Source organism: Melanaphis sacchari, unplaced genomic scaffold (genome assembly GCF_002803265.2).
Source record: "Melanaphis sacchari strain LSU unplaced genomic scaffold, SCAv2.0 Contig20_pilon_pilon, whole genome shotgun sequence".
Lineage (NCBI taxonomy): Eukaryota > Metazoa > Arthropoda > Insecta > Hemiptera > Aphididae > Melanaphis > Melanaphis sacchari.
The window spans coordinates 1,158,276-1,302,454 of record NW_020271042.1 but is presented as its reverse complement, the minus strand read 5'-3'; the positions used below and the strand labels follow the sequence as shown (position 1 = coordinate 1,302,454).

Genomic DNA, 144,179 nt, shown 5'->3' with positions numbered 1-144,179 from the left:
CAGTAAAATAAAATATACGGAATGATACTGTACGCTCATGCGCAAAAATCAACGATCCGGGTCGCTTCTAAACGTATATCGTATATGGTTTTTATATGTTTATATAAACTAAGTATAGGTATATTTAAATTAAAATTTTATGTTTAATCTTTATTTATTCACAAAAATTTTCGAAAAATTGATGCTAAAACGTCTTCCACCAATCAAAGAAAAAAAATTTCCGAATACGCCATTCGGATTTAGACATAAACATAACCATTCCACAGTACATCAGATCCACCGTATTATAGATAAGATCTCTTTTTCTATTAAAGAAAATATGATATGCACAGGAGTATTCCTGGACTATGAACCGTTTGTGGCACCAAGGGCTTTCCCACAAAATCAAAGCAATTTTTCTTTACTTATACTTATTAATTAAATCATATCTTAATGACCATCTCTTTTCTGTTCGTTCAAGAATCACTTTATCAAATATTTCTAAAATAGAAGCCAGTATCCCACAAGGTGCAGTTATTGCGCCACTCCTTCTTAAAATTTACACCGCAGACCAGCCCCCTACTCAAAATACAATAGTAGCCGATTTTGCGGACGACAAAGCACAATTTGCATACACTCTGACCCAAACATAGCCTCCTAAATTATTCAAACCCTTCTTAACCTACTAGTCTCTATATGGTACATAAAATCGGGTCTGAAATTAAACCTATCTATCTTCACACTACGTCCCAGATACTGTCCACAATTATATCTCAATAATCAACCTCTTCCTTATACCCTACTCTCAAAATACCTGCAAATATCTTGAACTAACCCTAGATCACCGGCTCACATGGGCTCTTTTATACGCTCTAAATGTCTAACCCTCAACGATCGTAGCCGTCATCTACGACACCTATACTGACCTCTAAACATATCCATCTAAATAATAAGCTCCTTGTATAAAATGCTACTTAAACCAATAAAGGTCTAATATGGTATATAGCTATGTGGGTCAGCAAAACCTACTAACATCAATAGAATACAAACCTTTCAATCCAAAACTTTATGACAAATCACTAAAGCACCAAATAATATATTATATGTTTCTAAACACACACTCCATCACGACCTATCCATACCCTTTGTTGCAAATGTGGCTAAAACGCACTACAAAAAATTTCATAATTGCAGTTTTTTAAACCACAGAAACCCACTATGTCTATGCACGATATTTCTTCCATGGCTATCCCAGGGAATCTTCACAAACGGTCAAGCATAATGTAGAAACCTACTGATAAACTAACAAATAATTTATGACCTCCTTCCAAACCAATAACGTATTTTAAACATTATTACAGATTGTATATTTTTTATAAACGATATAAAAAAAAAATAAAAATAAATATTTAATCCTACATTTATAATCTATAAGCTATGATTAATCCAAATAATATTGTACAGTTGTGCTATAATATTTTTTTCCAAAAATACAAAGGCTCGATTAATTTTATAAACAATTAAAATAAAAATGTTGAAAAAATTCGTTGAAAATTCTAACTTAGATATTTAAACAAAGAATAACGATTTTGATTATTTTGTTGTAGGTAATTCAAAATGAAGGGACTAATGGAATTTGTACGTAAATTAATAAAATATTTAGATTCATTTTAAGCTAATCTATTTGAACTGTATAGGCCTATCGCTGAACAGTAAAATTGATGATTATAATAGCTATATTTATATATTATAACTACAGTTATATAATATTATAGACTGACAAAAATTTCAGAAAACCTCAGAATAGTTCTTCATACCCAGCGATTTTTCATTGAGTTACAATTAAAAAAAAAAAACATTACATTAACTTACCTAATGATGACGAGACACAATCAACAGCTACTTACTCTATAGCAGCACGTTATCTACTGAACATTTTTTTTCTGTTGGTGAAAAAAAATAAATAACCCATAAGGGAGATTTGACACCCCCTCTCAGTAAATTATATTAATTATAAACGCAAACGATATACCTTCAAATAAAAAAAAAAAAAACAAAACACTTAAGAACTGTTATAAATATCATCATTTTTAAGTCATTAAAATTAAGTAATATTTAAAAACCAAAAATATGAATAAAATATGCATTACAATCAGAATAAAAGTTACGAATTTATATACTTACCGTCATTAAAATTTCTGTACAAACACTGCTCAAAATTGTAATCCTTGTTCTTAGTCCTATCGCAGAGAGTAATTAATAAAAATATATGTACTTACTAAACACTTTTGTCGTAAAAATATTGCTCTCTTGTACAAATTCTGACATTTTTTATTAAAATAAATGATCACTTACATTACTACCTTAGCACACTATTTAAATCTCGAACAATATATTCAAGACTAATCACAATTATTGGTTACCGCCATATTTACTTTTCCATGAGATATACATAAATGGAAAAAATATCTTTTACAACAGCACAAGTAAAAAGGAGGGAATTTATGTTTTATTTAATATAAAAATAAATATTACGATATAGAATATTATAATATATTATTAAATTATTTTTCATTATGATATTCCTGAACCAATGAAAAATATGATAAGGTATTGTCAAATGTAGTCAAATGTATTATCATTTAAAAATCATAAAGATTATTTTAAGTCAATTATAAAGTGTATAAATAAATAAATAAAAACAATAATAATTAATCATAAATATTATATTTAAGTTAATTATTAAACTAAAATAATAAAAAACCAAGCATTTAATTTATGATGTTTGCTATCATAATATAAATTATTCTTACATAAATTGAAATTATTGATAACACTTTAAAATTTAAATCAATATTATATTGCTGAAATTAATTAAAATTTTTATCCTCAAGTACAATTTGGTAGTTTTTACACAGATTAACAAAATGTAAGTTTCAATAGCTTTATAAAAAAAAAAAAATTAAACTGATAAAAAAATAGTTTATATTTGCATAGTTTTAATGAAAAAATTATGGTTTCCTACATTTTACTGCATTAGCATTGAATTAATTTTTGATTTTTATAAATTACAATAAATTTGTTAAAAAAAAATAAATTTAACATACTTACCTAAAAAGTAACAATGCTTGTTATGTATGTTACAAAAAACAGAGATAAATTATAATATAATCAATCTTAATACTATTATAGTTAAAAAATGACGAATATTGAAAATAACAAGAACATTTTAAATAATCACAATAGAGCACGCATTTTGTTGTAAGGCTTCTATAAAACATGAGATCTTGCAAAAACAAGTTCAATAGAATATTAAAATATTTTTTTTTATTTCAATTAGGTGTATTGTTTTGTTTGAATTTATTTACTACATATATGATTGAACATTTTATTTTCCAATGCTAATATTATTGAATTTTACATTTTTGGAAGTATTTGTATAGTTTTAATGCTTAATATTAATAAATTATTTCTAGTATATTAAAGTTAATTCTAATATTTTATGAATGGTTATCAGTAATCACTAATCAACTATAATTTCAAGGTTAAAATAGTATATTTGTAAAGTTAATTCATTAATCAAAAAACAAAATTACCAACTTTTTAACTAGCAATTGAAAGTTTTAAGTTTGCAGCTGTTATAAATACATTATGATGTATACATATGAATTATTAGGAAACTATAGGTTTATTAATCCAATGGCAATAAAAATACATTAAATTAATAAAATAATATTTTAAATGTTTATTGTTACTTAATTTTTACAATATCTTGGATTTTATGGTATATTTCTAAACTTATAATGTCATTAGAAGATATATTATTAACATATAACTAACCTGTTTAAAGTAATAAAATTACTGTGAAAAATTAAAATATTTTATAGATTACTTATGTATGTATATATAATAGTATATGATTTTAATACCATGAAATAACATAAAGATATCAAAACCTACATAATATAAATGCAATCTAAAACAGATTTTGAAAAAAAAAAAGATAATCAATATAAGTACAGATAGATGTTTACAAAACAAAGAAATAAATATATTTAAACATGATATCAATTGAAAAAATATTCTTTACACAACAACTAACGTTAAGGAAATTATTGCTATAATTTATTAATCAAGCGCACATAAAAATAAATAAACATTATATACTTTAACAAGTTTTTTAAGAAACTGTTCTTTCCATTAATATAGTGCAGTATAAAAATGCAAATTTACTTTTTTATTTCAATAGATGCAATAATTTTTAAACATTGCATTTTATATTTTTTTTTTTGACAAATATAACTTTTTTTTAATATTATTAATGTGAGTACTAATTTAAATACAGAATTTATATTTCATAAATCACAAAATTATATACATATGTCTACCATACATAAACATTATATAAAGTATATATTATTTAAATTCAGTCGCCGTTATGTATTAAAAGAAAACAATGTTTTCTATTGGTTGTCTTATCAACTTCTATAATTAATTTTAATTTCGTAACTTATCCATTCATACTAAACTATATTAGTTCTACAGTTATATTGTAAAATAATAGTTTTCAAAACCATATAGTTAAGACAAATATTTTTAAGCATTTACAAATTTCAAGTGGACAACAATTTGATGCTATTTTAAATTAAAGCTATATATTTTCTATAACCAACATTAAATTCTATGTATAGAAAAAAAGTATGTAATTAAATGCTTATCAAATAACTCATTGATAGAAAATTAAGCTCAAAAACCTAAATACTTTCAACTAAATTTAAATCAAAAAATATTTCTATTACTGTTACACGAGATTACCCTTTGAATAATATAAATGGCCTAATTATTTTTATTTACAATGTTAATACCAGTTTTTATACATGAAAAGTTAATAAAAAAAAAATCTGTAAAAATATTAATAATATATAATATATAAAATATACAATATACTTATAATATATTATATATATAAAATATACAATATACTTATAATATATTATATATAAAATATACAATATACATATATTTTGTAAGATTAATGTTCAATTTGTATACATAAATATTGAAGTATATACAGTTCAAGTTAGATTTAGGTTCAAAAAATAAGTAGGGAGGTTAAAGTGCATCATTATAGAGGTAGACATTTTATGTAGGCTTAATAAAGAAACCACTAATATAAGAATTTATGATTACAGAGCTACTACTATAATTTTGTTGGTGTAACAGATACATACATTAACATACAAAAAAGTATTTATAAGAGTATATTGTCGTTGAAAGAAATATTATCATGACAAATAAATAAAAAATAGTCAACTGAACAGATCATCATAATGTTGATTACATATCATGTTAATGTTTGTTGATTTTTTGCTCCATAAATAAAATGGAATGGAAAAAAATGAATACTAATAAAAATTGTAAATCATGGTTTGGTTTGGATTGAAAAATAAAATTATATCAAAACTCAATTTGATTTAGCACAATATTAAAATCTATTGATATAATGCGTGCAAGACAAGAATACAGATTCGATACTTAATTCAAATTTACTCTTAAGCTATAATATCTCACGTACACACATAAGGACAAAAAAAAAAAAAAATTAAAATGAGGAATTTGACGAACCTTGCGTACTACGCATGATCGTTATTTGTTGACAAGATTTAGAGGTGTTTCATCTTGAACGGGTTCTTCAATTATAGTTTGTACAGCTGCTGAATTTGGCGATGGTGGTTGCTCTACTTCATAGCTTTCTTCTAATTTAGTGTCTTCTGTTTTTTTAATTTTGATTTTTTTCTTATTCATGCTTATGTCCATACCTACACAATAATAAACTGTTAAGTATTTTTAACCGTTCTGATTCATTATCGGACGGCTCCACAGTAAGCTGTAAGTGGGCATGTGACATTCACAAACAATATATCTTCGGCTTATATTATTTAATAGTAAAATAAATATTTATTATAATAATAATAATGGAATTTTTCACATAGAACAATAAAAGATAGTAAACAATTTTGAACCCATTTCCATAAAGCATTACAAATAAGATTAAACAGAATTAAAGATACTACATTCTTAACAGGTTCATTAATCATTATTACTTAGCTAAGCAGCAGATAATAACAACCACCACCCACTAGCTAATATTAAAATTAAAAAAGCACATAGTAACTATCCACCATGAAAATGTTTATAATTGGAATAACATTTAAATTATCAACACAATAATTAAAAAGTATCAATAAGGCCCAATTCAATATAATCATGAAAAATAGGATTTTTTAAATATACATTAAATATTCTTATCGCATATAAAATTTTACTAGTTACAAAAAAAATGTAGAATAAGTCAATTTTTATAATGAAAAATTTGATTATAATCCTGTATCAATTAATTATTTAAATTATTATTATGTACTATAAATAATGAATAAACAATATAATAGGTGTAAGCATATAAAACATTTACTTTTTATACTATTTTTCTAGAGTATGAATAAAAGATTATTTTTTTTAATGAACTAAATCTCACTTAAAAACCCCAATATATCTAATTGTTGACAGCTAATTTATTTATAAATACTTAATATTATAAAAATTATAAATACTTAATATTTTCAAATATATTTAATTTTTACACAATTAATTATAACATGTTATTATTAATTACAAAAGTATTATGTTCATGCTAACAAAAATAATGCATTTATTATGAAACTTTTTGTGATAAGTTAGTAATTATGGTGAGTTTTTTAACATAAACAATAAACTAATTTGAAAAAATAAAATTAAACTAAGCATATTACAAGCTGTTTTAAATATAATAAAATAATAATAATAATAATAATAAACAAGAAGTTTGACTTTATATATTATCAACTTTTACCGCATTGGCATTCTTACCTGAAGCAAGCGTAAAATCTTGTATAATTGTCCTGACCACCGCTTAATTTTAGTTTTTAATGTGCTGCGGTTGCATAAATATATTAGTGTACCAAAAAAAAAAAAAAAAAAAAAATACAATTATTTGGCACTTAGCTAGAGTATTACTACACAACGTGAATAATAAAAGTAACTAGAAGGGTGTTAGTTCAAGACAGAAAGGAGACGTCCGAAATATTTTTAAAAAACAGAAATATATTAGGTTTTTAAATAAAGAAGGAAATATATTTGATTTTTTTCTAGTATAATAATATATAGACGAGAATGCTAACCGTTGTCTGATCGTTTTCTACGTTGTCTAGTATGAATAGTATCACGTCTCATGGTGGGTGGTCTAATTTTTCCATGTAATTTGTAGTATAATCCACAAGCATTACACACTGGGTCTTCATTTAGTCGTCGCCATATTGTTGAACATGTAGTTCCACAATTGCTACACATTCTTTGAACCGACGATTCCCTTGCCTAAATAAAACCATTATTTACAATAAGTAAATTATGAATAACTATATTACTCATTATTACACTTACAGTACGTTTCCTCGGTATGTTGGGCGAAGCATTTATATCCTTAACTTGCTGTTGTACTTGATGACCATCTGAATACCGCCTAATTGTAGCTTGTGTCTGATATATCTTGCGCTTTTGGTCTGATGATACTAATTTACCACGCACCACAGTAGCGCCCTTGGGTGTGCCAGGAGACTGACCATCATCACTTTCAGTGGATAATTCTTGAATATGAGTAGCAGCAAATAACAGCATACCCATACGGTCCGATGGATCTGTAGGTGCATTTGATTGACCTTGATTGTTGGCCCATTCACCAACTTGCATAACTTGTGGACGTAATTCAGATGTTGTACCATCAGGATTCTATAAAAATGAAATAATTTTATAATAATACTGAAACAACTATTACAAATTAGAATACTGACTTTTGTTTGAAATATTAAAGTTTGACCACTGCCTTGTAAATTAGGCCATGCATAAGCAGGCTTTACTATAACAGCAGGGGAATTAGAACGGATTTTTTTAGTTGTCCAATTTGTAACATTTCCTTCGTCTGATGAATTAGTATCATCACCAGCAACTTGTGTACGAAAACCACTTAATTCCAATGCCCGGGTTGGACAACTTTGTTTACGACGGTCTTTACTCGAACTAGAAGCCTAATAAAAACACAATAAAATACAGTCAAAGATATTAGATTTTTATGAAATTCAATGAAACTTACCCAGGAAGTTGGAATGCAATTAACTAAAGAAAATTGCTTTTGGCCAATTTTATGAGTACCATTAACAATTGTACCATTTACCATTGGGAATTGAACACTAGCAATGACTTTTGGTCCTTCCTGTTGTTCATAATTTTCACTTCCATCATCATTTTTAGTACTATACAAACCATTGAAACTATTAATATAATATAATTAGTTTGGTTGTGAATAATAACAAATAATTATAAATTTTTATTGAAATTAAAATAAATTGTACTTACTATTCTTCATCATAATCATCATCAGGTTCAGTTTTAACTACGATAATATTTTCATCGTCATTATATGTTCCATACTCAGCATTATTATCAGTACAAATAGTGTCATCTCCTGAAACAGTTTCTTCTGAATCGTGAGCTATTGTCACCTCTGCTGCCATTTCATCACACCCTTGAATAACTTCAACTATATATGAATAAATGTAAAATAAACTTACATACCTAAGTATATTTAAATATACACTATATTACAAGTGTATATTTTAAAACTTACCATGAGAAGCTAGAGATGCATTTGTTTCATAAGGTGGAGAAGTAGAACTATTATTCATGTTATTAGCTGAACTATTGGCTTTAACATAACGAGGGTCAGATGATACACCCGATGATGACGAGTGATTTGAATCTGCAGGACTGTACACATATTCAGAATTTGGTGAATTCTTTGCTTCCTCCTATTTTAATTTAGAATATTAATTTTAATTCTATCCATACATTTTTAAATATTCTTACGATTGTTGGCTTTTTAATCATATCATACAAAACACGTTCTTGACGTTTATATGTTTCTCTATGGCTGTAACATTGTTCAGTATTTTGCACACATTTTGAGCAGAGTTTATTTGGCATATCTTTAGCATCGGTAATTTGTACCTAAAACACATTTTTATAATAAATAATATATAACGTGGATTAATGTAATTTTTTTTTGTAAAATTATGTAATAGTTATAATCTACAATTCTATGAAAATACACATAACAAGTCGTAAAAGCACCAACTTCAGATTTTTAAACATAAAATTACTTTATATATTATTGGTTAGGTGTAATGAAAAATAATTTGTTAATTAAAATACATATTTTTAAGTGAAATGTTAAGTTCGATTATTTGGACATACTATTAAAATTTAACCATAAAAATAGTTAAAACAATTGATCCATAAAATCAATAAACAACAGATAAACAAGTATTCAAATAATATAATCATATTAAATATTTTATATAATTATAAAATTAAAATCATTTAACTTGGAAAAGTAAAAATAACATTTAATTAACCATCTTGTTTATATAATTTTAATAGTATTCTATATTAAATTAATATAGAATAATCACATTACATAAAATAAATATACATGAATAAGTTTTCTAATATATACCTAGTATCATTCTATGAATACTGCGTGTATTATATTATATGGCAATTTTTAAATTAACTGTTGGTGAAAATAGGTTATTATTCATTCAGTAGTTATTATTATTATTATTATTAACGCGATGTGTTATATCTCAGATATATGTCGTTGGACATTACTTGAAAAATAAGGGCCGACCGAAATAGAAGAATATCGTTTGCCTATACTGATTAATGTAATAAATATTATACATAATAATATATTACTGGAAACGTTAACACCGGAAAAAAAAACAACCACCGATTACCGCGTGCTTTCGCCAGATGTGCGACGCATTTCCGTTTTTGGACCACGGCGGTGACGATGTATAGTACGGATTAAGATCTAAATGCCATTTAGACGTGTAGAAACTAAATATATTATCTTAGTCCGAGACGTGCAAGAGTGGACAGGTATTATAACGTCATCATTCTCAGGTGAAATCTTAATTTTTTGAAAATCGGACCCAAAACTTGGTGTGCCACAAGAACGGTGAACAATAACATCAAGTACAAAAAAGACGCAGAACTGTAAAAGTGAAAAAAACCGACCAAAAGGAATGAAACGCGGGCAGCGTGATAAAAAAAACCAGGGGCATAGCCGCCACAGAGCACGGGAGTTACCGGGGCGGCTATAAATAAAACCTGTTTGTGCCGAATCTTTGGTGGAGGGGAGGAAGTAATGTACGGACACGCAATGAGGGAAGGACGAAAATAAAAATAAATTATATCAAATAAAAATAACTTGCACGCACGCGCGTACGTATAACTAAAACATGTGTGTGTTAATGATAAAAACGACGCGGAGAGCCAAAATGTCAATATACATATCATTATAATATTACCATACAAGTATATAACATTAACCGATAAAAACGATTGTTCAATTACAGAGTAATATAATATTACGTTACGAACGAATTTCAACCATATCATTAATATTAATATTTTCTGGTTTCCGGTGAAAATGGTTTTTATCATCGCCGTGTTATTGTTACTACACACAATTGTTGACATTATAATACGCATAATAATAATAATAATAATGATAATAATTATATATATATATATTATAATAAAAACAAAAATCAACGGCGATGATAATTATCGTATGTGTGTGTGTGTGGTGACAACGCAATCAGACGCACGCGCGAGAACGCGAGGCGCGTGATTACGCGCTGCCAAACAATGGCCTATCATAAAGCGGTCGCCATTATCAATAACGTTGGCGGGCCGCGGGCTGCGGCGGCGGCGAGGGCGATGAGAAGAGCGCGCGCGCGCACGCCCGTTATGAAACGAACGGCCGACAGAGATACGGCGGACGGGTTTGGCGCGGTGGCCGATTATTATCGTCCGATCGGACGTAAGCCGTGTTCTACGAGTGGCCGTACACCGCACGCACGATATGCGGTTAACGGCGACAGACACACCGCGAAGAGTACGGACGGACGAATAGATAAATAAATAATATGGATAGATAAAGAATGAGCTTGATAAAGGGGAAAGAAATAATAATAACAATAAGTGGCGGCGGCGGCGATGATAAAGCCGCGCAACGCCATTATCGGCAGCCGCCGAACGCATTATCACGTTTTCGTGTTTTCCCGTATTATCTCGGCCTGTTAACAATATTTCCCGTTCTGTTAACAAGACGACCGCCCGCCATAAACAAATAATATTAAATACGATTATGATTTACGCTCGGCACTGTCCGCTTACCCCGAATACACGGTAGATTTTCTCCGGCAGCGAGGGCACCTGGTTGTTGAACACCGATTCGCCTTCGTCCGCCTTCAGCGTGTTTAGGCACAAACGGCACATCTGATAGAGATCTGTCGGGCTCGTCGTGGTCATCGTCGTCGTGATCGTCGTCGTTTGGCTCGTGATGGACATCGTCGTCGTCATTGTCGTTGTCGTCAACGCCGTTGTCAGCGTCGCCTGTGGTGGCGGCGGCGGTGGAGGCGGAGGCGAAGACGGCGGCTCTTTCGTCTCGCCGTTGGTGCTGCTGTCCATTGTGCGTCTATATCGTCGTATAGCGTGCGGATGCAAAACTTACTGAATAAATCGTTCTCAGCCCAAAAACGGGCGATTACACTTCTTTGTCGTCGGTTCTAACTGCGTTGGCTGCTCGCACGCGTATTTAACCCGGTCGATCGCGTTACTACATAATAAAAACTAATTTTCCCGGATAGAGTATACTTTTGTTTTGAAAAAAGTTCCTTCGAAAACGATTCGGAACGCTGAGAGTCGATAGTTGGCGGGTGGCCGATGGGCAATACGTACGATAAACCGTGTACACACGAAATGACGCTATCACACACGGACGATTATTAATCTCGGTAAACGCAAATGGCGGTCCTGCACTGACTGCGGTGGCGGCGGGGCTGGGGGGGGGCTTGGCTATCATCGTCGGTCGGGCCCGACCGCCATAGTCCCATCACCCCCGCTCCATCGGACGGCCAGACACCGCGACCCCCGACACCGTTGCGACGACGCGCGAACCGTTCCATGTTGGCGGCACTGCGGACCGCGTTATCCCAAAACGACGTCGACGAAAGCCCCCTTCACCCCTCACCTACTTATGGAGCGCGAACGCCACCGCTGACAACAAAGAACCGCGCGCGCGACTGATGCAAGGACGATGTAATCGGCGTAAACGTATTATCGCCGCCAAAGAGGTTCCGACTTCGGAGAGCTGCCGTTTCGGCTCTTAACAACCACGATATATTATAATATTGTATAATAATATGATATCTTGCAATAATATCTTTTTTTATTATAATTTTCACTGCTTGCCTGTTATAGTTAATGGTATCATTTTTAATTTTTATCATTACACAATTGATTCTAATTGATAGTCGTCACAAAACACGAAGCGACCGTCCGTTGATACTTGTAAACACGTACTAATTATAGGACACTGCAATGCAATACTGCATAACAATTTAATATCTTTTCGTGGGATACGAAACGTACTATATGGACAGTACTACAACAACTGCATATATAGTATATAGTGTAAGTGTGTAACAGTGTGACACTACTATAGTACTATGTAGTATATCTATATAGTGTCTGCAGTCTGCACTATGCTGTTGTTGCCCAGCTGCAGCAATGCTGTGGACAAGTGTCAAACTTATACATACGTCACGCAGTCTAGCGGCATCACACAATATTCTTAGTTGTGATTAACCACAAAATATGTGTGCTCTAAAAATATTGTTTATTGTACATTTTACCTATGTAATTAAGGATTTATTTTAGATGATACTATTTAAGTTTAAAATAAAATTAAAAATGTCAGAAACGATTATTATTATTTCTTTTTCATTGCTTCAGTAGCCAACAGGCATTTAATAATACTTTGGTTACTAACTTCCTTAGAAAAAAATATTTTTGAGAGCCAAATTTATTTAGTTCTATTTAACAAAGTCGCTATGCTATAATATTAATTTTTTTGTTGTCCATAATACTTCATAATAATATGAAACTTTCATCGTATAATTTATACACAAATATAAATAATAATATAGGCAATGAATAAAAATGATAAATGATTAATATCGAATAAATTATGTATACTAATCTATTTGAATAATAACAAAAATTACTTAAATAGTTATTTTTTTGTTGAAATACCTAATTTTGTCGAAATTTAAAGTTGAAATGACAAAAAAATTGTGGTTATGTATTATTAATTCTTTTTGGTACGTTCATGGAAAAACATGAAAAATCGTTAATTACATTTTTTTCAAGTTGCTGCAATTTAAATTGGACATCTTATAAATTTACAACTATAAAATAATTTGCAAATTTTGTAAAAACTTGAACTTTTTTAAAAGCTTATAAATAACGAGTTCGGTTTTATGTATTTTTGTTTTTTTTTTTAATTATAGGTATTACTTATAATTATAGAGAATCTTGCTCTACATATTGTAACTTTCTGACTTAGGATATATTTTTTTATCAACATTTATGAAAAAATAAGTTTTAAACATCGATTGCTGTGAATTAAAAAAAGTTTAAATATTTTGAAAATTTCATTGTGTGAAAACGATAATTTTTTAAGTTATTATTATGGAATATTTCAATTTTCAACGGTTTATATAGATATGTATTTATAATAACAAAATATTTAAGGATTATTTCTTATAACTTATAATACATTTTAATTTCCTATCGCATAAAAACTTGAATTTGAACGCTCCTAAAAACTTTAAATAAAATCATTATTTCACAGTTATGATATCTAGCTATAAGCTATATCTATACTTATTAGCTACCTATAAAATATTCTACAAAAATATAGTATTTTAATACTTTATAAACATTGAAAGTGACTTACAGATTTTTGGATGCAAATTGTTATTTATTTCTTTTATGCTTATTGATAGAATAGTCATCTATACAAATATACAATCGTTATTTTAGTGTACACAATATAAGCATTAAACACTAACATCCAACACTGAAACACAGTAATTATTTATTCTGATTTATAAGAATACCTAATATTTAATAAGTTAAAATATAAATTAATCGGATTAGAGAGTAAACTATGAGTATAATAAAATGAGTAATCTATGCTAACATAGGTACCTACTGTCATCGTCTATCTTATTTTTACTTAAGAAAATATGAACTTAAACAATTTTTTCGGTTACATTCTCTTCACTGAATATAATATTTCGTATATAATAAGTTAATATTAGTATCTACTTAATAAAAAAATCTAAAAATGTAACATGGACCATGATTAATACATATTATATTAACTACTACGATAAATCCATTACTACTGATCTCTCTCTCTCTCTCTCTCTGACATGTTGGTTATAGTTCACCTTCATACCTATAGACAATGAACTATCATAAGAAATCAAATTTATGACAAAAATAATCACTAAATTTGAAATCTGTATCTGAATACTCATGAAAGTAAATTATAAAAGTGTCGAAAAATGTCGACATTCTAAAATGTCAACAATTATAGAACAACGATTACAATATTATTAACATTATTGCGGTGGTAAAAATATGTACTTATTTGGACACTAATTTACCTCTATCACGGCGGCACATACAGGACAATAACATTTTTACTACCATCATTGTACCTTTTTCATTACTTTATTATCTATACTATAATGTATACAACTATCAGGTAGGTAGATATTATTAACTGTGGCAACCATGCATAAAGCATAATATTATGATCATAGACCTTAAACTCACAGACCGGCCCTGCCTGTTTGTTTTAATAATATACACATCATGAGCCAAGATTGAGGACACTGATAAGTGATCGAGTATATGAATTTTGAGTGACTAATAGACCATGCACTCACGCAATTATAAGAAATTGGAATATCTTTTATAAAAATATAAAAGTTATATTATTTAATATTTATTTATAATTAAATTATCGCGTATCCGATTCGAATTCACAGGACTGGCGCAATATGACTATATGAGTATAAATTATATTTGTATTAAATAATAATAATGTTTATTGTTGCTGACTGTTGTTATGAAGCATTTACAGTTTAATTATATTATTTATCTAAACATTAATAAAAATTAGATATAAACATAACATCTCAAAACCCAATGGCTGTGTTCGAGGAAATAATCTAAGGTTTATGATTGTAATAAATATGTATATATATTACCTATATACTTTTCTGATCACTTATAAATACAAAATTTTACATGGTTATGTAGTCTTCCAGGCCCCGTTGATCCCTGTTAATACATCGCTATTCTAGACTCGATGTTCTGATATAGCTACAGTGTTTTAAGTACCTGTATAGTTATGTGAGTTATTTGTTTATAAAAAAAATGCATTTAAAGTAGTCCTGAAAAAAATAACGATTTGTATTATATGATAGGTATATTAAATTTATCAGGTAACCCTATATTATAAGTTGTAAATTATAATTTATTACTAATAAGTAGTAAGTACACTTTTAATTGATTACTAGTATATTATAATTTTATTACATAATTCATAAGATTTGATTATCAATTAAAGGTATTTATATTAATGATAAAAATAATTAAGTCACCGAAATTTCAGATACTTGTTAACATTCAAACAATAATGTATAATATATCTAAATTAATAAATATATAAATAGAAAATTAATACTTGACACTTAACAAAAAGATACTTAAAAATGTTAAAACTTACATAATGTTCAATTATCCAATTACCTAGATACCTAATAAATAATAATAAAATGTTAATAATACTGAAAAAAACTTTTCTTAACATTCTGAATTAAAAATAAAAGATAAGTTCTGCGAATATTCAACTCAGGTAATTGCGAGATCGTTAAAAATAAGATCCAAGGAGGCATTTAAAAACACATTTTTGTACTATGAATCACTATCTAGAAAATGAATATTATTCCAAAGACACAATAAATTTATATTATACATTTTCTTTTTTGATTTTGAACAAGTATTTTTTATTTTATGTACTAACTACCAATTAAAAGTATTATACATAGATACCTATTAGATAATAAAAAATAATGATACACTATTAATTTATTTTCTATGTTATAGAACAAATATTTTATGTTAGATCATATTATATATAATGAAAAATATTAATCTATCTGATATTTCTATGACTTAAATGAATAGTTACATTAAATTTTCATTGAATATATAGTAATATCATAAAACCAATGAAAAATAATACTTATCTAGTTAACTATTATTTAAAGATTGTAAATATGTAACGATAATTGACTGCCAGACTGCATATCGTTATTCTATTCATTTTTATACAGCTAGGTGTAGGAAGGTACAGTGACACTGAACCTGTGTATCAATTTATCAAGCGGGACAACCGTCCACCTTGTTTGAATGGTTGGTTGGGTGAGTGTTAAGTACATTTTGAGTATTATGATTTGAAAATAATATTGTTCATCAGTATTTTAGATATTCTTATTTAATGAAATTTACTGTGTATACTGTATACATATTATTCTACGTAGTACTTTTCAGGCAGTCTTTTTTAACTCCTACTAACTATTAATTGTAGCCAATATATTTATGTTGTAGTTTTTATATAAATAAAATCGTTATTATACGACGTAGCAGGGGCGGCATTAGGTTTGGTGAGGCTCTGGGCAATACATTCCGCAAGTCGCGAGTCCCTAAATTCATGACAACTTTAAGTTTTTAAAACCACCACTCACTACCAAATGAAGAAATGCAATAAACTAAAATACCTACATATTATATTTTTATAAATTATTCACTTGAGTATACATATATGTTTATATGTTAACTTATACTCAAACGTAATTTTATCTAATTATATTGGTTACTTATTAGTATATCATCTTTAATATATTGCAATTTGCAACCCATCTACAAAGTCAACACTGTAATTTTTTATTTGAGTTATAAATAATGACTAAATGCATTGTTGCTTTAAGCTGATATTTCATGATTTTTAATTATAAATTCAAATGATAATTGGGCTCGCCTATAATAGTCGCATTGCTTCGTACAATATTAATTTTTAGTTATAAAATATTTATAAATAAATATTCATATTTGTATCCAACTATTCCATAATAGTTAAAGGTGATGGAATCAACTATCATATTCTTATATAGTAGTGAATATCTGTGTATTATAAAATTAATGACGCAACACAAAATACAAATATCCAAACATTTTTATTTACATACACATGTAATGTATGAGGACCGTTCGACTGCGGGGCCCTGGGCGTAGCCCTATTGTCCAGCCCTAAATTCGGTCTTGCGACGTAGTTTTTCAATTCATCGAGATCGGCGTCCGTCTATGAGCATAATTTCACAACTTATTTTTTATAATTATTACTGATAATTAGTTGAGTAGGTACTTATCATATCTTACTCGGAGTTATTTTTGTATATTTAATTGACATTTTTCTATATCTATGATTTAAAGATCGATTTATGAGTTAACAACATATCATTGATAATTATTACTACGAGATGGTGAGAAATCTGATAGACAAAAGTCTTAGCTTAGGTAACTCATGAATTGCGATTAGTCTTTAGCATTACCCGTGCAGTATAGTTAATAGTACAACGTCGTATGTGATAATAATTTTACGATAAAAAAAGATACTATATTGAGACACACCAGAATAAATAATTAACTAATAAACGTACATTTTAACATTGGTTTTATTTTCGTCTTTTTGAAAAACACGGTACACGATAATTGTGTGTGGAGTTCTATGTAATATCTCCGAAACCGATGATGTACGGAACGAATGCACCGCAATCGTCGTTATAGAAAAAGTCAATTATATGATTTATAAAACTTAATTCGTATAAGAAAGTAAATTTATAAATGAAAACTTTATTGTTATTTTTTTAAGATTTTTTGGATGATCAAAACATAATGACATTATTAAAGTCACGGCTCGCTTGGCTAAAAATATTATGCGTTCATGGTTTACCTCAATAATAAATCAATCGAAGTGAAATTTGATTTTATAAATATTAATAAGTAATTCAAAGTATAATTTAACCTTAAGAAGTAATTATAACCAATCGTAACGATGCATGCAGTAAACTGAGTTTATTATAAAAGTATACAACATTAGGACATCGATTGTGGATATAAATAATTCACATACAGTCATGATGTATGATTTATTTTTTATTATTATTTTCAATTCAGTTGCTGAAGCCATTAGTTTGAACATATTTTTATAAAACTTACATTCAATTTTATTTTGTCGTTGTAATATCATTAAATTCGTTTATTCAGTCCGGTATCTTCGAAGAAAGAAATGAGTTCGTTTAAGATATCTAGGCAAGAGTAGGCAGGATGTTTTCATAGAAGATACATGTACCCTATTAAGTTTCATCATTAAGTTTTGTAGAACACCTATTGACTATATTGCTATAATACATTCATAATATAATATTATAAGTTATAATAATCCTATAACTTATCATCCCTAATTATAACATTTAGCTCAGGTATTAAATTATACTATTGATAAGTAATAAATTAGTAAATCTAATCTGTGGTTGTACAATGTACTGACATATTATAATAAAGTTACCCCTTCCCATAAATATTCCTTAAGTTACACTTATATTTCTTCATATAGTAGGTGGTTTGCAAAGATGTGAAATGAAAGTGTTAAGTAATCAAAGTATAATATAATTTAATTAAAATGAGATCTTATTTCAAATAATATATGAATATGATATTGATAGGTATGTAAAATAGTATAGCATATGTCAAGACTCAGGGGTCACCAATTAATATTTTTGAAGGGTCTCAATAGGAATCTGAAAATTGTTCGCGGACCATCAAAATTTTATATAAATATTTTTAACATATAATAGGTACTATTTTAAAATTGGATGTAATGAGAAGAATATTTTTTTATAAATATGTTATTTATTTTTGTCTGCGGGATGGACAAAATTTGTTTGCGGGTTGCCATTTGATGACCCCTGGTATATGTTATACCTATATCATAATATAGTATATGACATATGGCTATATATATGTAGGTATAATAAACATTATCGAATATCAATTTTACATGTAACAATAAATCGTTTTATCGGTATGTGATTATGTGTTACAATGGTACATAGCGATATCATCAAAATCTATTTTTAATTATATTGAAAATTTCATTGAAGAATGTTGATATACAAGGGAATCTAGTACCCATATACTATTAGGCATTAGACTGGGTCGAAAAAAAATGGTTAGGTCTAGGGGAAAAATTCTGCCCCTATTTGTCCTCCTTAGCAACGGCCCTATATTTAACTCTTTATATTTAGTGTGTAAAATTTATTATATAATTACCTATATTTAGGATCGTTACAAATACGCGTGTCGAATCAAGTATAGTTTAGTTCCACAGGTACATGCTATAACATTTCATCAGTAAAATAAAATAAATCATAATATTTAGATTGTATTTTAATATATATTCGATATAACTGAGTGTCATTCCTAATTAACATCAACATCGTTTCACCGTTTAGTTAATATCTGTCATTGACACATCGTTTTGGCGTTTTATTTTTAACAATAATATTTATGTTGAATTAGGATTATATATCGGCTTCAGGAAATTTTCTTAATTGCCCCAATTATCTAGTTATTACTAAATATCACACAAAATATAGGTCCTAAATTATATCGCCCGGGTGGCGACTTCCATTAAGTGGCCACTTGATCCATATAATATAATCTGTATATATAAAATAACTTGTCCTGGGTGATTCATTATCGCCTAGCTGGAATCGCTGAAGCTACATGTTTGACATTTGGTTAGTAGTTTTGTTTTATGATGTAGAGGCCTACTAAGAGAGGATTTTTAAGAGAGAATTCTTAAGAAAGAAAAATTCATTCTCTAAGGAGTTAAAAAGTATTGAAGTGGGTAAACACGGAAAAGGAAAAGGTTATTTCCTGGTTTGATTTTTTTTTTTTTGAAACTTTTACCATAATGTTAATGGATAATTAATACCTAAATAGCCAACACTTTTTTTTTTTTAATTAGATAAATAGTGAATTAGAAATTCACATGGTTTTTTTAATAAAAAATTTGCAATTATATAATCAAACAAAAAAATAAAGAATATTTTATTACTATGAAATATTAATCATACTTTTATAGTTCAAAATGCAATCAATGTCCATGATTAATATTCTTTGGTTTGATTGTTAATCGTTATTAGTTAAAATATATTTTCAATTACTTATTGTTAAATTACATCGGCCAATTTGTATAGAGACGTATAGTACGAATTGATAAATTATTTTATAAATGTTTATTTATTGGAATTTTAAAACTTTAAACTAGAGATATAATCATTAATTCTGTTCGTCAAGTTTTTTGCTAAATATGACCGACAACTGAATACCGTCAAATCGGTATAGAAGTCATTAATTACAAAGACTGTTATAATCATGATCACAAAATATAAATTATTATATTGTGTCTATCCTCTTAATCCTATATGTATAATAATTGTATAAACTATAATAAAAATAAAAATGTAGAAAATATAAATTTACGAATCATTGCCCGGGCGTATAACTTAATTCATATGATATTCAATTAACCACTACGCGTTAGGATGATATTGGCAGCGCTATCTACCACCGGGTATTTGAACTTTTCATCGTGTAGCCGAATAACGGCTGTGTGCCTTTTTTGCATCTAAGCGGCGCTGTCGTATACGATTTTTTAAATCATATCATTTCAAGCTACACTTAAAATTCGGTATCTTTTTTCTTCACAAAATAATGTGATAATTTCACATTAAACCACCGTTACTCTAGTTTTTCCACAAGACAGATCGGTAGCTTATTTAGTTGTGATGTCGTAAGCGATCTACCTACATATTGTAATTCCGATATCAATAAACATAATATCATGCAATTATGTATATTGTATATATTAAATGTAATTGTAAATTTTATAATGATCCAATCAATACAATACGACAAATTTAATTAGTTATTTGAGATAACTATGGGGATATAATGATTTAGATATATAGCGAGACAAAAAGCGTCCCGTTCGTAGTTTGTTGGGACAAGAAGACGTGATGCTCAAAACCGGGAGGTATGGTCGCCCTAGAAAAATCGGATATACGACGGATAGGTTTAAGTGTTCGGCGCATTTTTGATTTTTTTTTTTTTTGTGTTATTTACATGTTATTCAAATAATGTTAAGCTTAAAAGGTATTCGTTGGTGAAACTGTGCAAAGACGAATACCAAGGAAAATTGTCAAAATAATATATGATTTATACCTGTAATATTGTGTCTATAATATTATATGCATTTAATAATTTTACTATTCACCTATTTTTCGTAATATATTAAGTACCTTGAAATGGGTCTAAATTTCGTTTTACCACTTTCCAAGAAAATTAGAATATGAATATTCCATTTTTGGTCATAGATTCAAAGAAGTCAACAATATTAAAGATTTCGGGGTGATCTTTTAACTAACCTTGATGTTTTCATCTCATGTAGAACAAGCCTGTTCTAAGCCTTACAAAATCTAGGTTTTTAATTAGAAATACAAAAGAGTTCAAGGATAAAATTTGTCTGAATATTATTATACGTCTTACCTACTTGTCAGGCCACTTCTTGAATACTCGTACTAATCAATAATATGGAATCTATGGCAAATAGCTTTAAATAAATCACTCGAGTGTGTTCAGAGAAGATTTTTATATATTATATATATTGGGTATTACAGACGACAGCATGCTACTGATGACCTTTTTCCTTTCTTGTTTACATTATTAAGAATAATTCAAGAAAGTCTAAAAATGTAGACTAATGTTTGGATATTAGAAGCCGACGTAATGACATATTATACTTTGTGTCAAAACTTTTAAACAGAACTATATCATGTCTTGAGCTTCTGAAACTAGTATATGTCCCTCAATACATTTCTCGTTCCTACAAAAAAATCACAAAACATTGAACGGATATAATACACAATGAATCGTATTGTGTGTGAATTTAATAATTTAATTAATATCGAAATATTCAATAAAAATAAGTATGGAATTCTCATAGTGAATCTATATTATGATTACTCAATATTTCACTATATTATGCGTAATTTATCATGTAATTTTTAATTATTTCTGCTATAAATGTTAAGTACCTACTTACTTAAGTAAATTAATGTATGTAGTTATTTTTATTTTTACAACACATAATGTATTATTTTTGTTATATTTCTTAAATTGTGCGTGATCCTAAACAGGCATTTAAATAAATAAATAGTGCACACAGTATACTATATATTTTATTAAGCAACTACCCTCCACCATTCTTGGCAGTTGTATTCGCCTTTGGTTTAGTGTTAATTGGTAATGGTTGGATAATATACCTGTGGCGTATAACGAATACGGTTTAAGTGTATTTAGGTAAAATTGTATTGTAGTTAAAGTGTGTTTAGGTTGAATCGTATTTCGGTTTGATGGAAATTAAACTTTGGTGTACTTCGCTCGCGGGCAAATTGGGCCTAGTTGAATATGACGTATTCAAGTAATAAAAGTGAAAAGAAAATTTCTATGAGAGCTTTTTGCCTTTGGAATTTGTTTGTTCATGTAAGTTTATTTTCAGTACATAAATATTTTTGTACAGTAATACAGTTTATTAAGCTATCTAAAATAAGCTTTTAATACGACATTTATTTCTTTTCGTTTCGATGTTGGTAGTTTTATCATTTGTGTATACGTAAGGTAATTTTTCTATAATATTTCGAAGTAGTGATTCTTTATGTCACATAATATGTGCATACTAAAATAATAATAGAATACCACCATACGAAGTTTTAGGGATGCAGTTTTAGCTACAACACTATCGAAGTTCAACATTACCGGTATAATTCATAATATTGTCATGTGCTTAAACCCCCTTATAGCATTTACTCCCTATGGGGCGGCCTATGATTATTTCTGATCCATAAGTTAGGTTAAAGAAACAACGAAACTCCTCTTATACTCGTATATCTATATATACAATAGAGGTATTATTATTATACATTTGATAGACGATAGACGAATAAACTGTATATGGGCGCTCTCATTTTTTAAAAAAAAACCTAAAACAATGAATAATAAATAAGAAGACAATATAATTGATGCATCCACGCTATTTTAATAACAGCAGTTTAATCATGGTGAATAGTTGGTTTATAATGTAATAATATTTATTGAAAATATTTAACATAAAATAATCGGAATAGAGCGCTAATTGGTAAATTATATAAATACTTAGATTACGCACACATTATATTATATTCTTAATTTCATTAAGGTACATATTACATTTATTTTTATTTTTAACACTATATTATGATATCTTAATGAAGATATGTATTATAAAATTGATGTATACAAATCTAAGTATATAGATTATAACTACAGATATGAGGTACTTAAATTATAATTTAGTATAATATAATTATTATATAGTAATTTCTAATTATTTAACAATATTGGTAAGTATACAAATGTATGTTTAACGAAAAAGTTAGAGATTTGTTTAAAAAAATTTAAATCAGATCGTAGAAAAGATATATGCAAGAGTAAGTTATGTATATAGTTATAGAAGTTTTTTTCAGTTGTATATTTTACTTAGAACTTTTTCATCTGAATGAAAATTTTAATTATTCAAGTATACATTTTTAATTACGAATAACACTAATAAGGTTGTCTACATTTAAATAATTTATAAGTAATACAAATAAAATAAACTACTTATGTATAATATCATAATAATGGTATACATAGTGCATAATTAAAAAAAAAAAATCGTATGTTTATTTATAAATAAAAAATAATAATTATATTGTAAAATACATAGATAATACTTACTAATAAACGATAAAAAACACATTTATTAGTTTAAACTTTAAAATATTTAAATAATTCATAATAAATACTCATTGTAATAGCCAGATATTATCTTTTGTATGAAAACTTACATATGTAAAAATAAAAATATATATACATACATTTGGGTCATAAAATACGGCCAGTAACACTTATAGTCATAATAGGTATTTATATTATAGCTTTTTGTATTTTAATAATGTGGTCTGTTGACGTGGTTGAGATAAGTTATTGCATTGTAACGGGGCAGAAAGACCAAGTCGCTCTAGATAAAATACATACTATAATAATACATATGTATGGCACCTATAATACAACTATTGAATATTTGATTGAAAAAGCTATACAATTCAGGAAAATCTTGGAGCTAAATATCACATGGATGTACCTTAAGTTAAAGTAAAAATAATCATTTAACGGGATAATCATTAGAACAGGTTTTTAAGCTAAGAAGAAGAATAAAACAGAAAATATTCCACGAAACAGAATAATAAAAAAAATTGCTAATAGTAATTATTCCGAAGAATGATTACTGCACGTTAAGGGCATGGCCGATCGCGCACCTTAAACAACTTCTTCAACCGCGTCGTTCGCTATAGAAAGTGGTGGATGAAAGTTTGGAAAACCAATCAGCAACTGACTGTGCGTAACGGATGCAAAATCGGCCGCTGTTCGGTTATGATCTTAACGTGTGGTGAATTTAATGCTTTATGCATCTCCTTATATTGAGTTTATACCTAGCATATATTTTTTTTTAGTTTCAATACAATATGTCATTATGATATAGACATAGACTACGAAACATAATTAGAATTACGCATTATATACAGATCTTAAATGATTATTATCACAAAATGTCTAACGAGTATTTAATATTATCTTTGAACCGTATTATACCACGATATCCTAAGCGAATTGGTCTTTCTATCACACTCTGTATATTAAAAATTAAAATAGTATATTTTTATTGATTTAAAATTGCCATTATTATTTTTATGGATGTAAAAAAAAACCCCGTAAAAATATAATGCCGTTAACTACATCGTTTTTACAAAATTGTGAATTCTGCAAAATGAAGAGTACGGCGCAGGAGATCATTATTTCCGATATTCAGTTTGAAATCTACCTATTACGCGATATACCATCTACTATAATAGGGAATAATAGTGCGTATATATGGTATTATATGTTTAACATACTACTACAATATTGCTGTATATTTTTTTTGAACAAAAATAGCGGGACGTCGACAACCACTACAGGCAGTCATTGTGCAGGAATTTTCAAATAAAAATGGACAAATTACTGTACCTAATGGCTAATGTATTCTTTCTGTTATTCAGTAATATGAAAAACGATACCACGAATTTTGAAGGCGGACATAGTACCCAGACGAGGCTATTTTCATGCTCAAATGGTCACTGCTCGTATTTTTATTTATTGCGAATTTCTTACTTATTAATTTGTAATTTAAAAAAAATCAATTATTCACTGTTCAAAATTAAATACTAATTTAAAAAAATTATGTTAATTGTAAATGTATGTGTAAACTCAAATCGAGAGTTACAAAACGAAAAAACATAACTATTTAAGTAATAGTAAGGGCATCTGGGCATATAATTATTATTACTACGGACATTTTTAGCGGACATTACAATGATAGTAATATTATTATAGCTGTTTTTGTAAAACAATTCGCATATTAATCGTAAAAGACGCATCATTTAATAAACATAAAATTTTCCTCTCTCTAGCTCTTTTGTTTATTTCCATCAAACCACGTTGACGGCAAACATGTCCATATTGAAATTACCGTTGTTCTGATCGCCATTATTGTTGCCATAGAATTCCGGTTCGGAAGTGTCCTCATCGCTCAACGAATTCAACGTAATACAGTCCTTTGGGCTGCATGTGATCTGCGAGTTTTGGCCGCATTGGCATTCCAAACAGGATCCCGTGTCTCTTGGTAAAACACTACCGGGCTTATATCTAACGCCTGCGTTTGAAACAAATTTGAAATTAATAACAACAGCTAATAAATTATTATTTGATCAGAACAGATTAATATGATTTCGCGGTAAATTGCTGCGGCGTACCCATAACTAGGCAAAACGGTTCGGCGTCTTCATGCGGTGTCACGGTGGTTGTCTGCAAAACGTCCGAGGGGCTTGAGTGTGGTACAAAGTTTGTTGATTTCGAACTCGCATCGGTTTCGAAGGTAGTCGAAATTACTGAAAAATAGTAAATTTCCTGACACGGTCGTAAAAACGTTGTTCAGCTTAAAACGAGGCATACACAAATCTACAGACATTTCTTGCGTAAGTATAATATCAAACGTCAACCATCTTTGGTAACTCTTACAATGTTTCTGATAAAGTTAGAAGAAATAAAGAGCAGCATTATTATTAAAGATGTGATGCGTATGCGTATATTATTCTGTTTAAATGATTAATGGCTTCTAAATAGTTCGATATTGTGATTACTAGACATGGATAATGTCGAATAATATACTGTAAGTAGGAATAACCTACTTGATGCTTTATTTGCATAAATAATGATTGTATAAAAGATTAGTAACTTCAATAACTTAACTTTAATAATTATTTTGAATAGAGCGTAATAGGTTGAAAAATGTATTTAATCAAATTGAAGAAGCGGGATGAGCATTTTTTTTCTTTCGATAACCAAATGTGGTTGATTCTAATTTTATTGTTGACCTTTATAAAATTAAATTTTTAATTCTAAATAAAGTACAATTTATAAATGCATGTTAATTACTAAAAAATATATTTATAACGCAATTGTTAAGGCACTCCAAGAATGGTAATATTACAATGAAAATTATCGGTACCTAATATTCATAATGTATGTGTTTTTAAATCAAAAATTTCTAAACTATATAGTATCAGTTATGTTATGAATATGAAACGAGGAAAGAAAAGGATTCATTATTTGAAATAAAATTTTTATAAATATAAATATCATGTCTTTCACTGCATTCTCCAGTTATTGGTAAAAATACTTAACGTATAATACTATAGTCGGGTATAGATATTGTTGGGGTTCGAGAATGTTCGCGGGTTATCTTTGACTGGGAAAAAACCATATTATAGTGTTATCTGTGCTCTCGAACGTTTTCGAACTCTATAAGACTAATAAGTAGCTGTTGACCGCGACATTAATAGCGTAGTAATACAGAGTGGGACATTAGATATGTATCGGTATTGAAGAGCTATAGAATAAAGAATATTGAACTTACAGAAATAAGATGTATATTTTTCGATTCAGTAGTGTATCTAGTTTTTTATATTAAGTTATAAAGATTACATTTCTAATTTCAATTACGAAACTGTGATAAATGTTTGCAGAGTGCCTAGTTTCTTTGAGGCATGATGTGGAGTGGCCTGCGAGCTCACCAGATTTGAGTATTTGTAGTTTTTTCTCTGGGGATACCTAAAGGATAAAGTGTTTAAACATTGTTCTTACACTCTAGAATAATTTAAAGAGAAAATCAGCGAGAAGTTACGGTTATACCCATCCGAATGTGCCGACAAGCGATTGAAAACTATACCGGAAGCCTACAGAGGGCATCCTTGTTGATGGCCGCCATATTAGAGATGTAATCATAAAAATTTAACGTAAAAAAACTAGATACACTACTGAACCGCAAAACATAAATTTTATTTTTGTAAGCTTAATAGTTTTTATTTTATAGCCTTTCAAAACCGATACATATCTTATGCCTCACTCTGTAGTAGTGAGACGTCTGCTGTAAGTGCGGTACGTTAACTTATTTGTTTTATTTGCATTGTTATTGTGTTAATATATCTTATACAATAAATACGATTGTCGTTCAGATTTTTTTCTTTCTAAAACCAAAATTATATCTAATTAACAGTCGGTATAAATACGTTTGCAGAAAGTACGGCGTATATCATTATTATTATTATGTGTTCCATGCCCAACAATATTATGTAATACGTCAAACTGTATATTATTTACCCCTTCAGCTACGGATCTCGGTGAGCCATAGTTGCATGTCCGTGCATTATTTACCTACTAAAAAGCAATAGAGAACTGCTATACAAAAGATTTAAATCCCTTTAATATACGCACACAGTTATGACTATCACCACTACATTATTTACATATACAATAATGACAGTGGATTTTTTTTTTAATGTTATTTTCCATTTTCCCCGTACACTGGGCTTTTGTTCTGTCTGATTATTTATTGTCTTTAGGTTAGTGTTTTACCGTGCACATATATACATATACTCCTAGATGTATAGAATTGTTTTAACTCGTAAATATTGTAAATGTCAAGCTGTTATATTTATATACTTTTAGTGTACATACAAAAGCTTTGGTAAAAACATTAAAAAAAAGGATGGACAGGACACGGATGTGGAGACTGCCGCTTTGCTCACCACCGTGTACTTAATCCGTGCACATATGCTGTAGTATTGTATAATATTTATACACATATTATAAATTTGAAAGCAATAATAAATCACTGCGCATTACGAAAACAATTTCGCGTTGAGCTCGATTTACCACGTATAGTAGATAATATATACCTATAGTGTTAATAGTGTTTGTAAAAAGGGATTACTTACTTGTAAAGATTTTTTAAATGTATTAAATTAATAGTTATAAGTTACAACTAATGAGTAATTTTCTTAAGTTCTGGGACAACTGAAAAAATATTTTCAAAAGAAAAGTGTAAAGTATGCGGAGGAAAAATGTAATTGGCATAGAAAAAAATTTACATAGTAGGTGTTTAAAGAAAATGACAAATTTCAAATTATGATATTTGAATATCTCAACAAATCTGCATTATAATATACTTATAATATGATGGTTAAGTACGAATTTAATAATGAGAATGTCAAAAAACGAAGAATAAACAAAAGCTACAGTTATTATTTTTCAGATCTATTGAATCTATTGAATTGTACACTCGAGCCTTTAAAGATAAACGATAAATAGGTATAAATTTTAGTATCAAACAATGCATTTGTAAATTGTTTGGTTTTTTTTCAAATTGAAAACAGACATAATAAATTAATATAGCTGTTTTACGTGTAGGTATGAATGTAAATTATATATATATATATTCATTTAGAACACCCACGCATTGAAATGTCTTTCTAATGTTATATATTACTGTTTGTCGTGAACGTAGATTGCGGTTCGTTGTCGATATCTTCAACCATTGTGTCTGCAGAAGTTGTGTCGTCGCATTGCCAATAGCAAAATATTTGGCCATCGATGCAAATGCACGCTTTACAGTGGTCGGTAAATAGTATCTGTTAAACGTAAACACAATCATTGTTATATAAAATGTATATTATACTTATACATTTATTTATGTACAATTTTTTTATTAAATAAGGTAATGTAAAAAAAAAATTAAATTAAAAATAACTGGCTATTTAAGATGATATATTGTGACTAAATGCTAGTATATAATAAGAGTACCTAAAGATTTTATTTTAAAAATTTATTAGGGGATTTAAACTTTTTTTGCAATCAGAATGTGAACAATTTTTATCGAAGTATTTCGATATCTAAAAATCGAAATTTGGATGAGTAGTTTTAGAGTTTAGACTTATAACTTATAAGTATTAAAGTTTAGATACTGGAGTGTAGCAGTGCGAAGATACCCAGAAAATGTTAATCTACTACTCCATTCACCTAAACTTTAAATATTTATAACTCATAGATTACTCGTTTGTATTTCGATTTTTATGTATCAAAGTAGGTATTCCAAAAAAATACTGAATTTAAAAAAATTAAATTAATAATGTATGTTTTCATTTAAAAAACTTAAACATTTTAACGAAAAAAATTAAAAAAAAATAATTTCAAAAGCGTTAATATATTTTGAAATTATGAGCATTATTTGATAAAAGAATCACTCTGTATGCTGAATGCTGAATGCTGAATTCATTTTTGCCTTTGCACATAATATTACATTCATATTTACGTTCGTACGTAATTTAATTATTTAATATTAATATAATGTTAAGTACTTTGTGTAAATATAATAGTCTGATAGCAGCAGTCCAAGCCCTTTGATTACTCGAATTTCTGTTTGGATAGAGGGGCGAGGGCAAACAATTTACCACGCATGTATAATAATTTTTTAGACGATCAATAAATAGTAAAGCTAAAGATGACGGGAGCCGCATATAGCCTGCAGTCATTGTGATTTTGTAATAGTTTGATGCTTTAATTTTGCATGTATAATTAGTGGAATACATTAAGATGAGGTATGATGTATGGGAATCACGAAGAGAAAATTTAAAATTGATTAGGTAAAGAATATAATACATGGGTTGTAACTTGTAGGAAATCAAATTTACCTAATACCGGTATTTAATCAATTTATAAATTGGTAATTTGCAGAATGCCTGCGGTCGTTCAAAGGTGTAGCTTCGATTTTGTTGGTAATGGCCAACAGTATTATAGTTTAGTTTTAGTGCCTGGTGTGTCTATAAAACAAACATGATAATATACCTATATTTTATTATAGGGGTTGATGAAGGAACGATAAGGTTCTTAGAGCCGTAAGAAGGTTAGGAAATTTAAGTCGCTTCAAAAAAAATATTTTTCAATATTGGTACTTAAAACTCACCCAAAATGATTAGAAAATTAAAAGTATACGCTTATTTGGTAATATTAAATCGATTGAAAAACATCGAAAAACCATCATAATGTCATACATTATATACCTAGTATTTATTTTTTTCATAAAACATTATTCGTTTAGTATTCAACATTGATATATGATATTATGGGCATAGGTTTTATGTAGTATATTTATGTATCGCTATATAATACATTATAATATTATATACTTTATATGCATAAGCTAACAACGCATGATGTTTTATGTATAAAATCCATCTATACATACGCATAAAGGTATGCAAAAAGCGGCTATATCATTAATTGCGCAAAGGTATAAACTGCGGCAGGTGTGTATGAAATGAATAGTATAAGTATAATAATATATTATACAGTTCAGTTAAATTATTATTTAAGTTTGTACGCACATTGGATCAGAAATAATATACATTTTACGTTTTTTTTGCTAACGGCCGTTTACCATCACAGTTATACTTATAATTAATTTATGGCTGTAAAAAAATGTTAAAATCGCACACTGTACCTTTTGACTGTGATTATAAAGAACTCCTGAAACTTTACACTGTCTTGTCCCTAGTGGGTTGGAGAATACGGCGTCGTTTAAGTTTCGGATGTTGTAAGGAGCTGAAAAACAGTTAATATTAAATTAATTAGAACCAGTAGGTAAATACTAAATAACAATAAATAAAGTAACAATATTTCTATGACAAATAATTAAAATATTTATCCGTAATGCACTGAGAACATTACTATAAGTGCTAGATTAATGACGAAAATAATTCAGAGGGACAAAGGTTGACTGTTATACCGCCAAACCCCATAAGACGACGGTCATTATTATTAGATGTCGCCGTCTATTATTGCGTATACGCAGCGTAAGCAAAACCACTCTCGATGTATTTTGTGTTCAAAAATTCTGTATACAATTTAAGCTAAACTTGAATAATCATTATTATATTAATTTTGTTTTGTATTCACATACGATTATTTTATACAAAATTTCCACGTAAGGCATTTATATATTTTAAAATAGGTATCGTACAATTGTTGAAAAGTCAGACTTAAACAATCGAAATAATAATATCTATAGATACTCAGGAAAAAATAAAAAATATTTTCCAGAAATAAATTATACTCAAATTACATGTGTCTTTTTGGTATTTTTTTATAATGAGTGTAATATTTAATAACTATTTTCAATTAGTTACGAATCATTACCAACCAAATAATTTAATTATTTAATAACATGTTATGTGAATATTGTTGGGGTGGAAAACAATTATGTATAAATGATTAAAATGTACTTGACATACACCTAACTATGTCAAAGTTGAATGTTGAGATATGGTGGTTCTGTACTTTCCAAGAAGTCGGTAATGGTTGGTAAACTTTTGAAGGTATTTGTAATTTAAATACTGTAAAGTTAAACACTTAAAAACTTGTGTGATGTATGTATAGTAATAATTACTAGAACACTATAGAAAAAATTCAAATATTTGTCATTTAAGTAATTGTTTTGTTTTCTTTGATGATAGATATTGTAGCAGTGTTATGATATAAATTACATGTCGTATATTATTATTACAAATTCGAAAGCTATATGATATTGTAATAAAATATATTATTGCTTTAGAAATCTAAAATTGTTGAACATCAAAAAATTTTCTGTATATATAGCTGATACAAGACTGTTTTTAGAATTCAAAAAGTGTTAATAGAAAAAATATCATTGTAATAATTACTAGCTAGGAATTAAAAAAATTTGAACATGCCTTTGATACTTGACTTATTTCCTTTGAAGAGTTAAAAAAAAAAAAATGTTAGAAAAACGATTAGAATAAAGTTTTAAATTTTTAGAAAAATAGTAATTTTTTATGTCGTGAACTCCAGAACATTAAAATGTTCGTATTAAAATCAAATAAAAGAAAATTTATTTATGAAATAACACGGGGATTTAAAACAAAAATGATTAAAAACATTGAGTTATTGAATGAATATATTTTTTAACTTCAAAGCTTCTGTGATAAGTTATCGTATTATTATTCTTAGTAAAGTTTAGCTTAATTTGAAATGGTTAAGATTTAAAAAAAAGTGTACCTACAGAAATAGTTTTAAATCCATAGATAATTAAGATGAACGAAAAATCAAATTTTTTGACAAGTGTACAAATTTACAATATAAATTACATTGTTGATTTGTTGTAAATGAATGTGTCTGAATGAAATTTAATAAAAAGTTTTAAAAAAACTAACAAAATTAAAAATAAATCAAGAATATCATAATTAAATTTAATCATAAATTATTGTTTTATAAAATTATGTTTTTTATGTCTATGATTTATCATATATTGTCAATCAAAATATTCTTAAATAAAATTTAAAATTTTCATGGAAAATATAAATCAAGTATGTAACTTTTAAGTCAAACATGTTTTTATTTTGTCTGTTTAGAGTTTATGTTATACAAATTTAAGGTATACATTATGTATTCTTTAAAATTTCTTCTTAGCAAGTTGTTATATCATAATAGCTTTTGATTTTTTTAGATCTAGAATGGAAAGTAGATTTTATTGACAGTATAATTATATTTATTTTTATGTTTGTCATTATGTTTTAGAGCAGACTATACGGTTTAATCTTTTTTTAAAGGGTTGTTTCTTATAGAAAGTTTGATGCAGTTAGTACTTTGAGTTGATAGAAAACCAGTAAAATTTTTGCACTTATCTGAATAAGTAAGAAAAATTAATAAAAAAGAGTGAGTAAATGGGAATATTTACTCAATAATAGTTTTTGATAAAATTAATATTATTATTTTGTTGTAATTGAGGGGCCTCAATGCAAAACGAACTATTTCCATTTTTAAGAAAATTGAGTTATATATTGATTCTTATGGTAAATTGTATGAGGATTCGATTGGTCACATAATTATAACCCAAAACGGCCTTTTTCCTTAAGAAAACGATGAAGGAAAAACAGCGTTTTCTGCAAAACGTTCCTTTTCCATGTTATTCAATAATGCAAAACAATCTTTTTCCATTTTTCTTCAAAACATACCTTTTCCAATGTTAGAAGTATTTTAACATAGATATTCACTGCAAAATGGTCTATTTCCTTCATTATTTGTCAAAATGGTCTATTTCCATAATGAAACAAAACGCTCTTTTTCCTATGCATTCGTATTGAGTCAAGAAACAATTTTTTCCAAAACGGTCTTTTAATTTTTAATTACACTTTTGAGAAAATTAATTTTAATTATTTGCATCCTATTTAATTGCTAATAATCATAATATATGCCACTCGTAAAATTTAAATTCTACAGAATTTTAATTTTCATAAAATGTGCTAATCTCGTTGCTAACTTCAGTACAATGTGAGATATGTTAACATTTCCCTCCAAAATTGCATTGCTGATTAGAAATTTATTTGTCTTTAAAAGACGTCTTAGGACTTAGACAGTTAGACTTAGACTCTTAGACGTTCTTAAGAATTTAAGACGTCTTTTAATTTGTTAATGTTAGTTAGTAACTGTCACACAATGCATAGATCACGCATAAATAAAATGCTTGAAGCAGCGACAACAGTAAGTAAACAAAATTATATTTATTTTATTTATAATGTAAGTTATTTATTAAGTAAGTATTCCTACTTCTAAAAACGTATGATTTTCTTAATACTATTTAATCTATTATTATTTTAGGCATTTGAACCTAAACGTTTGACATATAGTAATGTAACAAATATAAGTGCTATTGAAAATAATGATTATCTGCAGGTAATTTAATATTGTTCATATATTATATAATAGAGTATTATATGATATGATTCATATAATTGTTGTAATGTGTTATTGATATTATATAAAATTAGGAAAAAGTACAAACTTGGTTTAATAATAATCCTACAATCAATGAAACTAATAATAATTATTGTTTTACTGTGGACAATACATTGGCATGTTTTTCTTACATTCAAGGCAAAAAAACTGTTGGTATTTCTCAGACATACGAAGGAAAACCAGTAAGAGTTCCTGTACTAAAAAAAAATGGAAATTTGGAAAATATAGGATTAGTTGAAAAACTACCAAAAACTAGTCATGTAAAACCACAGAAAAAGGATGATGTAATAAGACTGTTAAAGTATTTCAATATACCACCCGATGCTAAAGATTTTTATAATGATATTTTAAACGATGAAGTCACTGTTGAAGTCACAGCTGATGAAGATTGTCAAGAATACGAAGAAGATACACTTTAATAAATTATTATGTTTAATTAACTCATTTCTAATCTATAATTTTATTATTTTATTTGATACACAAAAATCTTACTACATAAAATGTACTGTTATACTGCCTGTTATAGGTATATTTTGTATGTTATAATGTTATATTTTATTACTATAAGTTTTATTATGTTTGGTTTGATATTTTACCAAGGTAGGTAAATCAATTATTATAAAATAACTCATTTCTAGTCTCTAATAATTATTTTATTTGATACTCAAAAATTTTACTAAAATGTATTGTTACACTACTTATTATATAATTTTTGGTTGGTATGATATGTTATTTATTATTATAATTATTATTATGTTTGATATTTTACCAAGGTAGGTAAATAAATAAATGAAGTTTAAATCTATAGCATTATAAATTATTACTAATCCTTTAATAATATTTACCATTTTATTCTTTATTTCCAATTTTTTTTTTTACAAAATGTACATTTTCCATAAATAGTACGTTTTGATAAAAAATCTTCATCTTTTTTCCAAACCGTACTTTTTCCAAATATTGTACAAACCGTACTTATTCCGGAAAAGGTCCGTTTTGTAGAAAACAATTTTTTAAATCTTAAGAAAAAAGCAATAAATAATGTAATTAGAAAAGAATAAATTTATAAACAATTGAAGAAGATTTTTTAGAATTTTTTAATATCCTTGAATGTTTTTTACGCCAATTCAAAATACCCTAAACAGAAAACCTGCAATACTGAAAAATTAGAAAAATGGAAAAAGTCCGTTTTGCATTGAGGCCCCTCAATTTAGAAAGGAATAAAAGACCATTTATCATTAAAGTACTATAATTATTATATAACTAATAATGACACATAATAGTTCAATAAATTTGTTAATCTAAATGACTTACTAATTACAAATTGCATATAGGTAATGAAATACATTGCAGTGAGAAATAATGATGTTTTGGGTCTTACAAATATTTAGGGGTGTACGAGTATTCCCTTCTTATTTAGATCTACTGCTGATCGGTATCATTCACAAGTGTTAAAATATTATTCTACAAAGTTCTCGTCGCGTGAGTGATGTGTGGAATTTATAGTATATTCTATCTACGTTAGATATACCATTTTTTTTTCAATTTTTTATGCATATAACTTGTATTTTTCTGTTTCTTTTCTTTTTTTATACCATGATGAATAATAATTAATTATTTTATCTGTCCATAATTTTATTATTGCCATGTTAATTTGTTAATTGAGGTACAAGTCAATAAAATATACAAACGTTACATAGGAGGTAACAGTTATGCAAATTGCCGTGACTCACAAATTCATTTAGTGGTGGTTACAAAAAATGTTGTTAACTATAGTCACTGTATTTCTATTGTATAAAACATTAAATAGGTTTATTTAATAATAGGATTAGTAAAAGTAAAAAGCATCTGAAATTTTGAACATCATTTAAAAAGAACAATATACTATGCTATCAGAAATATCAGATTATCGATTAGACTACCACGAGAGAGTGAAAAACGGCAGATCTCATTTCTCGAGTTAATTTCAAGTTAAATGCAATTCATTTTATGTATATATATAATATATATGTCGACCGGTCTGACTTATTCTATTCGAAGCAACGCATTCGCATTTATCAAGCTGACCGTTAGAGTACCTGATTTTTAATATAAAAAGGGGTAATTGTTTTAATGCCAAAACTTATTACTTTGATCAATATCCATGTTTTAATTAAAATATACGTGATAATAAATTATTATATTGTATTTATAAATAACAAAAACTAAAAAGTATGATTGTAATCACATTATTTTCCTAAGGTGTTATATTTTGGATATCTTTCCTTTATTTAGTATTTATAAAACCACAAAACTATATTTTTGATTTTGTTAGTATGTTAAAGAATCTTGATATTCAAATTTTCATAAATTATACTAATAATAATAAATATAAAATGTAAATAAAAATAAATTATTAATATTCACAAGTTTATTTTGCTTTATAATGTCAGATGTGGGTTGAAGATGGTCTTTAAAAATTAACATTTAAAATAAATTTAAAATTCAATGATAAAAATTAGATTCTTTTTTAATAAATGTAGTATTGTAGTGTATGAGTAAACTTACTCTAAGTTTTGTAGCTATGTAAAAAAAATAAAAAAAAAAAAATAATTGGTTGCAATGAATGTTGACTGTCGAGTTGTTGACATCTGTTAACATGAAAAGATCATCTTGTATACAATTGATATTAATCAATAACCATGGACCGGTCAAGAATTTAAATAGGTACTTTACAACACATACCACTTTACTTTTGCATGTTTAGCTGCTACTCAATCTATATACTTATAATACCTTTACTGTTTTTTATTATTTTCCATGCATCAGTTGATGAACATATTGTTGAAATATTTCATGTTATTTATAATAGTCGTAATTAAATATATAAATAAGTAATCTTCATTATTCTTACTACTTTATACCATGTAATATATCATTTTCATTTGACCGGGCTTTGTCGAAAATGTGATTCAACGAGAGAAGATGTCGGCGATATAAAGTCGAAATTTGGTGGTAATTTTAATTAACTTTTTTCTCTCAAGACGAAAACTGTCTAAAAGGAAATCGACTTCTAGGAAAAAAGAATATCCATACAAAGGGGTGAATAATAAAATCTAATATACTGTGTAGGTTTTCACTCAGTTCAGTTCAGTTAAGGATAAACACACATAGGCGATAAACACGAAGCTTTTAACTTACATTGTAGTGTATACTTATGATAATATTTATGCACCTCAATGCGTGGTTCGTCGACGGTAATAGATTTTTGTCCGTTCCTTGTTTTAATGTTTCCATAGCGATATATTATTTTAAACGCTGTTGAAGAGCGAAGAAAGCCAACGTTAATATTGTAATAATAATATATACAAGTGAGACAAGCAAAAGATAAACAGAAGTTGCATATCTTGTCCATTAATAAACAGGAGATTAAAATGTTATACATATAAATTATTAATTGCCCTTAGTGCACTGTTGGACATCATCATTCATTTCAAAAAGAAAATTTTTTATTCATATACACTACCCTACAAAACTTTTTACCACCTATATATATATATTATAAGTAATATTATACAAGACATAATGTTGTAACGCGTTAAGTCATTAAACTTTTAAGAACCTGATCAAATAGTATTTTGGATATAATTTTTTTTTTATTACGTCCGGTCAAAATATTATAGATTACTCAAGAGTTTAATGTTATCTATTGTATAATTCATAGTTAATGCTTAAATTGCTTTAATAAAAGCCTTAAATGTTAGTACACGCTCAGTGTTTGCGTCAAAATTGATTAATAAATCTTCAGCTGGCGTTTTCTTTTACTTCAAGAGATTATGGTGGGTTTACACCATATACCGGAGTAAGAAATACAAAATATATATCAGTATTTTTTTTTTTTTTTTTGACGTAGATCGATTACTATAAAAATAATATTATTATTTCTAGTTAAAGCAGATTAGACATCAGACGAATATAATAGACATTTCGTTTTGATACTTATTTTTTTCCTGTATCAAAATTTGAAATTACATCATAAATACTATATAAAAATACTTTACACTTTTAATAAAGTCACAAATAATAAATCATTCATCATATATTATATACTGTAAAATTATTATATGCAAGAGAACTTCTGGAATATATTATTATTAAATATATAAATATAAAACCGAAGGTACCGCGATTATAATATTCACATATTATTATAATTTATTAATGATTCTATCAAAATTTTTTCGATAAATTATTTTAATGACGAATATTGGTAAATTACTAGTCATATTAATAATGGTGTTGTGGTGATCAGGTTGGATAGACAGTTTTGGTATATACCGACATCTCAATATTTACATTCATCAAATATTATTCAAACCGTATACCAACTAGTTTCATAAACGTTAATTATTAACTTTGATATATTATGTATATGTGATGAAAATCAATTAAAAGGACCTTTACGATTTCAAAGTTATATAATTAATAATTAAATCCTAAAAACTTTAAGTGTTATACCTATAAAATCTACGTAGATTTAGCGATATATGATACGAAAAATGTGTATTAAATGTACAGTATAAATATTTAATATGTTTATGTACTTCTATACAAACGTTAATATTTTTATGTTCGATAACGTTACACATAGGGATTGGATGATACTAGCATTGATACTCGATATCGGTGGTATCGGTTTTATCAGTTAAGTTAGATTTTTTTGATTAAGGATCGAAACAGAACAAGTCTACCAGTATACAACAATATCACAAAATAATCATAAATTCATAACGGATATCGGTTTGCGGGATCAGTTTTATTGAAATAGCTGTTCATGGTCTTCGCCAAAAATTGAAAAATGTTGTTTTTAAATATATTGGTGAATGTTGGGGTATTGGTAAAAAGTAGCATTGGTTCATTCCTAGTTATATTATGTGTACAACATTTGTGCAGCGAAACAAGAGGATAAAAACTATAAAATGCGTATACTAGACACTTAAATAATTTATTATATATACTCACTAGTGTAGCCGTGTAGGTATATTAATAAAATATATTACCTAAATTATTAGACGCATGTACGTTACTAATAGTAACTTACTATAAACGTGAGTGGCAATGGTAATTTTTTTCATTGGAATATCTTATAGGTACAAAACGGCCGTAAATAAACTATATTTTATATTAATATGATTTAGGTACTCCGAATGGACAAACCAATGGATATTTTCGGATTTAGTTATAGTGCTGCAGCACTTGTAGTGTTAAATATTTTATAATGATTACATCACCCGCCGAGAGATTTTTGTTTTAGGAGTTACGACTCAACCCCCGGTGAGCAATATATTATTGTAAATTTCAAGCGTGTATCAAAAAAAAAAAAAAAGGTTATGGTAAATATTTTTAGAAAAAAAATGAATGATAAAGCTATTTTTGTTGTAGATCAGGTTAAGCCAAAAGCTTAAGCATTATGTGTTAATGTTAACCCTTTATTTTGTAGAATTCAATTATATTCTACTGATATAAATATACTGAGTGGACGTTGGTTTACCATGCATAATACATATTTATGTTCCCCAAGCACACCATTTTCTTCTTTAATAGTGCAGTTATTCAAAATCTGATTTTTATAATTTTTAAATATACTTAAAGACCCTATTTTAAAATTTTTGATAATTTTTTATTCTATTTAAGAGATATTTGTTGTGAAGATACAAACTTCTGTTTTTCAATGAAAAACCTTTTTCTGACTGTAAATTATTTATTTATTTTTTTATTTTAAATAAATATGTATTTACAATTTGTAATATAATAAAACAATAAGTAAATTTGATAATTTTTTTTCACAATGTTTGGAGGCTTGAGTGAAGGAGGCATCCATTGACTAATGTCAAAAGTGAATTATTTAGTGGACAATTTTTCTAAGACTTTTGACGTATTAAAATTAAAATTCGAATAAGTAATTAACTTTGCGTATTAAGGTCCATGATATTTTTAGTAATTTATATTAATCTACAAACGTTTAAAATTTATTCAAATATAATTAATAAATAATAATAGGTACTCGTATATCCAACATTACAACTATTTCATGTTTTTATAAAATCATTTTTAAAAGCTATTAATCTTAGTAAGTATAAACACTTAAATAACTGAGAAATTATTTGTTTGAATTTTGAATTAAGTAGATCAACATTTTCAAAATAGGTCTTTAATTATATTCAAATGTTCTAAAAATCAAAATGTAAATAAAACATTTTGAGTGAGCATGTTTATTGAACCATTCTCTATGTTATATTAAAAATAATAATAATATATGTATACAGTAATAAAATATGTTTGGCTTAGTCGAAAAAATTTATATTGATTTATTTCCTACCTATTGTTTCTACTACACATTATAAATCTATATAAAAGTTAGATCAACCCTATATAATTTGTTATTGGTCGAAGTATAATAGTACAAATAGAAGTTATTTTCCTAAAACTGAATCTAGTATTAAAAGTTTGAAACATTTCACTATAATGTTAGGTATTTTTCAAAAATTTTTTTTTACGGATAGGTGATATTAATGGCATATTTACATATTAAAGTACTATTATACTTAAGTATAAAGGTTAATAATTACACAATATTATTGAAATAATGTAGTTTTGCATTTATGTATGATATTTTATCATTTAAAAAATGTTGTATGTTTTTTGACAGTAAAAAAAATTGTAAATACTTTTACGGCATTATAATTTACAGAAAACAATTACTAGTAACAAATGTATGTAAAAATAAAATTTATTTTAAGATAAAAACAAAAACAAATTTTATCAAAATATTTCACAAAAATGCTCATATTTTTATTTTTCATGAAAATTTTAAACACTAACATCACCTGCATTTTTTTAAAAATCGTTAAAATATCAATTTTTATTTATTTTTCTTAAAATATTTCCTTTGATCGAAAACCAATTTGTCGTTGCTAATAATATTGGTGGCCAAGTTATAAAAACAAATATACGTTGTTTGGCTTAAGCAGTTCTCGATGAATCTTTATATACCACCTCATAAACTCATATAATGATTGATTGAAAACAAAAAATAAAAAAAAAGTTTTGTAATTTGTATAAATGAAAAACAAAACTTTTTGTTCTGATTTGGAATTATACTACCTATATTAACTTTTATAATACAAAATGGAGGCCATTAATGTTTTCTAATAAGATATAGACAAACTAAAATACGGTAGCCCATCTTGTATATAATGTAGCTCATGATCGAAGTTTAAAATCATAAGCATAAAATTATAATGCAATGTATAAGATAACTATGCACAAATATTCACAAAAATATTTCGTAACTGAAATAATAACACTGAGAATCAGTAATATATTAGGCAACAATCGAAAGAGAACGTGTATACACCTTCAGTATTTTTGTTCATCAAATGAAATTCAACTATTGATTTTTAATAAATAGCGATATTATAGTTTCTTACTATTTGTTTTGTTGTAGAAGACAGAACAATTATTACGCTTGTATAATTTACTTATTTCTTGTGAAATAATAATCATGGTGCAATAAAGGAGTTATGCGGCGAAATTATATGAGAAAAATCTGAATTATTATTACCCCACTAATATAAAACAAGAACAATGCTTGAGGTTTCCATAAATTTAAATAACAAAAAAAGGGCGGTGAGTCGTTTTGGTTCAGTTTTTATTGTGAAATAAATGATGTTGGCAATGTTGGCATGATTATGATAATTTTTTTGTTTTCAATGCGAGTATGTATAAGAATAGGTGAATACTTATACATCAGTTTTTCTTAAAGTTGAACATATTAAAATATTATAGCAAAGATAAATCAAAAAAATAAAATAAATATTAATATCATAAAAATAGGAAAAAATAAGTAGAGGTAATTGTTTCAGCTTGAAACACCTTTTTTAGATGGATGCATACAAAAATTATACGAGTATGTTTATAATGTTTATCGTAGCATTTATTATAATTTGTGTTCACTTATACTAATAAAATTCTTTTATAAATCACTTTCCAAATTATGGGTACTTAATTCGATAATAATTATATGATATTGTTGTTATCAATATCATATCGATGGCAACCAAAACAAATCTCACCACAACATATTATTATAGTCGAGGCGTGTAGGGATTATCAATTACTGCATATTCACACACTAACAAATTAAAGCAATTGGAAATAATTTTTTGATTATTCAAAACACTATACATATAGGAGTCAGTTATTATTGTTTAAACTTTTTCTCTATTCCGCTAAAAGTACATTTGAAATAACGTAGTTCAAAGAAATAACTTAATATAAACTTTGGTTTTGTTTTGTTTTTCATTATTATTTATTAAAATTCATTTACGTTTAGGTACACTCATTTCTTGGGATTATTAAATAAATGAAAATATTTTTGTTTTAATTTAAATATATTTAAAAACAAAAACTTGATTTTAAATCGCAATGTACATTATTTATTATTTATATTTTAGTAGTTTAGATGAAATTTGTATACTTTCCGAGTATTATAAACTGCTGTTGAAGTATTATAGTAAAATATACTTTTTGAACCATAAATGTTATGCGATGCTGAACGAGTATTTTTATTTGCAATACTTATTTTATATAAAACTTGAATATTACTTATAGTTTTTCATGTTTTAGTAAATGCGTTTCAGCTTAATGAATTATTCTTTTTTTAAAGAAAAGTATTATTTAAAAAAATATTATTTGTTAATCAAAATCTTCTAAATATTTATTTAATGGTACTTTATAATAATTGAAAATACTTTATAACTTTCAGAATATATGTATTTACCTTTGTTGAGTTTAAACTTATTATATTAAAATAGTTTTTATTACCTTGTATTATTTTTAAGATAAAATATGTATTAAAAATAACGATTCTTTAAATATTTTTGTTCAGGCTCTCTTCTTAGTAACTTTAAAAATAAAATTTTAATTCCACTGATCCAGAAATATTCAACTCTTAATAAATATGACGAATTGCATCAATAAAATAATGTCACATTGAATGATCTCTTCAGCAAATTAAAAATGTAGTATTTGTATAAATACGTTTGTGTATTGCTCTTACGCATACGTATAGTTAAGTAGAGTATATATGTCACAGGTTGTTTGAGAATTCAGCCTACCTGAATGGTACCCTATTTAATTTTTTTCAAAGAACTGATTAAATTAGGCTTATTATAAATGATATAAAAGGTAGTTATGTTTTTTTGAAAATTTGAATATTATAAATTAATTATAATATATTAATATATAAATGTTTAATTGATAAAAAGTACCTAAAACAGGCAACTATAATAATAACATATTTACATCAGTATATTATTTTAATATATTTAATAATTTAATTATTTTAATTATTTGAACATTATATTGTAGATACAAATTATAGATGTCTATTTTATGCCTAATGCATAAAATTTTTTAATTTTTTGTTTGGTAAAAAAAGTTTGAAAATGTATTACAAGTTTGCTAATTAAGTAATTCTACTTATATTGAAATATTTCATTAAAAAATATACAATATTTATAGTTACGATACTATTTTGTAAGCGTTTTTAGTTAGAATTTTGACAAAATTCGTAAAAAACTTGAAAATTTACAAATTATTTTTTTTTTTATGGTTTTGTTTATTTGTTGTAAGTTAAAAACAATTAACCGTAGGCACTTCGAAATTTTCTTAGTATTTTCTACTATATAATTTTTTAATGCATTAATATTTTTTGAATTATTTATAGACACTTGTTATTTTAAATTTTTTTAGATTACTTTAATAGCAATATTAATAAATATATTATGAAATATACTTAGTGATGTAGACTGGTCTGTCTTCAGAATAGTTATTTGAATACATTGATTTATTATAGAATTCAAAATTAACACATCCATTATAGTAATCCAATCGACACCTATTACACAACAGAGTGGTACTCATTTGATCTACTTTATTTTATTAATATAAAAAAATGTATATGAACAAACCATCCTAGCAGTAATAGTCATTATATAGTAGGTAAATACAATAAAAACATAAAAAGGACTAATTTCTATCATCAATAATCAATAAGCTTGTGCCTGAATGGTGTCAGTATTTAGTAATGATGTACCTATACAAAAAGTATTCTGGTGGTCTACTAATTAGATTTTTGGATGATTATATTGTTTATGTCGGTACTAGTGATTCTCAAGCGATTGGAACGATGATTTCGTGAATAGAATGGAAATATTAAAAAAGTATAATAGAATGGTTTAAAATTATTAAAGTATTTTTTCTGTATTAAAATAAAATGCGCGAATGTTCCACTTTTACTTAAGTACACTTTATATAAATCTATTATTATGTGAGTGTGTGTTGTAATGTTTATTGTTTATCATTCGACTTCATGGATAAACATCATACTTAGTATTTTTTAAAATATACTTCTTCTTTAAAACTGACATTTCATTTAAAATGCAAAAATGAATTTAAATGATATTGTTATTAGGTTAGGTTATCTATTAGATTTAGTTAACAGTTACATATAAGTTAATTTTAATGAGAATATTTTAGGAAATACATTTCTTGAAAAATGTTAACCAATGTTACTATAATATAATCATGATACTTATAATAAATTATGTTGAGTATTGTTTTTGGCTATAAAAATAATATTTCGAAAGAATTTGTTTTTTAATAATAAATATTTAAACATTTGGGACTGTTAAAAAAAAATGTTTATTATTGCTTTTTCTCGTTTGTGATTACTTTGGGTACCTAGTGAAAGGTCACGGAAATGTGATTTATTCTTACAAGGTTCTTTTGTGTTAAAAGTACTTGACTTTGGTATACTCGAAAGGTCTAGAAACAAAAAAAAAAAAAATCGCCAAAATGAATAAGACGCATTTTCCAGTACTGTGCACATTGATAAGGTTATACTACATGTTTTTGGACCCATGATCATCCGTCACATTTGACTCGTTCAACCGTAATATATTTGATAGTGTTAACGCTAACAGTTCTAGCCAAGTCAGTTGGAAAATGCAATTTGCCAAAAACAGAGTCCTCCAGGCCATCCAATCTTCAATAAATTCTTTTCCATCTAGTCAATCATTGATGCCATTTTCAGTTGATTTGTGTGGGTGTGCAAATCAAAATTTTATACATATATAACATATTTATGTATATATGCATATATGCAATATGCATAAAAAATAAATCAATAGCAACCAATAGTATTTTGATTGTGAACGTAAACATTTATGTTCAAATTCTCAGAAAATTAAAAAAAAAATTTTCTTGTGTGTTACTTATTTTTTTTTTTTAATAACCAATCATGTATACGCTTAATGTATAATTAAGTACCTAAGTACAATGTGGGAATAATAACTAATGATTAGATCAGCAGTAATTTTATTTAAATGATCCAAACGATTGATGCTAAAAACGTTTTTAATATAACCCATGACTACGAAATTATAATTTTTCTTAATACACACTCTACACTATAAAACATTTACACTAAAAATGTTTATACTTACACTATTATAATTATCAAAATCCATTCTTTTCAAATCTTTTTCCTAATTTTCTTCTTAATAACTGTAGTCCAACATTTAATTGGTTACGCGATCTCTTGAAAAATTAAATTAAGACATAAGACTGTCTAAAAGTAATACCGCTACTCACAAATGATTGCTCATTAAATGAGAGTTATACATGAATAATATTACCTAAATCGGTGTCATAATAATAATTAATAAAACACTTTACTTTATTTATTTCGATTTTCAAGAACGTACATTTGCTATTTTAGTTAAATGTATTTATGTATAACGAAAGTGCGGAAATGAAGTAAACATATTCTTGTTTCCGTTTTTTTTTTTTTTTTGTAGCAGCAGTAGTCTTATTTCCTCGTCAATTTCATCTTATCTGCGATTTCTATTGTTGAAATAATATACGCTGTCTTCCTGATTTTTTTTTGCACATTTAGGAATTTGGAGTATAGATCTCTTTTTTACACATCAGCTTCAGAATATATTATACAATTTCTCCATGCATTAAACATGAATTTCCCCTATAAATGTTTACATTGGTCGTGCTTTAGTCAGTAACGGTAACACGTCGCAGTGCACGAAGAAACAAGTAAAGGCATCCGTCTTCGTTTATAGATCTAACGTGACACAAATTGGCTCGTTTGTCAATACATTGTACTAAATATTGAGCATAAATGATTTATTTTTCATTTGTAATGATTGGTGAAAAAAATGATGATTCTTGAAAAAAAAGATTTTAGTAGTTATACGAATCAAAATATTGAAAAAAAGTTTAGTAGAGTATTTTATTTCTTTTTATTCTATGTAATTATATATTAATGGATTCTACAGTGTATTGGCGAAATATAAATTGATTAAGTTTATAAAAATATCTAAAAACATTTACATATTCTAAATAGATAAAACCAAAAATTCACTTATCTACTATATAAATATATAATAGAATAATATAACATAAGATTAACTTATGAACAATTTTTCAACATATTTTTAAGTTTGAGATAAAAATTGAAAATTAGATGAATTTTAACGCAAAAATAATTTGAAAATTTTAGTGATTTTATTAAAAATTGAACTTTGAATATTTACAGAACAAGTTCTGACTATGTATTTTCATTATTCTTGATTACTAAAACTACATTTTAAGCGTTTTGTAATAAATTACAGTTTTTAATATTTTAAATTTTTTAACAATTTTTTTTACAGATACAAAAGTTGATAGCTAACATAAAAAAAGATGATGTAAAATTATCGCTCTGCTCAGAATTTAAAGTTGCAAAGGTGGAATACTTGACTGATAATAATTCAGTGAAACTATATCGAGAAAAAGTTAAGATTCGTAGGCAGTTATTAAAAGAAAATACAGTCTAATAATAATAACATTGAGTAAGTACTTATAAAAAGTCTATTAAAAAGTATGATATAAATTTTCATTCCTAAAATTTGAATTATAATCCTGATAATGTTTTAATAATTAGATTCCAAGACAACGGTTAGAAATTTGTAAGATAGGCAGTAAGCATTTATAAATGCAGTTATTAAGATTTTAATTTAAAGACACAACAAAAGGGAACATAATGTAAATTATTTTATACATTTTTAAACAACATTTTTGAATGGTTTTTTAAAAAAAACATTAATTTACCAAATCAAACAAATTTTAAATTTTTTGATACTATTTTAAAAACAATACAATTAACCTGGATATATTAGATTTGTTTATGAGTAAATAGTGTAGTTATATAATGGCAACTTCTGTCAAAGAAGTTATATTAATTAAACCATTATTATTTTTTTTAATTACCACAAATAATAACCCATAGCCTAAAATATGTGTAAAATATATTTTTATTTAAATTTTGTTCATTAAGTTAGTTTTTTCCAAAGTTTTTGTCTTTGTTGTACAATATATAGAATATTTATATACTCAAACTGCTTATGTTAACATGATTAGAGAATTTTAGACATATCAATAAATTATTTTTCAATTAATTTTTCTGTTATCTGAAATAGAAAAATAATGTTATGCTATTATTTATTATTTTATTAGAGAGTTGAAGAATACATTTTTGGTTTATCGAAATTCAAATAAATAAAATTATTTGAGATTCTTAAAAAAAAAGATAGCTTATTTAAGTAGATAAATAGATAATTAAATAGTCAAATTATTAGATTTTATTAAATATTAAAATACTATTGTATATATACATTTTAAAGTTTAGATAAGATATTATGTGGTATAAATACATATAAATACATAATATACCTATAATATTTTAATCAGGTGAATTTCAATGAGGATACACAATATAATACATGTCATCTGTACACAAAAATAAAAATGAATGTATTTCTTTTAAAGTATGTCTAATTTTTTATTTTTATAATAACATTATTAACCACACCTATTGGTCCTAGTTCTAAAAATTGTATTTTGTTTATTACGCATAAATTGATAAATTAATAAAATTTGACTATTTTAATATCTCTTGAATATGAAACAATAAAATACAAATTAAATTAGTACAAAATTAATTGTTCCTACAGGCTGTAATATACAGTCTAGAATGCGAAACAACTGATTTATTGTTTAACATTTTAATCAAATCGTATTTATGATTCTTAATCGACGTATATTTGATTTATTATTTATAAATTTATACCAATCTGGTTTTATTAAATTCAATAACACTAAATTTCGTTCACTATACTTGATTGTACCATTTGTACTAATGATATTATTTTATTTGTTTCAGTGTCATATATTTAATATTTATGTATACATTAGTACACAATAACTGATTAAAAATAGTTAAAAAAGAAAAAGAAAAGTTAGATACAAATTATAGATAAATATATAGATTACATAGATAAATCATAAACGACACTATTATATCATAATTTCATTAATTTTGTTATAATAGAATAATTATTGGTTTTGAATCGAATTAATGAAAGGAGAATTTATTATTAAAAAAATATTTACGAAAGTTGTACTCGCTGTAAATGTATCTTAAAAGTATTCACTAGTTCTACAATAGAACAAATTACCATAAAAATATGTTGCCATGGAAATTTCTTTTATGATTGATTGTTAAGTAATATACATAATTACATAAAAAATTTAATCATTAAGAACACATGACAAATGGTGTTCCAACGAATTCAAGCATAAAAAAATGAACCACGGTCCCGTTTTATTGCTGGACGATAAAATAAGAAATGAATCCTTAAGTTTTTGAATAAAACACTATGGGATAGTAATAGTATTTTAATATTTTATATATGTTTTGTGTTTTAAAATTGTGAGCGCATTTATAACTTTATAAAAGTTAATAGGAGTGTGTGAGTATTGACCAAATACATTTTTTATATGTTTAGTTGATAAATTTTATTTTTTTATAATTTTCCAAGATTCATTTAAAAATTATTAAAATATTTATAATCAAAATCATATATATATATATATGAGCTTTATAAAATAAGTATTATGCAGCGAGTCAAATACCAAAATATTAATATTTAATATATATATAAACTATCTAAAAACTAGAATTTTCTTTAAAATATTTCAAATGAATACAATCTAAGTCACATAAATATTATTTAACATTAATAATTATATTATTTTTGTGACGTATAATATTATATTAATTTAAAGTATTGTAAAGAAAAGTTTAATTTTCAAGAAAATTGTAATAATTTGTAGGTTAATTTAGAGCTCTACTCAGAAAAGTTTTTGATTACTATGTAATACAGCTATCATATTTCAGTTTAAAAAACAATATTCGATAACAATTAGTACCAAAAAAACACGTTTATCCGATAATAAATTTCTGGTTTTATAGATTTTGAGGGAAGCGATGAATGAATAAGTTTTACAATTACGTTGTATGGGTACCTATATTTTTTTAAAGGTTATATATTTATTTCAAGATTACATTTTGACAAAATTGAATATAACTTTTAAACAAAAAATAATGATTTTTGTTATGAATTCGTTATTTAAAGAATTTTATTTGTAAAGAGGTTTAAGATTATTCTCAATTGTTTTAGTTATTATTTGCAATACACAATGAAATTTTAAAAATTTCTATAGATATTTATAACACGATTCTATTTAAACTGTTATTTCATACATCGACATTTATATTTTTAAGTTATAAATCAATAGTATTTATAAGAACTAATATTGTATGAATTAATATAATACACGAGTATGTGATTTTTTTTGAAAAAATTAGTTTTACCCACAGTTTTACTAATAGAAAAATAAATTTCTAATTGTATTATAAATATTGTATAATCATATATCCGTACATATATATATATAATGTGTTTGCCTAGAATTGTTTGGATACAACGATTTATCATTGAATTACAATTTAACACAAACATTACGATAACAAACTCAATACTACACTCAGAACCTACTATACAGCAGAGTTACTTTCTTATCATTTTTTAAAACTATAATTTACTAAATACCTACTTTAAGTACATAAAAATGTTTGAAAGAAGGTTAACGCTGTAAAGGTACGTTTTTGATTATGACAAACTAAGATAGTGCGTCAAATATATTTGGGTTATAAAAATGACTTTTTGAAACTAGCTTTCCTAATTGTTAAATGTGCCCTAAGAGAGATATAGAGAATGAGAAAGAAAGTATATAAACAATAAAAAGTAAATGCTAACTGTTTTTTACCCATATCACTGATATTATCTACGCAGTTCGATGTAGTTTGTGGTTCGTAAAATAGGTAGGTATATATAGATATTTCGTCTATGGTGTTTGGTATATTAGACCTTAGGGATTCAAGATGATAGACAAAAATAGCGTAGGTAGACTGATAGTGTAAAAATGTATCTGGTATAAGATTCTATACCAGAGACAACAAAAAATAAAATAAGTGCATTGTGTAATGTTTTACTCACGTAATTGATTTTTTCCTTTAAATATACATAAACATAATATATATAATATATTCATCAAGCGGATGAATATTATGCATAAGTCGTGCATATATGATATACATTAAATAAAATTGTAATTATTTTGTTGTTTCTTAATTCAGTTTTTTCAAAGTATAGTTAATTTATTATAATATATTTATCAAATATATTACGTATGAAATAATTATACTATGTATCTTCGCAAATGACAAAACAGCTGTTGATAGTTTTTCCAATAATTATATTATACATTTTTTTCTCCCTAATTTGAGTTGTTTAAGACTTGAATTGTTTTTGTTGATACTTATTACAAGTGGTTAATAAGAGTGATCATGTAATTTATTTGTATATTCATTACTATATGTATCACGATACGCCTTTTTCAAGAGGAGACATGAGTGGACTAGGTCAGTGATTTTGAACCTGGGGATTGCAAATACATAAAACATTTGGTAAGTATATTGTGTAATTATCAAAAGAAAAGAGTCCTAAATAATCTTGATGACATTGGGGAACATAGACTCAAGAGGCTGAAGAATCGCCGGATTAGACTGTAATAGTATGACATGTGTCAACACATTTTTTTTTTTATTTTTTATTGAAAGAAAACCCTTGGAAGCATTGGTCATTGGGTGTATTGTGTACAAGAGTTATACATAAGCTTACATTTAGAATTTTCGACTTTACATTTTATAAACAGTATTTTTGTATTTTGGTTTGACATTTGGAGGCAACGATGAATTTAATGATGTTGGCGAATGATTGAGGATTATTGTGTAATATTTCAGCTATTGATTGAGGGAGATTGAAGATTTTTCGGGTGTTAAGATATATTGATATATTTAGCATTCTGAGAGTATGTTTTTGATGGTGACTTGAACTTCGCAGACTGATAATAATGGAGAATCTTCCTTCGCCATTAAGTAACTGTGGGAAATTATAATGTGTATTGAACTTTTTGTTTGAAATCGAATGAATTATTTATGATTATGAATATAATATGGAATGATTTCAATATTAAATAACACATTTCTTTTGCATTGTTCCATATTGTGATCATCTGCTTAACCACTGCAGCAACTTGGCCCAATTGAGACACGAGTAAATTAAAAATTAATTGAGATTTCTTAATGTTTACATTTGTTCAAGATACTAATTATAAATATTATATTGTATACTTAGTGCTTTAGTTTACAAGTTATATATAAATTAAAAACTACAAAATACAATATTTTTTAAGTTGAAATGTAAACCGTTTGATAAAAATGAAGTGTTTATACCTACAAGCTATATTTAATGAAAAATTGATCAATATAATATCTGTAAAAAAAAAAATAACTAAGATAAAATTTCATTTAGTTATTTAATACTGTAAAAATTCATTTTAATAGTAACATAATTTTTGTTTACTACTTACCATGGAAATTAATAATTATTTTAATTAATTTAGCCATATTGTGGTACATATTATTATGCTATTGATTATAATAGTTTGTAAATATTGAGAAATGTACACTATTAATAATAATATTATGTTGTTAATTTAATTTTTTAAACTGTATTTAAGAAAAGCAACTATCAAGTAATATTTTACACATAAAATCGTCAAGTGTTACATTTTTTGTTTCAGCTTATGTACAAATTTAATTTCTCAGTAAAATTTTGAATATCAGATTTTATCGAACAGAAAATACTGCTACTCTTTTACTTTGGTTTTAAGGATAATAATAACACATAAGTCCCGTTTAATAACAACCGATGTTTTAATATATATCATATGGTATTAGATAGACAAGGGACTTAAATGGATTTTGAATTTAATTGAAAAGAAAGTCCAAACGCCGGATGTTCTTATTTCAATGAAAAATTACTTTTTGCGTAATCCCTTCCCATCAATTTATACTTAAGCACCTGGGACCTGGCAAAATAAACTAAATTGCTTTTAACAATAATACACTTCGGTCATGTTAATTGCTTTGAAGCTAAAATAGTTAAATTACAACAACATTATACTCGTATTATTATATACATGTATAAAATATGCCGTTAAAGTACGGAAACACAGATTTTTAAACCTGAGTATTTTGAACACTATTAAGAGGTAAGTTTTACGATCCCCATATACTTAATAGATGTCAACGTATGTAAAATATATATGCATAATAAATAATTATATTTTATAATTGAAAATTCTTTGAAAATTCAAAAGTACTCATTAAAAAAAAAACTTTCTTGAAAACTATGACAATACTTATACTAGCTACCGATGAAAAGTTTTTCAGTATAAAAATCAATATGTTCGCATTTTTCATTAAAGTTCATTTCATTTTTCAGATACCCAACAATGACAGGGTTTCAGAAAATAACAACGTCGAAGCCTAGAAAGTGATAAGTTATAAAGTATATAATTTGAATAATCCACCTGAACAATAATATCATATTACATCTATCTTGATTTAATTAAAAAACAGTGTATGTATATATTATTTTATTGTAATATATAAATGCATGAGAGTACTTCAGAAGACGAACCGAGTGATTCACAGAGAAGATAAGTCTCGCGTCTTAACATCTAAAATGCTCATGTTATTTTTTAAATATGTAATCAAATTTCACTTAACTAATGGTAGAAAAAAACATTTTTCGTTAGTTTTTCATTTTTAAATCTGTTTAAACGTTTGTTCAAATATTTTTTTTAACTTGAATCACTGAGTTTCTTCAATGAGTATTCAAAACTAGTATTTTTTTTTTATTATTGAATAGTATAATACACAATATAATAATGACAACTGATGTAGTTAATTTTTCTTTTGGATTCGTATTTTTATTATTTATACGTATATATAATGAATAGATGGGTCGTGCAGAGTATATTATTGATTCTTTTTAAATAGCCGAGAGAATCTATAATATTGTATCATCACACCTTAAGGAAAAATCTAATTTTATACTAGAATTAAAAATTTTGCTTAAAGTTTGGATGAGTGGATTTCTGTACTACGAATTAGGAATTGATCTTACTGGTCATCACTTCTATTATTTTGTATAAATTCAAAATATCAATACAACACAAAAAAAAAAAAAAAAAACATGAGAGAAATAATCTGTTCTACGGAAATATATTTATATACATTATAACTGTGTAATACGGACCTTGAATAAAATGGAAAGCTATCCAATACGACATTTTTCTATGGTCCCGACATGTTCCTATAATTTTATGTAGACATTAAAACTTGATAAAACGGAACTTTCCTAACAAGAAAACGGAAAAATTTTGTTGGTCCAATATAAGTAAAAACCTTGCATAAGCCAGAAATATGACACGCGTCAAGTTACGTTGATATGAATATGTAGGTATATCGTTAAATGATAACTAAAATAAAACTGCACTTCATATATTAGTTAGGTAATTTGTATTTTTTGGTTATCATATCTGCGATACAAATTTATCCCGTATGTATAATTTATAGCTGTGAAAAAGTTATGCATCAACAGTCTATCACTGAATAGTTTGCTTGTACATACAAAGTGACGTTCATTCAATTACATATAATATTGGAAAAATAGCAACACAGTGATAAAACAAAAACTATACATGATTTTTTGAAAAGATAAATTTTTAAATTTATTTCCAAACCTTCATACTTATTATGTAATATGTATAAATTATTAATAGCTTTGTAATAAAAAAAGTCTATAATTATTAATCTAAAATAAGTTATATAAAGTAACATAATAAATAAAGTTTATAATTAGTCTCCAACTCAAAAAATTTAAATTCTAAATGTTGTAAACTAATTTTATAATGTGAAAAACTGGTACGAATTTATAATTCGGAATTTTTTTGTTTTATTTAATAAAGCGGAAAACTGCTTAAAGCGGAAGTTTTGGTTAATCCCATGCTATTCCACATTAGACAATTTTCACTGTATGTGTTGGGGTTTTCGCAAGGACTAGAACCTTGATGATTTTTACGGTTCCGGTTCTGGCGTGGTTCTTAGAAAAACTAAAATTTCGGTTTCGGTTTCGTTATGGTTTAAAAAAAAAACTATATTCCTTTTTGGTTTAAAAATTTAGGTTTCGGTTCTTTTCGGTTCTTTAAAAATGAAAATTATGTTTTTTGTTTAGGTTTTATACTTAGAAAAATATGAGTTCATTTCTATTCTTTAAAAAATATTAGTATTGAAAATACTAATGTTATTAATCTTTGTAATAATGATAGTATATATACGTAGGTATTTGTTTAGTTCATAATTCTTATTATTTATTAATGAAAAATAAAAATAAAAATAATAGAATTATTATAAAACTGAAATTAATCATAATTCATAAGAAACCTTTACAAAGAAGTATCGGCTCCGGTAAAGTTTCGGTTTAAAAAAAAAAAATAAGGGTTCCGGTGAGGTTTCGGTTCCAATACCGGTTCTTTTCAGTACGGTTCCAGTCCCTGGCTTGTCGTCTAATCGCACATCGTGTTATGTTTTCTATGCTAACTACTGAGTATATTGGATATAATTGGTTTTTAACTCAAATAATTATTCGGTATACGGATAAGATAGTCACATGATGTTCATAGGTAAGTATTAGTGTAATAATAACGTCGTCGCAAAACCGTTGCCAGTTCAATAATAATTATACATTAGAGGTAACTTACTTTGCGGGAGACCCTTTGTTACGCAGACCTTGTGTAATGATAATAATAATAATAATAATAATTACTATTATCCAGCCAACTGCTTCATAATACGTCAGTCTTGACAAAATAATCATATATATATATATTATATATTATACAGAGTAATTCACCTTATTTTAGTTAAATAATTTATTTATTCAAATTCTGATCTTTGAAATTTTTAAATACACCTAAAGAACATATTTTTAAATTCTTGAGATTTTTTATTTGACTTAAGATGTGTACTGTGGCAAACTTTCGCTTTTCAAACGATACCTCAATAACTGTTTAGTGGATAATTTTCTAAAAAAAATGCAGTATGTACTTAATTTAAAGTTCAAACGAGTAGTTTTTCAGTTAATAAAATATTTATAATACATAATATATGATAATAGTCTAAAGCATAAATAAATAAGTAATACAGGACTTAGTATTTATTATGCACAAACCATATTTTTTAAAATAATAAATATTTTTAAATTACTAATTAAAGTCCCCATATTTTCAAAATCTTTTATCACGGACTGATTATTAGTACACAAAGTTAAACAATTCGAAACTATACATTCAAATTTTTATTTTGATATGTCAAAAATTAAAAAAAAGAGAGAGGGTTATCATTTGAAAAGCATAAGTTCCTATCTCCACGGGATACTTGTTAAGTAGTACAATAATTTCAAAAATTTTAAAATATAGTTTAAAAGTAGGTACATATAAAAATTCCAAAAATCGAATTTTAAATAACTGCATTATTGAAGAAAAAAGGAGTTAAACATGCTTGAATCACTCTGTACAGTTGAATACTCGTACCTTGGGACTCAATCTTATGTTGTTTATTTTGGTAGCTGCACTTACACCCTTCAACCACTCCCTATATTCACATAAATGTGTTTATATACATTGTAGATTATTAGTGTATAAAATGTATTTTCTCTCTCTCTCTCTCTCTCACACACACACACACACACACACACATACACATTGACAAGTAAGCAGTTTACGATATATTTAATTTCCGAATTATTAGCGTCGTAGTGAAATTTAAGATATTTCGTAATACGTCTAAATATACGACATACGTATATTAATGATATACAAACGCATTTATTTAGTGTCACAACAACATTTTCTTTGCCCTGCAGGCTTGATTAAATTTAATAACAACTTTTAGAGGTGTAATTTTTTTAATTATATACACAACTATATACATGCATTTAGATTGTTTTAGCTTTGTTTTGTTTTTTTGCAATTTGCAATTTACTACCGACTGTCAGTTGTGACGTTATAAATAAATTGTTACGACGTTGTGTGCTGTACAATAAAGAGTCTATATAAAGTCCTAGACTTGGCATAATAATTTAAGTGTTGTATAAATTTACACGAAATATACAGTAGGCTGTGATTTATCCTGAAACTATTCTTTGGAATTTCGATTTAGATATATCAACATTTAAAAAAAGAATCATTAAACTTCTAAACAATTTACTGTAAGAAAGTTTGATTCTCGTTTGGGAAAAACAACTTTGTTCCACCACAGATCACTCTTTAAATGGTATAGAAATTGAATGTCTGATTGTACAATCTCAAAAATTCAATGAATCAATAGTGTTCTAATATTTGACCCTATAAATGATTTAGTGACCCTAAATTTTAGTGAATGATATAAGTTGCAATATTTTTCTCAAGCAATTTGGAGTGAGTATTTGAAAAATTGGTTTTCAAGTAAAAACTATTGTACTTTAAAATTCTATAAATCGGAATTATTTGAATAAAGGAAGTATAAAGTTATGCTTGGCGAATCACGTTTTATAATATTTGTAACGCATATAATGTTATAATATTGAATGGCTTATATACATATTTACATTAAGTACTGATTTCGATATTAAATTAGAAGATACTTGATATTCTCCAGTATACGGAGTATAACAAAGTATAATTTATTATATTACAATATGTATGTTTTTTTTTTTTTTTAATGGAAATTATCTTTCTGTGCAACCAACCATGTGTTATGAAACACTGTTGTAATAATAATTGTAAAAAACAAAATTCTCATTTATATGGTATATTAAAACGACAGGTGATAGTAACTTAACGATTTTAAATGTATTAAAAAAATATATATAATGATACGGTGGAAAATGGCTAACGAAAGGAATGCACGTACGATAGTCTATCTTTAACGTTGCACTACTGTAATTTTACGATTGGAATGCATAAAACAAATTGAATTTCGTATCACCTTGTAACATATGATGAATAATTCCAACAGTCGACACGATCGAATCCGGGACACAGACATAACTAGTCACGCATCGCACAAATGTATTTCAATATTTAATAGTTTATACATCAGCAGTACAGAGAATATTATTATTTAATATACAATACGAATATATATGTGGCCAATTGCCAATAGAGATCATCGATCAATGTGTTTGTTGCGTTTAAGTCCAGAAAAATACTTATGAAGGCGATTAATTCTTCGCTTACTGTGGATTGGTATATACCAACTTAAATTTTATCCACGGAACATTAGATGATCGTATCTTGTAATGTTATGTCGTTAAGCAACCGTAAATATTTCAGACTGCAAAAATTTAAATATAAAATCATCTCATTTGAAGAAAAATAAAATTGAAAACATCTACGTATAATCGCTCCTTTTACGTGAATACTTTTCTTGATACTATTTATGTCTCAATCAAATATAAAATAAAATGCTCGAAAACTCTATAGAGTTATAAAGTTTATTAGTTAATTGTATATACCATTATTAAGTACATTGACTTATATCTTAAAATATATTTTATTTTTAGTAATTTTTTTTTTTAACAATAAATCATCAATTTGTAAGTTATAAAGTAACCAAAAATAATCAGTTATTATTTTAATCTACACTTTCAGAGTTCTGGGTTTACGATTAAGTAAAATTTTCTTTCAGGTTCAAAAATAAAACGATTAATTATTGTGCTTTTTTATTTTTATTATCTTATAAGTTTTTATAAATCAATATATAAATGTTATCCATTTTTTTTTTTTTACAAAACTACAAGACTATTGCCACTGCTTTTTTTTTTTTTTGAGCAAATATTCATTTAGTATGCCAAGTTTTTCTTTTTGTTGTTATTTTTTGGTTCATTACAATCTTTTTGATATGGGTATAACGGCAAAAAGGTAAGTTCTCGTAATTAAACTAAAATAACGGAAATATATATTATATATATTGTGTAAAACGGGAAGTTGTATTGGATTATCCTGGTTGCGTGACGTATCATATATTAAAAAAATAAAAAGGATCACTTCGAATAAAGTATGAGCTCGTTATGATCACGATAAAACACACTGTGGAAAAAAAAACACGGACAGTATAAAATCACCATAAATAATCACTCGAAGTCAAATTTTTACTGTTTACACATTTAAACTATTAAATTATTATTATTGTTGAAAATACGAAATATAAGACATGTAGAGTGAAAGGAAAATAAAATATAACTTTATAAACTCTATAATTTATAATTTATATTATACTATACGTATGCACCTGCCACTAATTTTTTTTTATACATTTTAATTTTACACTTTACCGATTTCTTATTTGGTGTTTCATTCATATTACATAATGCATGATAACAGTTAAGTCTAATATAAATTATATCTGTGGTGTCTGTTTTTCTTTTTCTTTCCTACCCTTTTCACCAATTGTTTATAATGACAAAATTATACAAAATGTCACATTTATAAAACGTGGACATTTTTCTTGTTATGTTGAGATGATTTTACAGAAAATATAAATGTACGATAATAATAACTGTGCTGATATTGTGCATAAATTTAGGTAACAAAGTTTGATACGTATTTTAGTCATACTGTTGCGTAAAATGAATAACATTGATTTGTGACTAATTAAAAAACGAATGATAAACACATATCATTCTGCATATATTTATATAAATAAAATAATCAAAACAACTTTAGATGTGCTTTGTTAATTATGTTACATATTATACTATATTAACTACCATCGATGAAAATAAATCTCATATATTTGATTATTTTTATTAGATAATAATACTTATTGTACTATATCACAAAACTTTTATGTAAATAGACTCTCTATTTACTAATTAATAGTTTTATAAAATAACCTAACCTGACTATACGTCTAAATACATTGTATGAAAATGTTGAAATAGTATATTTATTTTTATTTTTAAAATAACCTAAATTTCTAATAAAAATTTAATCGATCAAAAATTAATGCAGAAGAAGATCATATTTTTTTTAGATTCTAAGCGGAGCGATTAATACGTTAATTTTATCACGTGTTTTTATTTTTTATTTTGATGAGTACACAAAACGTTGTCAATAATATGTTTTGATTTTTGATAATGGGGATAGTTTTCGATATAAAATTGGTTCTAGTTTGTACTTTCAAGAGATAAAATTTAAAAATTCTTAGCATTTATTTTTATAATCGGGGAAAAAAAACAAAAAATTTAAAAAAAGTGTGAATTTTCACACAAGTCAAATTTTTTGATGAAATCGATTTTGTTTTGTTTGATGTGACTTAAAAACAAATATTTGTAGTACTCAACGTTTTCACCAAATGTTTATATTATTGTTTTTATTTATGATAAAATTATCAAAATATTCTACCAAATGTTTATATTATTATCATTTTCTTTAAATAATCAAGTTTTTAATTTTTATTTACACTTTTTGAGTTATCTGTAGGCAGGTAAAAATTTAAATTTTTGCTATTTATTTTTCATTTATTTCGTTGAAATCGTAAACAATTTCAAACTATTTTGTATTTAAAAACCCATAAAAACTTTTCTTTTTGTTACTAAGTTTTGAAAATAGTAAGCGAAATTCTTTATAAGTATAATTCACACTGAAACCACTAAATCTAAAAAATGTACCAAGATAATTATTTTTATAGACATTTTAAGTTTCAATTTGGAAAAAAATTACTTATTTAAACGATAAAATAAATAACAATATGTTAATTTTATTATTTTGTTATATTTTAAAAATTTTATTTTTGGGAAATTAAACTTTTGTATATTTTATATTGCTATGGATCCTACTAGAAGTAATAACATTTTTAATTTATTTTAAAATATTTTTTATCTATAAACACCTACTATAAATCTATTTTTACTATTTTACGGTATTTACATAAAGAAAAGTTAATAAAGTCAATATAATATAGTATAAGTTTATATTATTATAATAATTAAATAATAATGATAATAATATAATAAATGCATTATTTTCGGAAAAAAAATTATATTAACCTATTATAATACTAAAGTAAAATTAATTACTTTAATAGTCATACAAAAAAAAAACATATCACTTGCTGATATAGGCTGATAGACTGTTTCTGCTCAGAATCATTTTTCGTATTCAATGATATACAATTGAATTCAAATTAAATACACCTATAATAGTAATTCACTTGACAAAGTGGTACTCACTTACTTATCTACCTTTTTTAATCTAAAATTACCAACCGCAAATTAATTATACAATATTATGTGTTGGGGCGTGAACATATACTTATATACTGTATAGAGACAACAAATGAAAATGTATTCTAAAATGTATGAGTTGGAACCTTTTGAGAATAATCATGTTGTCATTAGACTCTCATTTATCAAGAATATTATTTTTCTTTCCTATCAAAAATTTGGAATACAAAAATAAAACTATAACACTATATGTAATAATAACGACGTTTGTAATATGCAATAAATTCAGTCTGAACATCAGTAGAATATTAATTAATATATTTTTTTTTATAGACCATGAATATGTAACTACTGCAAATGAAGTTTGTGTATAGATTACAGAATTAGTACGATAATTATTCTTTTTTTTATAATTTCGCCAAAAACGACAAGTGAGTAGTAACTAGTGAAGTATTTATCCATTCGAGTCTCGAGATAGTGGTTAGATGTATTCTTGTTGTCTATAATATAATTTGTTGATAGTATAAAATAGGGGTGGTGATCCATTTTTGGGTCAAGTCCCAAATTTTTCCAATCAAGGTTTTGAAAATTTTTCATGTGCCTTTAGGAAATTAGATTTTTTAAGGATAAAAATAAAGTTACAGATTTATTAATTTTTTTTTATTAAGTTGGTACACATTCTTTTGTAATTTTATAAGTTATGTTTTATTAAATATTGAAAAAATAAATATTTAACATTAGAGTCGTAAATAATAAATAGTACATAATAAATCTATTGATAATATAGTAATATAATATATTTTACATAGGAATATTATAATTTGTTTTTTTGAATTTTTTATAACCAACATTTTATAAATAGCATACGTTTTTATAATTTTAATTTTTTGCGTGCTATTGAAATTTGATCAATGTGCCACCTCTGGCACGCGTGCCGTAGGTCCGCTACCCCTGGTATAAAATATTGTATTTAATAAGAACGTGACAAAGTTTGTTACTATAAATTTATCATAGTAGGTAACTAATTAAGGTACTTATTAAAACCTCTCCGACGAAAACTTTTGATTTTGATGATTTTCTTTATGAAATCTATGAAAGTTTAATTTTGTTTATAGTTGCTGTAGTGTCGATCTTTGTTAATTTAACTTGTATTTTGATAACATTGATAACAATTTAACATTGACACTGGTTAAAGTATATACTAAACAGTAAATAGTTTTTCTATTAACTTAAATAATTTTTAGATTAACGTATCGTTGACAATGTTAAACAAACAGTAAAACATTTGTGCTACGGATACTTTGAAAAACCAAAAGACAATAATTTTGAACATTATTTTATGATTGTGTTATTATAGAACAAACTTTGGATTCAATGGTTTTTTAATTTTTCAATCAATTTTAAATTATTTATCGACTTGTGTACACAATTCTCAGTGAAATAGGACAATGTATTTTAGAAAAGTGTACAATTTTCGTGTTTGTTCTGAAATAAAACAAAGGAAAAGGAAAATAATATTTAATCATACAGTAATCTCGGAAATATTTTGATAAAGCACTGTATGAACATAAAACGATTTTATTTCTTTTGAAATTTCGTTTTTATTTGTAGTAATACAACTGCAAAGTATTAAACGGGCATGGTTTTATACTGTGTGACAAGTGAACACGAGACAGATACGGTGGTAGTGCTATTTTAATGGCCGTTACAATAAATTGGCAGGATACCAAAGAAGAAAACAGTTAAACTATCCCTTTATGATGTTATATACAACATTTTCTATAATACTAAAAACTTATTGTTATCTAATCTTACGTCTCATATATAAGTAGTATAGGTATTCATATACAATAAACTTTTCTGGTACTGTATATAGGGATTTTTATTGATATTGTATTGAAAATTGATTTATATTTGATAATATTTAATAACTTATAGAAAAAAAAAATATAGCAAATTATTCTAGTGTACTTGTATTCGTTTCTAATTAATTTGGCCTTGTAGTACTAACTGTGCTATCGATCAATGGTAATCTCGTAATTTCATAAAATAATTTATATGTTATTCCTTAATAGTGAAATTGTCCAATACATAAAATGGGCAATTTTTTACTCAGTTCATGCAATGAATAGACTGTCTATGTGGTCATCTTATGAACGGATCATATTTTTATTTTGTTTTGTACAATTTGTAAACTGACTATGTATATACATTTTAATTAAACAGTTCCTCAGAGTTCTAATTACAAAAGTTTTATTTTTACTGGTACTCGTTATTAGTTCAATAATATTTGGAGGATCTTTCCAATAACGATCAAATTTTAGCACAATCACATTTACATTGAAATTGTTAAAAGTTTGTTATTTGTATATGTAATCGTTTATGCCGCTCCCATTTATTGTCCGATATTATTTTTCTGATTTGTATTGTTGAATGTTCGTTGGATTGTTCTTCTTTTTATTTTTTTTTTATTTGTTTCATTACCGGTTTGTATAAGATTTATGCTACCTTTAGTATTCTTATTATTATTGTCTAAATTACCATCATTCAACATTATATATATGTATAAAATTGAAATACAGTTGGAATAAACAATACACAATGTCAGGGTTTACGATTTAAATTAAAAATACATTAAGCTGAATGACTCAAAGGCAACGTTTTGCTTTTCTTACGGTCGTCCGTATATATATATATATATAGTGTGTATTGATATTTAGAATTGTTATTTCTATGTACACTATGTTTGTAAAAGCTGAGATATGAAAATTTTTGCGGGTATATTGTAATTAAAATAATGGAAGACTGCGTATCCAAACATTTGCGTGGCTGATATATGTACTTGTGTATAAACATAAGTCAAATATAAATTTAACTTAATAAAGCTCGACGATAAAATAATTTTCTTTATCCTATATTTTTCTAACGCAATCCAATTATAACCGTTTACTGGACATTTATAATATCTCGTCTGTAGCGGTATGTATATTATATTAATTTTTACACGGTGCTATACATGATAATATACAACGAAAGTACGACACTTACGCTTTTATATTAAATAGATATGATATTTTACGTTATGATATTATAAAATATAATTTATACAAGTACTTATATCATACAGTCACACCAAAAATGGTCTGTTAACGAAATTCTAAAATTAATTAGCTTCTTTATATACTTCCTATACTATGTAGTGAAGCATAACGTATATAGGTATATTAAGCTACGCTTAAATAATGAAAAGCACACGAATGTCAAATACATTTTAGTCGTTTTGATGTAGCGTATATACATAAACATTTGAATTACGTGCTTTTGATTGCGAGATTTGTTTGTAGTGATTTATTTCCTGTAATTTGCATACCAAAAATTCAGAGTATAGAAAATTATTTTCAAAGCCACACTATGCAGAGTTAGTCATATTATAGCTATATATATCTTAAGATAATGGAACACCGAAAAATGTTGGTGGTGCAGTGTGTACAGTACATATAGACTAGAGAAAACGAAGCCTTTAAGTGCTGTTATATGTTAATACACATCAACTGCATCTTTCACTCCATATTTTTGAGTGCACCATATTAAAGCGAAGATAGAACTCAAAATGCACTGTATAACAATTTAAAATTAATATATCTAATATATATTAGGTATGTGCATTTAGCTTAATGATTTTTTTAGATGTTCTAAATAAAAATAAATTTTAGATGCAGAATTTCTATTACAATAAGATTAACTTAAATACAACTATTTGATAAATAGACATTTTTTTTTTTTATTTATTAAAAGAATATTTACAATCTGTACACATTATTATACAATAAGAAAATTATGAAGGGCAAAACAAAAGACATGTAGACTTGATAGAAGGAGGCGTCCGGTAACACCACTTCAATTTTCATTACTCATCAATTGGTTAGTTTAATTAAATGTTTAATAGATTTCTAGGCCAGTAACGTTTTAATCGACGTAGTGGATTGATTGGGTTAGTTAGAACGGAGATTGGAGATAAGTGGATTTTGATGGTTAATTGTGGCTGTGTGTAGTTTTTTGTAAGATTGAGAGGCTAATTCAGGAAAAGTTGGGATTTTCAGATCATTATGAAGGGACTGATTGCTGACGAACCAAGGAGCACCTGTGATGATGCGTAAATTTATAGATTGGAAGGACTGGAGTATATTAATATTTTATTTTTAGCTGATCCCCAAATTTGGATGCCATAAGTCATAGCTAGTCTTATAACTTGTTTATATATTAGAATTTTGGTTTTAAGTGGAAGTTTGGAGCGTAATAGATTTCTAAGAGAATGGAGACGTAAATTTAAAGATTTACGTTTAATTTTAATATGGTTATCCAATTGAGTTTTTTGTCAAGATGGATACCTAGGTATTTAACATTGTCTTGTTGGGGGAATAGACATTTTAAAATTTTAAAACGTAATTATATCATTGTATTAAATAATAGTCAGTTTATTCATTATTTGATATAATGATATAATTTTGAATAAATAAAATTAGTTGTAACTCTAAAATTTGATTCTATAATAAATTACTGATCTTATACTCACATACATATTATTTAAAAAAAAATATTAACAGTATTTTTCTAAAACTACTGTTATCTATTTTTACACTAATTAGGAGAAATTTTGTTTCTGTAAGAATCAACAATAAACGTGGAAAATTAATAGTTCAATAAATTATATAAAAAGGTATTATTCTTTATTTTCTTGGCAATTTACAAATTTCAATATTAATAAAATATATTTAAGAACTGAATTTTGAATATTACACAGTATTTTAGTTGTGTTAGATAAGATATCTATGGATATTGATTTTGAATTTATTTTATTTAATGCAAATAACATTAATTAGATTATATTAAATAGGTATGCCTGGTGTATTTTGACACAAGTGTACCTCAATTTACAGAACTAAGTTGATGTCTATTAGTTGAACGTTATGTTTGGGTGTCTAATTATTAGTTTCCAAAGACATTAATTGCGATTCAGATTGTTATTATAAAAATTAAAATGTAGGGAAATTAAAATAGTATTTTATGTATAAATTTAATGTTACATCATACTACTATTTTATCAATATTTAATTAGATTTTCAAATTCTATGTAGTATACACATTACACACATAATTCGTAAATAAGATAATATTAGTATAAAATATTGATAGCAAAAATTCTACAGTTAATAATTTTTAAATAATGCATAAAATGTACCTATTCAGGGAAATGAAACGATTTGTCAATTGCGTGACTAAAATATATTTTTCCCATGCGGTAGTAAGGTTATTCAGTGCCATATGCCGAAAAATAAATTGTTACAATGAGTAATGATATTGCAATACATAATGTATTGTACTAAAAGTAAAATATATGTTTTATAATTTTTAACAAAAATCAAATAGGATATATTCGTGTCTACTTAAAATTAATGTATTACATATTATTCATTTTATTTGTTATTAGTTATTATAATTATTGAAATCATGATATTCTAAAAACTTTTAAGAATTCGGATATTGATTTTTTTATAGTTAAGTGTTGGTAAGTAAATTAATTACATTTCAAATGAAAATATCTTGCGGATTGCACATTGCTCGTCGCACACATAATTATTTCGCTCCGCTTAATTACTGCGACCCCGTCCTCTTTCGTATCCGAATACATCGTAATTAGTACATACAAAATTACAATCGTCTACCTTATTTAATTATAAAAATTACAAAACTGGAGGTGCGCCTAAGTGCGTTATTTTTCTTTCAAATGTAAATCATTTTGCGTAAAATAAATTAACTAAATCGTTTACTCAATAACCGTCGTGCTATCGTTGCAACGAGCATCGGTACGTGACCTTTGCCGATTAGATAACATTCCGTAGTTTTCCAACACTTTGACATCGGCAAAAGTGAAAAGTAAACATAGTGTAAATAAATTTAAAACTGATAACATTATACAGGCAGTTTGTTTGATTATAAACTCCGTAAACAATACTATGATGAACCTTCAGATTCAAGTTCTACACTCGTATATCATAATAATATGTACAATAATATGGGTGTCGATTGGACAAAGGTCAGTTAGAGAAATCATTCAGATTCATACCTCAGAAGTCGCTAAATATCTCCCAAAAAAAAGCTATCCTATTTTTTATTTAGTTAATGCAATCTTATAGCTCACATATTTTCCACTTCTATGGAAATTTTCAAGCCTAGATTTTATTCCTAAACCAGATGAACCATTTGACTGCTTTCCTCGGCAGGCCAATAAACCTTTTACCTTTTCTAGCTAAATTATTAGAAAGACTAATACTTAAAAGAATTTTACCTTACATCTCTATGAACAAGATTTTACCAGACTCGTAATTTAATTTTCGATGAACGCATAGTACAATACACCAGGTGCATAGGTTAGTTGACGCAATCTCATTTTCGATAGAAAAAAGTATTATTGTACTTGTTCCTTTCTTGACATTAGCTAGGCATTCGATAAAGTTTGGTGTGAAGGTTTACTTTTCAAAATTGAAAAAATCGACTCTTTCTATTTATTTTTATTATTTAAATCTTGTTTAAAAGATCGTCATTTTCAAATCCAATTTGAATCCTCAATATCAAAAATTGAGAAAATTTTTGCTGGAGTATTTTAGGTAGAATTCTTTTTCCCTATTTTTTTTTTTTTTAATATCTATATCTCAGACAAGCCTATCTTCCAAAATCAATCATCAAATTAATTGAAAAAAAATTTTCTATCTCCTAACTCATCTTAATTTAAAGCCTTAGTGGTAAAAAAATGGCGCATGAAGTCTAATTCTAATAAATCTGTTTTATATAAATAACTTTCACTTTATGCCCCTCCATTTGTCCTAATGTCTATCTAAATAATATCCATATTATTTTATTTTACACAGCTAGATATCTAGGACATAACTTAGATAAGCGCTTCACTTGGAATAGTCATATTCGTATCAAAAGACTTACCTTAAACGCACGTCTCTGTTACAAACATCACTTTCAAACAATAAACATATCATATAAAAGTTTAAATTTTTATGTTTAAAACTTATTTTAAATCACTTTGGACCTATGGTTTTCAACTACGAGTACTGCAAAAGTTTCTGACACCAACATAATCCAACTATTCCAGATTATTATCCTTTGGAAGATAACAATGCCCCACCCTATGTATCTAATTATATTCTACGTAATGACCTCTCAATAAAAACTGTGACTGAAAAAGTTGAACGTTTCTATAAATCTTTCAATCCCGTCTTCAAACATATCAAAATCCACTGATAAAAAACCTATCCACCTTTACATTATTATTTGGTAACCACAGACGGCATTTGAAATTGATATCGTGGTTTGTTAGGAAATTATCTAATAATATTAAAAAATTTAAAATATTTATGCTATATATATATATAAGAGATAGATAATCAAACAACTCCCAGTCAAGTATCACTAATGGGTGGTTTCTTATTTTAAATATTCAATAATTTTTTTTGTTATTTTATTTTGTCATCACATAGTATTCATTGTGTATACTTAAATAATAATGTAAAAAAAAAAAAAAAAATGAAAACATCTAAACTGATTAAATGACCAATTGGATCGATACTATATATCTATAAATAAAATGCGCTAATATTTTTATGAAAAATTATGTGTTTGGGTTAATGACTTTAAAATTAATGTAATGTTGTTATTAAAGAAGTAGAAAAACTCAAAATATTAAAATTATTAAATGTTTTTAATGAATACTAAAATCAACAGAGAAAATATTTGGTTCACGACGTTAAAACAAAATTTACCTAGTGCATAATATACATATGTACATTGTATTATACTATATATACAATAGACGTATGGCATTTGATCTTTCATATTTGTATAAAATTTACATTATTTATGGCTGAAACGACCAAGCCGTGTAAAAGAATAGCACGTTGCTGATCCTTATTTGTTTGTCATCAAACAGAGTTTGCACACGTCTAAAACATCGGTCCGCAGTTGTATATATATAATATATATATTATATATATATGACATATTATATAAGATGTAATATTATTTGTATATATATAAATAATTGCACCATTTATATCGTCGGCCGTATATTGACAAGCCAATTATTATTATTATTGTTATAGGTTTATGGTTATATTATAGCGATCATTGTTTATATGATAACAGCGAGAATAATTTCTCGGGTTTTACGTACATGTATATGTTTTTGGACTTTAACTCAGATGTACGTAAAATGTATATTATAATATATTATTATATTATATGGCTTTTGAACTTATGCGTCCGATTTTTATATCCCATTATCATATAAAAGCTATCAATGTTCAGGGTGAAGACTTTTCCGGTCAAACTCTGTGCTTATATTATTGTAAGTAGGTACCTATTGGTTTGTTTGGGTGTTTCGTTTCATTCTTCTGTCTCATTGTCATCGTTGGTTTGGAAAAATTAATAGCAATTGCTTAAAGTTAAGTATATATTGCGCTTATAAAATGTGATAATTATTATTGTTAACTTGGCACGTTGTTAAAAAAAGTGATCAAAGTTTTCATTTTTTTTGAACTCATGCGGCCTAAAATGTTTATTAAACAATTAATGCTGTTGTCAAAGACTTCAAGGAAAAGTTCTTAGTGTTAATTGAAAATGCACAATGAGAGATAATAATCGACACGTAAGACTTCAGTTAAAAATATGTAATTTTTATATTTGTTTATGTTTTTGTGATTAACTTTTCGTATCAATATAATATAATGTACCTAACTATATTTCTATATTGTATACCATTAAAATATTGACACCGATAAAATTATATATTTGTTTTTAATGTTTTTTGTTCAATTGATTTTATTTAAATAAATATAATATGTACATTGTACACATAGTTGAAATATAATTTTTTTGTTATAAAAATATGTACATAGGTGAAATGTCCAACACCATATTGCTGTTTAATTTGAACAAAAATATTTGAATTACTTGTACGTACATATTATTCATGTTAGTTGGTATACCAAATGATTTTATACATTATTTATAAGAATCAGAATTATTTTTTATATTTATACGTAAACAGTGTATAAAACTGCTGGAATTTCGATTATTTTAAATTTTCATATTTGTATTTAAAATATTAAATTATCAAATTTCTTTCTTAAGTAATTATAACTATTAATATAGTACAATATTTTTTATATTGAGTATTCTATTGCAGATTATGAATTATATATGAAAGTATGTAATAAAGTAAATATGAATAGATGATGTGTAGAAAATATTCAGGATGTTAGAAAGTCGTGCTCCAGATTTAGGCATATATAGGAGTATTGTCATTAGACTCATACATTGAACATATTATAATATTATATGACTAGTAATACATTTTAAGCAATTATTTATCTCTCAATTTTCAAGAAAAATAAATGAGTTTAGATTGAAACTAAATTTTTCTTCTTAAAAAACCCAGTTTTGTAATTTTTAATCCATGAATGGTTTCTGAAAGAAATATTTTTTTAAATATATATATATATTTTGTATATAATGTGTAAAATAATATTTAGATGTTTGTGTAAGCACTATTATTTTAAATAAAATACATAAACTTATTTTATACTTTTTCTTTTGGAAAAATGTTCTCGACTGTATTTTTCATATAGTTTTCACGTTGTAATCAAGTCAATGACGGTATCCAGGTAATAGTTAAGAGATTATTGAACAGGTAACACACAACTACTATTTTGAAACTATTTGGTTCTCCGTGAATACACAGAACTGAAGAAGTGATGATTTATAGCAGTGGTGAACAGTAGAAGTAAAGGCTGTAAATAGACTGGACATGGTGAAAAAGATAGAGTGATGAAGGCATTGCAAATTATGTGTGATGTCCCTGAAAGTGGAGGTAATTTTATTGGAAGTGTAGAAGATTTCAGTGGACCAGAAGAAAGTTATCACAAGATTTCTGCCAATTTTATCAAGAGATTTGTCAAATATACTAATATGATGCCATGCCACTGACAGGATATTTTCTAGAGGCATATCTATTGCGGAAATTACCGTTATTGTATAGCAAATATAAGAATAAGCTGTGAAGATAACATTACCATATCTAATATATGTCTTTGTATTATTGTGTATTGTATCATTGTAATGCTGCAGGTGTTTCGCGTTGGTGTATCTATTAATACGTTTTCGTCCTCGTTGTATGTTTTGAACAAAGTAAAAATGTTCCATACGTTGGTATGATAAAAAAGAAATATACTTCTGTTACGCATGTAGATAATACGTTTTTAGATGTATAATATGTAGAAAGTTTTTTACGCAACAACTTTTAAATGTATAAAACTTCATCTAGATGACAAACTTTGAAGATGTTATTATTATCAAGTGTATTCTTAAGTAAAAATGATCAAACAATCATTTGGAAAATTATGATAATCGGACTTTGATTGTAATAAAATTAGAAATAACATTATTTCTAAAGACTTAGAGATAATCGTTGAAGATGCTCTAAGTTTTATTTTAGTATGCCTAAACATTGTGAATGTATATGAATCAATCCTGCGATTATTTATTATATAGTATAATAATATTAATATTATGTACGATTTCTATTACTTACTTCAGTATTATACTTATATTTCCATAACTTTTGGACTTGTTTAAGTAAATGGTTTTATTAGTTCTTAATAAATTTATTAATATTAAATAAGTATATTATATATTAATTAAAAAGATTAATGATATTTGATTAAAGTATTAATTAAAAAAAAACTATATAACTAATAAAGGTAATGCAATATTATTATGATCTTAAACTTTAAAATAGTATTTAATTTTTAAGTGTTAAATTCTATTAAAATAAACTCTGAATCCAATAAATTCGATCAATGCATCTTGTAAAAGTTTTTAAGTTTCATGGCCATTATTTTAGATTTTATACTTACACATTGAAGTTATACATATATATTTATTATAATATTCCTAAATTAAAATCAAATTGTGGCAATAATTCATTTTTCTTAAAAGCTCTTTTAAATGCCAATAAAATTTCTACAGTCTTGGATGTTTTGTTTTACTTCGCCAGTTTTTAAAGGTAAGACATTGTTATTTTTAAAACATAGAATTTAATTATTTCATATAATTTTTTTCTTCTAATCTTCCAATTTGTTTTATTTGTATTATTACCCTATTTTTATTAGTTTAAATGTGTCAATGAATATGTAAAGTTTTGCTATGCAACTATGTCGATTGATTAATGTAGATAAATAAATTATATGAGTTAGGTTAAACTGCATGAAAATTGAAGGAAAAATTAACTTGAGCACGTTTTTAAGGATTAATACCTAACATAGAACATACTATTATTAATAATTGTATAGTTACGATTTATTTTGTGAACCATAGTATACATAATTATGATTTATATACTTTTTAAGTACCTATATTAAAATTAATATTATTAAGCATGATATATATTTAATTGAAGTAATTGAAATCATTTGAGTGACTATTGAAATTAAAATGTGTAGTTGTAGAAACATTTTTTTAATAAAAATTAACAAATCATTAATCAATGGTAAGCATTACTTATCTACAGTTGTTTTTTTTTCTTTTAAAATTTATTTCATTTTATTTTTGTTGCATATTGTCTATGTTCACTAGCATCAGTACTTGTTTACCAAGTGGAAATCTGCAATCATTTAGATGTTCGGGATGACAAAAGATATAAAAGCATTGTTTAATTTTGTATACGCGTGTTTTTAACTAGCATACATGATGGTAGCAACCTAGCAAATCTGTTACCATAGTTACTGTACATTTTTATTTTCAACATGATTTGCGTAATTCTTCTCTGCTGTAATAAAATGTGATCCATTATTAGTTACTATTATTTTGTTGTATAACAAATTGTATGTATTTCAGAATGCTAATTTTTTCGAAATTGACCAAAAGGGCTTTGATATTAGCACCTTTTATTTAAAATAAGCATTTGACTTAAAATCTATCACTGCAGATGTAAACTATTAAAATATGAAAAATTTATTCTTGCATAATATATTTCATTCCTACAACAAAACTGCGTCAAAAGACGAACTTTATAAAATTAAATATTTAAGCATTTAGTTAATTTAAAAAAAAAGCGTTTTTATTTAACAATATTTACTTACCTATTTATTGGGTATAACGTGTTTAATTATTTTGATACATATAATAATACAATTATTAAATAGAATTTAAAAAGTCATGTATTTATTACTTTCATAATAAACAATCAAAACTTAATCAATTATACTTATTTTATAATTATTAATTTATATGTAATATGAAAACAAAAAAATGTAAAAATATGTTATCAAACTGGAAAAAAATTTTTTTTTCGTAAAATGTATGAAATAATGTATCGCATGTGATTAAAAAAGCTAAAATAACAAACTATCTATCTGCAAAATTTTCATATGAGTTAATAATAACAATTAAATTTCTTTTAGAAATTGCAAAGCCATTAAATTATTTTTGTAGGTATGTTTTACGATCAATAATGATTGTTGTATAAAAAATTCGCAGCCAAGAAATTTAAAATAAATGTTTGTAAAGGATGTTAAATAACACAAACGTTGACATAAAAATCGATGAATAAGTTTTTTTTTAAAGAGTTATACATGACATAAAGTACGTTTTAAGTTATTTTGTATGTTCACATTTAATGGAATTTGAAAAAATAATTCCTGTAAAACTTATCTATTCATCTAAAGTTGTAGGTATGTACGATTAAAATATACGGACTATATACCATCGTTCCTTAAACAGTAGATTTAAGGACTAAATCACTCAACTATTTTGTAAATACTGTTCATTGCTAATTTGTCATTACATGCTACGAATATTTAACAATAAACTTTGAACAATTGTTAATTATTAATTGTCATTATCGTTTACTTTGTATTATCTCGTTATTGACATTTGGCAACTTAAGATAAAAATATATTAAGTTGTTCGTTTTTAAACTCAAATAAACTAATGACGGTAGATGGGTACTATTTACAATTTGGACTGGTCTTTGTTTTGAGTGTGTCCCTCGGACTAATAAAGGATTTCGGTTAAGTATTCGGATGACGTATGTGTTATTACTTGTTAGTTAATAATATTAAATTGTTTTATTACTGTATAGCATGCTTCAAACGAACCTCTGAGTAATTTTACTCAGTTCGTTAGTAAAGTTCAATGTTTATCATAGTTATAGTATTTAATTAATTATAATATGATTCTAATTAATATAATATTATTGATAGTAATAATAACAACAAATTTGCTAACACTTATCAAATTTATTTTAAACTAAAGTGGTTTTACACATTTTCAGTATATCTTGATTACAATAATAATTTACACTTTCATATTTTAATATAAAATTAGATAAAAAGTAAAATAATTTAATAAAATTCAAAATATTTCACAGTACAATAGGATCCTTGTAAAAAAATCAAAAGAGATATAACAATGGCGGAAGATAATTTTAGGTTTTAATATCAACATTATAATAATTTTTTAATACGTTAATGCGTATACGATATATTAATACATACGAGTAGATTAGGAGGATTACATGATTTTTCAATACTTCAATAGTTTTACGAAAAGCTAGTGAATTATTATCCAAATTGTTATTAACGTGTTTTAAATTTTATTTCTAAATTATAGAATTTATTTATTTTTTCTAGTCAAGTAGAAGAAACATGAATTTCTGGGAAGCACGAATAATTTTGGTTAAAATTAATTCTCTTGCTCCTCAATTAATCTAAGTATGTATAATAAAATTTAAAAGTATAAAACATAAACTTGATAAATTCTGATTATAGAACCTCACCTTAATTCCCATTAAATACAACTGTATAAATATTACTTGAATTAATTTTGAATAATAATTAACGTATATTTAATTATATAGCCCGTATTTATAATAATATATAAGTTACGTTTTATTATATAATATTTAGAATTGTGTCTATTGAAATTAGATTTCACATTAAAAAGTTTGATGTTAGAGACCGTATTAAAATATTGTATATAATTTGTAATGTTAACAACTGCTTATGGAAGGTGGTTATTTCGTTTCATGATTAGGATTTAAGCTTATATTATATTATATTATAGATGTCACACTATATATTATACGGTGCTTATAAACAATAGTTTTAACACGGTTAATATATAATTAGAGGTATTTAATGGAATATTTCAGTTTCTTAGTTGTTTAGAGTAGTATTATTGAATATCGTTAGGAAAATAAAACAATAAATTATTAATTTACAATAATTTTTTTTATTAAAGCAATTTCAATTTAACACTTATAAAAGCTATGTCATAATGTCAATTTTATAATCACATAGACAATTGTCTACAATTATTTAATTTGCTATTTGCAATGTTTGGGTCGTTTTATTTATCAAAAGAAGGTTTTTCGAACAGACTACAAAATATGTATGCACTATACAGAACACACAAAATTACGTATTAGAACTATTTACTTTACATCTTTGCAGTCAAAATTAAAAAAAAAAAGAAGTATCTTAAAATGAATATGTTAAATTGTTACAAAACTTAATCAGAATAACATAGAACATATAAACACACAACTATTTCTAATTATTTTTTTGCATGATATAATATTATATATTATTTTTGTTAAATATTTTGTTAATTTTATTTTTATAAGTAAAACAAGTGTTAAATTTCTTGGTTTAAAAACATAATATGTTGGTATATATTGTGAAAAAAATATAGATTATCGAAGTACATAGATCATAGATCAATAAAAAAAAAAAAAAAAACTTTAATAATCATATCTAAAATATTAATTGATTTTATTTATTAATTAACAAATCTTTCAGTCAAATATTTATCAATATTTATATCTAACCTATGTTACTACGGAAATGAACTGCAGGTACACACAGATGAACACAATGGATATAATGTACAGCAAAGAGTTTCAATATATGTTGTACAGAAATCTGTGTGTCTCATAGATATAAAGTTATCATTCGACTCGTTTAAAAATACGGTATTTATATTAAGTTCTATAAGGCTTATTTTTTGTAATATCCAATTTGATTTTTCTGTGAAAAAAAACATGAACGTCTTGTTAATATCAGTTTTAATGTTAAAAAATCTGAAATATTACTAAATCGATTGGTTTAAAAAACCTCTTACAATATATTCGTTTATAGTATATTGTCCCCTGGTGTAATATTGCAGTTATTGTATTTCGGTTGGTTTACGAATTTAATATTGAAGTTTGATTCTTCAAAAATATATTATCTATATATTTTTAAATCGCCTGTTCATTTAATTTTTAATAATGTAACCAATAATGTTTTAAAAATCAATAGTTATCAAAGAAAAAACAATCAGTTGTTTAAAAATACTTAGTGTTTTTTCTTCTTCAACAATTTTAACTATTATTGTAATAATAAATAAAAGTCAAGATTAGGTATAGTAACTAGAACATAGACATTATAAAAGAGTTAATGTATTCTTAAGTTTGTGTTTGAAATCTTTAGTATCTATCTTCATAAATATTTAAAACACTTTTATGCAAGTACGGACACATTCCTCGATATTAAATTAAAAATTATATGAAATAGTTTTTAGATTGGTATATTATAGGTAGTAGTTTTATTTTGCATAATATGCTTTGAAGTAAAATTTAAAATGCAAATTCTAAAATTTTACGAAGAAATTATTCAAAAACGATATAAATGTGTATTATTAAAGTTTCTCTTATAAAGTTTTTTTTTGGGAGATTAATTTCATTTTTATACAAATTGTGTTTTTTAAATGGTTAATAAACCATATACTTTGTCGTCAAATGAAATTACATCAAAATATACTAATTCGCATATTTTAAAAGCGCTGTATGGTAATAAATAATAATAACTATTATAAAGGTAATACATACTTAATGAAAAATCCATTTTAATAATTCTGTAACATGTTTTGTTTTAGAAGTAACTTATTGGGAAATCACGATTAAATTTAATTACACCAAACTTTCTAAACTTCAATATTAAAAATTTACAAAGAGAAATCAATGTTATATTTTAGTAAATAAAACATTTATTGTACTCATATTATACAGAAAGTTTTCAACAATAAGAAATTTCAATCAATTTAACTTATAGGTAACGGATACGTATAGAAATTTGATATTAGATGATGGAATGTAGGTATTAGAGAATAATTTACATTTTTGATTTGAAGATAACATTTGGAATTAATAATATTTTCCAAAAAGTTTTATTAAAATTTATATTTTTAATTTTTAAGCAACTGTTTAAAATTTAAAAGTTTTCTTAGCTGATATTTTTCTTTGGTATATAATTATTTAGGCATATCAAACTTGTATTATCGTAAAAGCTATTACAAATTTTAAAATTTATTGTAAATATTGGTTATAATATTGTCGTTGTCACGAAATAATGGTTTCGTTTTGTTTTTATATTATACAATATACATATTTATAAAATATAACACGATTTATATCATTTATAATAATAATAATAATAATAATAATAATAATAATAATTCAGTTTAAATTATTAAATGTTTTAAAAATAAGTGTTAAATTATATTCAAAGGTTCAAATCATTGGTTTGAAAAATTGCCTTATTTACAGTTTGTAAATACATTAACTAACTCTAGTATTTTATGTATACGCATTGACTTGTCGATATCCTATTTGCGTAAATTGAAAAAGTCTCGATGAGAGATCTGATACGACAGATTTTTTTAACTTAGAACATTTTGATAAATCATATTTTTTTTTGTTTATAAATTGCATTCTTTGTTATGTCACAGGGATCATATTTGCGCAATAAAGAATTATGGTTACTTATAAATTGTTTTTTGAAAATCGCAAGAATTATTATTTATTTATATTATAGAAGAGTGTAGTGTTCGTTTTATAATGTAAGTAATTAAAAGTAAGATAATGTATATTAAAACAATTTATTATTGCTGTTTTATATATTGATGTTTGAATTATTTAATCACTTAAAAATACCAACGCGTATTTATATAAGTATAGGGAAAAGCTATTGCAATATATAATTAGACTTATCTTAATTTTAACCACATTTTATCTAAAAATTTAAAATCCTTAAGTTCTAAAAGTAAGTCATTATTTTATGTTCATTTATATATTTTTTTAAATTTATGTATTTTAAAAGAATGGTTTGAAAACTAAACAATTATGATATAGTTGAAACTTGTAGTAACTAATTAAAACAAATGTTTAATCTAAACTACCTACTGCATGTTTTTAATTTAATTTTAAGTCTTAATTATAACTTCAAGACCCAAAACGTACATATTTTAACACAATTTACCACTAGTATATATTTTGAAGTTTGGTTTAAATAATTTGAATAAGTAGCTTATATCTAAACAAAGAAGTTGAAGAAAGGCTGAATAAATTATGAAATTAATATATTTAACATTTCTCAAAAAAATATATAGATGCGTACTACAATAATATAAAATATTTTGTATTAACTTTCAACATGTATAAAAACTATAATAATATGTATTTAATCAAATAATAAATCATGAACATAGATATCATCATATTTTCTCGATTTTATTTTTATAAATGCTTTTCATATATTTAGATTTCAATAAAAAAAAAACTACTTGTTATATTGATTTTACAACGGTGTTTATTTTGTTACTTCTTAGTTAATTTCATTTTGAAATTATTTTTGTGAGTATTAAATAAGTTTAAAATTTTCCATATAAAGTTGAAATAATCCAAAAATATATTGAATGTTAATCACAGATTTCAGATCTTAAAAAGTTAATTTTTTAAAATAATTTAGCAATAAAATATGAAGCAATGCTCTATAAAAATTTATAATAAAATCATGGAAATGTTATGCTATTATGTATAATATGCGTCTATATTTAAGTACATATAATTATATTTTGTCATAAAATATTCAAAGATTAAAAATTATTTTAAACATCGTAAATTTAAATAAATAACTTAAACATTAATTAATTTTTTTAAACAAAACCAAATTATAAATTATATAAATCAGATTTTCCAAAAAAAATTAAAATATTAAAATATTATATAATCAGCTTATATATTTATTTTTATATATATATATATATATATATATATATATATATATATGTAAAAAATCAAAGCTTATCAAAATTGTGACGTTAGACATTGAATAATAATAGCAGCTACCTAGTTATATTATGATTATGCATTTATGCGCAGATTTATACGGTATAATGAAAATATACATAAAATATTGAAATAATAAATTATTTTGTAAAGCTTTTCGAAAAAAAAACTCAAATACCTATATAAAACATGTTTCGCTAACAAAGTTATATAATAAATATTTAATTTTACATATGATTATTTAAAATTAAAACTTTGAATGTAACAAAAAAAAAAAAAAAGATTGCGTATGATTTAACGAACAAGTTTCAAATGTACCTTTTTGAGTTAAAAATGATTGCCAGATGTATTTTATTGTACTGACATTTAATAATTATAGAAATTAAAAAAATATAAATTGAGATAATTCGAACAAATTAAAATAAATATTAAAGTCTTGTATTATAAAACCATTGCTTTTCGAATAAGTTTACTCATTAAATAATCAAATGTAAAAATTTTTTTAAAAATGAATATTGTTTTTATCTCAAAATTTTTCGTTCTGAGATTATAGTCAAACACATAAACAGACAAAAACGATATATTAAATAATCTAATAATTCACCGGTTGACGACCTACCTATTTAATTAGTTTCCTTTTCAAAAATTCTTACTAACACTTAATATGTTGAATCATTTTTGTTGTAATTTAAAAATCTGTGTTTAAACCTCAATCATTTTTCAAAATATGTTTTATGTTTATTTGAATTATTACGATAAGCTAATTAATGTAAATGTTAAAATATACATGTTTTAGTGAAGAATAAAAACACTGAAATGATATTAAAAATCACTTTTAATTTAGAATATTTGAAATATAAGTTTGTAGTTCTTGGTTATAGTATTAATACTATATATTATGTAAAATTAAATTTAAATTTTCAATAAAAAATTAAATTTTTTTTTTTTAGTTTTTTTCATTATGTTGTCAAAATATCTATGACTTAAATTATTGTAAGTGGATATTGAGAGTTCAGAACGCTTCCAGTTTAAGAACGAGTACTCCTGAATTATCCATGTCTTGATATCTTTAATATATTTTGGTCGGTAATAACACTAATAACTAAAGTAATATTTAATACTTATTTACAAAGTAAGACTGGGCTAGATTATAGGACTGGCGATCGCGGACTAGGCCCTTTGAATAGTTTGGGTCCCCAGACTTCATATTCATATTTTTAAATTAAGTAAAAATGCTAATCAAGTTAATGGTCTCGAAAGAAGTTCATTGGTTACTTTTTTGTCAAAAACTTTTATAAACAAACTAATTTTAGTTAGACTTATTTTAATTAGTCAAATAATACAAAATAAAACAATAAATGATATAAAAAAAGTTGGAGAGTTTAGTATCATGGTAGATCCTACACAAGATATTTCTATTTTAGACCAACCTGTTATAAGTGTTAAATATTTTTTTAATAATGAAATCCATGAAAAGCTTTTAAAGTCGATAATAGTTTGTGACTCTAGTGGAAAAGATTTGTATGATTTAATTTCTAGTGAATTTCATAAATTGACTTTAGATATTTCTAAAATTATAGATTGCTTATTCGATAGAGCAGCCAACATGAAAAGGCTATACAATAGTTTACAAGCACATTTAAAAAATAAGAATCCATTATGTGTATACACTATACACACGTATTGTGTAGGGAATGTATTGAATTTGGTTATGGTCGATTCATTTGAATCTTATGTGAATGCAGAATTTCTATTTGGTTGAAAGAACCGCACCTACATTTTTATTAGATTTCTGATTAGATGAATATTAGAAGAAATTTTGAAATTCATAAAGAAAGTTTAATTGATATTATTAAAAAGTGTTTTTATGAACTTTCGAAATTGTTGTTTTAATGTTTATTAGAGCTGTCCAATAGTATCAATTACACCGTAAACAGTTATTATATGTTACATTTTATTTATAAATAATTTTAAAATACACTTTTATACAACATAATATGTATTATTTAGTATATATATGATTATAAAATATTAAACTTTTACTTAATTATTATCTTATTTAAATATAAAAAATGAAAAGTAGAGAGCGGAGCTCACAATTTATAGTATAGCCTAAGGGCACTTTGATCAGATCACAGACTGGGCCTTTTGACGCCTGTCTAACCCAATTATCTAGTATATACATTTAAATGAGAAAACTTACTTTAATCATAATCAGAGTTAATATCATAATCTAAAACCAAATTTATATCGTTAATTTAATTAAGATTTATTATTGTAGTGTGTGTACTATGTAAACTGTACATAATGATCTATTCACAAGGGTGTTAAAGACATTTTTAGTCATGCAATGGTTAAAAAATGAAGTTATAACAAGTATGCGACATAAAAGGTTTTTAAAATTTGTGTCATCTATTTATGAACAGCGATATAACTCCTTAATATAATTATTATAATCAAAAATACTGAATACGTTTGCATCAAATAATAGTACATTTATTTGGTTTAATAATATATAATAATTAGAAATATGAGTTATTATTATAATATATTTATTTTAACTTTTTATTCATTAGTAAATACAATCTATAAATAATTTTTTACAATAAGCATATTTGAAGATAATAATGTTTGGTATGGTTGACACGAAGAAGTAATCACCCAACGGCAACACTTACTAGATAAAAGAGTTATCTTATTTGAGGTCGAGGTTCTAATTTCGCATCAATATAATATGATATTAAACTATTAAATTAATTGTATATTTTGGTTATTAAATAAGAATTCTTCACTATATTCATCAATGGTTTTACATAGATTCTACTTTAGATGCGTCATTGCGCTAATACATATTAAATGTGATTAAAAAAAAAGTCTATATCTGTAAAACATTAACAAATAAACCCTAAGAAAATAGCTTATACCCAACATTATATTATTATATTATTTTATCATATAATTTCAATAGATTACACTCTCTGTTAGTTAGCTAGGCTTACTTATATTCTTGTATATATATATAGGGAAACTTTTAAAATGTGTCAATTCATCATGAAATAATTTTTTTTTTAAATAAAAAAGCTACGCTCTATTTTTCCATAAAGAATATACACACCCTTCAAAATGCAGTAACTTCAAGTTTTATTTGTTATTTCAAAGTATTTTCCTCATTTAAATTTTAGTAATAAAAAATAAAATCACACATTTTTATTTTACATTTTTTATTACTTACGTTGTTTTTTCTCGGATTTTATACGTTAAACAATTTATTTTTTATAATAGAATATAAATATTATTATATAGTATTATAATAATATGATCTATATGTAACATGTGTAAAATATAACAACATCTTTAAAAATATATTGTATCTTGTGCTTTACACAACTTCAGTTATTATCTGTAGTTGGTATAATATTAATTTTTTATGTCACTATTTATGATTCTCGTAATAGTTTAATAATATCACTATGTATCACTTATACAACGACAATTCCTCCTGTACATATATAATACCTCGTGATTATTGAGGTTTTATTTTAAACTTATCATTTTTACGAGTATAATATGATGTATGCACAGGATCATCCTTAGAACTTACATGGTCTATGGTGGATACAAATTTGTGTGGTCTAAAATTGTAGATTAATTAAAAAAAAAAAAAAAATTAAATGTAATGCAAATTAAAAATTAAAATTTGGTAATTATTTGTTTAAGTTTAATTACCTAGTAAATATAATATAATAGAAAATTAAGGTAATTAAATTTTTATAGGGTATTTATTGACATAAAAACAGTTCACTTAATCATATACCAAATAACATAGTGATAATATTATTGAATTTATTGTCAAATTTAAAAGAAAAAAAATATTATTTAGGCCTTTCGAATAAGACCATTTATATATTTTAATTTTAAAGAAAGTTATCAGCATTTTAAAATTAAAACACATTTTTTTATATTTTAAAATTCTCAATACTCGTTTTAAAAATAAGATATAAAAAAATATCTTTGTAAACCTTTAGTTTAAAGTGCCATGTAAATTTTATTATTATTAATAAATTTATAAATAATTTTACCTTAAAACTTGATAATAAATAATTCACTTTAATATTATAACAGATTAAAATGGATTATTCTGAATTTAAAATGTACTGTATTACGTATTAGTAAGATTGAGATGGACAACAAATATGGATACGACGTCGACTTAATATTACAATTATTGCGGCAATGGTATAATCAAAATTAAATCTGAAAATCTAATAAAATAATGGCTCTAATTTTGCAAATGTTGAAAAACCATAATTGTTATTAGAGTACTGGTATCTAAATCTAAATAATCATCTAAAAATTCACAATTGAAAGTTATTACTTGTTAATTTGTGAATATCGTATGCATGTACCTGTATTAGGACGAAAAGTCCGGGGCTCTAGTCGAAAAACCCTTTCACCCTAGCATAGAAACAACTATGGCTTTAAAATAAAACTGACTTACCCGCCAATGCGAGACTGCACGATAATCCAAGTACAATGAGATTGAATAGAACGATTCTAATCATCATGGTTCAAAATTTTCAGTAGAAATATAGACGAAAATAACCCACCACGTCTGTAATTGTATTATTAGACGAATGCTCGTAAATCCGTCCAATTAATTTTGAACACTTGAAACATTAAAAAAAAAAAAAGTTTTTTTTTAAAAATGTCACCAATCACGTGTGCGTCTGATACTCGCTTCGCGGGCTGCGCGTGTAAATACTCGTATGATACGTTATATTGCCCGACCAGTGAGAATCGCAATAGGTCGTCGCCGCCGCCGTCGCCGTCGTCACCGCCGCCGTCAACTAATCCACACCGATCGTGCGCATTAGTGCATTACAGAGACGTGAGTGCGCGCGATCTGACATTTTGGCCGCCGCCGGGACTCGCGTATACACGTCGGTTTAAAACCTAAATACCACGTTTCCCCGTCCCTTTTCTGTCCGGCAAAGGTGTACAATTATTGCTGAGGCAACCTTTTCAATATATACTTACACTGATGCACGTAGCTATTATAGGGTACGCGTATTTCGCATTTGAGCAAGCTAAGACCCTTTTCGTGCTATACATATATGTATATTATGTTCGCGTTTTGGTAATATTTTCACTTAGTGTCTTAGTGTAGAATTTTAAAGTCTCAAAATTCGAATACAAGTATAAAGCTCAACTATACTCATTGGTAGACAATATTTATTTCATAATATTAAACTAGTTATAAAAAATTAAGTCCTAGTTTATAAACCTAAAGATGCTCTTGATACATATGATTACATAAAACATAGGAAACTTGACTTGATCCATTAAATTTAATAAATCATATCAACGATAATAATTATAAATTCTGTAATTGCTTATAAAATATTATTATTTCCAACATTGAATAATATATATTATATAATTACAACTTTTGAATTTCAATCTTTATAATATAATATTATTTATTTTAATAAAATTAGTAAGAATGACTTTGAGTTTAGTTGATTTATACAAAATATGAATATATGATAGAATTCTACGTATAAAAATTTTCGATAAATACATATATGATAAAAAATTGACGGAGTTAAATATTGTGATTAATGGTATGCTTATTAAATAAAACGCGTTTAAATTTAAACGATGGTATAAATACTGTGTCAAAAGACACATCCTTCAATCAAACAGTTCTGTCCGTATAGATATTGTGTTCATATAGCATATTGTAATGAGTATAAATAATTTGTAAATATTCTCTTTCTTACTTCTAAAAAAAAAAAAATAATAACTTTAAGCTAAAAATATTTTTTGCAATAATTAACTATTAAATTTCTCACCATCTAAGTACTTATTTTGTTTTTTTCGTCATCGCCACATTTTCCAACTAATTAAAAAAAATCTGACCATAGTCAAAAAAGCCAATTTAACACTAATGGTTAAGCCGGATTTTAATAAGCTTAAAATGCAATTTAATTCTTGTATTAATTTAATTTTTATAAATTAATTTAATACTTATGGAAATATATTTTTTAAACAAAAGTCACGATTTTTTTTGTCAAATTATTTAGGGTATATGTACATGGTTTAATATATTATATAAACGTACACATCAATCTATCTATGTAAAACGTTTTATAATTTTATTATACATATTACATTATATATAGTATACTATAATGCTATTACCGTTATTTATTTGGAGCTAAATAAAATTATATAATATTCGATTCGGTGTATAATTTATGAAAATCAATGAAATACTTTATTACAAAATGTCCATTTTTATGAAGAGGCACTAGAACCATTTTATCACCTATGCGTAGGCAGCATAGGTAAATAAATTTAAAAATCAATCAGTAATGATTATATGTAGGCGTAATGCGCTAATAATGTAAAATAAATAATAATACTTTAAAGATCAATGAAATATAATAAATACAGTCAAAAACTGATGATTAATTAATGATTACTGTACAGTGAAACTTCCCCTAAAGGACATTTCTTCCCAATATTGGACGTTTTATTGGAAACGGGAAATTTCTAAAACATTTTTAATGGGAAAATCTTTAAATAGTGGACTCTCCAAATAACCAACACTTATTTTAATCTTATTTTATTAGATAACGACAAAACAGCGACACAAAAATATACTTACACTAATAAAACGATAACGAACTCGTTAAAAACCTATTTTTTCTACACAATATTGATTTGTATTTATATATAAATGTATTATTTTTTATATTTATTTAAATATTGAAATAATAATATTATAATTAAATTTAATATAGCACATTTTTTTTTTTATACATTTACCCATTAAAAATTTCAAAAATGTATCCCCTCTGAATAATGGATTGAAGTTAGATGATCGAGAGTGCTATTCAGAAGTTTTACTGTATTTTGTATTTTAATTTACATCAATATTTTACGGTTTGGAATGCGTTACGTTACATACCGATTTATGGAATAGATATTTTACCACAAAAATAATTTAAGACAAATAAGTTAAATGTTATGTTAGGAAGATAATTAATGTGAAAAACATTTTTTTAGCCTAAAATATTTGAATAAAAAGATACACAAAATAAAGTTAACATTATAGTTTAATTTAGTATTTGTTTATTATTAAATAAAGAACATACAATACTATAATATTCATTAAATTTAGAATAAATTAAATAAAAATTAAAGAAATTAAGGTTGAAAACGAATTCAAATTATCTGATAGTGATTCTTTTTATTAGTATTTGATATCTACATAAACTTGTGACAATAATATTTGTTAATTAATAACATAAACAATAAATTTTAAGAAATAAATATATATATTAACAATATGATATTATTTAAGCAACTAAATTCAGTATAGTGATTATTTTATTTTTAATAAATAATGTTAAAAAATCTTTTAAATTATATATAATCATATAAGATTATAAGCTCAAAATCAGAAAATGCTAATTTGATTATTTTTAAATTCACTGTTTTAAACAATAAACACAGGTTTAGTGTTATAAATGCTTTATAATTGAAACTTATGAAAAACCAAATAGGTTAATTATTAAAAAAGTTATTAAGAACGAAAAAGGTTCTAATTAATTAACACATTTTAGTAATGCATTAATTAATATTAATTTAAATAGAACCATTGGATACTTAACTATCGCGATAAAACTAAAAGATTCTATCTGAATTCTACAATTTACATGATAAAATAAATTAGCGATAACTTTACTGATACCAAAAGGCAAAAAGTATGATATTACATCCATTGTGTCAACTATGAAATAATAATATAATAGACATTTATTTTAATATTATTGATATTTGTAAATTTATTAATAAAATAAATAATTCTATGTTGAACAGTTACATCTTATTATTTAAGTTTTAATATAACATCAGGATTTTTTAAATTGTAATAAATTAGAAAGAGAAATATAGAACAAAAATTTCAAGTTAAGTGAAAAAATATTTTTACAACCAATAAATGTTCTATTTGTATAATTTTTTGGTTCTTAAATGAAATTTTTTACATTGTATTTTTTACGTTTTATTAAGAGCAAATCTAAATACAAGACTAACAAAGAAACTTTGTTAATCTTTAGAATTCATAACCATGAAAAATCATACATTATGAAAGAAGATTTAAGTAATAGTTTAAAGTTTAAAATTGGTATCCCGAATAATTTGATATTTCAAGACAGTTCCATTTGATCCCAAATCTACAAAGTAATTTAATACGTAATCATAATATTAAAATTTCGTGTAATTTTCAAAACAAATGTTTCTTCTTACTAATTTCGAGAATAAATTTAACGTTAATTTAATATTTGTATCGTGCAATGAACACAAAAGTTAGATACTGTAGTAAGGTACTATAATTTGTATAATTCTACGTGTAATTACTAATTATTAGTAATTGGCTTATGAATAACCTTAATTCCATTTGTGTCTCAATGGTTTAAGGATCAGTTTTAGATGTAAGTAGATCAAATGTACATAGGTAAATCTTTTGTCGAGATAAGCTAAAATGAACTCAATTTCTTAATAAGTAATTTAGATCACATAAAAAAAGTATTATGATCATATCTATTTTTTTAATGTATTTTTAATAATTTCCTGATAGTTGATAATAAAAATATGACTTTAATGTCACACAATCTGATAAATGTTTTAGAACTAATGGTAGTCAATTGAGTTTTTTTACACATAAATTACTATACTACTGCAAATTGTCGATCGCTGTTATGTTAAATAGATTCAGTAGGTAACAATGAACGATAGTATAATTTATGTTAGAACCTTTCGCAATAACATCGGAAAATGACGTTTATCTTAAATCCCAATAATAACACTAATCAAAAATTATTTTCATAAAAATCACTATAATGCCTTGATTACTTTTACAGGGTCCAATTAAATTGGCTGCTGATTCATTGAATAGTAAGTGGGTATGCATTAGTTTTGTTTTACCGCTGCTTCGTTGGCGGAAACCTCTCCACTAAATGCAATGAAAAGCAATTTACTTTTACGGTCGTTTACGTTATTCGGTACTATAGTACAAGAAAAACCTTGACATCTAATTTCACAGCCAACGCGTTTTCAAAAAGCTTATTTGAGTGGTATTTGCAAAAAAACCAATGAACTCAAAACTCACATTATGTACAGGGTGCTAAAATAATGGAATTTTTTAACGTTGAGGTGTATATTATATAGAAAAAATACATTCGTTTACCGATATATAAACATTAATTTTAATGTATATATATAATATTTATAATTTTATCATATTTGTATTCAAAGTCTTCTTCCTAATGATAGCTTATTATGCTTTATATATTCCATTGGTTTTTTCACAGCTTATATGATTCAAATAGTACTACATTAGTGCTATTCCCTAGGTGACGGATATTTATACATACAGTTTCATAAAAGTTAGAAATAATTCACTAACTGTGCTGTTTTATATATAAAAAAAAATTGAATTATTTGTAATTTATGGGTTATGTACTCATTGGATTCAATCCTGAACTAAATAATTTTTTATTATTAAAAATGAATAAAATTTTATTATTACATTTTGAACCTCTCTCTTTTGTATACCTAATTTTAAAAATTATAGCTTTGTAACCCTAAAATAGCTGATTTTAAATTTTAAATATAAATCAATAACAAAAAGATAAATCTATCAATAGAGATGTTTAAAAAAATAATTATTATCAATATAACCTATAATCTTTAAAATAATTTAAACTTTTGTAGGATTATTATACAATAAGTGCTCATTATTATAATTACTGAGTATTAATATTTTTCTCTTTAAATTTTATTATAATGCTACAATGTAGTAAATAAAATATGATATTAATTTTCAAATCTTAACCTCATAGTCTTAGTTTTGAGATACGCATAAAAAATACAATAATCTCAATGTAGCATTCTCTTAACAAATCAGCGGAGCAATTTGATAGATGTATTATTTTGGAGTTAAAGTAAGTTTCGTTATACTCTTGAATAATGCACTATATGGTTTATAATAATTTTTTTTTTATTTATTTAATAAACTTTTGATTGACGATTGATAATAACAACCCTGCGTTAAATTATTACTCCTATTGACAAGTTCTTAAATAGTATTTTATGACATAAACCATTTTAAGATTATTCTATGACGATACAGCCTTATTTTTATTAAATAAAACTAAGCCATTTTTAGTGTTAATTATTAAAGATGATTTTTTTTTTTTGAAAATTTTGATTTATATCTACGCATTAAAATTTAAATGAGAAGAAGGTATTTTATTTTATATACTAAGAATAGCAATATATTTATATATTATATACATGAAAGATAATGTAACTATTTGGATTATGTAAAAATGAATCATATAACGCAATATTAGTAAAATTTTGTCATTATTAGCCACCGTGAATATTATTAAATTATGTTTAATGTTAGCATTGAACAAATGATAAATTTGAGTTATAAATTTTACTTAAATGTGAGAAAATAGATTAACTTTACATTGATATCGACATTCAATTAAGATAAATACTAAATTCATATTTTTCATTTTATTATCAAGATAATTATAAACTATTTAAATCCTGGTAGTCTTGCACTTTATTTTTGTAATACTGTAGCAAAAAGAATAGTGACTAAAACTTTTAAATTATTTTTAATTTATTAATATTAACATTATACACTATTAAAAGGCTAATTTTAACAATGCCTAAAAAATGTTGATATTTCATGTTTATTAATGAAAATTATACATTTAGAAAAATGCATGTCTTATTTCCATAGACATTATCAAATGTGTACGTTACTTGTAACATATATGACTAGTAATTTATATTAATTTATTATTAATATTTTATAATTTGTAAAAATTCTCAAAATATAATAAGTACATAACTATAAACTGATTATATATCACGTATATTTTAAATTTTATGTATAACCTTTAATACAAGAATTAGAATATGCATAATTAAATGACACAGGTGAGATGAACGTGTATGATAGTCACTCTAAATATACGTATATTATTCTAAAAGATTATAAAAGATTATATTTTAGTTATGATTTAAAATTATTTTTATAATTCAAGTGCGTTAAATGAAAATTAACTGAATGTATTAAGAAATTGTTTTAAAATGTGAATTAAATTTTCAATGTGTATTTAATTATCTTTTAAATAGTTACACTTTTAAAACTTTACACCGATGATAAATGAAGCTTTGTGTACACTGTACATATATATATTATTACTTTTTTTTGCATAGCTATTTAGACAAGTATTTCAGGTCAAAAATATTAATTATTTATAGTATAATACATTTTAAAAATAGTTCAATAAAATATTAAATTAAAAATATAGAGCTTATAAAAAAATAAAATACATAAAATATATAACTAGAGTTGTAAATAGAGCGAAGAGCAGAAGTATCATCAAAAAAATATTCATAGATAAGAAAGAAGAGTAGAATGATCATGATAAAGATATAAGAACTGTCAAAAATAAAATGGTATGCATCATAATATATCACAGCTTTAACTTTATTGATTTACGATTCACAGAGTTGAAAACGGAAACAGTGAATGAGAAATAGATTGAGACGATGATGGGAAAGAGAAATATTATCAAGTTTGTCAAGACAGGTCGATATCCCAGACCTAAGAAAAGTTTGAAATGGAGGGGAAAATAAATCTTTGCTAGGTGACGAAGTTGGTGGTAAGGAAGACAAAGAACCCTGTAGAGAAGAAACCCTAGCCTTACGATAAGCTGAAAAAATATTAAAACTATAAAACTTCGTACGTTACGCAAATTTTTATCAACTGATATAGGACTTCAAAGACATCGACAAACTCGTAAATTATCTATAAGTGAAAAAAAATAAAGTATAGAACAAGAAATCTGTATAAACTCTTTATTATGTTTTCATATTATTATTAATATGTTAGTATTACTTTAAATTAACCACTATGTTTGTGTGTAATGTATAATTATTTCGTAAAAGGTTTTTATTTATTTTTTTTTTTTTTATCATGAGAAAATTTTATTTCAAAAATATAAATATACAACTTTATAAAAATAACAGAAAATTATATGTAACTAATTATATACAATTCGAAAAACTCAAAATCTTATAAACAAAACATTTAAAAATTACTTCCAATTGATATTAAATTATAATACCATCGTTGATTTTAGAATAAAATATAAATAAATATTAAAATTTTAAATTGCTCATAACTTGGGTCAAAATTAAAATATCAATAAAAGGTTATGGGATACCCTAGATAATATTCTTATAATTGAGTTCGATAATAGGTCAATTGGCTATAATATTAAAGCTATTAGCATAAAATGGATTATGCTGAACGCAAAAATAATATGTGGTTACAAAATATTACACACTGTTTAAAAATTTTATAAAATATTTAGTTAATTTAGAGCTCAATAAATATGTTTACTCATATGTTTTAATATACTAAAATAAAATAAAATAATCATATATCAATTTACATTAAACTTTACAACTATTATTAATTAATCAAGTTTTATATTTCTTTACTATGGTTTTAGATTTAGGTATGTTTATAGCACAATGAAACAAGCTACAAGACAAACAGCTCTTAATAAATATTTACCAGGTGTCTATCGGTTAATGGCCAAATATATGAAGAAGGTATTAAAACTTTAGTTTCTATATTAAATACATATATCTTATGAAATGCAAAGATTTTCTACACGTATAGTGTTATTTTACTTATGAAACTACACCATAATATCTATGCAAAATATCGGCATTTTAATAAATAACTCAAAACTAAAAAATAATATTCTTAATAAAAAATAATTACAATTATTAAGCATAATCTATTTATTTTACTTTTTTTCAGATTAAGCTATTGTACAATTTTTTTAAAAATATAAATTAATCTTTGTTTAATTAATTGATTGTTTATTTTAGTCTACACTTAGAATTTATTTTTATACACAATTTTATCTATAAATTTATTTGCGATATACCAATTCTGTAATTTAATTCTAGTATACTAAATTCTACTATTGTTTTTAATTTATCTCATAAATTACTAGCAATAACTACAATTATTGCTATATTTTTATTTTTAGATCGATACTTAATTTATTAATGAATAATATTAAATACATTTTATGACAAATTGATTTCACGTTTTGTTTTTGCATTAACTATATTTTCGTATGGACTTAAAACAAAAATAAAAAATATTTTATATTTATTTAATAATATATTACTAAAAAAGCCAAAATATTGACAGATATTATACTTACATAATATAGAACACAAAACTTTATTAATATTACATTTGGGTAATTAAATAATGATGACTACAGACTATAGTGTATCCATAATTTGTGACCAATAGTTGTGTTATTCAGGGATATACTTATTAATTAAATTATATTCAGTTCTTAGTTCTTGATTTATAACTAGATCCCTTATGTCATAATTCACACATAATTTAAAGGGTACTGCTAACGCGTACACCTTAAAGGTTATACTATGAAAACCTTATTTTTAATACCTACCTAGCCTTACTATAAATATTAATAGAAGGTCTTACTTCTATGATCCTATAGAGTCTAATAAGTATAAAAATAATTTAACGACCATAAATCATTAATAGGTAATACGTTATGTAGTTTGCTTGTTATGTAAAATCATAAAGTCTATTATTCAGTTAGCATATTAGTATCATAATTTTACTTTAGAGATGACAAAAGCTTAAAAACAATTTTGATCATTTTCCTAGTAACTTGTACCTCACAAACAGTTAAGTAAATATTTATTGTTTTAGTTAAAAAAAAAAAAAAATGTTATCTATTTGAACGTGACAACAATACAGACATCGGCGAGTTTTAAGTTTAAACACACTGATTTTTTTTATGATGACTGAATCTATTCTGAATCTACTTTTGATTGGCAGAATATTCATTAATTACTATCGTAAAATATCTTTACGAACAATATTACATATAAAATAACTTAATAGGTTGTTATAATAAAACAATAAATGATTTTATTCTAATTTTAATCCAGTAAAACCTGGTGTACTAGAGTAGTTTGTGATAGAAATATTCAGATTTTCGATTTTCCTAAATTTTGTCTTCCACTTTTAAGACTAAAACGTAGTGAATTTGTAACTCTTAAAGTCTTCTCGCAATACTTCAATCATTCGAGTAATGAATAGACCTTGTATAATATTATCTCATATAGTTGGGTAGTTATTGCTCATTATTTAAGCATCGAGGTAAGATTTTGAATTGTTAACGTTCATATATAAGAAATTTCATTGAACAATTTTACAGTTTCTTAAGTTAAATTGTGAAAAATTAGAAAAGTTATCTTAATTACTGATTTTTAAATTTTCTAGTATTAAAATTTTTTATTTATCTTAATGTATTTTTTATGATAAAAATATTTTTTCAACATTTAAAAGTCGATCATTTTTGTGTTTAATCCAGCTGAATACGTATGTGTAATTGCAGAAAATATCGTGATTTAAATTGGCCAGTATTGTTTTATTCTGGAGATTAACTCTAGCTTATTTGGTATGTTATTCAGTAATTGTTTAGTGGTATATGTATATTAATTTTATACAACTGCTATTTTGGTCGTGTTTCAATAGGAACCCGATTACTCAGAAACCAGTGTAGTTTAATCACAAATTTATAATCTGTTGAACGACGACATATCGTTTAATCTGTTGCCAAGTAACCAACAACCACATCGTCGAATGCGTCAATGCTTTCAAGAGTTGGCCGATCATTTCGTCAGTTTATTTTATGTAGTATACTGATATATAGTAACTAAATTGGTATATAATATAACCAGATTACAGGGCAATAATATGAATCCATATTGTGTATTTATATAATATACAAAAATTATAGCAAAATTCTATTATAGTAGTTGAAATATTAAAAAACAAAACATTTATACCGTGAAATTGCGACACAAAAATCATAATGATTTATGCAATGAATCGATTTAGATAATGAAAAAACAAATTTTATAATGCTTGAGGAAGCACCTCAAAATGTTAAACTTAAAAAAAATTAAATGTTCATTAGAAAAGTATGCTAGGTATGTCTACTAATAAATTTATAATTTCTTCCATTGAAATATTTAAAAATTAAGAAAATGTATTTCTTACTATATGTTCTATGCAGGTTGTATGAACATTATATTAATGAGAATTGTTTTAAATAAGACATACTTATATGTATTCCCACAAAATAATATAAATCTAATACTTAAATTTATTACTATATCGCTAAGAATTCAGATTATAAATGACACAAAAATTTTTTTTTCTCCATTTTATACACGCATAATCTAGAAAATCTCATTCTGTAATTCACCCGTTCTGATCCCGTTGTTAAAATTAAGGTATTATCATTTATAACCTAATATGACAACTTATTATAAAATCTCGTATAACAAAATCTGTATTTTGTGAGAATATTTATGTGTATAATGTGATTAAATGACTGAACAATTTAAAATATTAATCGCTTATAAATTATAATTATTAATTCTTCAAAATCATAATATTAAAACAAGTTTTTAACAAAAAAAACAAATAATATTGATTTTTATAATTGTTATACTAGGTAACAACTAACAAATAACTGATATTTTAATTTAAATAATTCAATCTAAATAAATAAATTATGGAGAAAGATTTGCATTATATTATACATGTAAAAAACTCTCACTTAATATTAAATTATTAAAAATTACATATTATTGGCCTATCATCATACTTTTTTTATGTTTGGTAAATTTATTTACTTACTATTGGCATTAGAATATTATACCAAACTTTAATTTTATGTTATGAAAAATGAATTAAATTTGTATACAAATATTTATTACATTTAATTTACTGTAAAATAAATGCAATTAAAGACATTATTAATTAACATTCTAAAACAAACATCTAGTTTAATCTATACCACACTATATTGTAAATTTACTTTATAAATACATTTTCATACTTATAAAAATTCTAGTAACCTTAGCAACAAAAATATTAAAAAAAAAGTTTGAGACCAGACAGACAAGCATACCGTACAGAGTATAATATTATTATATATTATAATGTCTACATTTAAGTCCCTAAAACAAGTTTTTATATTTAAAAAACTTTAAAAGTGTATTACAAACTAAACAACTTCAGATTAATAGTTGTCTGAAAAACTGAGTATACTAAAATCCGCAGGTGGGGTGTGTACGCTTTTGGGTATTCGTTCTATTATTTATTGACTTAATTTAATGTAAATAAGTAAAGTTATAATTAACTTTATATAATATAAGCATGATGTCATAGGTTAGAAAAATGATAATTAATTTCAAATAAACAAATGACATATGATACGATTTTAAAAATTATATTTTGAAAATAGTCTACCGTTAGGATAAATTATCATCTATATATAAATGTAGATATTTAATTGTATATATTTATAATATGTTTGATTGAAATTTGTAACTCAACACTGAAATACGACAATTTGTCGAGTTCTAGGGTAGTTACCACTATTACATAATTTTAATTATTATACGGTTTTTAAAATAACTTTTATAATATTGCATGTTTAAAATGTTATAATTTGTTGTGGAATTTAACGTATTCTATTACATTTTAATCTTTCAGTATAAACTTTTATAAAGATTTATTAAAAACTAAAACTTCTATGTTAAAGTATTTGGGATAAAAAAAAAAAAAAAAAATTGTAACTATTAATGTTCCTACACATTCATGCTATTAATATGCCTATTTAAGACGCCGTGTTAGTTATAACTCTAACACATGTTTTATGTCCTGGTATTACCTACTATGTAATATGCATATATTTTTTTCAATAACTTAAAAAAATAATAATAACAATTTTCTGTTTACTAAAAATATAATTATTATAAGTATTAATATTCTATTTATGAAACAATTTTTATTTGAATAAATTAAATATTGATATAAAATGTAAACAGTCTAGGATTTTCTTAAAATAATACTAGGCACTACAGGAAATTCACAGAAACGGAAACACTCTCAGTAATCCCCAGAGGGTCATAAAAACAGGATTGTTTCTAAGAAGTAAAAGTATAAAAAAAATATATTAATTTTTTTTAATTTTAATATTATATTATTATAATAACATAGATATTTAATAATTAAAAAAAAATCTTTTAAAATGTATTTATTGTAATAGACCAACGAAATCTCTACCAAAACCAATATAAGTAAGTCAAAAAAAAAAAAAAAAAATCTAAATATAAATTGTTAAAATTTTATATAGTTTAGCTAATATTGATAAACTAATAATTAATCTCTTATATTAATATATTATATAAATTAGAGAATTGTTTTAAATATTTATCTTCCCATGTTATTCTGTGGTATAACTGCCATGATAAACACTACATGAATTTTAAATCGTTGCTAATTATTTATAATTAACTACAAATTTTGACTTGTCTCTCTTTTAAACTTAATTTTTTGTTTTCATATCTTAAATTTACTGTTTAGATACCTATTATGACAAATTGTCCACTCATTGCTTACTTTATAATATTATTAATTTATTGTACTTTTCATTATTGAACTTTTTTTTTTTAATTTAACTTTTAAAAGAAAATTATAGCTTATTTTATTTTTTACTTAGGTATTGATTATTAGGGGTTAGATTTTAATGCAAATGCTTTTTTTTTTTATACATAAGATAGAAATATAATTTTTATATATAAATTCATTTTACGTCATTTTGATCCTAAATAAACCAATTTATTTTCGCTTTTTTTTTAGTTATTCCAATTTTGGAATTTTTATATGTTTATTATTATATAGTTATAAAAAAAAAATTGATTTAACTTATTAATTATGTTCCGAATTTTCACATTTCTTATTAAAAATCTGAAAACCTGAAATATGGACTTAAACGGTTGTCTTAGATTATTATTGTTTTCATTATCGGCTTGATTTTTAAGTGTATTAAACGTATAGATTATCGATCTAAAACATTCTATCAGACAATAGAGTCAGTTTCACTACTGAAAATCTTGCAAAATACATAGCATTTGACTTTTTTTTTAATTTAAATTAATTTATCAATTTTTTTATTCAGTTTTATAAATTTATAACTAATTTTTTTTTTTTTTTGATCATGCTTTTTTTGCTTTTTTAGAAAAATGTTGTACTTTTTTTATTATTTATTGTGCTTTAAAATCTAAACCCTATTGATAATGTATTTTTAATTTTATAAATTATTTAAATACCTAATTGTAACACGCCAATAAGTAGCTTAATGATAAATAAATATTAATGGAATTTTCTAAGTTTTTTTAATATTTCCGGTCATTCCCATGTATTTCTAGGAATTATCACCACGTTACATTCTCTAAAAGTTTTCAATCCTATTCAACAACCAAAATATGTATGTTATTTATAATTGGGTATATATATTAATAGGTGTTTTATAAACTGAGAATCAAATATTAAAAGTTTTATAGTATATAATAATTTGTTACCACAGATGTTTTATGTAACAAAACTTTAATATGAGTAAATTAAACTTAAATTATACTAGAATTTACAATCTAGAGTATGTAAAGATGGTACAGAATTTAAATAAACTTTAAATATGTTCATTCATAGTTAGTTATTATTAATCATTTCATATATTTTAAATTTTTGTATTGTTTCATTTTAATATCTTACAAAAATATATGTATATTGTTTGTTTCATTTTAAAAAATTCTAGACCAAACTTGTTTATTGAAATTGATTATTTTTTCTACAAACATTAAATTTTGCTAATTATGTTTATATTTTATTTTGTTGTTTTTTATTTTTAGAATTGAACATACAATAATCATATTTGTATAAAACCTTTCGTGAAATAATATACTTATATATTTTAAAAATTTTTTAAAATAATATAGTTTAAATAATCACGTGTCCCATAAATATTATAACTCATTTTTATAAATGACGAAGTAATAAATTGTTTATTTAATTATTTTATAAATTTTAAATATTCAAAATAATAATACAATATTCTATTTATAAAGGATTTAATTTTATGAGCATTTTTATACGTTACTTAATGTTAAACTTTTTTAAGTTAACTATACAAAAGAAAGTTTTAAAGAAGTTTTAATTGTTGTAAATATCTGTTTGATGAGAAAAATTAAAATGCACAATTTCGGAATTTAATGAATTAAAAAATCGTTTACTTTTCCATGAAATTAAGCAACAGAGTTAAAATTGCTTCAGAATTTTATAATCCGATAAATTATTAATCAGTATTCAACTGAATCGTAAAAAGGAAAAATATTCGTAAACTCTACAAAAGTTATATTGCAAAACCATTAAATATTTTAGCTTAGCATCTTTTTTATAATACATTCAATAATAAATAAAATTAATTAATATGTTTTTAATAATTTATGCATCATAAACTCAATTTTAAATGATTACGTTTTAAGTTTAAACTTATAACAGCCAAAATTATAAAATATCGATGAGTATCTATAATACTGCAAACTACAATTATGTTTTGTTCTCAAATTAATTATTATTTATCATGTATGAAAATAAATATAATATGACATTCGTCCGCTTAAAATATTGTTACTTACATTAAGACTGATATCTTGATATAATTCAATATATTATAGTTGAGGTAGTAACTTAATACACAATCGATATTCAGTTTATTATTTTTTGATTATTTGTTATGGAGGAAAATAAGTTACTCAAGTTGTCATTTTGTATGCTTATAATTTTCTGTTGTATCAACTTAGGTTAATCTTCGAGAAATATAACCCACGTTATAATCTTTTCAACAGAATACGGTTTTGGCATTTATTTAACCAAAACAAATAAATACATTTGAATATATATTTATTTAATATATTGCGTTTTAAATGTTCAACTGATAAAATTTAATTAGTTTTTCAAGCAATATCAAACAATTTACATGTATATATTAACAATGATCTTATATCTATGACGTATTATCTTACTTAATAATTTGCAAAACCGATATTTTGGCATTCTAAAGATTATTAAAAATAAATTTTTTTTTAAATAAGTTTCAGCATTCATTTATTAAATAAACTAACAAACACTACATTTGGCACTTCTTGTACTCAACGCAAATAAGTAATACATAACAGTTCCGTACTGTTGGTAGTTACGAATATTGCTTCACGAATGCACCTACGACTCAATATGCGTCATACAGTTCATTACAACAAGTGAGTAATATGGAACATAAAAAGAATATCTCACAACATCATTCAATTTTCCATTAAACGATGATAAAAAGTTAAAGACTACAATACGTTTGGGTATTCTATCCCAAAACAACCAGGCATATTTGGAGCCTTCAGGTATTATTTTTTTCTAATGTAACATGTCTAAGCACTTTAATCTATAATTTATATATTATGAATATAAAGTAAATAAGTTTCTTATGTGAGTTATTTATAAGTTTTTAAATTAAAAATCATGTATTGTGAACATGAATTTAAACAAAAAAATAAAATGTTAATATATATAGAAATACACCACGTACCTACCATACGCATAGGTATAAAACAAGTATTTGGTGCGTATGATAATTAAAATGGACTTCAAAAAGGTGTAGTCTTAATCGCAAGACTATTATTCAATACACATGATATTGTCATTCGTTCATATTATGTGATAATCGATTGAAATTATTGTGGATAAAATACCCTATTAATGCAATAAAAATGTGTTCTATCTTCGTTTAACAACATATCGTTATGATTTCATAAAAGATAAATTCTTTAGTTGTTTTTTTTTCATTAGTAAGAGTATTCAAAATCACAAAAATTTAAAATTTGTTTTGCCCTAAAAAATTCATAAGTTGCTAAATATCGATATCTTAATAACTTTAATTTTTAAATCGGTAATAAAATTCAAATACTCTGATAAAAATCTAACTATTATAGTCATGGTGGTTATTAGTAAGATTTTCTATGTATCTTATGCCATTTATGAAACTATCTGTGGAAAATAAGAATTTTTTTTCAGCCAAAATATTCATTCAAATATTCAAGTATTCAGTCATATTTATTAATTATAACCTTCTTATTTACCATCATTTTATTCGCATAAAATTCACAAATATTAAAAATATTTGTCTAATCATTCTTAGGATTATTAGGAGACTTTTTTTGGAGACTAAATCCCTCAAGACCCGATTATAATCATTTATAAAATTATTGTTTTTATTATTTTTATAGTTTTAAACTAATACTATGAGAAAAAATTAAGATATTTTACATTCAAATATTATAAATATACATACTTATACTAATTTGATATACTATTAGTTGTAAATTATTTAAGAATTTTTAATTAAAAATGTTCTACTTTAATTTGAAATAAATAATTTTAAAATAGTTAATATTTATAGTTAGAATCTTATAAAAGTTAATTTAAATCATATGTACTTCTTAATATGTAGGTATATATAAACTTTCGTCAATACTAAAAATGTATTCGGACATAAATGTTTTATACTAAACATACATCATATAATAATGTTGAATTTATGAAATTTAATAAATCCATTGGTCTTAAGGTTTAAGTTCATTTTTAATCTTTTAAAACTCTAAGATTATATCAATGGAAAATATTCTAATTATAAATCTATAAATATTTAAAACATTTAACCCCTACATATAAACCAGATATTATAACTTAAAATCTCTTTTTACTTTATTCACTTCGGTATGATGGGATTTTTAATTAGAAAAATGAGAAATCAAAATACTATCAAACAATAAAGATATTAATTGTTAACCACAAAATCAACACAATTGGCAGAAATCGTATTAAAACATAATATTACTCGTTATTATAACATACACTATTTAGATATTCTATGCTTTATAAATTACATTTATATACATAATAATAAAATCAATTTTTCAAGCACAATAAAAAAATAGTTTAATTTAATTTATTAACTTCGGTATTTTTTTTTTTTGCTTTTTGTTTTTCAACCAAAGTTTTGTGATAGAATTTTTCTGAAACTTTAAATTCATTGAATAAATTGTCGCCTGTCGGCAAAAAAACACGTAAATCCGTCATTGTATAAACGTCATCACGAATTCACGAATACCTACACCACCGCCACCACCATCATCCAAGGCGTTATACAGATGCAGGATCTGACCATAAGCAGGATTTCCATTTTCAACACATCGGCAATTCAGTCAACAGGATTTAGGCAACGCCGTCTCATCTGTTTTCTAATGCGCGACAAGAACATCAAGTAACCATTTTGCATTTAATACAACGGCAACGTGTAGAGGGTCCATATACATGTATATATATAGTTATCCCGTGGATTGTGGTTACGCGGAATCCCGAAACTTTTTCTTCATTTTAGTATTCACGCGCGGTTTTCCCGTTAAAGTATCTAACCATTATACATAACTACGCAGTGTTTCCGGTCTGTTGGCCGTATTTAATTACTCTGCTGTGAGTTCTCGAGAATGATGTTAGAAAAATAAAAATGACTTTTAACAAAACTTTCACGTCTTTGTACACATACATATAATAGTGAGAGAAAAACACGTTGTTGCCTTTGCCGTCATTTGTGATAATTATTCAAATGTCTGCCAATTTTCCACCATCAATTTATGGTTTACCATTTCCTTTGTCGACGTGAAATGTAAATTTCACAGTATTTGAAATCTAATTGTCCTTTACGTGGTTGTCATCCTAGCCCATTTAATGCTAACTCAAACGCCAAAAGAAAAATTCAACAATATTTTCTTTCGTTTATTTGTATATGTATGTATAGACATAAAAATATATTTTTAATAATATTATTAGGTATATTTTAAAATGTACTTTATACAAAGTGTAAAAATGGTCCTCTGGAAAAAATTCAGATGAATTTATAACGTGAATATTTTATGTACATGGCTTTGACTCTAATGTTCCTGAGTTGATAATAAAAAATAAAAAATAGTTTTTTTTCCATATAAAAAAACAAAGATGAGATTAAAATACAATATTGTAATGTAATTTTCCTAGATGTATAAACAAATACATTTTTTTCTATAGTCTATATGATTATAATCATATAATACCATTTCTTGTTTGTAAAAACGCTTTTTATAATAGCTAGTAAATTACTTTTTGTATTATGTCTAATGATTCTAATGTATACGCAAGAGATATAACAAGTTAACATCAAAAACAGCAGAACTATCAAGATTGAAAATTCAGGTGTAGATCTTCGTGTACATGTTAAGACTGTAGTACTTTTAATATTGTCATAAATAAGTTTGTTTTCTTCAAGCAATAATCGTTTTAGAGTATGTAATTTTTCATAAATAAACGTAGTTGAAAATAAAATATAAAATTATTTATACATTTTTTTTAGATTCATAAGATTTATCAATATATTTCCGTTCAATAGAATAATTCGTTTTGATCGAATTGTAAAAACAACTATGTTACTATTTAAAGGTATAATTTTATTTCAAATTAATTAAAATAAAATGTTCAAAGAATTCTTTAAACATGGCTGATCTTTTAAAAAAAAAACTGTATAATACAATTATTAAGGTATAGCTACTCTTAATATTATTTGTATTATTATTTACTAAGAAATAATCAATAAATAATGTAATACAAATATTATTAAAAAAATGCAAAGTCAATAAGCGTAATATAAGCTGTTTTTATAATTATTATTTAAATTTATAAATAAATACAACACAACAATACATTTACAGATTTAAAAAATAATTTCAAACCAAAAAATTTAAATTTTTCTAACCTATTATTAAATGTTTTTATTTACCTTTTTTCATATAAAATATAAAATTGAATGTATTATATTATACATTATGATAAGATTATGTCATTATGTCTATAGTTCATGGTTTTTATATATTGTTAGTGTTTGTTTATTATTTTATAATTAAAATTTAAATTGACCTTTTCTTGTTTTATCACCGTGTATTATAGGAGTCCATCCGGTTATCGTCACTACTGAATTATTCGTTGACCTACCTACAATTTATCGTAACAATGACACTGTAGGCCGTTACAAATTAAAATATATTCAATAGGTACCGTAATATTTTAAAATCTATGTAAATCTTCTTTCGTTGTTAATTTATAACTTAATATTTAATAATATAAATATATGACAAAATAATATATTCATTTTTTGTCTAATAACCATAATATAACTGTTTAATCGAAATGCATGTTTAAAAAAAATGGTTATCTCCCAACGTGTGGTCTACCGTAATAAAACTTAGAATATAGTATGTGACCTACCTTTTATAAAAAAATATATAAATAATTTATTTTCAGTAAAAAAAAAAAAAAAATATAATTTATTTCATTTTAATTTATTAATAATATATATATAACATAATATTTTATATTAAGAATAAAAAATAAAAGCTAATATGAATTATCCACATAACATAGTTTCGTATCTTTTAAAAACGAATTAAAAATATTTCCATTTTTATTTAATCCTCTCCACAAATACTTGGCTAAGTGCTTCTCTAATATGTCTTCATTCGTATCACACATTTTCTTTAATGTACGCAACGCCCACATGCGGTTTACACGTCTTATAAACTCATGACATAACTAATTGTTCGATTTGAATAATCCATTTAACTCTGTCATGTTTAATATTACTGTGAATTTACCTATTACTACATTCAAAAGTAATGAAAATAAGCAAGTAAATCTTAAGTTTTTTTAATATTTTTATTTTTAAGTGAGTTATGAGCAATTTAAAATGTACAAACAATTTAGATTTTTAAAAGACTCATAACCATTTTGAAAATTAAAAAATAAAACCCCTTGAGGTTCATTAGGGAATATTCTTATTTTTAAATATGATAATAGATCAATTCATTGTTATATTAAACATGCCAAAATTAAATGGATTATTTAGAATGAACAGTAAAAAAATCGTATAAATTTCAAAACAAAAGTTTTTTTCCAACCAAAGTCAGGTAGTGCAAGAGCAAGGATTCTAAATATTAATCGAGTTTATATTATGAATTCTAAAATTTTTTTGGCAGAAGTAGGTATTATAAAATATAAATAAAAAATTTAATTATCTTTTTAAAAGGTTTGAAAACAATTACTTTTAATCAATAATTAACAATTTTTTAAATTTTCTGCAAAATTGTTGCTGAAAAAATTAAGGAATTCCATTTAACTTTATGTAATATCATTGCATTATAGTTAAATGACTGTATTACAATAAAATTAATTCTAAATAATTTTATGAACTTAACTAAATCTAAAAAAATTTAATTTGAATAACTTAACAAACATAGTACCTAACAAACGCCAAAATGGTTGATATTTTTAATATTAATACTAATAAATGTACACTTAACTTCTCATATAATCATTATTAATTCATATTAATTATTAATAATATTAAAATTTTATAAATAATCATCCTAATAATTCAATTATTTTAATTTAGTTTTATTTACAATATAATTCTTAACAACTGTCAAAATATCTTTATTGGAAGATTTCAAACATCCATTATTCAATTCACATACCTAGTTATCACTATTCTCACTAACAATAATGTTCTTATACGTAACAGATTGTGGATAATATTATAATATGTATATATATATATATATATATGTGTATGTGTGTGTGTGTTTGTTTTACTGGAAAATATGACATTTAGTCAATGTTGACAATGACTTGTCAATAATGATAATGCCCTATTTAGTAAGGATTTGACGTCAATAATTAGTCATTGATGACAGTTCCTAATAAAAGAAGACATTGATGATAACTAGGGTTAGGATGTTTATGACTTTTACATATTTTTTTCTTTTAGTCGTGTTAGGTTAGGTTATGCATATTCAATAATCAATTCGTTCAAATAGAACCAGATACATTTAATTTTATGTTGCAAATTTAAAAATAACAAATATAATATAAACCTCGATATAACGTAATTGACATATTTAATTTTTGAAGGGTATATTTTGATATTTATTAGACATATTTGTATATATTTTTTAATTTTTTTAAGGTCATAATCATAAATATCCTAACTCTAATGGTAACATTAAAAATTAAGTTGAAAATCGAATAATATATTATAATACTTATTATCTATTTAAGATAAATCATAATCTTCAAACATTTTGGATTAACCATTATCTATATTACATCGATTTTTTTTTTTTTTTTTTGATTTTTGTTTATGTAAAATCAATATTTTATATTTTTTTGTCTTTATTATTACATGGTAAACTGTTATGACACTTAGAATTTCATAATCTGGAGACTACCCATTGGTGATACTTTGTCGGTTTAATATTAAATAATTATAAAATTAATAAATTATATAATGAGTCAGCGTGTCAGCAGTTATCGGATGTAAATTAAAATTGTGCAAATGTTGAGCTGTTAAAATATACTAAAATATGTTTAAAAATCTTATTGAGGTTCGATATTTTGTGAATAGTATGTTATAATAATATACGAACTAAAAAAAAAAAATAATCACAATCATTATTTTCCCCAAATGGTAATAAGAATATTTTGTTAAAGTAAATATTTTTAATGGGAAAATTAACTCGTTCCAACTGTTTCTAGCTATTATTTATTATTTAAATTAAAATTTTTTTTTATATATATATAGAAAAATCTTTTTAAATGTATAATTTTTATAAAATAAAGCATTTAAATCATCCAATAATTTTTAAAAACCATATAAATACGAGGAAAACATTTTACAGTTTCCTTTCCAATTGGAGAAGAAAATCGGCGTCAGAAAGAAAGCAAAACAGTGCACAATATCATTCTATACGTTCTTAAAGCTTTCATTAATTTACTAGAAAATTTTTAGATTCTAAAATATTTGATTTCCTATACTTATGAATCTTACCTGTTCATTTTTATTTTTCATATTTATTTAATCCAACTTTATTAACAACACTAATGTCAACATCATTCTTTGCTATCATTATACTTCTGTAACACTATTTGTATACTAATCATTTATTATTCAGATAGAAAATTTTAAAAAAATCATTATTAGACATGGTTCAATATTAAAAAAAAAATAAATCTTAATAATTTAAAGTAAAAAAAAAAAAACCATATACGAGGGCCCTCGTACGTATTAACATAATGAGAGCACATATCGGTATGATAAGTTGTTGGCCATCACTATAACGTCCTCATGGCTGTGCCTGAGTGGGTAAGTGCTACATGTGCGTAATGTCAACTATGACAGCAATCGAGTCTCAATCGCGGCGGCCATGAGAGTGACCGTCGATGGCGAGCAGCTAGTGCGTGATGACGATGTAGGTATGACAAAGGTCCCGTTTAATTGTCCAAAATCCATTATTATTGATGTATACCTATGTAAATATAATATTATATAATGATGTTTTAATGAAGGTTCCTATTATTATACTGGTTATTTATATTTTTAGATAGTTTTTTATTTTTTTCAATTCAATTCTACGAACTTACCTGCATATTTTTCAATATGAAGTTAAATGCGATTTGTGATCTTTCGCCTGTTTGCGTACTTTTATATAAAAAATTTTTATTTTAATATTTGTTTCAGAATTAATCGCAGATTTCCTACTATTTACTCGTACATACTATGAAAGTCATTATTAATCATTATATTATATTATAATTTACCAATTACCAAAGCAAAAAATACTATATATTATATTACACGCATAATAACTTTTGAGATTTATTTTTAATTCTTTTAAAAACAAGAATACATTTAATTTTGTTCCTATTAAATTTTATAATTTTTTACATTTTAGTCTAATGAAACTTATACGATTCGTGTTAAACATCAGACTGCATCAGTTTATCTGCTTTCAATCGACCACCTGTCCATTTAATATTATGATTATGTACGCAACGCAGAAGATATACGACGGCATTTTATTATTTTATCAGTTGCTGCAGCTAATAGGTTTTTCCGGGACCTGGAACCAACAATCGATCATATGTGCCCGTCAGGAACTTTATAAAACGACTGAATATACCCACAAAAGCTTTTGGTGCGTCATACATAGTACTTTGGTGGTCCCGGAGGATTACGACCATACTCGTGACATCGGTCACATTATATTATTATGTGAAGTTCCCACACTACCGCCACTGATAATTTCCGATATCTGTAAGTTCAGATTGGCGTTCATCAAGGTATAGTGAAGTAAGGCGACTGAAGACTTACGTGTAAGTATGGAGAAGTTCCTGAAAACCTTGGTTTGTCACCTGAGTATTTTATAACTCAAAAATAACTTATCTTCACAGCCAAATAACAAAATAAGTGCAGATTGTACCAAATGAACTATATTATAATAAATTAAATTTCTAATATACACCTTAATTAAGAGCTCTATTAGACAATGGTTGACCGCCCATCCAATCCACAGTGAAGTGTTTCAATTTGACAGGAAACTGTAATTAGTACCGAAAGACCGACTAGTTTATGTTAAATTGTAAAATGCAGATACCGCCGATGAGGGGGGGATAATGCTCATACTCGAACTTGTTAAGTTTCATAAGATAAATAACTAAATTTTTCAGTAAATAGCGAAAACGAAAATTGAAAGTAATGGAATAGACCAAGTCTATGAACTTAATTGATGACGGCGAAGTTATAAGGCACAGATTGTGATGATTGTACGTGACGTTCATTATTATTTTAATTTATAAATTTGAAATCAATAATAAATCATAAATATTTTAAACGTAGCTTAGCTAAAAATTTAATAATGAACAAAGGTCGTTTTTATCGTTTAGAGGTGCAAACGAAAAAACTGTTTAAAAATGTTAAATTTCTATGTTTCTATATATTATAATATATTCTGTATAGTTAAAATATTTTATTCTCGCATTATTTATTAAGTTCTGAATTTTATTTTTACATGACTTTATTAAAATTGTATAAGATTATTAATGTTATAAGATATATAATAGTTTATGGCTATTGAATTATTCATAAAAAAAAAAAAGATCTTTTCTAAAATATTGTTAAAAGAATAAACAGACAGATAAAAAGAACGGGCATTTAAGAATTTTCCGTATAGAATTTCATTATAGCAGTGTAACAGTGAAAACTCTGCAAATAAGTTTCAATGAAATGCTGGTCAACATAATAATTGTCAAAAGTAATATGTTAAATCTTTGAAAGTATTAAATAACCATTTATATTATAAAAGAAAATATTTTATAGTTTTATGACCAAATTTTTATCATAGTTATAATCCGTGATTCAAATTATATCTAAAACATTTAATTTGGTTTCCATGCACCACGCCAACGAATTATTAGATGGATGAAGACACTGAAATTGTGCTAGATTCTTTCAAATTCATCACCAAGATAATATTAACATCAAAATCATAAAAATACTGAAAAAAATTTCAGTCCCTCCAAATTTCTTAAATAGTTTAAAAATGTGTAAAATAACTATTTACTTTTAATACCAACATAAATAGCTAAAATTTAAATTTATTAAATTTACTATTGACTACTTTATATCATAATATGTAAAAATATTATTTTAGCACCTAATAATAGATTTTTATTGATTGACAACTACCACTATCGATGCCGATCAACGTGTTGACGGTCGACGACGATTAATAATAACAATATTATATCTATATGTAAATTAAAAGTATTATTATACATATACCATCATCCGCCAGACAGTGACAATTATGTTGAATTATTTTATTAATTCGTCATAATAAGTAAACGAGATAACAAAAATGTACTATTAAATTATTTTTCTAAATTTCCAAAGATACGTAATACTATTTTATATATTGTGTGTATTACTATATTAATAATTTAACATTGTTTTAATTCATTTATTTTATTAAAAAAAAAAAAAAATTAATATACAATGTACATTATACAGGTTTTGGAGTCTCTCCGAAAAAAAATGTGTATATACAGCCTTGACTTATAGTCATACAATTAACGAGACTTCAAATTACAATAGAAAACTTAAACGATTCCCTCTAAAATAATAATAATAATGTTTGTAAAAATAGCTATTAAAAAATGTACTCTGAATGATATCCAAATATCATAAAACTTTACAATGAAAGCAATATCTTACTATACTGTTTTAGTTAAAACACTTGGTATATGGAAGTGCGTTATTCAAATGTTAGCACCAAAGTTAAAGAAGACGTTAAGGTAACGAAATTATATTTAAAAATACGTTCGAGCATTTAAATTACAATTCTATATTATATACTTATATATATTTTTTTATGCCTAAGCCAACATCAATGGTTGTAGAAACATTAATTTTTACTAAAATAAACTTAAAAATATTTTTCTGAATACCATTACAATTATTGTGTATATATCTTCAGACTACTTCAGACTTAATTTCAAACTTTAATTTACAAAATATTAAGTTTATATTTTCATTTAAGTCATCCAAGTTCATTATTTGAGTCACTCAAGTACAGACAATAATACTATTATATTATAAGTAGTTGTAAAAACATTCACAATCGTTTTATATCAATTCTCAAATTTGTTTTGGTATAAACACTAGAAATTAAATTTTGTTTTCACAAATCCCAAGACTTAAAAAGAATTTTTACTAAAAAAGAACGCTGAATCAAGATGTTACACGAGAGAACTTCGGGGAATTATATTGATTCATTCCAATACGTACATATTTGTATGAACTTAGCTATTTATTATCAAAAAATATATCGGTAAAAATTGTTGATAACTTATTACAAGAACTATGAATTATGGTCAAAATAGTATGTTATAATACGTATATTTCATATTTTACAAATGATTTTGTTAATTTGATTGCTTTTAGATTTCAATTTATATATGTATATTTTCATTTCAAGTTATTGTTATTACGACTCGTGAAAAATTTGTTAACATGAGAACATCTAGAATACAATTAATTTAAAATGCATAAACCAAAAACAATAATTACTTAAAATATAGTAAAATACCAAAAATACGATTATTTGCCAGTATATTTACAATGTATTAAATATTTATTCGTGCAGGAAAATGTAAAATCATTGAAAATATTAGCAACCGAATACTAAATGTTTTGTTCGTGTAAGTAATATGTTATACAGCTAATGAATGTTGACATGTGATGTGATTTATTTAGATTTGAGTATTGTAAAAAAAATTATTATACAACTAGTTTTGTGCATTATAAATGTTTGTTTAAACATAAAGTGATAAGAAATAAAGGAAATTCAATAAAATCACTTAGTTAAACTTTGAGATGCTTTTAAAGGAAAGAAAAGAGTGTGCTTATGGGCTATTTATATATTAGTAGAACTTTATATATTTTGAGTAAAATTAATAGTGTTATAAACGGAAGAAAGGTTTACAACATTTGAGAACTATGTGAAGTCAATGATGCATATATTTTTGGTATTTATAAAGTAAGATTTTTAAAAGTTATAAAGGTTTAGTAAAATTGCATTTTTAATTTTTTTTTTTTTTTGATCGATTTTTTTAAAGCATTTTTTTTATTTTTATGTAAACCATTGGTTATTATGAGTATATAAAATTAAATATAAAATAAGTAATCAATCAAAATGTTAAAAGAAATGATTGACAAAATAATTTAGTACGTCTATATATTTATAAGTATATAAGCTTGAGTCCCTATACATAAAACGAAACACAGTAAACTTTTAAAAGTTGACAGAATATCATAATTTTCTCTCAAAAAACGTAATAGAATATTATATTCATTACTATAGAGGGTCAAGTAAACAGAGCCACTAATAATATTCTATTTTGTGAATATATAACCTTTATAAAAGTTTCGTTTAATGTCACAGCTTATAATGGGCAACTATACGATTTTGAATGTCAATGGATCGATTAATTTAATCACCAGGCTGTCAAACATGTTTAGCAAACAATTTGAATGGAAAATAATTTGGTAATAATGTATAAGCGCCATGTGCGCACATTACCAATGGCAATTAATGTTCCGGCGTTAAGTTTATAATTTATTTGTTTTAATAATAATATCGAGTATGATATTTAATATTTAATTTTATCTTACGGATTAATTTTCTAATCTCAAGGCTATTTTAAATGTCATCATATTTGTGTATAAATATAATTTTTTTAAACATGTTTTATTCTTAAAGTTGCGATCGAAAGTTGAAACAATAATTTTTATAAATATAAATATAATACAGCCTATGGTGCTAAATATATTAAGCTAGTTTGGATTATTACGATTCAACATAACATTATAAAATAACTAATAATATTTTTTTGAATCAACAAACATGACAATTGTTTTAGTGGAGAATAAAAATTGTTTTAAACGTCAATAAATTTTAATATACGTTAAATTCAATTACACGCTAAAAAAATATCTGAATACTTAAATATTTTAAATTTACAAAAGCAATTTTAAACAGTAACTATAATGTACCTATCTATATTTATTTTTAAACTTAATTTAATGTAAACTTTTAGTTTTTATTTAATTTTAACTAATTCAGTGTAGTTTTCGCTCATTATTTGTATTTCAAATTCACTCAAATAGTTTTTATAAGCCTGCAGTTGCTATTCGGTCAAAACTTTAGAAAATTGGTTATTTTAACCCACAGCTGTATTAGACATATTATATTACAGTTTAGCGTATTACAAATATTTGAAATATTTTATTCATTTTTGTTACTATATATGACTGATATTCGTTCAAATATTTGCTATTTTTCGACCGCTAAACCTAAAGATGATTTGGAGTGTACTGCATTATGCATTACTTCAACTGTCGGATCAATATAGAAAGTGCTGTAGACAATATTCAAGCTTATTGAAGTGGAACCACATTGCAATGTAATAGTATAATATTTGTGAAAATACATTATATTTGTTTTCAATGAAGACATATAGTCATAATGAAAATTTCCAGTTGATACATATTAAAACCCCTGTATAAATAGTACCCAATACTATTTAAGTCGTTAAAAATAAATAATAATGTAAAATTTCAACGTAAAATTTATAAATGTATAACTATTAATGTAACATAATATGTCTTTTAATGCCATCATAGTTAAAACTAGCCAATAAATTAAGTTTGTTCCTGAATAATTTATCGTTCTTAATAAGTTTTTATTTCGTTGTTCTTTTAATAATTTTGTCTTAATATGTTATAAAATAGTGCTATAAATTAAAACATAACGTCAATCTGCGAAAAGATAAAAATTCTATAATAATAAGGAATTAAAAAGGTAATTTTTTTTTAGAAATTAATTATGTTGTAGCATATTCTAAATATTGTTAACGATGAAAAAATTTTAGAAGTTAAACAACAATAATAATACGAGTATATGTGTTTCTTTTTTTCTTTTATTCATGTCATTAAACTAATCGACTGACTTCGTGATAATTTCGCATTTTGGAAAGATTGTTACTTGAGCGGGTGTCTTAAAAATATGCTGTCATTTTAAATCTAAAAATGATTAATCATTACAGTCAAAAACCGATTTCGAATGGAATTCTTCGGATTATGGGTTTTGACCGTAAACTTATTATACTCGTTTTACGATTTTCACGAAAATTAATGGGAATTTTATAATTTTGACGTATTTGAAATACGATCTACATCCCGTTTCTAATCTATTGCATATGTGGTACATGAAACATTAAACACGTTTATTAATCTAAAATGTATTCACTCAAAACTAAAACCTTCTAAAGCTACTCTCTCTCTTTCTCTCTCTAGTATCTCTAAATTGATAAAAACTATAGTAACACTAAAATAATAGTTATAAAAACCTAACACATTTCTACAAAAATTGCAGTAGGTACACCTAAAAGGGTAGAAAACCACCATTGCCTATTCCCAACAAATAAGATATTGACTGATTCCAAATTTCAATAAAAATAATTTTTATATTATGTCACATGTATTATGAATTAAATATTAAATTTTAAATTTTACAACATAATTATTACTTTAGATTCTGTAAACAATTTCATGAATTACATCATCAGAGTGATTTAGTTCAGTTGAAGTTAAGTATTATCGTGTCGTATTTTATCGTAACGAATTGCAGTGAAGGTTGATAATTATTAAAGATTATAGAATATATATAGTATAAAATTATATCAAATGGTATTTGACTGTGGGCTTCAAATTTCAAATTTAATATCAAGATACTCATTATAATATTATACTACTATTATGTAATTTAAATTTCAAATTTTTTAATTTATTTTATAATCACTAAAAACTTTATATTAATAACTATATGATTTTAATAAAATACACTTTGTTTTTGTAAAGTTTATTTGTGCTTTAGGGTTGCGTTTGTGTCATATTTTGAGCTTATGGGCTAGAGCTAGCCTACAACCTCACGAGTCTTGATATACCTGTATTAAACTTTATCAGATCATATTTTTTAGTGGATTACTGTTATTTTCAAAATTGGAAACATTATTGAGCTGCAATAGCTAATGATTTAGATGTTCCTATAGTATCTCAAATAATGAGCCACAATCGTTTCAAAAGTATTTTATCAAATATCCATGTACAATGCTACAATATAAAACTTTAATTCCATTAAATAATAATTAATAAATATAAAGTTTTCAAACCATAATACATATTATATCATAGGAGGCATGACAAGCAGACTAACTTTGAATTTATTAAGAAACTCTCATTTCAGTTCCAAGTCTTAGATTATAATACTTAGGTATATGAATTTCAATTAAAAGATTATTTTCAAATTTTCGTTATTTTTTGTCAAAAAAAAAAAATTGTGACTAGCTGTGTATTTTTCTATTTTTAAATTGTTATAATAAGAACAACTTATAAGGAATCTTATATTAAATGTTCAATCTTTATAATATATAAATAAAGTAAATTTTACTTAAATCGACTGAAGAATATTTAAATTAACAAATCCATATGATAGTATATTATTATCAAAATTAACTATTATTAAAAAAAAATATTATTTTATTGGTCTCCACAGTCAAAAATGCTAGATGTTTTAAATACATATATTACCCTACCCTTTTCGATTAAAGTTATGTAAAAATATTAAATATTTAATGGATATATATACTTAATAGATATATTTTACTAAATAATATAGACCTTATAACAAAAGAGTTAATAAGTTAAAGTGAAATCACTTTTAATTAATTTACATATTGAGTTATCAATCGTATTTTCAAATAAACTTTTAACGCAAAAAAATATTTTTCCATGATATGCAGTTACTAACTAGTTAATTAATTTTATAGACATGGATCACATTAAGTTAATTTTTTCTACATAAGCTTAAAAAAAATATATTTTTTTGTAAAAGCTATATTTTATAAAAAAAAATTATAATCAAAATATAATTTTTGTATTTTAATGTCATATTATATTTTGTAATTATCAATAATTTAAACATCATATTTTTTAATTATATATTTTACTCACCCTATATGTAATATTTCAAACATACATGTACGTTGTATAAATAATCATTTTAGATATATATATATATATTGTCTACTTATCTTAAAATCGATAGTATTATATGTTATTTTCAGGTTAAGAGAAATATTAAATACAATTATTTTTACTATATACTCTCATAACTTACGTGAAAAAGCCATCACCAATAAAAATACAAAGAACACATTCTAGATTAAGATGTCGAAGACATCGTTTTATTATTGATAAAGAAATATAGGTAATCAAAACCAACAACATGAATAATCTGTATGCATATATTTCTCATCACTTCAAATATATTTTAAGAAAAAAAATATATAATATATACGCGCGTTAGCACTTATTTGTAATAATATAGTAATGTTAATATTAATAGTTTATTATTTATTTATATAATATTTTATAATAATAAGATATAGGAGATATCTACCGACAAAATACTGATACGGCCAAACAGAAATACGTTCGTAATAATCGCATTTATCACGATGATGTACCTATATTATTTATTTCTAATACTAAAATCTAATATTGCCTGAGACGTTTTTATTATTATGAGTAATTATTTCTATTTATTTAAAAATATGTTCGTCACTAATACGAATATTTTAGAAGAACGTTTTTATAGAAATTGATTAAATTTTTTTTTTTTTTGTACGTTACTTATAACAGTATATACATATATACCTATACATATTATGTTATGGGTTATAAACTCTAAGAATTTGATCATTAAACTTTGCGCCATGATGCATTATATTTCGTTTTTAGCTTTCATCGACGCTTGATATAATTTTATTTAAAGAAAAACTATTAACAATACCAATAATTATTTCACAATTTCTTACTAAAATTTACTTATGATTTTATAAATGGACAACAACAATAATGTATAGAATAATAGTTGAAATTGTAATGATACATAAGTATATCAAAAAAAAAAATAAATAAATAAATAAATAAATAATAATAATAATAAAAATACATATAATTATTATAAACGATTTTGTTACAAATTTCAAAAATTGATACTACTCGCAACTAACTATTCAATAAAATACGTTGTTTAGTTATTGTGAAGTAATAAAACCAGTAATACCATTGGCATTAAGTAATTTGGTATAACGTATAGTAGTAAAAACACAATCTCCTGGCATGTTCAGAATCATCGTTGATAAACTGATTGTTTACTTAGTAAGCTTGAGTTTGATATTCACCTAGAATATACAACAAATAAATAAATACAATAATTTACTAATAATAAATATATGAGTATTTTTAACTTTTTGATCTCTTGTATCTATGATAATAAATATTCTATTTTATTCATATTTTACATAAATACTTATAACAGAGGTGGTTGGCCTATGGGTACATATATAAGAACCTAAGTTTCACTAATTAGCATTGCGCCCTAATTGTTGGCGTAAATGTACACATATATATAATAATAACATTTACAGAGAGTGACTATTATTAAAATAAATGCATGTCATAAAATTAAAAATGTATATGTTGAATAAATTTATAGCTACTTTTTGTGATGTAAAATTTGTGAGATTTTTGCTAAAAAAAAATATCTTATTTAACCCTGCATCCTTATTATACTTATTATGTTTCGTATCGTTAAATATTAAGCTAACATATACACATTTCGAGTAGCATACATACATATACCTATGTATAGTCAAAAAATTTTTAAAAAAACGATATTTACAATGACTTGAATAACTACATTTTGAATCACTATTTTGTATACTAACTCATACCCGACATCTGTTTATTAAACGGAGATTCATTGGTACTGTTATTTTGCGTTTCGTCGTATGCTCCAAACTGATCGGCTTCAAAAGATGATATAAATGCTGGATCTACACCCATTTGATATCTTTGATATGAAAAATATGCAGAAGTCCCCTGTGAAATAATTTAATGAAATAAATAATTATATTGATATGTAAACAAACACAAAATTTTAGAACATACCCATGAAAAAATAGAAAATAATGCAAAATAAATGGCAGTGGTTGGATTGGCAGTGCTAATTGAATCAGGAAAATCAGGTGTATCACTCCATGAGTTAGATAGATAAATGAAAAGTAAAAAATTCCAAAACGACCATAGACCTAAAATTTAAAAATAAATTATTAAAAATATAGATGCGATTATTTTACATTTGTTTTCACCCACTTCAGAATAAGCATTATGCTATTTAATTATTTAGTATAGTCTAAACTACATCAATTAAAAACGATCATAATTCAAAATTATACACTCTCAATTAACTATAATAAATAATAATTAGCTTTTAGCTTAATATAATGTTTATTAGAGGATTTTTAATCTTAACCATTTATTGAAAAACTGAATTAAGATTTGTAAGATTTTACTGAAACAACATACTAATAATAATTAAGTAATTGAATAGTTTTAAACATCAATATTAAATTAAAACATTTTTCAGAAAAAACAACACAATATTTTTTTTCTGCTTAGTCAAATGAATATATTTTTTCATTGTTGTAATTTAGCACATATTCATAAAAATTAGTTGAAATCGATTATTTTTTGGATTTCTTTCGATATTATACATATATATGATTTATATAACTGAAAGATCTTATTGTTATCTATATCAATTGAAACTAGTAAAAAAAAAAAACATATTTTTAAAGTTACAAAATAGTTTGTAGATAAAGCACAACAGCTATTGAGTTATTTATAAAACTATTTAACGTCTATAAAATACTAAAAATAAATTAATAACCATATTCTGTGGAATTATATGATACATGTCTAGAGTTTAGTTTTATGTTTTCTTATCGATGGTTCTTACATGAGAATCCAAGGTCGATGAGCACATAATGTTTACGGCTTTTTACCGACGGCACGTTTTCAAAATAATATTCGCCGCCGACAAATACAGCTGCTCCGATCACCGATGTAAAACCCACCACACCACCAATGTGACATCCAAAACTTTTAAGCTTGAACATGCATACTTCCTCGTTGGTTTTCGTGTCTGTAGTCCATGAGCCAGATGATGCACAAAAATACACGATCAAACCAAATAACTAAAATAATTATAAAATACAAAATAATTAATTAAAAAGATAAAAATATGTAATATATAAACATCAACATCAGTGCCAAGACAGTTACATAATATATAAAACTTGATAGGTAGACTTGAAATTTTTAGGTTAAATTTAAATTCTACTCTGTTATATTAGATTAGGTTACAGACAATCGCTCAAGCTTATCCTCGAAAACATGTATCTTACTGTTTAATTTTGTTTAATTATTATATTAAGGAAAGTAGATTAATTTGATGATTCATAGTTACAGATTAATAATCAACACAATATTCTTAAAAATGTGAAAATTCACTTTTGAGCTCATCGATAAAATGAATCAATAAAAATATGAATTAAATTCAACAACAAGCATTTAATGAAATTGAAATAATTTGTAAGTGTCTTTAGGTTTGTTGATATTACATATATATATATATATATATATTATATATAAAATAATAGTAATAGATAATAATAATGTTTATTATTAGGTCTCCAAAACGTTTAATCAATGGTTTTATAAATATCATGTATCTAGGTAATATTCTATAATACGTTATAATTTGTATTTGAAAATTTACTTTTTAAACCATTATGGTATAAAAAGTTCTCACGTGAATGGATATGCAAATAAGTATTCCTTTCTTTAATTGCATATGTTATGTACGTAGTTCCGTACTTACTTTTACAATAACACATATTTTTAAAACAATTTCAGAAAATTACAATACATAAATATTTTTCCAAAAAATAAGATAGTAAAAAAAATGTTATTATTAAATACAATGCGCACATTTATTACAAGAAATCGAACACATTATATCCTTAATATGTAATTTTGTTAATTTTATTCATTATATTACATAAAATGTATCATATTATTTTTATTCCACACATTAATATAAACTCTTTTGCTTCGATAAAATAATTTTTGAATATTTCTTCGAATTTCAGTCTACTGCTCAAGATATCAATCAAATTACATCCGTACCCCTTAACTTTTAAATTCTAATTATTTCTTACTTAAATACATAATTTGAGTCTTATTTCGGTTTAAATTATACTGAATTATTTATATCTACTTGATACATTTTTACTAAACATAATTGAAATTTTAAGAAAAAAATTTTAAATGTGTATTTCATTTTAGTCTTTTGAATGCAACTCCCGAGCTATTAAATAAATAAAAATATATATTTTACACATTTTACCTACAGAAAATAATAATATATTTTAATATGATTTTACATGTTTTTGGAGGACTACACAATGGTTTGAAGTGATGGTGACGCTGTGGAAAAGGGAATGCTCTTCACTTTTATTTCTATACTGCACGTCATATACTTCACCTTTATAACATTTTCCAACCATATTTTAATTCATAGACACTTTTACAGTTTTTTTTTTTTTTTTTGTGTAGTTTTTCAATTTATTTGGCTCTACCCATGATTGCATAAACATAGTGCAAATGAGTATTGAGAATTATGACTATAAAAGGAGTACGGCGTTAATGCTTGTTTTTATGTGTGTTTATACGTATAGTATTTCGTTCACCCATTATCTATCAAGCTACGGTATATGGTAAAATTCAACTAAACAAAATCTAAATTAAGGCATCAGAGCTATTAGTTAATTATGTAAGAGACTAAATGCATTTATAATTCCTTCCAAATTTAAAGAATTCATACAATAGTATAAATAATATAATAATTGTACAAGAAACCGTAAAACGCTGTAACTCCTTCGTTAACATTATCTCAAAAATATTTTTTCTCGTAGTTTAATAACAGGTATTTAAGTTAAAGTTCTAATATAAACCTGATTACGACTTTGATTTTCCATAATAGGTAGTGCAGTTTTACGCTATATTTCTCGTTGGGTACAAAAATATTCTACATCATTACAACACTATATAGGTTATTATTTATTACATATCCGTTTCCCCGCTCACTTATTTATTTGAATAGACCGCTTCGTCTATTACCACATACTATTATACTAACCTTATACGGTTATAATATGCGACACGCATCAATGGTTCATGATCATACATGAGTCGACAATCAACGCACAAATAATACGTACGCAATATTATGTGTTTAATACGTATATAACGAGTCATATATCCATATATGTATTATTATATGGAAGCCCGATTTACCAGTTAATACTTAATAGGCCAAGTGCAATTCCAAATTATGAACCACTATTTGTGTATCTCTGTACATATTGTGCATAATAGCTTCAATAATTTATAATTATAAGTAAGAATAGTCTAGGCCTAAGCTATACGCTAAAAAACCACGAAACGTTTTCTTAAAAATATACGTTTATGAATTAAAAATGGCGGAGTAGCAGCGGTAAACGTTGCTTGTTAAAACCATACAATTAAAAAAAAAGTTGTGATTTCGGTTTAAAATTAACATAAAAAACATTACAGGGATGTCTATTTATTCATTTATTGTTGTATTATCCCTACCTATAATTATAATTTACGAAAAAATAATATTAAAACCAACTATAGTAAAATGCAGAAAAAAATAACATATATTATATTGTATCAGCTATAAAATGATAATTACAAGATAGGTAAACTTTAAATGTATATTCTTTTGTTTCTGCTGAATTAATTTTTACTTGTTAATTGCAAAATAATACATTATGCCTTAAAAATACCAAATATGATCTTAAAATAATAGTATATATCATGTACTATATAATGCTTTCAAAACTGTAAAATGTTAAAATACTAAAAAATAGAATTTGTACTTTCAATCTCACATTTTAATGTAACATATTGTATTGTGCTAAATTGGCATGTATAAAACAATCGACTAGTAAAAATATGTAAATACAGACAAACCCAAAACTTAGATTAATAACAGTTTTGTACAATAAATGTGAGAAAAAAAATGTACATTGTATAATTTATTTATACTCGTTTATAAATCATATATTATAATGACAGTGTGGTACGGATTATTCGTGATTAAATCATTAAATAAAATATTTCTATTGAAAAAGAAAAAAAAAAAGAAAGAGAAAACATCATGTTATAAACGCTCGTCATTTATGTGCATTTATTCCATCCACACGTATACAAGTCGTTGAGTATCTATTAATTTTTTAATAACCACCAAGTCTACGAATACAAGTGCGGGTATCCCGCTATACTCGTACATCGAACTAAATGTCTTAAAATGAAAAATTGAACGGCCCCCTCGCTCGTCGAGCCGGCACGATGCAAACGTTCCATATGGCCATACGTCGTGTGCTCGCGTAAAATACTTGTATGGCTCTATAAGCGTATACGTTGTACGTCACGTATTACGCACAGCACTGCACGAGTGCGCATATATAGGCTATTATTGTAATATTAAATCGTACGTACCAACGACAACAGTCTGACGAACACGTGCGGCTTGCGGACAAAGTTTTGAACGTTGAACTGGCCGCCAACTTTGCCGGCCCCGTAGGCTTGAGGACCAGGATCCATGTTTACAACGATTGACGACGACAACGACGACGACGACGACGACGACGATAATAAAATATGACTCTACAGACGGTGTACCGAAACGTCAAAGAGGAGACGAGACTCGCGGGGCGGTCGACTTTTGTGAGATACAATATTACAAAGGTCGCGGTAATTGATTACTAATATTTAACCGTATCACTATCGCGACTACGCGTACCACAGAGTTCCGTGACGCGTACCTATGAGATATAATTATTGTTGTCTGGCGTGTGACAGTGTGCGGTCAACGGTGGATTTCGTTTCGTTTTGTTTTGTTTTCGCTTGTGTACAAAACCCGCGTATTATCAAACTCGCAACGAGGCGGCGGCGGCGGCGGCCAGACGAGAGCTTTTGGCGAGATAACGGCGCTCATTGATTTTCCAACGACGCTCGTCGCGCCGAGGGATGAGGGTGAAGTGGGTGCAGGCGTGCTGGGCCGCCGCGGCTACCGTCGTCGTATCCCGCCCGACGCGACGACCCACTCCGCCGTCCCTGTCAGCCTGCGCCCCGCGCACTGTTCAATACACATACACACACCCATTGAAAATATTATAAATCGTGTCACCACTCGGAGGGTTGCGCTGCAGCGTTAGTAGGCCTTAACGATTCGAGATGGGCGTCAGCGAAAGCGCTCCGACGGCGTCGTCGTCGTCGCCACCGTAGTCGTACCAACTTGCGGCCTCGGGTTTTTTTGCTGGCTGCCAACAGTTCGTATAAGGCCCGCAATTGTAGCTGCAGCTGTATCACGATCGACGTGCTGGGGTCACCGCTTATACTTAATAAGTACCTACCCATCGGCGGATCTAAAGCTCATTTCAGGGCACGGCGAACTGATATTATATATAATAGGTGCCTTTTGGGGGGAGGGGGTTCAGACGGGTGTGTACCAGTTGCTCTCACATATTATTATATGCACGATTTTAATACTAACCTGTAAAATAAAGGAGATAAATATTTAAATAATAATAATAATATGTATAATAAAACTAATAAAAGAACAAATACAATAATTATTATAAGCGACGGCACGCAATGTAATTTGTCAAAAAGGTAAAATATATATACATAATATAAAGATATGCAGGTGTTGTATTTTGTAATATAAAAAAAAAATACAAAAAATAATATAAAATAATGATAGTAAACAAGTTAGATATATATTAATATATATATATTATCGATATTATGTTTTGTAATGTTTAAAAGATTTTTTTAAATCTAATTTGTTAATATTTTTATTTTTATATTTATTTTATAAAATCTTCGATTTGGGTTTTTTTGTTTAGGTATGAGCGATTGGTGATATTTTAGATTCTGAACGGAGTGATGAATGTATTGATTTTACAATGATGTGTGTATTTTTTTTTTGTGTCTGTGTACAGCATAATAGTCGAAATAATGCTTCAATTTCAAACTTCGGGGTGGTTTCCGATGGCAAAGTGAATATCCTTGGTGCATTATAGAGGTAAAAAGTAAACATTTTCTAACAGTTTTCAAAAAAATCGAGAAAAACAAAAAATAAATGACTAAAATACGGGAATTTTTACGCAAAACCAGTTTTCGACCAAATCGATTTTTTTATGTGGTTGTAATTCAAAAACTAATCACTGTAAATACTTGAAATTTTCACCAAATGTTTATGTTAGTGTTATCTATATACAGTTTAATTTTAAAAAAAATTTTTTTGAGTTATTTATAGACCACTGAAATTATCGATTTTTATGAAAATTTTTTTTTTGAAGTGTCGATAAAAAAATGTTGGATGACCAAAAAATTTTGAAAATTTAATACAAGGTTCCTTATATGAGTTGTTCTTATTGTAGCTAAAAAAAATTAAAAATCGTTAGTTACAATTTTTTTTTATAAACGTTTATAGTTCAAATATTTACGAAATCTATCGAAAACGCGAAAATTTATAAGTAATTTTAAAGTTGAAAAATAATAAAAATTGTTGTGTTTATAACTATAAGGATTAAAAATACTACATTATATTTTCCCTAAATTTTCCTTCAAGTAGTTATAGTAAAAATTCGAAGCATCATTATAGGAAAAATTTTAAGTATGTTTGAATTTTAAATTTTTACGAAATAGCGTAACGATAACGATTTATCCTCAAACGATTTTAAATATTTGTTAATATTCAAAAAGTATAAGTCGTAGATACTTGAAAATTTTACCAGTTATTTAGATTGGCATTTTCTTTACATGATTTAATTTTCAAAATATTTTAGTTTTTTCCCACTGTGCAAAAATTTGTAATATTTATGTTTTATAAATGTTTTAAGTTTACTTAAAACGTTAAAAATTATTGTAAAACTTACGTAAATTTAACATTATACGAACTGCAAATGTCCGCGAAAATTTACTTGATAATTATGTAATATTTACATAAATATAACAAAATAGTAAACGTCAATTTGATGTTAAAATTATGTTAAAATTCTGTTTCACCAAACATGAAATTTATGTTAAAACTATGTTTTATTAAACATAAAATATGTGTTTTATCGAAACAGACGAAAAACATTATAATAAAACTGCTTATTTATGTTCTAAGAAAGTTTTTAAATACTAAAATATAACATAAATATTATATGATTATTTAACAGCAATAAGATATATCGGATGTATCTCATATTTTACATACCTACCATGCATTTATAAATGGCTATAATAGTCATAACAGATATAGATATAAATCATACTAATTAATTATCTATATTATATCTGTGAACATCAATTAAATTTTTCAGTATGCTATCATTATTAAAATATACCTTTAATGTGTCTCGACTCTTGATTACTTACCTACTAATGTTATTCGTAAGTCCTATTAAATAAAATAGATAGGTAGGTACTTAAAATGCAGATTAACAAAAAACAGAAAACCAATTAGACTTCAACTAAGCATTTATTATGATATTAAATCAATATAAAATATAGATATAAGAAAGAAATATAGATAATTATGGACTAAACATTTTTTGGTATAACATATAGTAAGTAGTTGAAGTTCATCTTGAGGTGGTTGGTAAACTGAACTTGATTGAACGCATGGTAGTTGACCCACTGAAGATGATTGCTTACTCATTTGATGTGATAATAATGATGGGAATGTTTCATTTGGTTGCATTGTGCATGGTTTCAGTAAGGGTGGACTATTCACTGGTTGTAGTTCTGTATAGTGTACAGGCTCTTCATTATTGGGCAACTTAAATGCAGAAGTAGATTCAGGTATTATACAGTACCCAGAATGATCTGTACACAATAATTTCAACATGTTTAGTCTTACACATATTACAACCCATAGTTTACTAAGCCTTTAGGTACCTTACTGTAATAATTAGGATAGATTGAGGTTATTAATTACCTTCATCACTGCTACTGCTTGATACATCAAATATCGTTGATGCACGTTTACATTTGGTCATCAAATGAACCTCCTCATTTTCCGATTCTTTTTCAACTCTTACATGCCAAGCTTTTTTAAAATTATCTAAAATGTTGGTAAATTTTAGATTAGAACAAATTATAACAAAACAAAATAATTATTAAATAAATTTAATTTTTAAAATAAGTGTTTACATTTTTTAAAATATAACATACAGGTTCCATACTACATACTTAAAATAATAATAAATATAAACTTTGTAAACTATTAAATAGATTTTATTTTACATACCATATGTTTTATTGCCACCAACTATTTTAATACCATACTCAAACCAAGTTGGATCTGGATCTAGGGCGTCATGAATGTCAGTACTGGTTACTCGACCAAGTGGCCATTTACATAACCTTACATTACTATTTTCTAGATTATTTGTGTCATTTTGAACTAGCCACTTTGTTGGTACTACACTGTAATCCTTCGAATCCACAAATACCACAATAACCCAACTAACTTTAATCTAAAATGGAAAAACATTCAACATTTATTTTTTAGTTGAGTATCAACTACCTTATTTATTATGCACTAGAAATCTGAAATATAGTAGCAATACCTAATGACTAAACTTGATAAAAAATTAAAGGCACCTATTAGGTAGGTAATATCTACTGTTATAGGCAAAAATATGAAACTGGCTATGCCACTGATAGCTAGGTGCATATTTATTTTTCCAATCTTAAAGAAATGGGTACTTTCTTTGTAACATTATTGTAATAATATTGAGTTTAGATGGATGATTGTTACTTTAGTTTTTCTGATTTACTGAAATAATATAGATATTTATAAGTTATGGAAGAGGAATCAGATAGAAACAATTACACACATTTTCTGGTAAAAAATTGTATTATTTATAACTAGGGCTAGGATTTATATGCAATAAAAAATTGTAAAATATGCATTTTATTTACCAAAATATGCAAAAATATGCAAAAACAAATTTTTATTATTTCTAGAGTATTATTATTTATCATAATTCAAAATTGTATTATTATTACATTAAAATATTGAATATTAGTTTATATTATATCATTATTACATGCTACTATAATGTGTTGTTTCAATAATTTTCAAATACAAACATCTAGCGATTTGAACGTAAAATAGATTTATACTGACTAAAACTCCTTTCCACATCACACGAGGTTATTGGTGCATATTTTAAATAATGCGATTTATCCTGGAGTTAATCAATATCGATTTCTTAGATAGATAATATTTATACTTTATACTTACAATAATTCGACGGATAAACCAAAAATTATCGATTTTATGAAAAAAACACCATTTAAAATTAACAATAAATTATAAAAATTTGAAAATTTAAGTTAAAAAAAGTCAAAATTCCAAAAATCTATAAATATGCAATTATATGCATTGTGTTCAAAATATGCAAAAATATGCAAAAATAAATTGGTTCTATTTAAACGAGAATTAGCCAAATCGTGGACAAATCTGACAACCATTAAATTTGGACTTAAGGAAAAAAACATGCAAATGCATATAAATCCTAGCCCTATTTATAACTAAAATAAGCAATACAATTAATGAGAAATTTAAATTTAATAAAGAATAAATAAATTAAACTATTATATATAATAAATAAAAATATGTTATAAAAATAAATTATAGGTACGACAGAAAGAATTTTTTTTAATGGAATGTTTTTGGAAGGAAACTTTGAACATAATATACTTAATCATTAGGACAAATAGGGGAAAAAATCATAACTAAATAATCACTATCATCTTGGTTATTCATGAACTGTATTTGTTGATTGTTCGAAATAAAAACTTAAAACATAATCAATGGTTAATGCACATGTATGTTGTCACATATTGACATATCGAGTATCAATATGTAGCCATATAGATACATATTATGGAGGTAGAAATATCGGATGACAGTGCTACAAGGGCATGGCCCGAAAATGCACATTTTGACTTTAATAATAGTTATAATATACTACTAAGTAGGTATTGTATACAGTAATGAATCTTACCTTTCTAGTTGCCATGATACACTTTAAGTCTTAAAACGATCTAAAAACGATGACAGGATACTAATCAGCTGGATACGTGATGCATGTATCATGTATCTACTGCTGTATTGTCGTACTATTGCAAGTAGAAAACAAGAGTCACGAGAAATGTGAACATTCGTCCACAATCAAAAAAACACATTTACTGTTATATCTGCTGTAGAAAAATAATAATTAACGTACGACTGACGAGTCACGAGTGACGACGGTTATCGGTGGTGTTTCTGGGTATTGTTGATAATTTATAATAATAAAACTATTTTCAGCCGCTATTTATAAATTAAAAATAAAACCCATATCTATGGCGGAGTACATAATAATTTAATATATTTTTGGATTGCTATCAACATCAAAAGAACATAAAATTGATATAATATATTATATTCTAAAATAGGTGGCGTTTTTATTATTATCAAATATTCTTACAACGTTCTACTGCTATGTTTATTTGATGTATTTATATTTGGAAATACATACATTCGTTGAATGTTTATTTCGTGTAATAAATATTGATGTTTTTTTTTAACAAATATATTATATAAAATAAACGTTATAAAATTATGTTATTATTGTAACTTAAAATTAACATTTTAAGGATGTTTAAAAACTTAAATTGCACAGTGGGTTGAGCTATTTATAGTCAACTTAAATTTTAAATTTTTCTGAAAAATTATTTTTGAAATGTCGATAAAATTTTTTTGGCCCAATCAAAATACTAGAACATTTAATACAAAGTTCTTCATAAGTTATTTTTATAGTGATCAAAATATTTTAAGAATACATAGGCACAATTTTTTTTTTATTAGCATTTGAAGTTCAAATATTGACAAAAATTCATCAAAACCATGAATATTTGCAAACTATTTTGTAGGTATAATTCATAATAATTAATAATTAATTGATTAACCATAACTTTTGAAAATGCGTCCTAATTGAAAAATAAAATATTTGTTTCAAAATAGAATGTATGACAATATTTAAATATGATATATCCTAGACTGACAAATCATCTCCGTTCAGAATCATTTTTCGTATACAATGATACCTATCATTGCATTCAAATTTAACCTACCCTAGTCCAAGGTTCACCCCACCCTCTAATGTCAGCAGAGTGGTACCCATTTTTTTTATTTTGTGTATACTACTTATAGCAATGTATGTACTAGTTTGAATTTCATTAAGAACGTTTAAAAAAATAAAAATATTCGGATGTTCACTACTAAAAGTTTTCCAAAAGAGACGAATGAAGTGATTCTCATACATTGGTAGTTCTTTTTTAATCAATTTAATTCATATAGCCCATAGAGAAGATGGAAAATTCGAACTTGAGGAAATATACGTATCGATTAAATAGTTAGAAAATTCAACTATTTATTTTTTTTTTTTTTTGATAAGGCTAAATTAACATTTAATCTTCAATAAAACAACCGGCTACTTCATTAGAAAGTAGTAATGACACATCAAAATTGAAGTGATGCCATTTTCTAATTTCTGAATTATAATCCATTTAATCAGGCTTTAGTTTAGTTTGTATATATTTCCACCATGACTGAGTGAGATGAAATCTGTATTGTACGACTATTTATGGCCAAATGACTTTGAAAATTACATGGGATGCTTTGTTTAAAATCGGATGCCATAATTGGTATAATTACTAAGGGATTAAATTTAAGGCCAAAGCTAGAGCATTTTTCTTTTAACATATTAAATAATAATTTGTACGGTTTTGATGACTTGTTAGGCAATTGTAAAATATTCCATTTTTGATACAATGTATTAAAAAAAATTATAGAAAAAATTTCGCACAGTACCTACTTGAATGTTCCGTCTATAAAAACTTTATCTCGATAACATAAAAATTTTAAATTTGGTTCTATAGCAAAACATACCTATTTTATTTTCTGTGTTGTAATATAATAGAACATTTTTACCGTTGTTAGTATGTTTTGTAATATTCTTAATACTGAGTGAACTACAGAAATAGATTTTGGTAGTAGTGGAAGTGTTTTTCTTCTCGCACGATAAATACTTCTACGAATGGAATTTACGCCAAGTAATTTTACTTATGTGATATTTAATTAAACTTCTTCACATATTAATTTTAATTGTCATTTATAAATATTATCCACATTTTCCATCTCAAATTATTGTAAATACATTCGTCGCTTATGTTCAATACGTAACCGTTCTTAATAGTACCTTTTCATCTTCACTTAAAACAGCTTTGAAGACTGAAGTACATTGTAATTTAACAGCCTCTTATGTAGCGCAATTTTTGTAAAAAATGTAATTATTTAAGACTAATAAAATTTTTTCCTTTTCACTATACACTCGTGTAATATTTTTCACCATCTTAACAACGTCAGAACTTTTCATCTACTAAAATGTACCTAACACAGTATATATCATATCATATAAACATTTCTAACCCATAAAAATATAGATAAAGATATAATAAATAATAATTATATGCGTGTTGAAATGGAGTTCAATATAATTATCGTTACCCGTTAGTTGTTACATATGCATCGGCTCTGGTATAATTTTTTCTTTGCACCAGGTCAGCTATTATTATTAATACAACTTTTATTATTTTTATATATTATATATATATTATTTATTATTTACATATCTACCTCCTCTATTTTACAGGTTGATATTATATCGTGTATATAAATATAATTATATGTGAGGGCAACTGGTATATTTTTAAAATAGGTACATGAACAGTCATTGAGGGCAATTTGATCAACACCTGTTAAACTACGCTGCTTCTCCTACTCACACCAACACCAGTTACGGCCATGATTGGTACATATACTGCTACTTAATTCAAAAATTATTAATTACATATCGAAATGAAAAGTTAAAAGTTTTGGTACCTAATAAGTTTTCTTAATTCCCTCACAACGTTTTCTTTGTGTTATGGCGTAAGACGTGTAACTACTACACAAATAATTATTCTAAAATAAAGGTAATTTCATGAAGAACAAGATAAATAGATACATTATATACCTATAAGATATGTGTAGAAGAGAAAAAATAAAAATAAAGATAATTATAGAAATATTAATCGATAGAAAATAATAACATTTTTAAAAAAAGGCTTAAAAATCAAAAATGCAAAATACAATTTCAAAATTTAATATTTTTGGTGGCTAATTTAATTTTGTGTTAAGGGAATTCGACACCTGTCTGTTTTTTAACTAAACTTAACAATAATATATTATGCTAATTTTAAACTTCTGAAAATAGTAAATACATTGGAATTTGTTCTTGTAAACAACTTTTCATTTTTTTGAAATTCTTAATACTCGAAATCTAAAACGATAATAATATTAATCAAGGTAAAAGAAATTAATTAAAAAATGAATAAAAGTTTTTTTTTCAAGTCAATTCCATAACAAATTCAGACATGTTTTCAGAAATTTTATCGAATAAATAAGTCAGTTATTACAATTTACAAACAATTAATAATTTGAACTTGAGCTATCATAGTATATAGTATATACTAATAGCTAATAAAAAAAAAAATTATAAAAAAAATAATTTAAACTTTTGACAAAAATTAACATAATAATTACGTAATTCGTGTACAGCACGTTATTGCAATCAATAAGCACGTGCACGTGCACGTGTGGCAGCATACTAATTACTAATATTTCTTTTACACACAATCATTCATACCGTTTTACAATGAGTAGAAATAACTTACTACGCACACATTTTCATGACCAACATGAACATACTTATAAAATTGCCTACCTTTATTGAAGTTCTTATTAACGAACACCCTTAAGAAGCCTATGTTGAACAGTAAGCTAAAAAAATTAATTTTATTAAAAATGCTCAACTCAGGTTATTAAACACTCGTTTGTAACACTTTCCAAGCAACACATATATTATATACTCGTATACAACACAAGGGATTAGCAGGATCACCAGAATTGCAGTAAGACACTACTCTGAAAATTTCTCGTTCAAATATTGTTGTTTTATTTTTGTTCAATTTTTGCATGTATCTAATATATATTTGTGTTCATGGTCATCAAACCCATATGATTTAAGTATAAATGTATAATTATAAATTAAAAATAATACCCAACAATTACATAGATAATATAATTAAATCGATAACATTACAAACCGTTTTTAATTTTAATCATTGTGAAAAATAATTATGCACAGCTTCTATAGAAATGATTATTTAACTATTTAAACTGTTATTATATAATTAAATTATCTGCAGTCACGGATGATATTTGTATAATATTTTAATGTTGAAATATATTGCATACAGCAAATTAAAGAAACGTATAAAAAAACTAAAATACAAACAATTTCAAGATAAAACAAAATAAAACAAATTAATACATTAATATAATAAATTGTAAATAATAATGTACCTAAATTATTATAATATTATCAGAATAGATTGAAACTTCATCCATTGTATGTAATTATATAACATTTATACACGGCGATTAACTAAGTTTGAAAAATATAAAATATAATGCCTTATATACCATATTTTTTTTTTATTGATGCAACACCTATATAATCAACGTTCAACAAGTGCGCCGCCGTTGCTATCACTGTAACAATACAACGTCTTTGATCCTCGCTGTTGCTGATAAAAAATAAAAATTATGCTTATCAAGTTTATTTATTTTCAAATCGATCAAACCTCGATGTTAAATATAATTACAATAAATCTGCACATTGGCCATTGAATGTCGGCAAGAATTCCCGTCTAGTGGTTGATTTGTTTAAATTACTTTGATATTCGGAACTCGTTAATTTTGGTTAAACGTAGTAATCATCATGGACATAGCTACATCAACAGACATCATGATAATTAGTGGAAATTCACACCTCGAACTAGCCAATTTGGTCGCTCGGTAATTACAATTTATATAGTATTTTAAAATTTTATGGATTATGGGGTTATTTATGACATTAAATTCACAGCCGACTTGGTGTTAAACCGGCCCGGTGCGCTGTTTCTTATACCACTAACCGAGAAACATCTGTCCAAATAAGTGATTCCGTACGTGGAAAAGACATATACATCATTCAGACTGGTTCAAAGTATGTATATTTAATAAATAATATTTATACATATAATTATAATAAATTTTACATTAGTTTATTTCCTACTTTTTTTCTGAATTTTTGAATAAACATAACAAATTTATTAGCCATTTACAATTATAATAACTAACATATAATCTTCTCATAGTACAAATATCTGTGGTACAACTTGTATTTTCTGGGTTGTAAACAATAATTTAAAATATTTTTAAACATAAGGGCTAAATATTCTTGTCTATTGATAAAGAATCTATGGTATAAAATATAAATATCTGTTAATGTGTTTTGAAGGTGCTCATTCTGTATGATTGCTTGATTAACTATTTGTTTTCTTGGCAATTTTATTAAAATTTGCTAAAAATAAGTTTTATTAGTTGGCTGCTCTACAAATAAATTAACTTGGTTGTTGATACTTTAACAATTTAAGGAAGTAAAACATTTCTCATACTCGCAGTTTGTTTCATCTAATACGTAACTTAATTTATTTAATATTTATAAATAAATATTGGACCTTTTATAGTATACACATTTTTTTCTTCATTTATTTTTAAAATATCTGATTTAAACACTGCAAATTCTTTATATAAAGTACAATCATTATTTTAATTCCTAAATCTATTAACAAAATGTTTAAGGTGAATGGTTTCTAAATTGATTGCTGACGAAGTATTTAAAAAGCTCATAGTTAATAAAACCATACAATCATACAACAAACTGTCTTATTTTATGATAATTACTAATAGTCAATTATTAATTATCCTTATGGATCAATAAATCATTCAGTAAATTTAAATGTATATATTATAAATCATAGGTTTTATAATTATATTATTGATTTTGTATATTTATATCGTCTGATTTTCAATTTCATTAATATTGGATCATTTCTGTGTTATTTAATTAAATTATTAAGTAAGCTAGTACTTAATAGTATTAAATATAGTAATTTTTATATCATTAATTAATTAAAATAAAAAAAATAAATATAATTTAAATGATAAAATTACATTATTATTATAAAGATAGTATACATCATCGAGTGTTAATATATTTATTCTGGATAACATTTTAATGTCCATTGAATTAAAAATATATTTGATTATATCTGAATATGTATTTATTATATTTTTAAATGATTACATCATAACTCATAATATCATAATCTTTATTTTGACATTCCTCCATACGCATTACATGCCTTTTTAGTAATTACTGATTACCTATGTTTAGCTATAAGATAATAATTATTATAAAATCTTGTTATATACCTTAAATTCTATTAAATTGTTTTAGAGATGTAAATAATAATATAATGGAACTCTTGATCATGGCTTATGCATGTAAAACTTCTTCTGCCAAAAGCATTGTTGGAGTTATTCCTTATCTACCCTACAGTAAACAATGTATTAAAAAATAATTTCTCTTAATACCTTCATAAATAATTTATAATTGATTTTGCTTTAGGTAAAATGCGAAAACGTGGTTCTATTGTATCTAAGCTTTTGGCAAAGATGTTGTGTTCATCAGGCTTAACTCATGTGATTACAATGGACCTTCACCAAAAAGAAATTCAAGGTTTTTTTGAATGTCCAGTTGACAATTTGAGAGCATCGCCATTCCTTTTACAATATATTCAAGAATGTGTAGGTTTTCAATGTCTTAAATATTAATTTTTAAGTGTATTAACATACTATATTTTTAATTACAATATTGCCATTGTGCTTTCACACTAAAAAAATACAAGAACATAAGATTACATAGTGACCCAACCTATATGTTTAAAATAATGTATTATTAAAAATTTAAAAAAATATAGTAATACATTTTTATCATTAAAAATAGAACTTTTAATTTTGTCAGTAAAATATTATTTTTTTTATTTATTATTTCAATAGATCCCTGACTATCGTAATGCTGTTATTGTTGCAAGAAATCCTGGATCAGCTAAAAAAGCTACATCGTATGCTGAACGCTTACGTTTAGGAATCGCTGTTATTCACGGAGAACAGAAGGAATCAGATTCTGATATGGTTGATGGAAGAAATTCTCCACCACCATCAACGTCTCGTTCAAGAACAATGGATGTGGGAGTAGGAGTACCACAACATCCAGCCAAAGAAAAACCTCCAATTAATGTAGTGGGAGATGTTGGTGGTCGTATCGCTATTATGGTGGTCAGTAAAAAATATGGATTTTAACAACATGATAAATGGAAGTTTCTTAAAAAGTAAATATGTTTTAGGATGATATGGTAGATGATGTAGCTTCGTTTGTAGCTGCTGCTGAGGTATTGAAGGAGCGTGGTGCTTATAAAATTTATGTCTTAGCTACTCATGGTCTTTTATCTTCTGATGCTCCAAGACTTATTGAATCTTCGCCAATTGATGAAGTAAATTAATATTATTATTTATTTATTTTATAATTTACACATGTAATGATTATTTATTACAGGTGGTTGTGACAAATACAATTCCACATGAAATTCAAAAAATGCAATGCCACAAAATCAAAACAGTAGACATAAGTATTTTATTATCAGAGGCTATTCGCAGAATTCATAATAAAGAGTCCATGTCATATCTATTCAAAAATGTCACATTAGAAGACTAAACTAATTTTAAATGTTACTCATTTAATTATCGTAAAATGAAGAGCATAAGAAATTAAATATAAAACTAATAGAATTCCAAACACTGATTTATGAACTTATTTTAATATTTTGGATACAAGTATGAATTATGTATATTTCAAATAAGTAAATCAAATTACTATTTTTCTTTTTAAATACATCTTTTATTGATAACCGTTATTTACCAGATTAATGTGAAGAAAATGCATTAATATTTAGATTAACTTACATGTTAATAATGTTAAAAACTTTATAATGAATATTCAGATATATTTTAGTGCCATTTTATTAAAATGTAATTATTTAAATTTATTTCTATGTATTTTAGAAATGCTCTCAAATGTTTATAAATAAGAGGTGATTAAAAATGTATTTGTCATTAATGTTAAATATTTACAAATACCAGAATGTTCAGAAGTTTGATGATTAATATTTAATTTATATCCACTCTTGTGAATATTCTCAAGTAGTTATTAGTCACAATTTATAAATCTATGTGTTGATAATTATTATTAAATCCTAATTTCATAAATTATATATATTGCAGATGTTTGTATTATTATTTTCATCATGTTCAAGTTAAATTATTGTTGTTCTTGGGAATTGAGATCTAATTGCACTTAGCAACATTTTAAAAAGAATTGAATACTCTCTATATTGAAACATTTACCTTAAAAATTACTCTCATAAAAATATTTGGATTTCATAAGTAATTTTAATTTTAATATAGTTAAACTAATATAATATTTTTTCTGGATTTATTTAAACATTTTCTTGGAGATCAATTTAGTTGATTTAAAGTTTTGCTTTTAGATAGTTATTATTGAGAGTTTTTATAGGTATTTAATGTTTATATAAAATTTAAGTATTTAACTCTAGCCGTGAATGCACTATTGAGCTGCAAGGACTAAGGTTATTTTCATTAATTGTTACTGTTATAACTTATAAGTAAATAATGAGAAAGTAGACTTGGCCTGTGTAATATCCATAGAAAATAGTATGAAAAAAAAAAATTCTTTAGATTTTAGAACATTTATTACATAATTGACTCTTCTTGGTTAACTTTTTTTTTGTATCATCACACGAGTAATATTTCTCAGTTATTAGTAATTGGCTCTATCTCAGTAATATTTTTTTGTGAATGGAATCCTCTTACTGGAACATTTTTTTGTTACGTATTATTTATTAATTTTAGACATATTAAACAATAATATTATTGTTTGTTGGGAATATTTGCAGACCTAGATTGTCATAGATCAGAACTGTTCTAAAAAAATAACTGATTTTGGAATACTAATATTTTGAAAATATTAAAATAACTTGAATTCCTGTTAAAAGTATACGTTAATAATTAATCAACTAGTTATTTTTATTTTTTATTTTTTATTCTGAACAGAGCAATGAATTTATTAGTCTTACAATGTTGTATATGGTTATATATGTATAAAAACATCAGAAACAATGCTTCAATTGAAAATAGTTTCTGGTATCAAATTAGAATATTGGAACTATTTCGTACTTTTTAAACATTAGGAGGTGGGAGATTAAAATTAATAACATTCAACATACCCAAGAAAACAAAAACAGGATTATTATTTACATTATACCAGTTTTCGACAAAATTTATTTTTTTATAAATATATTACCATATTCTAAACGTGACTTAATTTAAAATCATATTGGCTCTTTTTAAATTATCATTTATAGTAATATTTTATTTTATTTTAATTTCAAACTTCTTCAATTTAAATTAATAATTTTTTTTTTTTTAATCAAAATAGTTGACAATTTAATACAAGATTCCTCATAAGTTTTTCTTATAGTTTAAAAATATTGATAACATACATGCTTAATTGTTTTGTATATAGGTACCTTTTAAGTTTAAATTTTTTAAAATTGGATTGATATTTAAACGAAAATTAACAATTTTTATAATAACAATGTTTGGTATTCTTTTGGTGTTGGAAAGAGAAATTTTCAAAGAATTCAAATTAATTTTAAATTATTCATTAGACGATGTTATTCACATCGTTGTAAAGTACATTGCCCAATATATTTAAATATTAGATGTTGATTATGTATGTACTACCGTCTACCTATATAATAATATAACATGCCACTGACCACTGTATTTATGCAGTTATGCCATATTTTTGAGAAAAAAAATGTTCAACCTACAGGCTACAGTATCAGTGGTATAATTACTAATAAGTAATAGGATCAATTTTATTATTATAAAATAATTGTATAGGAACAGAAACGAACAATCGATTACAAATTACCTTCATTTTTTGTATCTATGTAATGATTTATTATTGAATTCAATTCGAATTCAGTGCATCTATTGATTTATTATAGTTATCAATTAGGTTCTTATAATAAGAATGATGGATACTTATTACTTGCTCAAAAACAACATAGCACTGATGACAATTGTCGATTTCCTCGAATTTGTATTTAATTTAATTTTGTACAAGTAACATTAAAATTTAAAAACTGGTTAAAATTGGGTATTAACCGTAACAGAAATTGTTAAAAAACCGGAATCGAGTTTTTGATTATTACTATAAGAATTAAGAATCGTATTGAAACATTTAAAACCGGAATCATAATTTCTAGAACGTAGGAACCAATAGTAGTGCTAAACACATAGGTAACTATTTCATACAAAAACTTTTAAAATTAATAAGAAAATTACTTATTCTATTCCTTGTTCTTTTCTTTCTAAAAACAATTCATTTATTTAATATTTCTTTAGGAAAATAACGAGTTTCCTTTTTTTTAGTTCTAAATTGTAAAAAAAAATTATAATTTATTTTGAGTAGATTTCTAAAATATTTAATTTAATAAAATAGGTAATACTTTTTTTTTGATTGTAATTTTAAAACTTTATATAAGAACCTAGTTGTTACAGAAATATAGAAAGAACATGATCTCTATTTCCTATAGGTAACACAATTCATAAATAAATAAAAAATGACTAACACTTTGTCCCTTGTCATTTTACTTTGTATATACAATGAATTTAAACATCCATGAGTGTAGCAGTCTTCGGAGTGCGGATACATAAAACTTTAAAGCTATAAGCTTTTAAATGGTTACATAAAATAGAAATCATATTATTTATTCTGTATTTCTAATTTTTTTTCAATTTATTTTTTTTTGTATAATTTAAAAATAAATGCTATAGTTAAAATCTGATTGTTCTATCACATTCATCGTAAGATAACAAATGATATATTAATTTATAGTTTTTTGAAGATTTTTTTAGGACTACTAAAATAAATAATACTACCTATACGTTAATTTGGAAAATGTATTTTTCCAGTTATCTTAATATAAATTAGGGTAACTAAAATCTAAGATCAAATATTCCACGGCATTACCGGTTTAGGAACTTTTGTTCAAGTGCTTCAAAAAGTTCTTTAAAATTAGGTACTGTTACCTATTAAATTACCTAATAATATTACAGATTTTAATGTAATTGATTTTTAAATGAATATTTTTTTGGTTAATAAATTTTTATCGATAGAGAAAATTGTTAAACAATAGGTAATAAAGTAACCACACAATACACATAAAATAAAATAAATATATACAAAATGGTAAGGTTAAGAGTAAGTAAGATAATGGTTAGATATGACGTATAAGTCAAGTATACTATATATAGGTACTAAAGTTAGAATATGTTGTACCAGATTTCATAAAATTTATTTTGGTCTCCCTAATTTGGTTAGTTATTATTAGGGCTCGGAAGTTATAGGAATTATATATTGTTCTGTATGCTTTTAATTTATAGCTAATCAAGTTAGAAATCCGAACTATACAATGGACAGTTAAAAAATTAAAAATTAAAAATGCATATTTTGTCAATTTTAGTTAAAAAATTACATATTTCATTGATTTTATACGTATATTATTATTTTATATTTTTCTAAAAAAAATGATTTTTTTTCTCTCTTAACCTGTATATTTAAATTAGTATTGGTTATAAAACTCAAAATTTTAGGTATTTATAGTAATTTCAAAAATACTGAAAAAATATTTATATTTTTAGCTCAATAAAATATCAAAATGCCAACCAGTTATACATTTTTTTCTATTATAAACAGTTTTTATGTATATTATTATTTTATTAATTTATTAACAACATCTGATGTTTTTTTTTTTTGGTATTTAAAATAATTTTTCTGCATATTTAACATAATTTGAATGCATATCTTGTAATTTTTTCGTGCATATTTTGCCTTATTTAGCTCCTGCAATTTCCGAGCCCTAGTTATTATGATGTAAAAAGAGCAAAATGTTTTCAACATTTTCAAATTCTATGCCTTTAAAGTTTAAACACACGCTTTGAAAAAACAAATGTTAAAATAAGAGCTTGAATACGAAGGTTCATTTTTATTGCCATTAAAAAATGTACCATACTACCATGGAGACAATTGGTTGTTGGCGGGCGATGAATAACAGAACAGAAGCGCTGGGAATTACGGCGTTCCTTCGATGGCCAAACTGATCGTCGGCTTATTGTGGTGCGCGCACGCGCGACTATTTTCGCGCCGGTCGTAGCCGCCGCGTATGATTTTCATATTATTATTATTATTATTATTATTATCCCGTATTCGGCGTATTCCCCATTCACATTAATTATTGCTATAATACTCATTATTTGTACGTAATGTTGTAACTTATATTATGGTTGTAATAATTTCATTAGTATTATAATAGGTAAATGGTAATACATTCGTCGTCCTTATTATTATACGTCATTACCCGTTGGCTAAATGTTTTTTTTTATCAGCGGGTGTGCGGCTCGTCATCGTCGTCCCACCGCGAACGGAAAACCAAAACCATAAAGAACTACACAAAACTTCTCCCGTGTGGTACACTGGTACGGCACACGAACGGAGTACGGACCTAGGCGGGCCACCACCTTGCGAACAGAGACGATAGCAGTCCGGCGCCGATAGCGTTACAACGTTACAACCGTACAACTCGGCGGCACACCACCACGACGACCGCTCCGCGCGAACCGTCGTCAACACCGCCACCACAGCGCATCATCTATTCGTCTTCGATTTCGATAGTTGTTCGGTGGAGGAGGAACGCGAGTCTTGACCGTTTTTTCTCTCTCTCGCTCGCTCTCAACTGTAATCGCGTTATTCATATCGCGCGCGCCCGACGGACGCGACAACCGCAGACCCGGCACAGGCTACAGATGCGTTGCAACAACCCGTACGCGTCCGCCACTGACTTCTGACAACGACCGATATTATATTTTATATTTTTATAATCTCAAGTCACGTTTTTTTTTTACGTATTTAATTATTTTGATTGTTTAGACCGTTTTTGGTTTTTTTTTTTTTTAAACATAACACACATATTTGTATCCGTCGCGCCCGTGGACGACGTACGTGAGTGCGCCGAACCATCGTAGCCATGGACATGGACACCGACCGCTCGGACCCGTTCATGAAATACCTGGCCGTCGATCGCAATCAGCTCAACGATCAACCCACACAGGCAGAATGGACTCAGAAACGTCTGGTGTGGGTGCCCCACGAAAGCCAGGGCTTCGTTTCAGCTGGCATCAAAGGTGAACGAGGCGATGAGGTTGAGGTGGAAATTGCCGAGACCGGAAAGCGTGTACTCGTCGATAAGGATGTCATACAAAAGATGAACCCCCCTAAGTTCGACAAAAGCGAAGACATGGCCGAGTTAACGTGCCTGAACGAGGCCTGTGTACTTCACAACATTAAGGACCGCTACTATTCAGGACTGATATATGTAAGTTAACATCAGTACTTTTTTATGTTAGAGCCATTCAATTGCCCTGTGTGGTTTACAATTTCTATTGACTAACAACCGGTTTTTAAATTGATGATGAAGCATATTGTTCATCTGTGCTCTTAGTAGAATATATTATATCTATTTGTGATTTTTCTCGACTAATCTACATAATTATACTTTAGTTCTTATAATATTTATAGTGCATGTAATTAAGTCTCAATATTTAATAAATATTTATGAAAGGCCCCAGAAATACACTGAATTTATTTCCTTTTCCGTTATCCGGTTTTCTACAATAGGTACATTAAACATAAACATAATAAAACAGTTCAATGGTATTTTATTAATACCTATATTTACATGATGGAAACTTATAATTTGGGTAACACTTTTCATAATTTCAAAATATCTTACTAATCAGCATTACCAGTTTAAACATTAAATACTTAAATTATTTTGATGTCATTAATTTGTATTTTGAATAAAAAAGTATGTATTTTATATTATTTATGTTAAAGAAATACCTAATTATTATTATTTTTTTAAATTGATTGTTAACAATTATCAATTTTATTAAATTAAATGATATTCATATGGCATCAACCATCTAGATGTATACTAATAATTTGGAATTGTATTAGTTACACAATTAATTTTTCTTCTTACTAAAATTATATTTAGCTAAATATTTACCCTTAGATAAGCCATAATGATATCATTTAAATAACAACTGCATTTTTATAGTTAGGTTTAAGGTTTAAGTACCAACTATTTGTACTTGTTGTATTTAATAAAAAAATATTAACTATTAGGTATAGTTCATTTAGTAAAACAGTTTATTATTGTTACAAATATATTTAGTTTAATATGGATAGTTATTGATATTCCTATTTTACCTATTTTTGCAAAATAATATATCATATTCATCATATTATGTGGATTGCCTAAAACAACATGGTCAAAATAATTTTTAATGCCTAATAATTCCCACCTATACAAATAGTCAAATAAATCTATAAGTACTTAATTACTAACATTACTACTTACTATCTACTTCGTTGTTTTTTCAAAATGATTTTTTTTATCTTCTATAAAGAAACTTCTCCAGAACATCCAGTGCTAATGCATGAAGTACCTAGGTACTTATAAAACAGTTTGAATGTTTAAAAAAAAAGTTTCAATAGGTACTAGGTATTAGGTACTCACTGATTTATAGAACATATTAGATATGTAATATTTACAAATTAGCGTGATTAAAATTAGGATAATTATTATCATATTTATAATTCACCAACCTTCACACATTCCAACCTTAGTTCAATGCTCAACAAAATAATAAAACAGTTATATATATAACAGTTTCTTATTGTTTACCATAATGTGTTTACTACTCAATTAAAAAAAAAAAAAAGTATTAACTAATTTAAAAAATTAATCATAAAACTAAATAATCTACTGTCAAGATAACTCAGATGTGTTAACATTTTTTCAGTTATTTATTGGTATAAATATTTTAAAATAAGTGTTCTTTTGAGTTTGTTAGGGTAGACTTTCATTATACCTATTAAGTAGTTAATTTATTTCTTTTAATTTAAATGAGAATAAATATTAATGTTAAGAAAATACCTCTACTATTAATAAAATGTAAGAGATACATATAAATACTTGTATGAAGTATAATTGTGTTAAGTATTTATTTAGACAAATAATGGTAAAATGTCTGTAGATTAAAAAGTAACCGTTTTAATGTGAAAGCTTAAGACGGTTTTAAATAGTAGGTACTAGCAAACCATATTTGGTTTCAAAATTATACAAGTCTAGTCAAGATTATAGGGCAAGGTTGTCAACAACCCTTTACATTTTTACCCATATAAATTTAATTATTCAAAAGTTTTAAAGCGATCAATCACTTTTTGTTGTTATAATATGTGTTGGTACATTATTTTAATACATATGGATTGTAGGTTTTTAAATTATCATAGTCGAGACTATAGTTAAGTAGTTGGGTTATACCAGAAGTTACTTAGATATGAATAATAATTATATAAATGTATATGGAAATTAATACCCATAATAATATAATTACTTAACACTATTAATTGAATACATTTAACTTTTGGACTTATAGTTAATATTAGATGTGTATTTCTTTTCTTAATAGGTATAATAAAATAATGATAATTTTTTTTTAAATACTAACTACTTGATTAATATAAATATTTATTAAAACATAAAGCAGAGTATGTTGTACTTTTCCTTATATCTAAGTATTTTATAGTCGTTAAAGTAAATTCCTTTTGTTTACAAAATATTGGTATTTAAAAATTTACATTTTTATTCCAATAAACTTAAAAATTATATGAACGTAATATCTGAAAAAATTAATTATATATTTTTATTTATTGTTTAGTTGTGTAAAAGAAAATACTTAATAAATGAAATAATAATTATAAACTTAAAAAAAAACAACAATAATAGTCAGTATAATTAAATAGGTTAGATAGGTACTTACATTAATCGGTAAAAAAATCTGTGAAACTAAGAGGATATTAAAAAATATACATATGAATTAAAGTAACCATCAGTATTATTAAAATAGTTGAGGTACATACCAATATAAATTGTATACTTTATTTATAAATAAATAATTTAACAAAAACCGAGGTTTTTTAATTACAAATTTGATTAATATTGTTTTTATGGCATTACGTACATAGCATATGTATTTATTCTATTTTTTAGATGGGTATAATATTTTAGTTATTGAGATAATATTACTATGAATTAAAAAATATTTTTGAATTATTTAATTAATTGGGTAATTGTAATTTATATTAAATTGTGTTAAAAGTATTAAATAATTAATGAAAGATGAATTTAAAAGAAAAAGTTAAAAATTGAATATTAATTTTATTTAAGTACGTTATATTTGTCGTTATAATACCAATTAGTATTTTTAGATTGTTGCTTCTGTTTTTCGTCTGATACATGTTAAAATCTGAAGAGGTACCAGTTGCATACTATGATTATATAATTTATATTACTTCGAATTCGAATTTAATTTTTCAAATTATATTTAAAAATTGTAAATTGGTTATTTTTATATTATTATTTCAAAATGAACCCAAATACCTACTAAAAACATTATTATTATTATTATTAAGCACCTTGGAATGCAGCCTGCAGGTCATTTCAGGTCAGCCAGTGTGACATAATCTTGTCTGGACAACTCACCCTCGTATAAACCTTTATTGTAGAAACACACTTAGCGTATTTGTTCGATGTGTTCATAAATCGTAATATCATAATATCATATGTAATAAACTTACTACTAAGCGAAAACAAATTATTAAGACTTGATTACTCAGACACAGAATATACTAGATGGTGTTTATTTCTTTCAATATTCAATCCTAGATTTGGTTGTTGGTCACCACTTGCCGTTGTCTGCTATATGTATTAAGAACATTAAAAGATTAAAACAATTAAAAATAATGCTCATTAAAA

The 144,179-nt window shown here is 25.3% G+C and overlaps 6 protein-coding genes across 15 annotated transcripts in view; 2 read left to right on the top strand and 4 right to left on the bottom strand.

Moving 5' to 3' along the window:
* Positions 1–5,436: 5,436 nt before the first annotated feature.
* LOC112593636 lies at positions 5,437–11,961 on the bottom strand. 5 transcript variants are annotated; one of them, XR_003114602.1, is made up of 10 exons: positions 11,317–11,961; positions 8,935–9,075; positions 8,696–8,876; positions 8,425–8,608; positions 8,162–8,339; positions 7,863–8,096; positions 7,456–7,800; positions 7,197–7,389; positions 6,886–6,949; positions 5,711–5,798 (listed from the first exon to the last, which is right to left on the bottom strand). XR_003114602.1 is itself a non-coding variant. In XM_025338130.1 (9 exons), exons 1-9 carry the CDS (start codon positions 11,608–11,610, stop codon positions 5,626–5,628), a joined length of 1,923 nt encoding a protein of 640 aa, XP_025193915.1. In that variant the 5' UTR covers positions 11,611–11,960; the 3' UTR covers positions 5,437–5,625. The 5 variants fall into 5 exon arrangements, 4 of the variants coding, with proteins under 4 accessions (XP_025193915.1, XP_025193917.1, XP_025193916.1 ...); XM_025338130.1 differs by lacking the exon at positions 6,886–6,949 and having other exon boundaries at positions 5,437–5,798; positions 11,317–11,960; XM_025338132.1 differs by lacking the exon at positions 6,886–6,949 and having other exon boundaries at positions 5,437–5,798; positions 8,162–8,321; positions 11,317–11,960.
* Positions 11,962–24,052: 12,091 nt separating this feature from the next.
* LOC112593716 lies at positions 24,053–84,244 on the bottom strand. Its single transcript, XM_025338233.1, has 5 exons — positions 83,927–84,244; positions 31,205–31,305; positions 29,195–29,336; positions 26,121–26,255; positions 24,053–26,020 (listed from the first exon to the last, which is right to left on the bottom strand). Exons 1-5 carry the CDS (start codon positions 83,991–83,993, stop codon positions 25,797–25,799), a joined length of 669 nt encoding a protein of 222 aa, XP_025194018.1. The 5' UTR covers positions 83,994–84,244; the 3' UTR covers positions 24,053–25,796.
* Positions 84,245–116,072: 31,828 nt separating this feature from the next.
* On the bottom strand, positions 116,073–122,099 carry LOC112593625 (synaptogyrin). 2 transcript variants are annotated; one of them, XM_025338111.1, is made up of 5 exons: positions 121,545–122,099; positions 117,913–118,150; positions 117,063–117,202; positions 116,840–116,993; positions 116,073–116,293 (listed from the first exon to the last, which is right to left on the bottom strand). In XM_025338111.1, exons 1-5 carry the CDS (start codon positions 121,647–121,649, stop codon positions 116,268–116,270), a joined length of 663 nt encoding a protein of 220 aa, XP_025193896.1. In that variant the 5' UTR covers positions 121,650–122,099; the 3' UTR covers positions 116,073–116,267. The 2 variants fall into 2 exon arrangements, with proteins under 2 accessions (XP_025193896.1, XP_025193897.1); XM_025338112.1 differs by having other exon boundaries at positions 116,846–116,993; positions 121,545–122,091.
* A 2,485-nt stretch (positions 122,100–124,584) lies between these two features.
* Positions 124,585–127,462, bottom strand: LOC112593734. Its single transcript, XM_025338252.1, has 4 exons — positions 127,121–127,462; positions 125,353–125,581; positions 125,041–125,166; positions 124,585–124,928 (listed from the first exon to the last, which is right to left on the bottom strand). Exons 1-4 carry the CDS (start codon positions 127,133–127,135, stop codon positions 124,585–124,587), a joined length of 714 nt encoding a protein of 237 aa, XP_025194037.1. The 5' UTR covers positions 127,136–127,462.
* Positions 127,463–131,795: 4,333 nt separating this feature from the next.
* On the top strand, positions 131,796–135,121 carry LOC112593627 (phosphoribosyl pyrophosphate synthase-associated protein 2). Its single transcript, XM_025338116.1, has 7 exons — positions 131,796–132,060; positions 132,131–132,250; positions 133,547–133,656; positions 133,718–133,896; positions 134,149–134,427; positions 134,496–134,642; positions 134,705–135,121. The coding sequence occupies exons 1-7, from the start codon at positions 131,984–131,986 to the stop codon at positions 134,861–134,863; spliced, it is 1,071 nt and encodes a 356-aa protein (XP_025193901.1). The 5' UTR covers positions 131,796–131,983; the 3' UTR covers positions 134,864–135,121.
* Positions 135,122–139,535: 4,414 nt separating this feature from the next.
* LOC112593738 (myosin heavy chain, non-muscle) overlaps positions 139,536–144,179 on the top strand; it is a 24,485-nt gene continuing 19,841 nt past the window's right edge. For 3 of the 5 annotated variants that reach the window (XM_025338256.1, XM_025338258.1, XM_025338259.1), the window contains exons 1-2: positions 139,537–139,617; positions 139,684–140,669. In XM_025338256.1, the coding sequence (XP_025194041.1) occupies positions 140,322–140,669 (348 nt within the window). In that variant the 5' untranslated portion in view covers positions 139,537–139,617; positions 139,684–140,321. Of the gene's footprint in view, positions 139,618–139,683; positions 140,670–144,179 lie in introns of those variants that run through there. The other 2 variants (XM_025338255.1, XM_025338262.1) reach the window with 2 other exon arrangements.

Excerpts from the sequence above, each read along its gene's own strand:
- LOC112593636 (XM_025338130.1), bottom strand. The coding sequence starts at position 11,610 with ATGGACAGCAGCACCAACGGCGAGACGAAAGAGCCGCCGTCTTCGCCT. Across the intron at positions 7,801-7,862 it reads CTTTAATATTTCAAACAAAA|AATCCTGATGGTACAACATC; the intron begins GTCAGTATTCTA and ends TCATTTTTATAG. Across the intron at positions 7,390-7,455 it reads ACATACCGAGGAAACGTACT|GCAAGGGAATCGTCGGTTCA; the intron begins GTAAGTGTAATA and ends GGTTTTATTTAG.
- LOC112593625 (XM_025338111.1), bottom strand. The coding sequence starts at position 121,649 with ATGGATCCTGGTCCTCAAGCCTACGGGGCCGGCAAAGTTGGCGGCCAG. Across the intron at positions 116,994-117,062 it reads TATTTTCTATTTTTTCATGG|GGGACTTCTGCATATTTTTC; the intron begins GTATGTTCTAAA and ends ATTATTTCACAG. Across the intron at positions 116,294-116,839 it reads TAAACAGATGTCGGGTATGA|GTGAATATCAAACTCAAGCT; the intron begins GTTAGTATACAA and ends TGTATATTCTAG.
- LOC112593627 (XM_025338116.1), top strand. The coding sequence starts at position 131,984 with ATGGACATAGCTACATCAACAGACATCATGATAATTAGTGGAAATTCA. Across the intron at positions 132,251-133,546 it reads ATCATTCAGACTGGTTCAAA|AGATGTAAATAATAATATAA; the intron begins GTATGTATATTT and ends AAATTGTTTTAG. Across the intron at positions 133,657-133,717 it reads TCTACCCTACAGTAAACAAT|GTAAAATGCGAAAACGTGGT; the intron begins GTATTAAAAAAT and ends ATTTTGCTTTAG.
- LOC112593716 (XM_025338233.1), bottom strand. The coding sequence starts at position 83,993 with ATGATGATTAGAATCGTTCTATTCAATCTCATTGTACTTGGATTATCG. Across the intron at positions 31,306-83,926 it reads GTGCAGTCTCGCATTGGCGG|CTCCTTACAACATCCGAAAC; the intron begins GTAAGTCAGTTT and ends ACTGTTTTTCAG. Across the intron at positions 26,021-26,120 it reads ACCGTTTTGCCTAGTTATGG|GCGTTAGATATAAGCCCGGT; the intron begins GTACGCCGCAGC and ends TTTCAAACGCAG.
- LOC112593734 (XM_025338252.1), bottom strand. Across the intron at positions 125,167-125,352 it reads TGGTGGCAATAAAACATATG|ATAATTTTAAAAAAGCTTGG; the intron begins GTATGTAAAATA and ends CCAACATTTTAG. Across the intron at positions 124,929-125,040 it reads AAGCAGTAGCAGTGATGAAG|ATCATTCTGGGTACTGTATA; the intron begins GTAATTAATAAC and ends TATTGTGTACAG.